Source organism: Callorhinus ursinus, unplaced genomic scaffold (genome assembly GCF_003265705.2).
Source record: "Callorhinus ursinus isolate GAN/ISIS: 27379988/994484 unplaced genomic scaffold, GSC_fseal_2.0 scaffold4, whole genome shotgun sequence".
In the NCBI taxonomy this organism is placed as follows: Eukaryota; Metazoa; Chordata; class Mammalia; order Carnivora; family Otariidae; genus Callorhinus; species Callorhinus ursinus.
This window is the reverse complement of record NW_027397066.1, coordinates 155710620-155854798: the sequence shown is the minus strand read 5'-3', so window position 1 is coordinate 155854798 and position 144179 is coordinate 155710620. Positions and strand designations below refer to the sequence as shown.

Genomic DNA, 144179 nt, shown 5'->3' with positions numbered 1-144179 from the left:
TAAAGAATTGATACCTATTCTCCTGAAACTGTTCCAAAAAATACAAATGGAAGGAAAACTTCCAAACTCATTTTATGAGGCCACCATTACCTTGATCCCAAAACCAGACAAAGACCCCTTCAAAAAGGAGAATTACAGACCAATACCCTTGATGAACATGGATGCAAAAATTCTCACCAAAATACTAGCCAATAGGATCCAACAGTACATTAAAAGGATTATTCACCACGACCAAGTGGGATTTATCCCTGGGCTGCAAGGCTGGTTCAACATCTGCAAATCAATCAACGTGATACAATCCATTAACAAAAGAAAGAACAAGAATCATATGATCCTCTCAATAGATGCAGAAAAAGCATTTGACAAAGTACAGCATCCTTTCTTGATCAAAACTCTTCAGAGTATAGGCATAGAAGGTACATACCTCAATATCATAAAAGCCATCTATGAAAAACCTACAGCGAATATCATTCTCAATGGGAAAAAGCTGAGAGCTTTTCCCCTAAGGTCAGGAACGCGGCAGGGATGTCCACTCTCACCACTGCTATTCAACATAGTATTAGAAGTCCTAGCCACAGGAATCAGACAACAAAAAGAAATCAAAGGCATCCAAATCGGCAAAGAGGAAGTCAAACTCTCACTCTTTGCAGATGATATGATACTGTATGTGGAAAACCCAAAAGACTCCACCCCAAAACTGCTAGAACTCATACAGGAATTCAGTAAAGTAGCAGGATATAAAATCAATGGACAGAAATCAGTGGCATTCCTATACAGCAACAACAAGACAGAAGAGAGACAAATCAAGGAGTCGATCCCATTTACAATTGCACCCAAAACCATAAGATACCTAGGAATAAATTTAACCAAAGAAGCAAAGGATCTGTACTCAGAAAACTATAAAATACTCATGAAAGAAATTGAAGAAGACACAAAGAAATGGAAAAACGTTCCATGCTCATGGATTGGAAGAACAAACATTGTGAAGATGTCAGTGCTACCTAGAGCAATCTACACATTCAATGCAATCCCCATCAAAATACCATCCACTTTTTTCAAAGAAATGGAACAAATAATCCTAAAATTTGTATGGAACCAGAAGACACCCCGAATAGCCACAGGAATATTGAAAAAGAAAAGCAAAGCTGGCGGCATCACAATTCCGGACTTCCAGCTCTATTACAAAGCTGTCATCATCAAGACAGTATGGTACTGGCACGAAAACGGACGCATAGATCAATGGAACAGAATAGAGAGCCCAGAAATGGACCCTCAACTCTATGGTCAACTCATCTTTGACAAAGCAGTTAAGAATGTCCAATGGAATAAAGACAGTCTCTTCAACAAATGGTGTTGGGAAAATTTCATTCTCCTGCAGAAGAATGAAACTGGACCATTTCCTTACACCACACACAAAAATAGACTCCAAATGGTTGAAAGACCTAAACGTGAGACAGGAGTCCATCCAAATCCTAAAGGAGAACACAGGTAGCAACCTCTTTGACCTCAGCCGCAGCAACTTCTTCCTAGAAACATCGCCAAAGGCAAGGGAAGCAAGGGCAAAAATGAACCATTGGGATTTCATCAAGATAAAAAACTTTTGCACAGCAAAAGAAACAGTCCACAAAACCAAAAGACAACCGACAGAATGGGAGAAAATATTTGCAAATGACATATCAGATAAAGGGCTAGTATCCAAAATCTATAAAGAACTTATCAAACTCAACACCCAAAGAACAAATGATCCAATCAAGAAATGGGCAGAAGACATGAACAGACATTTTTCCAAAGAAGACATCCAAATGGCCAACAGACACGTGAAAAAGTGCTCAACATCGCTGGGCATCAGGGAAATCCAAATCAAAACCTCAATGAGATACCACCTCACACCCGTCAGAATGGCTAGAATTAACGAGTCAGGAAACAACAGATGTTGGCGGGAATGTGGAGAAAGGGGAACCCTCCTACACTGTTGGTGGGAATGCAAGCTGGTGCAAATACTCTGGAAAACAGTATGGAGGTTCCTCAAACAGTTGAAAATAGAGCTACCATACGATCCAGCAATTGAACTACTGGGTATTTACCCCAAAGATACAAATGTAGGGATCCGAAGGGGTACGTGCACCCCGATGTTTATAGCGGCAATGTCCACAATAGCCAAACTGTGGAAAGAGCCAAGATGTCCATCAACAGATGAATGGATAATAAAGATGTGGTATATATACACAATGGAATATTATGCAGCCATCAAAAGGAATGAGATCTTGCCATTTGCAACGACGTGGATGGAAGTGGAGGGTGTTATGCTGAGTGAAATAAGTCAATCAGAGAAAGACATGTATCATATGACCTCGCTGATATGAGGAGATTTTAACCTCAGGAAACCAACTGAGGGTTGCTGGAGTGGTGGGGGGTGGGAGGGATGGGGTGGCTGGGTGACAGACATTGGGGAGGGTATGTGCTATGGTGAGCGCTGTGAAGTGTGCAAGACTGTTGAATCACAGATCTGTACTTCTGAAACAAATAATGCAATATATGTTAAGAAAAAAAAAAGAAGAAGACAGCAGGAGGGGAAGAATGAAAGGGAGTAAGTCAGAGGGGGAGACGAACCATGAGAGACGATGGACTCTGAAAAAGAAATTGAAGTTTCTAGAGGGGAGGAGGTTGGGGGGATGGGCTAGCCTGGTGATGGGTATTAAAGAGGGCACGTTCTGCGTGGAGCACTGGGTGTTATGCACAAACAATGAATCATGGAACACTACATCAAAAACTAATGATGTATAGTGATTAACATAACAATAAAAAATTAAAAAAAATAAAAGATAGACATACTCTTGAGACTTTTTCCTCCAAGGCTGCCTCTCTTTCTATTTCACCACAGTTGCTGTGTGACCTTAGATAAGTCACTAGACTTACCTAGATCTCAGTAATGTAGTCTATTAAATGAGAGGTTTGGCCTACATCAGCATTTGCCAATGTGGGTTACAGGGAATACTTGCTAGCTCTACAAGACATTAGTCAGTGACAAACATGTTTAGAAAATGCCAATTTAAACAAAGGGTAACAGTGTCTTAGTTAAAAAATAATAATTATCTTATCAAATATATACTAATGTATTTATTTTAGAAATACTTTAATATAATTTATGTTTTTATTATTAAAATTATTGATTTCTTAGTTATAATAACTTTATAAAAACCTCTCAGAGATTTTAGGTGCTACTGAACATTACAAATAACTAAGAGAGATTATAACACATATGCAGGGTTTCTGATCACATTTTTTACCACTTACTTTTGTGGTGGGAGGGCACAAAGCATTTTAAAGGATTGGGGTGTCCTCCCTTTAGGAGATGCTGAGATAAACTATTTTTAAGGTCTTGGGATATCTCAAATTTTAAGAGTTCATGTTAGTAAGTGGTGTTTGATATTTGACGTTAGTGGAGAAGTAATGTCAGAGGATGGACGTGATGGATGGAGCTTCCTAGAAGGTGGGTAGGTGTATCCAGGATGGGAGACCAGAAGAAGGCATTCCAGGTGGAAAAACCAACATAACCAGTGTTGGAGATGTCTGTCCACAGAAGAAAGTGCTCGTTGATGAGTGGGAGAGCAGTAGGAGACTAGACCCCTGAGTTGGGACATAGTATGAGAGACCTTGAATGCTAAGTATATATTGGACATTATGGTAAGTCCCCAACTATCTTTCCCCAATTGGGTAACAGCAAAACTTCTTGGGAACTAACCCTTAGGTCAAGGGGTGTGCCTTGGCAGAAGGAAAATCTCTACCCTTTTGCTGGTGATGGGTTCAAGAATAAGTATGTTGACTCAGTTTAGGCTGGAGACTATTATTATTATTATTCCCCATAATGCTGCCCTTGTCTTTGGATCCCATTGATTCCATGGCCTCATGGGTGTCAGGTTTGGTCATGAGGCTCATTTTGATCTAGGAAAGTGAGCCCAGCTGTGGTTCTGGTAACATCCCATATAAGGGCTGCTTGTTCAGTCTGGATCCTGGAATGAAGATGATAGGAAGCAGAACTGCAGCCAGCCCTTATTGAACGTGTATAATGAACAAGAAATAAACACATGTTGTAAGCCACAGCAAATTTAACTTACTAACGAGATGAAAGGAAAAAGCCTCAAGGAGTAAATCTATTGGGAGTTATCGAGGGTACATGTAGCCCAATGCCGCCACAAGGCAACATAAATGAGAGAGACCAGGCATGGCATGAAACCAATGTTGGAGCGATGCAAAGAAACTAGATCCTTAAAATCCTGAGCCATTGGATCCTAGTTCTGAGCTCCAGATACCCTTGTTTAGATCAGTACAAGTTGGGTTTTACTTGCAGTTGAAAGCATCCTAACTGATTCATAAAACTCAACAGTGACACATGATCCTGGGGTCCCAAGCCACTGAGGAATTTTGAGAAGGCAGTGATGAGATAAAGGCAATGCGTTAAAAAGATTCATTTGGCATTTGTGAAAAAATGTTCAAAATAGATTGGAAGAGAAAAGATGGGGCAAGAATACCAGTTTTAGGAAAATTACAATAATCCACAGGTAGTATAATGGGAACCGGGATGAGGGAATATAATGAACACATGAGAAGTGAGAGGCATTTTGAAGAATTGACAGGACTCAGTGCCTGAAGGAGAAGCAGGTGTCAAATGCCACCAAGTTTGCAGGACTATGAGAATCATGAAGTCTTTGATGGAATACGGAAGAGGAGATGATGGAGATGATAATGGCTTGCTTTGGGACATAATGAATTTGAAGTGAAAACAGGAAAATAATGTAGTTAAATACACTTGTGCAGAGTCCACTAATTATGTGCCAGATACTAAGATATTGAGAAGAATAAGACCTAGCCCATCTCCTGTGGGATTCCCACTACCTAGAAGGGAAGTAGTGGCAAAAAAAGGAATTGCAGATGAGAACTGCAAGGTTTAGAGGTAGCACAGAGGTGGAAGGCCCAAGGAGACATTTACCTATCATCCCACAAAATCAGGTGGGAGCTTGTGAGAAGTCAGAATTGTCAGAACAGATGTAGGTATTATTTGCAGAGAGGCAGTAGACAAAGCCACACAGAGGATGAGTCATCAAGAGCATCAAGACACAGGGAAATTCAGCATAGAACAAAAAGGAAGATTTGGGTTGGTGACCTGGGTCTACACGTATTGGCTAAATGAACTTGGGCTAGGTATTTGGTCACATGAAGCTTTCGTTTCCTTCTCTATAAAGGGGAATAAGACTGGCTACTTCCTTGCTTTGTTGTGACAATTAAATGATATAACTCATGTGAAGTGCTTTGCACTATATCTAGAACCTGATAAATGCTCATGAAATGTTACCTTTATTATCTTCATTATCATCATTACTATTAGCAGTATTTATTGCTATATGACAAACTGCCTCAGCACATTCATTCACTCGTGAATCTGCAATTTGGTCAGGGGTTTGTTGTCCATTCAGTGTCACTGGGAATGGCTGAAATGGGGCTGGGGGACCTACTTCCAAGATGGCACACTTCCGTGAAAGGCAAGTTGGTGCTTGATTTAGATGGGTGCTCAGCTGGGGGCCTCAATTCCTCTTTATGTAGGTGCCTCTGGGAAGCTCTTTTGTTTCCGTCACAGCATGATGGCCAAATACTCCTGAGACAGGAAGTGGAAGCTGCCAAATTCTTAAGGCCAAGACCCAGAAATGAGCCCAGTATTGCTTTTGCTGTATTCTTTGGTTAAGCAGGAGTGAGCCCACTCAGATCCACGGGGAGAGGACATAGACCCCACCTCTCAATAAGGAGGATTTGTGGCTGTCTTTCATCTACTGCGTAATAGAATCAAAAGGGCAACTTAGGAAAGCCTGCTATCAGGAAGCAGAATTGAAGATATATTCCTTTGAAAAAAGTGTTTGATTGAGGCATTAAAAAGCAAAGCTTTTAGAACATATTTAAAAGGAATTGTGCTATAACAGTCTATTAATAAAGCTCAGAATTAATCAAAAGTTGAAACAGATGACTATCTTTTAAGCTTAACAAAAGAGCTAAGAGGTCTGAAGGAAAACTTCAAATTATAGAACCAGAGAATGTGAGATCTGAAAGGACCTTAGAGACCCTCTAAGCAGGCCTTGGTTGCATGTGGGTTACAAAACACATTCTTGGGAGAAAGATGTATTACAGAGCCCGCAGCTGGAGTATGGGTGAAGTTTGCAGCTGGGCATTTGCGTAGACTCGGACACAGAATCACATGCGTTAGTCTACCAGTGCTTCTCATGTTATCCTCATGCTTGTTTTGGATTGAGGGGGAATAAGTGAGAAGTATTTCCTCAAAAGAAGACATCAACCACAGTTTAATTCACCCAAACATATTAGCCTGGAATAGCACTCTGTTTCTATTCCTCACCAAATACTCCTTTGTGTGAGACACTTCATTTCAAAAATGGCTTGCTGGTCTGATGAAGAGTAGTGCTTTTAGAGCTGGTTTGTCAAATCCTCAGGATTTTGCAGCCATGTGATATGTAGTTCTGTCCTCTTGCTCAGATCTGGCTTTCTAGCCCAGTGAAAAAATGAAGTTGGAGTTTTGGTGGGCTCTCTAGAGATAGGGACCAAGGTTCTGATCCAAAACTTAGCCCCTTACTAGCTCTGGATCTTTGGCACAGTTGCTTTACCTGTGAACCCCTGTGCCCTCTTCAGCAAGGCAAACAGTCTTCTATAAACTATTCTTCTTAGTTTTGGGGGCAAGGTTTGTGTGATGGAGGTTGCTGGGAGAAGGGAAGAATCACAACAGACCCTGCTTTACTGAGAGACCCCCTAGTCACAAGGGAAGCACCTTAATTGAAACATGAGCTGCCAAGGGTTCTTGAATTTCCATAAAGCTTTTCCGAGGACAGTATATGAGCAATATGTTTCCTTGATTTTACCTGTGCCGTGACAAAGTCTAATATATCAACATTCATGTAATGAAAGGCACCCACAAGTCTCCTCAGGCGGTTCAGGGCTTTTGTTTGTTATTTTTCAAATAATATTGTACTGCTGACTCATGTTTGCCTTGCGCCCTGCTGTGACCCCCTCCATATTCAGGGCCCTAATCACGGTCCTCATTATTATTAATAATCAGTGCCTATGAAATTATACTACACTCTGGCTTGTTATCAAGTCCTGGAAAGTATGCAAATAGATTAATCAACAAGCTCCCTTGCTTCAAACCTTGAATGGAACTTGAAGTATGCTGGAAGTATTTGCCCCGGTTCTCGCTTGTCTCCTCCAATCAAGCCTGAGGTGTGTTTTCCTCCTAACTTTTAATTGCATGACCTCTGAGAACCTAATTTCCAGAAAACCCATTTATTATTTTAATGCTCATTTGGCATTATTATTTTCCCAAAGCAATCTTTTTGTCTCTGAATCTCTTAGGAGAGTTGAGAAGCAAGCCAAGAAAAGCTTCATTTTCTCCTCCTGGCCCTCAAAGGAAGCAGAAATGAAACATTTAAAATCTGAGTTTCTAGCTGCGGATGGGAGGAGGGAGCAAGAAAGGAAGGGGTAGTGGTTGTGGGGGGGAGGGAGAGAGATTGGAAGGCGCTTGCGTTGGTCCCAGATGGAAAGCAATCCAGCAAATTGCCTTTAAACAGCAGTGTCCCTGCAAATAGGGCACTCTAGCTGTTTCGTGTCACTTGAAAGCATCTTGTTGATATTTTTATAGATTTTATGATACATTCTAAAGCATGCGTCAAACAGCCACTTGGAGGGCTGGCAGTAATGAACATTGTAATACTCACAGTCTGAGTAGTCTTTACTTCAAAGGGAGGTGTTGGTCTGATCTTTCATCTTCTCAGCTGTTGCTTACCAGCTTCCTTCAGATACTGTTTGAACTAAAAACCTCACATTTCCTGGTTTGAGTGAGCAATTCCCCTGACACTTCTAATCCTCTCACTTGGAAGCTACTAAACTGTGATTGAATGATGCCATTAACAAGAAGGAGGTAAATACATTTAAACATGCAGACTTAGACTTTACTCAAATAATAACGGGCTTATGTCCTCTTTGTTTTCAAGAAGTCTTGTTCTTTTACTAAAACAGGGAGCTTAGGAAGGAAGAAAGAAAAATTAAATTAGGAATGAATGAATGAATGAATGAATGAATGCATATCGTAAGTGGTAGTTGAATTTTGTGCTATTAAAGAGGCTTCTCACACTACTCTAAGCAGAAAGACAAGAAGAGGAAAGAAAAGTACATATTCCACTCTTTGGAGATGGTGAGCTGGATTTTTCACAAGGTAAGTAACTTATGTTTTTGGTCAACCTTATTTTTGGCTACGTTCTGCTAAGAACCATTTACTTAAGCCAGGTCAGTTTGCTCACTGATCCCTGAACAATACTAATTTTCTCCCACCACTGAAAGTTGTTTGTACTGTGTGGCTATTTAAATATAAATTAATTCAAAGTAATACAACTGAAAATTTAGTTCCTCAGTTGTACTAGCTGCATTTTGAGTACTCAGCGGAGGCTAGTGGCTGCTGCATTGGACAATGCAGATATGGAACATTTCCATCTCAGAGAGTTCTATGGATAGAGCTGCTCCAGAGACCCCTCAAGTGTTCCTTATTCTTCCCTAATTATGATTAGATGGATTAACCATCATCTTTGGTTCAGACATTTTCTCATCATCAATGTAGGCATGGCCCAATATTTATTTATTTGTTTCAATTCTGTAATAAATATCCATAAGCCATAACTTGAAATTAAAGCCAGGACCTTAAAAATAACCTACATATAATCATGTGTCCCCCCCCAACTATTCTGCTGTCTCCTCTCACCTGACATTACCATTTATGATTCCTATGTTGATTCATGTGTATTTTATGGATTTCCTTTTTAAATGGTCATAACATTTTGTGTGTGTATATATGTGTGTGTTACTTTTGTTGGTTTTTAACTATAAAATATGTTAAATGTAATGTTGAAAGACTTTTAAAATTTATTATGATATTGTTACATGTTTCAGTAGTTTGTTTTTCTTTTTTTTTTTTAAAGGTTTTATTTATTTATTTATTTGGCAGAGAGATACAGAGAGAGAACAAGTAGGCAGAGAGGCAGGCAGAGGGAGAGGGAGAAGCAGGCTCCCCACCGAGCAGGGAGCCCGACGCAGGGCTCCATCCCAGGACCCTGGGATTATGACCTGAGCCGAAGGCAGCCGCTTAACCGACTGAGCCACCCAGGTGCCCCAGTAGTTCGTTTTTCTGATATGTAATATGCTATTCACTGTGTGAATATACCACAGCTCTTTCTTTATGCTTCTGTTGATGGGTTTTTGGATTACTTCAGGCTCTTGCTATTGTGAACCGTCCTCCTATGAATATTCTTATACATATTTCCTGTTGAAAGTGTGCAGGAGTTTCTCTTGGGTATATAGCAAAGAGGAAAGTCATTGGTCATAACATATATGAATGTTTGACTTCAAGAGACAGTGGCAAACTTTTTGCCATTTTATTCCCGCAGCAATGTAAAAGAGATCCTATGGATTCACATCCTTTACAGCAGTTGGTATTGTCATTTTTAACCAATTAAATGGGTGTAAAATGGTATCTTATCATGGCCTTGATTCACATTTCCTAGTCTGCTAAAGGTGTTGGACATATCTTCAAGTGTGTAATGGTCACATGGCCTTCCTATTCTCAAATGCCTGTTCGTGTCTTTTGCCCATTTTTATGTTGAATTGTTTGTGCTTTATAGGAGATCTCTATATGGTGTTGATACAAATCCTTTATTAGTTGTGTGCATAGTCATATCTTCTCCCAGTTTTCAACTTGTCATTTCACAGTAGCTATGACATTTTTAGGTGGACAAAAAGTTCTTAATTTTAATATAGTTAAATATATCAGTCTTTTCCTTTATAGTCCCTTTTGATATCTTGTCTAAAAATATTTTTTTCACCTCGAGATTCAAAGGGTATTTTCTTTATTTTTTTTGTGAAGAGTTTTAAAGTTTTGTTTTTGCATTTATGTCCTTGGTTCATCTGGATTGATATTTGGCTATGAAGTGAGGTAGAATTTATTTGTGTCTTTTTCCATGTAGGTAACTCTTTGTATCTAGCTCCATTTATTGAACAATACTTAGTTTTCTTCACTGATCAGATATTCCACTTTTGCCCTTATCCATAGTTGCATATATTCATGGGTCTAGTTATGGTCTTTCTAATGTATTCTATTAATCAATTTGTCTATCTGTGTATCAATATGTACTGTTTTAATTACTATAGTTTTATAATAATTCCTGATATCTACTTAGGGCATGTGCCTTCTCTATATACTTCTTATTTAGAAGTGTCCTGGCTATTTGTGGCTTTCTACTTTTTATTATACATTGTATAATATTATCAAATTCTAAAAGCAAACAAACACTGTTGGCATTTTAATTGGAATTGCATTGAATCTATGCTTCAATTTGGGAACAATCATTTTTATAGTAAATCTTGCTAAGAACATGTTCTATCTCTCTATTTATTTAAGCTTCATATAGCATCTCTCATCTTCCATATATTTTGTTAGTCTTATTCCTTGATTCTTGATATTCTCTGAGACTATTATAAATGCTACCTTCTTTTTATGTTTTCTAGTTGTCTGCCACTGTTGTCTAAAAATGCAACTAATTTTTGTATATATATGCAAATATATACATAAACACACACGCAAACATATATATTTACCAGCCAGTTTTAAGCTCTTCTGTTACTTTAAATAAATTTTTCAGTAAATTATTTCAGATTTTCCTTGTAAATGATCACATAATTTGTAAATAGTGACAATTTTGCTTTCTCCTTTCCAATCCTTGTAACTCTATTTGCTCTTTTGAGTCTTATTACATTGGCTAAGATTACCTATTTAATATTGTTAGAAGTGAGATCAAATTGCTCTTGCTTTTAAAGAAAATAATCCTAGCGTTTCCAAATTGAGGATAATGTTTGCTTTAGGACATTATGAAAAAAAAATAGCTCTCCTTATCAGCTTAAAGAAGTTCCCTTCTATTTCTAATTTACTAAGAGTTTTTATTATGTATTAATATTGAATTCCAACAAATACTTTTTCAGCATATATTGTACAATGATATGATTTTTCTTTTTTAATTTGCTAATGTAGTGTATTACATTTAAGGATTTTCTGTTATTAAAACCCTCCTGCTTTAGTGGGATAAATTGTACTTGGTTATGATAATCCTTTATATACACTGCTGAATTAATTTGCAAATATCTTGCTTAGGATTTTTGCACCTGTATTCATGAGTGAAATAAGCCAGTAATATTCCTTTCACAGAATATATTAATCTAGTTTTGGAATAAGGATTATGCTGTCCTCATACAATAATATGGGAAATGTTTTCCTTCTACTGCTAGAATGAGTTTGTGTGCAACTGGAATAATCAATTCCTTGAAAGTTTTGTAGAACTTACCTATAAGGAACCTTCCTACACTGTTGGTGGTAATGCAAGCTGGTGCAGCCACTCTGGAAAACAGTATGGAGGTTCCTCAAAAAGTTGAAAATAGAGCTACCCTGCAACCCAGCAATTGCACTACTGGGTATTTAGTAGTTACAAATACAAATACAAAAAGATACAAATGTAGTGATCTGAAGGGGCACATGCACCCCAATGTTTATAGCAGCAATGTCCACAATAGCCAAACTAAGGAAAGAGCCTAGATGTCCAACAACAGATGAATGGATAAAGGTGTAGTATATATATATATATATATATATATATATATATATATATATATATATATATGGAATATTATGCAGCCATCAAAGAAATGAAATCTTGCCATTTGCAATGACATGTATGGAACTAGAGGGTATTATGTTAAGTGAAACAAGTCACTCAGAGAAAGACAAGTATCATATGATCTCACTGATATGAGGAATTTGAGAAACAAGACAGAGGATCATAGGGGAAGGGAGGGAAAAATTAAACAAGACAAAACCAGAGAGGGAGACAAACCATAAGAGACTCTTAATCTCAGGAAACAAACTGAGGGTTGCTGGAGTAGAGGGGAGTGGGAAGGATGGGGTGGCTGGGTGATGGACACTGGGGAGAGTAGGTACTATGGTGAGTGCTGTGAATTGTGTAAGACTGATGAATCACAGACCTGTACCCCTGAAACAAATAGTACATTATATGTTAAATAAAAAAAAAAAAAGAACTTACCTATAAAATCACTTGGGCATACTGCTTTTGGGATGGAGAATTTTTTTTTTTTTTTGAAAGAGAGAGAGAGTGCAAGCAGGGAGGGGAAGAGGGTGAGGGAGAGAATCTTAAGCAGCACAGAACTGGATGCGGAGCTATATCTCACACCCTGAGAACATGACCTGAGCTGAAACTAAGAGTTGGAAGCTTAACTGACTGAACCACCGAGGCACCCCTATGATGGCGAATTTTTAACCATCATTTACATTTCTTTAAGGGATACAGAATTTTCAAGCTTTTTAATTTTTCTTGAGTCAATTCTGATGTTAGATTTTCCCATGTATTTGTTGATTTTATGTGAATTTCAAACTGTCAGCACATAGTTATAGTTTTCTTACTACATGTGGTTGGGTAAGATTGTCCAATTGATGCAATTATTTATTTGTATTCTGTTCTTTATTCTCTTGAAAAGTTTTGCTAAAGGTTTGTCCAGTGTTTTTAATTTCAAAGGATAAGATTTTTGCTTTCTTGACTATTCTTATTTTTTGTTGTTGTCTATTTCATTCATTTCTACCCTTATTTTAATTATGACTTTCTACTTCTTTGAGTTTATTCTATTGTTCATTCATGTAACTTATGAAGATGGACACTTAGGTCATTAATTTTGAAGCTTTCTTCATTTCCAGTGAAATTATCTAAGGCTCTACAGTCATCTTGAAGCAATACTTTTGATGAAGTCCTTTCTTGTTGTAGCCTAATCATATCTAACTTTCTTCAAGCCCCATGTCAGATTTTACTTTCTTTGTGCTGCTTCACTCTTCTGCCCATGCTAGTCCACAGCCATAGGTTTGTTTTTACAACTCTATATTATAATTAGGTAGAATAGACATAGACACAGGTTAATCCCCAGCTCTGCCACCTTATAGCTGTTTCACTTTAAACATAACAGTATATATGATTTTTCATCTTAAAAATGGAAAAGACAAAAATCTAACTCTTCAGGTTTTTGTGAAGTTGAAATATAAGTTAACCTATGTGAAACTATCTGGTATCAGTTTCTGGCATATAATAAATCAGTTAACTTTTCCTTCTCCCTCCCTCCCTCCCTCCCTCCCTTCCTTCCTTCTGAGGTTTATAAAATTCCAGAGTTAGTTTTTCCTCTGATATACATTGAAAATCATTTCTACATAAATGCTGCAAAATGTAGAGGAAATGGACTTGGCCAGTTTTCTTCTCTCTTGGTCTTTATTTTTCTCTTGTGAATATTCCCCAATCCATTTTCCCCTTCATGGAGAAAATCAGAGAGTAGTAGGAGCTGAGTAGTTGTATCCCTACCCCCTCCCTGCTCCATAATTAGTGTTATGAATTCCTTAGTCTTGACCATGGAGACTTTGTTTGGCTACATAGTAACCTGCCAGATCAACTCATCAAATTGCTGAATCTGGATTCCTGACAGTTTAACTCATTTATCTAAGAAAGACTTTTCTGTTGAAGAATCACATTTACCAATTTAACTTTAAAATTTTAAGTTCAAAGTTGTTGATTGCCTCTGTTAGAACTACCTTTTTCCACACTGTATTATTTAAGTCAATTAGGAGAGGTTGTCCTGACCTTTATGTATTAACTTCTTAATATTCTAACATCTCTCTAAAGGAGCTGCCATTGATGGGGGCAGTTTTTAACCTCCCATAGTGGTGCAATGATTATCTCATGAATTGCAGGGTGTCAGCAAATATGGGCTATATATTTCACAGTTCTAAACGGAGAGATTCCTTTGATCCTGCCTGTTCTTTAACCGGATACCCCTCCATGAGGTTCCAACACCTGACCCTCTCTCCTGGTAACAAACAGTATGAGATTAGACAACTAGAATTAAATATGAATTCACTTACCAGTGGAGAATAACCAAATTAATAATTTAGCAAGGAACAGGCAAGATATACCCATCAGCATCCACAGGTACTTCTACATCCCCTTGTTCCACTGTGAGGAGTATGTTGCAACATAAGGTGTCAATCAAGAGCCCTTAGCGAAGTGTGAATTGAAATGACGCATGTTCCTCTAAAGTAGTGGGTATTTATACTATGTCAGAAATATCTCCCATAAACTCTGGTGGTATTTCTTCACCAGTGGAAACATATACAGCTCTTGATGCAAAGTATTAACACACAAGAATCTTCCAATTATCTCTTAAAATCCTAATATTCTACTTCTGAAGTCTTAAGAAGTTCTAATAACAACTTGCTTCTTTTCAACAGATACATCAGCCAGATGAACCTGAAACTAGATGTGACCTTTCTGGGCAAGCCCAGATTTGCCCAGAGAGTTCAAAGATGAGTTATTATACTCAACCCCTCAATATATACTTCACTACAAGTCACAAAGTCACTTCTGTAAAGACGGAGATGGGTGGGGTTTATAAACAAGGCAACAGTGAAAATATCCATATATAATACCTACAGAAATGGAAGCATAAGACCCTGCCCAAATAATAAGCCATACAACTGACTTCAACAATGACCTAGAGAGGTGCCTGGGTGGCTCAGCTGATTATGTCTCTGACTCTTGATCTCAGCTCAGGCCTTGATCTCAGGGTCTCGATCTCAGGGTTTTGAGTTCAAACCCTGCGTTGGGCTCCACTAGTGTGGAGCCTACTTAAAAAAAACTTTTTTTAAAAGTGACCTAATAAATGTTCCTAGTGGAGCAGGATAGCATTCCTCTACGAGTTGCAGCCTGAACATACCCACCCTCAGTTCCAGGACCTTTAGAAACATCTTTGCCTTTCTTTCTGTTCACTGATTCTAAATAATTCCAACTGGGGTCTTAAATTTTCAGGGTCCGGTCTGTCACACCTTATACCTAGGATTCCTGTGCAGGAGTGATAACTGAGATGAGTGAAATCACCTCATTGCTTGGATTGCTACCTAGTCACCATTTTAACCTAACACCTCAGTTGTGGGGATGCTGTACTTCCTTCAGTCATTAAGGATGGTCTGAGATCTTGTAAGGAAAGACTGAGCTCTGGGTAATCTCAACATTCCCTTTTATTCTTTCATTTTTCCAATAACTATGTAACCAATTTCCTAGAATAAATTATGTCCTTGTGAATATCTTGCTTGGCTTCCATCTTCCTGATTGCACCCTGACAGATTACATAGCTTCTTCAAAACCTCTTCAAATTTCTCGCTGTATGACAGTATGGGCATAACCTAATCCATGTAATCAGTGGAGTTAATGAATCCAGCATAGATTATTTCCTTCACTTACCCTAAATTATTAATTTAATAACTAAATATTTACACGTATCTTCAATGATATTCTTAAAGCAAACTCCAGTGGGGGAGTGCTTGATTCAAAGTTTAAGGCTTTTATTAAGTATTTTGAAATTGTCCTCTAAAAAGACAGTATAAATATATAATTTCACTAATAGAGTGTGAAAATTCCATTTTTCCATATATGCTCACTAATCTTAGGTATTTTTATTAAAAAACAAACAATAGAAACTATTTCAGTGTGAATATCCAGAAGATTGTGTTTTAATGAATTGTCTTTGAAAATGTGTGACTTCCACATGCATGATGTTTTCCCATAAAATTATGTACCTGCTCCTTAAAGTTTGTTTGTGTAGATTCTTTACATTTCTTAAGTTTATTCCTAAATATTTTATATTTCTCTTCCTTTTCTGGATGGAATTTAGTTTTTTTAAATAAAAAATCATTTCTTTGTCTACTAATTAAATAAATTATATATATTCACCTTAGAAAATACAAAATAGTGATAATTTACAGAAAGAAAAATAAAACCTCCATAATCTCAACACTCAGAGATAATCCCTGAGAATTCTTGTGTGTGTTTCTTTCCAGACTATTTCAGCTATGTGCCTATTTACACACACTTTTATTCCCCAAACAATGGATTCATGCTGTATGTAAAATTTTGTAATTCTGTTGGTTTTATTTGCAAAATATAATCGATGTTTTTTCATGGGAAAAAATATCCAACTATATCATCATGCTTAAAAGACTAAATGCTATATTTTATTTTATCAACTGGTAATTGTTCAGGCTTTTCTATTTTTGCTATTATACAAATATTGTGATTAATATTCTTGTAACAAATCTTTATAAACATTCTTAATAATTTCCTTAGGAAAAATTCCTGGAAACTGAATTGCAGGTTATAGGATATGTTAGGCATTTAAGGTTTAATATACAGTTTTGCTAAATTGTCATTTCTATACAGATTGCTAAATTGCCCTAAAGAAAGTTGAACCAAATTTACATTTGCATGAGATTACCCAGTTGCCTGAACCTCAGTTATTGGGTATTGTTTTTAAAGAAAAAAGAAAAAGTAGCCAGCCCATAGGACAAAAGAATATAGTTTTAATTAAAATGTATTAGTTACAAAGAAGTTGAAGATTTGTAATAATTTTATTTATCATTTGTATTTCCTTTTTGTGAAGTACTCTTTCATGTCTTTGACAATTTTAAAATTAGGTTCTTATCTTTTCTTCTTATTCATAGAAATATTTTGTGCTAAAGGACATTAATCCTGCATCGATCATGTATATTAGAAAGATTTGTCTTGTATTTTATGTTATTGTATTTTACTTTATTTTATCATTCAGAAATTTCATACTTTTCCCCAGCTTTATTTAGATATCATTGACAAACAGCAATGTGTAGGTTTAAGGTGTAGAACATGATGATGATTTGATATACTTATATATTGTGAAATAATTACCACAATAAGGTTAGTTGTTTTTGTTTGTGTGTGTGGTGAGAACATTTAAGATCTGCTGTTCACTTATTGAATAATCCAAGCTTACCTTACTGATTTGAAATACCACCTCTGAATTTTGATTAATCATGGCAAATTGAACACACATATTTATCTCTGCTTCTTCCTGAAAGCCCACTTAAAATGACCAATAAAAAAGCATACAAAGACTTAAACCCACAGTACAAAGAAACTGGGAGATATTACAGGAGTTGAGGGATGTTCCCCAGAGGAGCTCAAAATTTACACATACACAGAGAGATTCCAATCAACATTCCTGAAAAAGTCAGCTTCACTCAAGTATAATTTACATACGGTAAAAATACCTTTTTAAAATATACAGACTAGGGGCACTTGGCTGGCTCTGTTGATGGAACAGGTGGCTCTTGATCTCAGGGTTGTGAGTTCGAGCCCTACATTCGGTGTGGAGATTACTTAAAAATAAAATCTTTACAAAAAATAAATAAACTAGTCTGTCTGTGCATTTTGAAAGTACACGTGTGTCACTACCATCACGGTCAAGATACAATAACAGTTCAATCAAGCCCCCAAATTACTTTGTGACTCTGTATAGTCAACTTCTCAGTCTTTGGCAACCACAGATCTGTTTTCTATCACTACAGTTTTGCCTTTCCTAAATGTCATATAAGTGTAATTATATAATAAGTAGACTTTTGATCAGGCTTCTTTCATATTCATCCATATTGTTGAGTATATCATCATCAGTTCTTACCTTTTTATTGTGGAGAATTCCAATGTTTGGATGCACTATAGCTATTTTTATCCATTTACTAGTTGAAGGACATTTGGGTTGTTTTCCATTTCCTCTCAATCTGGTGCTTGTCATTGCCTTAAGAGTGCCTTTCAAAGTGTAACAGTGTTAATTTCTATGAAGTCCATTTTATCAGTATTTAATTCTTAGATCATGTTTTTGGTGTCATAAGAAATCTTTTCCTAACTCAAAATCACAAAGACTTTTTCCCCTATATTTTATTCTAGAAGTTTTATTGTTTTATGTTTTACATTTAAGTCTGTGAGTTTTTGAAGTTAATGTTTATGTATGATATAAAGTATGAGTTGAGGTTCATTTTTCTGCATATGGTTTTCCAATTGTTCCATTATCTTTTGCTGAAAAGATGATCCTTTCTTCACTGGCTTGTCTTTGTACCTTTTTGAAAATTGATTGCATATGTGGTTGTGGGGGTACTATTTCAGAATTCTCTTCTGTTTTATTCTGTTTATCTACATGTTTGGTTTTTTTTTTCACTAATAACAGTGTTGATTTTTGTAGCTTTATAGTAAGTATTGAAAGCAAATAGTTTGAGTCTTCCAACTTTATTCATTTTTGCAAAATTATTTCGGCTATCTTCTTTTTTCTCATATAAATTTTAGCTTGTCAACTTCTATAAAAAAATCCTGCTGGAATTTTAACTATGATTGCATTGTCTACAGATTAATTTGAGAGAACTAACATGTTAACAATATTGAGCCTTTCAACCATGAATGATGGTATATCATCAGACGTAATAGTCTTCATTGATTTCTTTCATCAGTTCAAAAGTAAACCTATTGTTAATGTTGATCAAGTCTTCTGTCTCCTTACTGACCTTCTATCTGCTTGTTCTTTTGGTTTCTGATAGAGCAAAGTGGAAGTCTCCTACAACACTATGGATTTTTGTCTATTTTTTCCCTTTCAGTTCTCCAAGTTTTTGTTTCAGTTATTATGAGGCTCTGTTTTGATGCATACAAAATTATAATCTTACTCTTGTTATGGAGTCTACTTTGTCTAAAATTAATATACTTAGCATGTTTTAAAAGAGATTTTTGGGATATAATTTTTTCTTCCTTTTAATGTCTGTATATTTAAAGTGTGTTTCTTGTAGAAACCATATAGCTGGATCTTGTTTTTTAAAAAGATGCAATTTGGGGCATCTGGTGGCTCAGTCATTCGTTAAGCATCTGCCTTCAGCTCAGGTCATGATCCCAGGGTCCTGGGATCGAAACCCACATAGGGCTCCCTGCTCTGTGGAGAGCCTGCTTCTCCCTCTCCCACTCCCCCTGCTTGTCTTCTCTCTCTTGCTGTCTCTCTCTTTGTCAAACAAATAAAATCTTAAAAAAATAAAAAGATGCAATTTGACAATCTCTATGTTTTAACTGATGTGATTAGGCTGTTAAATTTAATGTAGATATTTATATGTTTGGATTAAAATCTAGCATCTTGTTAATATTTTTCCTGTAGATAGTAAATTTTTTTGAGCAATTAAAAAATAAGAAAATGTCTTTTATATTTTACTTTTATTATAACTATTTTTGGAGATAGATTTTTCTTTGTTCAGAAACAAGATGGTTTTTTTTTTTAAAGTTTCTTTTTTGTTGTTCATATACAAGTTCTTACTGAAGAGTTTCCTTTAATATTTTCTTGTAGGATAGGTCTTCTCATGATTTATTTTCTCAATTTTTGTTTGTTTCAATAAGTCTTTAGTTCTCTTTTATTTATGAAGATATTTCCATTCGGTATAGAATTCTGGGCTGACAGGTTTGAATTTTTTATAGCACTTTAAATGTTATTCCATTGTTTTCTGGCTTGCATATTTTCTGACAAGAAGTTTGTGGTAATTTTTACCTTTGTGTAAGTATGTAATGTCTTTTTTCACTGCTGCTTTCATAATTTTCTCTTTAAAGTTGGTTTTCAGCAGTTTGGATATCTTTAGGGAATGAGGAGGAAGAATGTACCTTGCTTAAAATTTTCTGAGTTTCTTGATCTGTAATTAATGTCACTTATTATTCTTGAATGATTCTTGTCCATTATCTTTTCAAATATTTTTTTTCTGCCAATTCTTCTGGAATTAAAAATCTAATTTTTTTAATATTGTCCCAATAGTTATTTGATAGCCTCTTCTTCTCCCCCCACCCTTCTTCCTTTTTTCAATCTTATTTTTGTTTCATATTTCAGTTTGGTTAATTTTGGCATGATCCTGTTTTTTTCCCTTGTTTTTAGGGTTTTAAATGCCACACTTTCAAATAAGAACACAGACCAAGTTTCAACAAACATGAAAAAAGTCTTTAACATAAAAAAGAGACCAATAAACAAAAAGAAAAAGGAACTCAGAGGGAGCTAAGACAATGTAGGAAGCAGAAGAAAACTTCAAAATAAAAGCAATATCCTTAACAAAAGATTATATGTTGCATCCACAAATGGAAATATAAGAATATATATATATGTGTGTGTGAATATATGCTTTTTATGTATACATACATATATTTATATAACATTTAGAGAACAAAACATAATTCTTGATCATAAACATATATTAAAAATAATAGTGGAAAAATAACATTGGTAAAAAGGTAGGAAGGTAATCAGAAATCTCTCAAAAAGACATCAAAAAGATAGAAAATTAAAAACAGAAGAGGATGTTGAATAATCAACATACAATGTCCAATATCTGATTAATAGAAGTTTCAGAAAGAGAGAAAAAAGAACACATAAGGGCTGAGCTTGGGAAGATAGCAGAGTAGGAAGACACTGAGGTCACCCTGTCTCACCTTGTCAACAAGATACCATTCACATCTAAGTCAACAAACCAGAAAGAGTTCCAAAGACTGGCAGAACAAATTCCACAACTAAATATATGGAAGAAGCTGCAGCTGAAAAGTTAGGAAGGTCAGAAAGGTGGAGGGAGGCTGCCAACTGGAGGGAGAGAGCTGCATGTGTGGACAGGGCAGAGAAATGGGGCCCTTGCACCAGGGAGTTCACATGGAGAAGACTAATCCCTATAGCATTTGGTTTTAAAAGCCAGAGGGGCTAAATTTTGTGAGTTTATAAAACCAGTGGTACTTGGAGCCTGGAGCTTTAATAGTCTACTAACTCAGTACTGGGCAAGCCAGGAAGGTGAGTGACAGGTCCACCATCACCTTTAAGGAGACTGCAGTCTGCTAAGAAAGGCAACATGAAAATGGCAGTTTACAGAATGCCAGGGACAAATGGGAGACAAAACTATTCATACTGATTTTGGAACCTGTTGGAGGACTTCTCTGAAAATGAGGGAGCTGACAGGTGTCAATTTCCTCCCCCATCCCCCGGCATAAACACAGAGCCACCAGCAGGAGGTGGACTGCACTGACACTTGCTACCTAACCCACTAGCAGTGAGCCATGCCCATGAGTTCTACTGAGGATTAGCCCACTCCAAGCCTACTAGTCTTGGCCCTGAGCTCAAGGAAAATTTTGTTAAAGCTATGCATGCACCCCAACCAGCTGCCATGGGCATAGCTGGTATCATGTGCTCTGCCCAGCTGTGCCCAGCCTCATGCCCCTGGCAGCTATGGCATGCAGCCCCCAACCACTGCAGGGCTTTGGGGGATCTGGCATAAGACTGGTGGCCCAGTGCAAATTTTGCTAATATTGCTACCCATTCCCCAGTTCCCAGAAGAAAAAGAGAGAGAAAACGGGGCCGAATATTTATTTGAAGGAACAATAGCTGAAAACTTCCTTAATCTGGGGAAGGAAACATATCCAGTTCCAGGAGGTATAGAGAACCTGAAAGAAAATAAATAAAAGAAGATCCACACCAAGACATGTTGTAAATAAATGTGTAAAACATAGTGATAAAGAAAAAAATTTAAAAGCAAGATAAAAGAAGTGAATAACTTACAAGGGAGATTTTTCAGCAGAAACTTTCCAGGCCAGAAGAGAGTGGCATGATAAATTCAAAGTGCTGAATGAAAAAAATCTGCAGCCAAGAATACTCTATCCAGCAAGTCTATCATTCAGAATAGGAGAGATAAAGAGTTTCCCAAACACTATAGAAGTTCATGACCACTAAAACCAGCTCTGCAAGAAATATTAAAAAGGACTTTTTGAGTAGAAAGGACTAAAAGTGACAGTATAGAGGAAGGAAACACAAAAACAGTGAAAATGCATATTTCTTTAAAAAATCAGTCAAAGAACTCACACACAAAAAAGATATAAAATATGACAACATATACCTAAATGGGAGGAGGTGAAAAAGAATGCATTCAACCTTAAGTGACCATCAACTTAATATAGATTGCTATATACAGAATAGGTTATATACAAACCTAACTGGTAACCATACATTAAATATGAATAATAAAGATGCGAAGAATAAAGAGAAAATAATTCAGATATATCACTAAAGAAAATCAGCAAACCCTAAAAGAAAGAGAGAAAGGATCACCGAAAATCTTCAGAAACAACCATAAAACAAGTAATAAAATGGTAATAAATACATATATATCAGTAATTACTTTGAATGTAAATGGACTAAATGCTCCAACAAAAAACATAGGGTGACAGAATGGATAAAAACAAGCCCCATCTATATGCTGCCTATGAGAGACCCATTTTAAACCTAAAGACACTTGCAAATTGAAATGAGAGGATGAAGAAACATCTATCATGCAAATGGATGTCAAAAGAAAGCCAGAGTAGCAATTCTTATATGGAACAAAATAGACTTTAAAACAAAAACTGTAACAAGATACAAAGATGGACAGTATATAGTAATAAAAGGGACAACCAACAAGAAGATATAACAAATATAAATTTTTATGCACCCAGCATTGGGAAGCACCCAAATACATAAAACAGTTAATAGCAATTAATAACAAACATAAAGGAACTAATCAAAAATAATACAATAATAGTAGGGGACTTTAACACCCCATTTACCTCAATGGACAGATCATCTAAGCAGAATATCAACAAGAAAACAATAGCTTTGAATGACACACTGTAACAGATGGACTTAACAGATATAATCAGAATATTCCATCTTAAAATAGCAGAATACACATTCTTTTCAAATGCACACAGAACATTCTCCAGAATAGATCACATATTAGCCCACAAAACAAACCTCAACAAATTCATGGAGGTTAAATAACATGCTACTAAACAACGAATGGGTGGACCAGGAAATAAATGAAGAAATGAAAAAGTACACAGAAACAAATGAAAATGAAAACACAATGGTCCAAAACCCCTGAGATGCAGCAAAAGCAGTTCTAAGAAGGAAGTTTATAGCAATACAGGCCTACCTCAAGAAGCAAGAAAAATCACAAATAAACAACCTAACCTTACATCTAAAGGAGTGAGGAAAAGAACAAACAAAACCTAAAACCAGCAGAAGGAAGGAAAACATAAAAGTTAAGACAGAAATAAATGATATAGAAACTAAAAAAACAAAACAACAAAAACAACAACAAAAAACCCCACAATAAAACAGATTAATGAAACCGGGAGCTTGTTCCTGGAAAAAATCAATAAAATTGATAAACTTCTAGCCAGACTTACCAAGTAAAAAAAAGAAAGGACTCAAATAAATAAAATCAGAAGTAAGAGGAAAAATAACCCACACCACAGAAATACAAATAATCACAAGAGAATATTATAAAAACTATATGCCAACAAATTTGACAACCTAGAAGAAATGGATAAATTCCCAGAAACATATAAACTACCAAAACTGAAATAGGGAGAAATAGAAAATTTGAACAGACCAATAAGTAGCAAAGAAATTGAGTTAGTAATCAAAAAACTCCCAACAAACAAAAGTCCAAAACCAGATGGCTTCACAGGTGATTTCCACCAAACATTTATTTATTTTAATTTTTTTATATTTTTAAAAATTTATTTATTTGAGAGAGAGAGGGCAGGGGGAGGGACAGAAGGAGAAGGAGAGAGAAACTCAAGCGGACTTTGCGCTTAGCAGGGAGCTGATGTGGGGCTCCATCTTAGGACTGTGAGATCACAACATGAGCCAAGACCAAGAGTCAGACGCTTAACCGACCTTATTACTCTTTGGTGCTTCTTGTCCAAACATTTAAAGAAGAGTTAGTACTATTCTTCTCAAGCTATTCTAAAAAATAGAAAAGGAAGGAAAATTTCCAAATTCAGTCTATAAGGCCAGAATTACCCTGGTATCAAAACCAGATAAAGATGACACTATAAAAGAGAACTACAGGCCAATATCCCTGAGGAACATAGTTGCAAAAATTCTCAACAAAATACTAACAAGCCAAATTCAACAATACATTAAAAAAAATCATTCACCACCATCAAGTGGGATTTATTCCTGGGTTGCAAGTGTGATTCAAAATTTTCAAATCAATCAATGTGATACATCACATCAATAAGAGAAAGGATAAGAACCATATAGTCATTTCAATAGATGCAGAAAAAGCATTTGACAAAGTACAACATCCATTCATGATAAAAATCCTCAGTGAAGTAGATTTAGAGGGGACATATCTCATCATAATAAAGGCCATATATGAAAAACCCACAGCTAACATCAACCTTAGTGGGGAAAAACTAAGAGATTTTCCTCTATGGTCAGGAACAAAACAGGGATGTCCACTCTCATGATTGTTATTTAACATAGTACTGGAAGTCCTAACCAGAGCAATCAGACAACAGAAACAAATAAAAGACATCCAAATTGGTGAGGAAGAAATAAAGCTTTCATTATTTGCAGATGACATGATAATATATATAGAAACCTGAAATATTCCACCAAAACACTACTAGAACTGATAAATGAATTCAGTAAATTTGCAGGGAAATGCAGGAGCAGAAAGAGAAATTAAGAAAAATAATCCCATTTGCAATTGCATCAAAAATAATAAAATACCTATAACTAATAAACTTAACCATGCAAGTGAAAGACCTGTACTCTGAAAACTATAAAATACTGATGTAAGAAATTGAAGATGACACAAGGAAATTGGAAAGACTACCCATGTTCTTAGATTGGAAGAACAAATATTGTTAAAATGTCTATACTACAAAAAACAATCTACATTAAATGCAATCCTTGTGAAAATATAAACAGCATTTTTCATGGAAGTAGAACAAAGAATCCTAAAATTTGTATGGAACCACAAAAGACCCCAAGTAGCCAAAGCAATCTTGAAAAAGAGAAGCAAGCCTGGGGACATCACAATTCCAGACTTCAAGTTATATTACAAAGCTGTAGTAAACAAAACAGTATGGTACTGGCACAAAAATAGACACATAGATCAATAGAAAAGAATAGAAAATGCAGAAATAAACCCACAATTATATGGCCAATTAATTTTCAACAAACAAGAAAGAATATCCTTTGGGAAAAAGACAGTCTCTTCAACAAATGGTGTTGGGAAAACTGGATAGTAACATGCCAAATGAATGAAACTGGATCACTTTCTTAAACCATACACAAAAATAAATTCAAAATGGATGAAAGACCTAACTGTAAGACAGGAAGCCATCAAAATCTTGGAAGAGAACACAGGCAGTAACTTCTTTGACATTGGCTGTAGAAACTTTTTTCTAGATATGTCTCCTGAGGCAAGGGAAACAAAATAAACTATTGGATCTACACCAACTGAAAAGCATCTGCACAGTGAAGGAGACAATCAACAAAACTAAAAGGCAACCTACAGAATGGGAGAATATGTTTGCAAATAGCCATATCTGACAAAGGGTTAGTATTCAAAAAATATCTATCAAACTTATACAACTCAACACTCAAAAACCAAATAATCTAATTAAAAAATGGGCAAAAGACATGAAAAGATATTTCTCCAATGAAGATATACAGATAGCCAATAGACACATGAAAAGATGTTCATCATCACTTACCATCAGGGAAATGCAAATCAAAACTACAATGAGGTGTCACCTCACACCTGTCAGAATGGCTAAAATCAACAACACAAGAAACAACAGATATTGGCAAAGATGTGGAGAAGGAACACTCGTGCACTGTTAGTGGGAATGCAAACTGGTACAGCCACTCTGGAAGAGTATGGAGGTTCATCAAAGTGAAAAATAGAACTACACCACAATCCAGCAATCACACTACTAGGTATTTATCTGAAGAATACAAAAACACTAATTCAAAGGGATATATACACTGCCCTTTGTTTATAAGAGTCACTTATAATAGCCAAGATGTGGAAGCAGCCCAAGTGTCTCTTGATTGATGAATGAATAAAGAGGATGTGGTACATATATACAATGGAATATTAATAGATGAGTGGACAAAGAAGATGTGGTACATATATACAATGGAACATTATTCAGCCATAAAAAGAACGAAAATCTTGGCCATTTGCAACAACATGGATGGAGCTAGAGAGTATAATGCTAGGTGAAGTAAGTCAGTCAGAGAAAGACACATACCAGATTATTTTACTTGTGTAGAATTTAAGAAACAAAACAAATGGGCTAAGAGAAAGAGAGAGCGAGAGGAGAGAAAGAGGCAAATCAAGAAACAGACTTAACTATAGAGAACAAACTGATGGCTATCAGAGGGGAGGTGGGTGGGGAGATGGGTGAAATAGGTGATGGAGATTAAGGAGTGCACTTGTGATGAGCACTGGCTGATGTATGGAAGTGTTGAATCACTATATTGTACACCTGAAACTAATATAACACTGTATGTTAACTAATTGGAATTAAAATAAAAGCTTAAAAAATATGAGAAGGAAACCATCATGGTAAAAATGTAAGAAAATTTCTCAAAACTGAAGACATGAATTCCTAGAACCACACCAACACACACTAACTGTGAAATTTCAAAATAAAAAAGAACCTAAAACTTTCATTGAGGGGAAAAAAATAAAACCAGATCATCTATGAAAATTCAGGAATCAGAATTGATTTGGGTATCTCCATAGCAACACTGGAAGCTAGAAGCAATGCCCTCAAATTTCTGAGGTAAAATTATTCACACCTGGAATTTCATATTCATCTGAACTATTGCTGAATTGTGAGAGTGGAAAAAGAACATTTTCAGAGGAGGCAATTTTCAAACTTGTACATTACTTATACCTTTCTTGGAAATTAATTGTGGATGTGGTGTACCAATATGAAGGGGTGGAAAGAAGGAAGGAAGGAAGGAAGGAAGGAAGGAAGGAAGGAAGGAAGGAAGGAAGGAAGGAAGGAAGGAAGGAGGAAGGAAGGAAGGAAGGAAGGAAGGAAGGAAGGAAGGAAGGAAGGAAGGAAGGAGGAAGGAAGGAAAGAAACACAAGATCCAGGAAAGAAGGAACTCAACACAAGAGGGAGGTGAAGAAAATTCTTGGGAGTATGATGAAGAGATTTATCCAGATGGCATCGGTGAAGTATTTCTAAAGAGTGATATGTCTGGATAGAAGTAAGAAGATGGAGGGCATCAAGATATTAAACAAAACAAAACAAAACCCAAACAAACAAGATGAAACTAGTAAGATTGATTGATGTGTTTGATTATATCAAGAGGATATTCATAATCATAGTGGACATTTGGGAGACTTAATTTGTGATAAGTACATGGAGACAATATGAATAAGAAAACAGGACAAGAATTAACTTCAAAAAGAGGTGACCCTTTGTTACAAGGAGAAAAATTGATGATGGTTTACTGCATGACTTCATGAATAATATTATTATTATAATGTAACAGTAAATATTGATTTAACCAATACTGTTTAATTGCTATAAGGTGAGGACAGGAAACTACTGTGCATAAGAGAGATAAGTCCTCATCTTTCAGACCTGGAACTTGTAGATAAGGTCTAAAACAAAAAATATCAAGAAATAGCAATGTAAGCTTTACTTTGAGAAACATAAAGTTTCTAACAGCCACACCTACAATAATTAAAAGTGGCTGCATGTGGGAGAGTGAGACGCTGTGTTTTCTTTGAAGCTTGGAGGTATTAGTTGACATTTTAGATTATGTAAAAATAAATTTAAAGATGAAAACTTTTCATTTATTAAGTTCTTCTAAACATCTTTCATAGGCTCTGAGGAAAGGAAGCCTAGGTTTTCATACACTTCCACACTTATGAGTGGTGAGTGGGGTTGTTATTTAATGTAACTGCTCTGCTTTCTTCTTCTGAGATGCAGATAAAAACAGTATGTACCTCACAGCATCGTTATGTATATGAGATAAAATTAGTTAATGCATGGAAAGCACTTAGTGCATGGAACAAAGGAAGCAGCTAATACATGCTGGCTACCGTTATCCCAGCAGTAGTGCCAAGATGTTCTACTCAGCACAGCTTTATATTGTATAAATCCATGTGGCAGGAATTAGGTCTCATTTCTCTCTCTCTCTTTTTTTTTTTTACTAAATTTTATGAGGTGTTTTTTTTCCTTCTAAATAAATTTATGAATCATTTTACCTTCTCCACAAGAAGTATATTTTATCTCTGAAATTAGTCTTTTGTCTATGCACAGAAACTATGCCTTTCTTTCTCAAAGTCTGCACACTTCTTGTTCAGTTCATTCCTACGTATCATGAGTGTATCTGTACATGTTCATCTCTCCTCTCTTACTCTTATTCTTGCTCTAGGTCTTGTTCTATTTTATGCACTATTGTGCATGAGATCTTCCTTCCTTACATTTTTGTTATATCTCTTTGTATTTGGAAACAATCTTGATTTTTGGAATCTTATTTTTTAGCTTGTCACTTTCTAAATTTTTTTTGTTTTAGTATTTCAGTTGATATTCTAGTGCTTTCCTATTATACAATTATAGTATCTGCAAATTATATTTTCTCTCCCTTTCCAACATATAAGCTTAACTTATTTTTTCTTTTTCTTGCTTTGTTTTTTGTTTTTATTTTATAATATATATATTTATATTATATGAAAGTTGATCTTTTGTTTTGATTATTATTAATTTGATCTTGTTTTGTGCTTTCCCATTGTCTCCTTTACTTTCTGTCTTTTCACTTATGGTATGTTTTCTTTGTTTTTAGTTTTCCAATGTTTTAGTTAGATATATATCCCATTTCTATTCAAGTAGTAATAATAATAGCATTTTAGCCCTATTACTATTATTATAATAGTCATTTATTAAAAACTTGCATGCACCTGGCAATGTGTTTGGCACTTTACAGTTTTCTTATAATGCCAACATTACTACTAACAACATCAACAAAATGATAACAATTGTTATCAATATGTGCTAGACATGTTTTAAACACTTTACATGCATTAATTTCTTTTATTTTGACAGCACTCTGAAATAGTTGCTATTATTATTCTGGCAAAATCCTATGAGGCATATACAATTACCTCCATTTTACAAATGAGAAAATGAGATTTTCGGGTGTGACACCAGCACCCAGTAATCTGTGGTCTGTCATACTTACTTTTAAGGTCTTCAAAAACATTTTTCTGGTTTTATGTTATTTCTGAATCCTATCACTGCTCCTCCTCCTCCTCCATATTTTGCATCTGTGGTCACTTTTCTTATCTTCTTTCCCCTCTATTACAGGCAGTTCCACTCTGCATTTCTTTCTCTTTTCTGTCTTCAAAGACCAGTAGTAAAACATCTATTAGAAAGGAAGACAAAAAGAAAAAAGAAAAGGAAAAGTTAGGAAAGATATCCTTTACAAGACAAGGATTTCAGGTTATTTCCAATAACAATCTTCTTTCTAATTCCAAGATCAGACCTCCTTACTCCTGCAAGGGCCCTGGAGGCCGGCAGCAGGGACAGCACATATTCAGTATCTGGGGTGTGATGGTTCCTATGAGGGTGGCTCCTCCTGGGTTCAGGTGCCTGAGAGCAGCCACAGATGGTCCAGGCCATTACTCACTACCCTAAGGCAGCACATCCAGTCCCCCATTGTTCAGGATGTAACAAAGTACTTAGATCAAGCCAGTGACAAAGGCATTCTCTCTGAGCACTAATTAGCCTCTGAGTAATTTCTAATCTAACTCCAATTTCAACCATATGTATATACAGATGCAGTTTTCTTTACACTTCTTGTCTTTTTTTTCCCCATCATTCTTGGATCCTCTTGCCATGCCCCTCCCCTGTTTCTGAATCTTTTTAATTATATTCATCAATTTCCTTCCCTGAGATATTTTAACATTTAACTTGGGACTTGAAGGTTGACAAGTTTTGGGATCCTACATATTCTCCCATACAAGTGTCTGGGGCTCTTAGGAACTGATCACTGAGGTTAGTATAAGTCAAACTCAGAATTCTTTTCTTTCCAGAATGACAACATACAAGTATAGATGCAACTAAGGCAGGGGTTGTGGCCGCCTGCTGATGCTGTGATATTATTATTATTAATTTCTTATATTTTTCTTTATTTTATTTTTTAAATGTTTTCCCTAAGTTACCTATAAAAAGACCATTTTGTTACTTTGCATATATATATATATTTTTTAAATCAGTCAAAGCACACCGTAGGTTCTCAGAGAGGCCTTTCCCTGCATTTGCTCCTATTCTTTCCATATCAGAAGATTTTTGGGTCACAGATTTCTTCAGATGACTACATTTATCTTTCTATTTGGTATTAGCTATGACTGATTTGCAGCAGCTTTACTTTGGGAACTTGTGAGTCTTCTTTTTCTCCATTCATGGGTTGACTCCCTTTTTCCTTTCCTTTTATTTTTTTTCCATTGTCAAGAATCTGTTTCTCAAACTTCATGGCACATAGTAACCATATCCTTCATTCTCTTCCCAACTGACATGACTTCCAAGAAGACAGTGGCATTCTTCTGTAGGTTCTTGCTTCCACATCCACTGTTAATTTATCTTGATTAAGGCCAGTGTGGTCATTAACTCTGCTGGGAAACTGCATGACACCATGGAAAGCGATGGCTTTGGAGATGGGTAAGCCAAGGTTAAAATCTTGGCTCTGTGTCTTACTAGCTATGTGGCTCTGAGAAATTACTTAGCCTACCTAAGCCTCAACCTCCTGATATTTACAAATGGAGAGAATCACACCTACTTTGTAACATTACTGTGAGCGTTTAGAGTTCACTATATAAATCACCTGGCATATGATAGAATGAAAATAACTCTTATTTGGCATCAGTCAGATGTAAGATTCACATCCTAATTTCTCCACTTCCTAGGAATTTTTAAAAGGAATTCACTTAGTCACTTTTAGGACCTCTATTTCCTTATTTGTAAAATGAGAACAAAGTTCCCAATCTTTTAGGTTCTAGGAAGACCATAGCATCTGACAGAATATAAGACAGTTGCATATACTCTCAACAAATGTTCTTTCTTTTCTACATTCTGGACAAAGTCACACTCTGTTGGACATGTCTGAACCTTACATGAAGTATTTTGTGTGTGTTTTTTACAGAATGAAACTCCTGTAAGTATTACATTAGTTTGAAGATCTTACTTTGGTTCAATAGACGGCTTGTTTTGACATCTTGGGAAGGCAGCATCCATTTTCTCTTTCTGATCAACAAAAATATGTTTTCATGAAAATATTACTCTTGATTTTCTCTCTTAACAAGTGTGTACATCTTTTACGCCTGGGGCACCATTTGAATAAAAAGAAGGAAAGATATGAGAAAGAAAAACCCACAATTTACTGAAGTGGTATTTTCAGATAGTATCAAAAAGAAAAGAGATGTAGAATATCCCCTCTGAGCGTCTTGATGAACTAATTTTTTGCAGTTAACTGGAAGAAACATTTTTATCCTCATCCATTTTTTCAAGGATTTGGAAAAATGCTAAATAAGAGGGAACAAATAAAGTAGGAAAAATAGTACTGTCACCAGAATACAGAGACTCTTTGCTTCTCACAGGACTCTGAAAAAGACATGCCCTTAAAATGTAGATTGTTTCACATCCTTTGTAATCCTAAAGGAATAGCTCCATCTCTGATGAACTGGAGGGTGTAAGCTTTGAAATCTGACATGCCCCGATTTTAATCCAAGCTCTGTCACTTATCATTGGCAATGCATTTAACCTGGCAAAGTTTCATTTCCTTAGGTGGTAAAGAAGAATGGGCAGCCTAGTTCTTGCCTCGTATTGTTTTTAATAGAAACAAACAACATAATTGATGCATGCTAAAGCAATTAGCACAATGCCTTGTATAGAATAGGTAATAAATGCTAGTGGCCCTTATCTTTTTCCTGTAGGTCTATCCAATAGTGTGAACTTGATAATCATAGATGATCAATACAAATAAGTAATGGGACCTGTTGGAAGAATGTATCAGTGGAATTTATCTCATTATCATTAGTATAAATCAATTTTAAGAAGTATCTGCTCTCGAGAGAAGCAGAAATAATTGAATTGTTTTTGTACTTGGTATAACTTGATTTTATTTTTGATAAGCAACATAAGGATCCCATCTGTATTATGATGATTAATTACATTATTTTTTGATAAATATAAATGCTACCATTTGTTGACTTAGTATGAACCAGGTGCCTGCCTCTTAAGAAAGGTAATATATATCTTACAGGTAAGGAACAGAATTCAGAATGGAGAGATTTCCTCAAGTCTACACAGTAATGAGTAGAAGAGTCAGGATTTGATCTTGGGCTCTCCCTTTCCATGTTTGATATTGTGTACCATTTGGTGACAGAACAGACCATTGCTACAAATATGCACATTATTGGGTTCATAATGTAACTAAATCTATGATGAAAATTTTTTAAAAATTCTTACTTTCATATATTCTCTGGAAAAGCATAAACAATCTGGAGGTATGATAATTTCATTTTTGACCATTTTTGGTGTCTAACTCTTTTATTGAGTTTATTGATAAGTGACTAGAATGTCCTACCATTGGATATATATCATCTTACTAGCAAATGAGAATAGCCTATGGCTGGTGGGGCAATACTACATTTTTACTGACAAGTCAGGGAAGTAAGAGCTAACATTTTTTTTCTTTTAGAGTTTTGACACTTTTGGGAGGAAGTGAACAAACATCCAAAATGTAGTTACAATGTGACAGGAATTTTAGGTAGGGGCTTTAAATATATTCACTCATATGATGATCACAACAAACAAAATGAGCCAGACAAACATTATTATCTCTATTTTATAGTTAAAAATGAAGGCTTTGAAAAATATAGCTAGGTTTTGAGGACTAGAAAATGTACTTACATGGAGAAGCTCGTTCCATGATGATGCTTATAAATGAAATATTAGAGTTCTTTCCCTTAATTTTCTACTTACCAAGACAAGGAAAGCATTCATCACTTTTCCCAATGGTGCCTTGGTTTATCCCAGGATCAGGCTATCTTTCAACTAATTGATGTACCATTTGAGAAGCATACATGACTGGGCCATTTTCAGCAGACCCCTCAGTCTGCAAGCTCAGAGGGGTGAGGTATAGGGAGGACACATGGATGAAGATAATGTAAAATGATGTGATGTGGAAATTTAGATTTGGAAATGATTTTTATTTTATTTTTTTTAAAGATTTTATTTATTTATTTGAGAGAGAGAGGGAGAGAAACAGCATGAGAGGGGAAAGGGTCAGAGGGAGAAGCAGGCTCCCCGCTGAGCCGGGAGCCTGATGTGGGACTCGATCCCAGGACTCCGGGATCATGACCTGAGCCAAAGGCAGTCGCTTAACCAACTGAGCCACCCAGGCACCCTTGGAAATGATTTTTAATCAAGTTCAGTCAGGGGAGCCTCTCTCCAGGTGTAACCAAGATGTAATCAATAACTGACATTTCTAGCCCTTTGTCTCCTGTGTGATTTTATTGAACACAAGTTTAATTGACCTGAAAAAGAAACTTACTTGTTTGGAAAGTTGTGTGCACTGCCAGCAAAATAAACTTTCCTCAGTTCTTGCCATGTATGGGGTTTTGTTGGATTGTTTTACATGGTAAACCAACCAAACAAAAAAGAGTAGAAAGTTGTCAGGTCACTAGGCTGCAAATGCTTGAAAAATAACAATCTATGAAGTCACTTTGACAATGAGAGAAACTGTAAAATGTGGTGAGGATTTCCTTTCATTGGGCTTTCTCATTCCAAAAATTGAACTGGATTGGTTACCATGGAAGAACTGCATTGCAGCCATGCCCAGGAGGGACAAAGTGACACAAAGGTGTCAGACTTATATACAGTTTAACTCCTTTGACATTTTATAATCCATGAGTCCTACATTGTTAGAATGGTGCAAAGATTTCTGGATCTAAGCAACTCAAGAGAATTTAAGTTATGTTTTCCCATTGATCAAATTTTCTCTTGCACGCCGAACATCTTGGTGGCCTGAAGTCTTTTGTGAGCTTCACATTTATTATATATACAATGAGATGGTTGAGCTAGATTGTCTACAAAGTCCTTCCCGACTGTAATGCCAAATACTTGCACTTCTACCAATATCCTGGGAATAAGGCAGCCTTTACAGAATATTCCAGGCTCAGAGAGCTGCTTTAGAAGGCAGTGATTTTATAGAAACACCTTGAAATAGGAGACCTGCACTTGAGTCTCACTGGCCACATCCTTGCCATGTGGACTTTGGTAAGGCATTTCACATCCTTACACCTGAATTACTTCAGCTACAATATGAGGACAAAAATAACCTACCACACAGAAATTTATTAGATTGTGTATATAGAAGTACTTTTTACACCATAAATCCTGTACACATTGAAATATTTTGACTGTCATCTAGTACAGCCCATTCATTTATTTTTCCCCAACAAAGAGGTTTAAAATTCATATTTAAAAAATCAATGTAGAGGCACCTGGGTGGCTCAGTTGGTTGGGCATCCAACTCTTGATTTTGCCTTGGGTCATGGTCTCAAGGTTATGGATCAAGCCCCACACTGGGCTTTGAGCTCAGCATGGAGTCCACTTGGGATTCTCTCTCTCCCTCTGTCCTTCCCCCCTCAAAATAAATTAATAAAATCTTTGAAATAAAATAAATGTAGTTTCTGTTTTTATCAAGGTTATGCATGCTTATAGTTTAAAGGGTCAATTACCTCTACAGAGCTCATTATGTTACAGGTAGTTCCATGCCTCCTCTCCCCACAATCACTGGTGTCTCTTCCCCAGAGGCAACCATTTTCAACTCTAAGTTGTTTTTTTTTTTTAATATTAAACTTCTGTGCATCCAAATAATCTGCATATAGTGCCATCTCTTGATTCTTCAGTTCTAGGCACTATATTGACCTACCAGTTACGGAACATGAGAATTTAGCCAATTTACATTCCCATCACTCTACTACCAGCAAACACATGCACAGTATTCATATTTCCATTCTCCCAACATAAATATATCATAATATTACTTTGGCTAGCTCTATCGTCAGTGCTTAAATTAACTTGAGTACATAAATGCTAGTCACAGTTGAGCCACATAGAGTACTATCCTTTTCTTCCTTTCTTGCATAAGTATTTATTTCTCCCAGATTTAATAATTAGCTTGTTTTCTTTATCTGCTACATCTTCTATGGTCTTGTTAATTCAGCCTCCAGCTCTCTCTCAATATGTCTCAATGCATTAAGTATTTTTACTAATTTTTTCCTTTTTGGAGACATCACTGAAGGAGGCTTTTGATCTTTCAGTCTGGGCTTGTTGGTTGCTAAGCCTACTGCCTGTACCATCCTGAGATTACTCTTTGTCATCACTGGGGATTTCTTTTACTTTTCTGATATCGAATTCCATTACGTGGACCCCATGTTTACATCTTTATTGGTTTATTCCCTTGTTTTTTAAAATGGAGTATCTTCTCCAGTAACTTCCTACGAATATGTGTATTTTGAGAATTTACATCCAAAAACATATTTAGTTTACCCTTAGAATAACTTAATAGTATCACTAGGTTTAGAAGTTAAGTTGAAAATAATTTTTCCTTATAATTTTGATGGCATCACTCCAGTATAACTGTTAAAATGTCTGGGGCTGTTCTGATCCTTTGTATATTCAAAACATTTTTCTTTTGAAAAACTTGTAAGATCTTCTCTTTCCCTGGTGTTCTGAAATCTCATGGTGATGTACGGGGGTCTATTTTCATTTATTGTGCTGGTGCTGGGCCTTAGACTAGATGGTCTTTATGTTCTTCTCCAGTCCTGAGATTCAGTGAGCCTCTTCTTAGCTATTTTTTACTAAGCACTTCAGTGTTCCTCTTCTGTGACACTACAGACACACTTCTATAATAGCTTTTATCACAGTTTCATAGTGAGTTGTCTATATCCATAGCATATGGCATAATGTGCCTCATGATGGAATCTCATCTGACTTTTGCTGTATAAATGAAAACAAAAATTACTTGTGATCTTCTGGCAACATGGACATAGAAACATGTGTAATATGGATATGAAAAATTAATAATAGCTAGAGTGGTATTGGTTTTCTGAAAATATTACCTCTGCTTGAGATTTTACCATTTGCTATAAATTTTGTAACTTTTTGCAATAAGTGACTTAGTTATCAACCTGGACAATTCTAGACTGCTATCTGCAACCACTTGAAACTTGAAAGGAGAGAAATAAAAATAGTTTAAGATTCTTGAGGTTTCCAAAGACCTTTAAACACCCATTGTTGGTTATAGTCAGCATGTTTATAATCAAGGAAAAGGAAGTGTTCTGGAGACAGGCCCCCCTTTAACTTTTGTGAGTCTCAAGACAAGAATATACATGGTGGCCCACATGCATGTGTTTAAATATTTAGAATTCATAATTCAAGCTTTAAAAATGTTAAATAAAATAAGTTCTAGCCTCATACCTTAACAAATATACTTTCATCAAGACCTGGAAGGCCAAATTGCATTTAAATTCTGGGATTCCTTGACAGCCTAGGAGGACCCAGTTCTCAGCCCTCAGCTTGTCTCTCTTATCTTTTTACTTTCAATTGGATCTGTCAGCTCTTTGAGACACTCAACTAGCATGCATGTAGACACATTGACACTATAGTCACACAAACAAGTTCCATTCACATACTTTACAAACAGTCTCCCTTGGTCAACATTTGGGAACACAGTAAGCACAATGGTGACCCAGTCAACACTTGGGAGATCAGTCTTGGACTAGAGGCCCATGCAAACTATGAAAGTGGTCTAGGAGCCAGCTGGGAAAGGAAACCAAAGGTCCTATGGAGAGAAGTCTAGAGGGCAAGCATGGCTTCCAGGTGGGCATGTCCTCTTTGCCCTATGGAGCCTCCATAGGAGGAGGGTCAGAATGGGACCCTCTAGGTACAGGGTCAAGGGCAGTCTCCTTCCGACTGGGGCTGAAGGTAGACTCCCAGAGAATAAAAGGAACCTGGCTATGATCATTTGGTCAATTGATGGCAAATCTGAGAAGGAAACACAGGTTATTCTGGTCTATTCCTTTGACTTCTAACTACCTCTTCCAACCCAATAATCAATTCCATTAGCCAAACAGGAAGGCATTGAATAAATTCAGTCCTTTTACTTTTACTTTACGTAAAAAAAAAACAAAAAAAAAACAATGGAACATGAAACTTCTTGATAGCTTATACTAGTCCAGCCTAGATCATAAATCAGAATTTAAATGTCTTGTGGTTTGAGGGAAGGCCTAAGCTGGTGTTATCCTCCCCTTTTATGAAGCCTTAGAGGCACATAAACCCAGATTTAGACTTGGTGGTTTGGATATTAAAAACTTTTCCTTTCTCTGGGTTTTATGTAACCACTTCAAATACCAGTAGAAAAGAAATAAAGGCCATGGTAGGAAAGCTCAGAGTACAAAGAATGCCCACCATGGGCTCCAGGGAAGACCCTCAATGAGAATTTGGTAACTCAAAATATCTTTGCTCCAGATGGACTGCCTGATGAATCTGGAAGAAGCTAAATTTTGAATTTCAAAAATTTTGTAAACAGTTTGGGGCACCCGGTGGCTCAGTCTGTTTAGTGTTTGCCTTTGGCTCAGATCCTGGGGTCCTGGGATCGAACCCCATGTCGGGCTCCCTGCTTAATGGGGAGTCTGCTTCCCCCTCTCCCTCTGCCCCTCCCTTTGCACTCTCTCTCAAATAAATAAATAAATAAATCTTTAAATAAATAAATAAAAATAATAAAATAAATAAATAATCCTTAAAAATTTTGTAAACAGTTGATGTCTTTTTTTAAAAAGACTTATTTGTTTTATTTGAGAGAGAGAGAGAGCATGAGCAGGAGGGGCAGAGGGAGAAGGAGAGAGAATCTCAAGGAGACTCCCCAGTGAGCGCGGAGTTCCATGCTTGGGGCTTGGTGCTGGGCTCTATCTCATAACTCTGAGATTATGACCTGACCTGAAACCAAGAGTCGGATGCTTACCTGACTGTGCCACCCAGGTGCCCCTAAATAGTTGATGCCTTGAAAAGAATTTAGGGTCCTTCCCCCTGCCTCAATCCCACCAAACTGCTCCAGTATTTTAAAAGCACTTCTAATTTCTTTCATTTCTTCTACTCTTTCTGCTAAGCTATAGAAACACAAGGGGAAGACAAACCAAAATAGGCAAGCCTTGGGGGTAATTTTCAAATAGGAATTGCCTTTTCAGTGCATAGTATTTAGTTGTTGCTCAGTAAATATTAGTCTTCCTCTCCCTACCTCCACTCTAGTTCCTTTAAAAAAAAAAACAAAAGATTTTAGGGCGCCTGGGTAGCTCAGGTGGTTAAGCAACTGCCTTCAGCTCAAGTCATGATCCTGGAGTCCCAGGATCTAGTCCCACATCGGGCTCCCTGCTCGGGGGAGTCTTCTTTTCCCTCTGACCCTCTCTCCTCTCATGCTCTCTCTCTCTGTCTCTCAAATAATTTATTATGAATCAAAAGAGCGAGAGATCATGAGGGGGGAGAGGGTAAAGGGAGAAGCAGACTCCCCGATGAGCAGGGTGCCTGACGTGGGACTCAATCCCAGGACCCTGAGATCATGACCTGAGCCAAAGGCAGACACTTAACTGACTGAGCCACCCAGGTACCCCCTCCACTCTAGTTCCACCCTCAAATACTATACATCAAGATAGCTGAAAAATCAATTGCTAATAGTTTAGCACAGGGTGAGATGTTGGGTCCTATGTGTAGGGTGAGCAAAGGGACAGTTGGATAAGATCCTTAGTATAAATCTTGTTTCTCTGTTTTCTTCTTGTGGTGCAGATCTTGGGTTGGATCTTAGAATCTGGTTCTCATAGTTGGCTGTAGTCTTAACTTGCATCTTATGCTGATTAACTCTTCCTGATCTTAGCTCACACTTCCGTTACCTAGTCAGCTCTGCTTTCCCACCTACATTTATCCTATTAATTGTCTTGTTCTTATACCTGCTTTTTGATAGCCATAGCAGTGGGGCAACCCAAAGGAACACTGCTCAGATTTGTAACCAATATAGGACACTACCCACCTTTAAATTAGAATAAAGAAATGCTTTCACCTCTCAGTTCATTACCTCCAGGGTCATCTCATGCCTAACAATTCATATTGCCTCCTTCAGAGTTCCCCTCTTTTTGTGAAACTGACTGTGCCATTATAGAACTTACTATAAAGCACTTAGGCTTTTTTAAAAAGCAAATACAACAGGAAGGGCGGAGCAAGATGGCGGAGGAGTAGGAGACCTGGATTTCATCTGGTCCCAGGAATTCAGCTGGATAGGGATCAAACCATTCTGAACACCTACGAACTCAACAGGGGATCAAAGAAAAGAATAGCAACAACTCTCTGAACAGAAAAGCGACCACTTTCTGGAAGGTAGGACGTGCGGAGAAGTGAATCCGAGGCGATATTCGGGAGGATAGACGGCGGGGGAGGGCAGTAATAGAGCCACTGAGCACAAAATCGGAACTTTTAGAAGTCGGCTCCGCTGAGGGACGTCACTCCAGTGGCTAAGCGGGGGGTGGAACCCTCACGGGACAGTGTGGTCTCAGGACCCTCGGGGTCAGAGAAAGACTGGGGGTGCCTGAGTGCGGCAGAGCTCCCAGGTATCAGAGCGGTGAAGCCGGCTGCAGAGACGGAGCCGAGGAGTGGGCTTGCAGCTCGGGGTCGCCATAAACCGTGATCTGCGGCACAGTCGGGCCACTGTTCCTCCAGCAGGGACCCAACAAGAGGCATATCTGGGGAGACTCCCCTTCCTCCCCCCCGGGAGGAGTGATGCAGGAGTGCACTGCAGGGATCTGCTGGGTTTGGAGACTCCACACGGCGTTGTGCGCCAGAGATAGAAATGCTCGGTCACAGGCCAGGTGAGCACGGAGTGTGGCCAGAGGCCGGGGAGATGGGAAGTGACTGACTGCTTTTCTCTGGGGGCACACTGAGGAGTGGGGCCCCGTGTTCTCAACTCCTCCGGGGCAGAGAATGGGACGCCACTATTTTCACTCTGGTCCTCCAAAATTGTACAGAAAGCTTGCAGGGAACAAAAGCTCCGGAGAGCAAACCAGAGCAGATTACTTAGCCCAGACCCGGCAAGGGCAGGGCAATTCCGCCTCCGGTCAAAGACATTTGAGAACCACGACAACAGGCCCCTCCCCCAGAAGACCAGCAAGAACAGCCAGCCAAGACCAAGTTTACTGATCAAGGAGAATGGCAGAACTCCAGCGCTAGGGGAATACTGCACTGAGAATTCATGGCTTTTTTCCCCATGATTCTGTGGTCTTTCAAAGTTGATTTTTTCTTTTTTAACTTTCTTTTTTTTTTTTGAAAATTTTTTCCCTTTTTCAACCAACACCTTATCAATCCCTTTTTAAAAAAATATTTATTTTTCATTTTTAGAGTCATATTTTATCCCTTCATAGTAGTTACCCTTATTTTTGATGTATATATATATAAGTTGTTCTCTCTTTAAAATTTTGAGATAAAGTTTCTTCTAACAGATCAAAATATACCCTAAATCTCTAGTGTATGGCTTTGTTCTAGTCTCCTGCCTGATCCCATTCTCTGCCCCCCCTTTTTTTAAATCCTCTTCTTTCTTTTTTCAATCAACTTCTTATCAATTCCTTTTATAAAATCTTTTATAATTTTCATCTGTACAGTGATATTCCATCCCTTCATCGTATTAACCCTTATTTTTGTACATATACAAGTTTTTCTTTCTTTAAAATTTTGGGAGGCACTTTCTTCTAACAGACCAAAATACACCCAAAATCTAGTGTGTGGCACTGATCTATGCACCAGCCTGATCATATCTGATCATATTCTGTTTTGTTTTGTTTTTGTTTCTTTTTATCTTTTTCAATTTGTTTTTTCTTTCTTTCCCTTTCTTTTCTCCTGGTTTCAGGTCTTTTCTGATTTGTTTGGTGTACGTTTTCTGGGGATGTTTTTACCCTGTTAGCATTTTGTTCTCTCAGTCATCTATTCTCCTCTGGACAAAATGACAAGATGGAAAAAAATCACCTCAACAAAAAGAACAAGAGGCAGTACCGACTGCCAGGGACCTAATCAATACGGACATTAGTACCATGTCGGAACTAGAGTTCAGAATGATGATTTTAAAGATACTAGCTGGGCTTGAAAAAAGCATGGAAGTTATTAGAGAAACACTTTCTGGAGAAATAAAAGAACTAAAATCTAACCAAGTTGAAATCAAAAGGCTATTAATGAGGTGCAATCAAACATGGAGGCTCTAACTGCTAGGATAAATGAGGCAGAAGAGAGAATTAGTGTTATAGAAGACCAAATGATGGAAAATGAAGAAGCTGAGAAAAAGAAGATAAACAACTACTGGATCACGAGGGCAGAATTCGAGAGATAAGTGATACCATAAGACAAAACAACATTAGAATAATTGGGATCCCAGAAGAAGAAGAAAGAGAGAGAGGGGCAGAAGGTATATTGGAGCAAATGATAGCAGAGAACTTCCCTAATGTGGGGAAGGAAACAGGCATCAAAATCCAGGAGGCACAGAGAACCCCTCTCAAAATCAATAAAAATAGGTCAAAACCCTGACACCTAATAATAAAACTTACGAGTCTCAGAGACAAAGAGAATATCCTGAAAGCAGGTCGGGAGAAGAGATATGTAACCTACAATGGTAGAAACATTAGATTGGCAACAGACCTATCCACAGAGACCTGGCAGGCAAGAAAGGACTGACATGATATATTCAGAGCACTAAATGAGAAAAATATGCAGCCAAGAATACTATATCCAGCTAGGCTTCATTGAAAATAGAAGGAGAGGTAAAAAAGCTTCCAGGACAAACAAAAACTAAAGGAATTTGCAAACACAAAACCAACCTTACAAGAAATATTGAAAGGGGTCTTCTAAGCAAAGAGAGAGCCTAAAAGCAACATAGACCAGAAAGGAACACAGACAATATGCAGTAACAGTCATCTTACAGCCAATACAATGGCACTAAATTCATATCTTTGATAGTCACCCTGAATGTAAATGGGCTAAATGCCCCAATCAAAAGACACAGGCTATAAGATTCGATTAAAAAACAAGACCCATCGATATGCTGTCTGCAAGAGACTCATTTTGGACCCAAAGACACCCCCACATTGAAAGTGAGGGGGTGGAAAACAATTTACCATGCTAATGGACACCAAAAGAAAGCTGGGATGGCAATCCTTATATCAGGCAAATTAGATTTTAAACCAAAGACTATAATAACAGATGAGGAAGGACACTATTTCCTACTTAAAGGGTCTATACAACAAGAAGATCTAACAATTGTAAATACCTATGCCCCTAACATGGGAGCAGCCAATTATGTAAGCCAATTAATAACAAAAGCAAAGAAACACATTGACAACAATACAATAATAGTGGGGCACTTTAACACCCCCCTGACTGAAATGGACAGATCATCTAAGCAAAAGATCAACAAGGAAATAAAGACTTTAAATGACACATTGGACCAGATGGACTTCACAGACATATTCAGAACATTCCATCCCAAAGCAACAGAATACACATTCTTCTCTAGTGCCCATGGAACATTCTCCAGAATAGAACACATCCTAGGTCACAAATCAGGTCTCAACCGGTACCAAAAGACTGGGATCATTCCTGCATATTTTCAGACCACAATGCTTTGAAACTAGAACTCAATCACAAGAGGAAAGTCAGAAAGAACTCAAATACATGGAGGCTAAAGAGCATCCTACTAAAGAATGAATTGGTCAACCAGGAAATTAAAAAAGAATTTAAAAACATTCATGGAAACAAATGAAAATGAAAACGCAACTGTTCAAAATCTTTGGGATGCAGCAAAGGCAGTCCTGAGAGGAAAGTATATAGCAATACAAGCCTTTCTCAAGAAACAAGAAAGGTCTCAAATATACAACCTAACCCTACACCTAAAGGAGCTGGAGAAGGAACAGCAAATAAAGCCTAAACCCAGCAGGAGAAGAGAAATAAAAAGATCAAAGCAGAAAACAATGAAATAGAAACCAAGAGAACAAAGAACAGATCAACGTAACTAGGAGCTGGTTCTTTGAAAGAATTAACAAGATTGATAAACCCCTGGCCAGACTTATCAAAAAGAAAAGAGAAAGGACCCAAATCAACAAAATCATGAATGAAAGTGGAGAGATCACAACCAACACCAAAGAAATACAAACAATTATAAGAACATATTATGAGCAACTATATGCTGGCAATTAGATAATCTGGAAGAAATGGATGCATTCCTAGAGATGTATCAACTACCAAAACTGAACCAGGAAGAAATAGAAAACCTGAACAGACCTATAACCACTAAGGAAATTGAAGCAGTCATCAAAAATCTCCCAAAAAACCAGAGCCCAGGGCCAAATGGCTTCCCAGGGGAATTCTATCAAACATTTAAAGAAGAACTAATACCTATTCTTCTGAAACTGTTCCAAAAAATAGAAATGGAAGGAAAACTTCCAAAGTCATTTTATGAGGCCACCATTACCTTGATCCCCAAATCAGACAAAGACCCCATCCAAAAGGAGAATTACGGACCAATACCCTTGATGAACATGGATGCAAAAATTCTCACCAAAATACTAGCCAATAGGATCCAACAGTACATTAAAAGGATTATTCACCACGACCAAGTGGGATTTATCTTTTGGCTGCAAGGTTGGTTCAACATCTGCAAATCAATCAACGTGATACAATACATTAACAAAAGAAAGAACAAGAATCATATGATCCTCTTAATAGATGCAGAAAAAGCATTTGACAAAGTACAGCATCCTTTCTTGATCAAAACTCTTCAGAGTATAGGCATAGAGGGTACATACCTCAATATCATAAAAGCCATCTCTGAAAAACCCACAGTGAATATCATTGTCAGTGGGGAAAAACTGAGAGCTTTCCCCCTAAGGTCAGGAACATGGCAGGGATGTCCACTATCACCATTGCTATTCAACATAGTATTAGAAGTCCTAGCCACAGGAATCAGACAACAAAAAGAAATCAAAGGCATCCAAATCGGCAAAGAGGAAGTCAAACTCTCACTCTTTGCAGATGATATGATACTGTATGTGGAAAACCCAAAAGACTCCACCCCAAAACTGCTAAAACTCATACAGGAATTCAGTAAAGTGGCAGGATATAAAATCAATGGACAGAAATCAGTGGCATTCCTATACACACATAACAAGACAGAAGAAAGAGAAATGAAGGAGTCGATCCCATTTACAATTTCACCCAAAACCGTAAGATACCTAGAAATAAATCTAACCAAAGAGGCAAAGAATCTGTACTCAGAAAACTATAAAATACTCATGAAAGAAATTGAGGAAGACAAAAGAAATGGAAAAACGTTCCATGCTCATGGATTGGAAGAATAAATATTGTGAAGGTGTCAATGTTACCTAGAGTAATCTACACATTCAATGCAATCCCCATCAAAATACCATCCAGTTTTTTCAAAGAAATGGAAGAAATAATCCTAAAATTTGTATGGAACCAGAAAAGATCCCGAAGCACCAGAGGAATGTTGAAAAAGAAAAGCAAAGCTGGTGGCATCACAATTCCAGACTTCCAGCTCTATTACAAAGCTGTCATCATCAAGACAGTATGGTACTGGCACAAAAACAGACACATCAATCAATGGAACAGAATAGAGAGCCCAGAAATGGACCCTCAACTCTATGGTCAACTCATCTTCGACAAAGCAGGAAAGAATGTCCAATGGAAAAAAGACAGTCTCTTCAATAAATGGTGTTGGGAAAATTGGACAGCCACATGCAGGAGAATGAAACTGGACCATTTCCTTACACCACACACAAAAATAGACTCCAAATGGTTGAAAGACCTAAACGTGAGACAGGAGTCCATCCAAATCCTAAAGGAGAGCACAGGTAACAACCTCTTTGACCTCAGCTGCAGCAACTTCTTCCTAGAAACATCGCCAAGGGAAGGGAAGCAAGGGCAAAAATGAACTATTGGGACTTCATCAAGATAAAAAGCTTTTGCACAGCAAAAGAAACAGTCAACAAAACCAAAAGACAACCAACAGAATAGGAAAAGAGATTTGCAAATAACATATCAGATAAAGGGCTAGTATCCAAAATCTATAAAAACTTCTTAAACTCAACACTCAAAGAACAAATGATCCAATCAAGAAATGGGCAGAAGATATGAACAGACATTTTTCCAAAGAAGACATCGAAATGGCCAGCAGACACATGAAAAAGTGCTCAACATCGCTTGGCATCAGGGAAATCCAAATCAAACCCTCAAAGAGATATCACCTCACACCAGTTAGAATGGCTAAAATTAACAAGTCTGGAAACGACAGATGTTGGTGGGGATGCGGAGAAAGGGGAACCCTCCTACACTGTTGGTGGGAATGCAAGCTGGTGGAGCCACTCTGGAAAACAGTATGGAGGTTCCTCAAAAAGTTGAAAATAGAACTACCATACTATCCAGCAATTGCACTACTGGGTATTTATCCCAAAGATACAAATGTAGGGATCCAAAGGGGTATGTGCACCCCAATGTTTATAGCAGCAATGTCCACAATAGCCAAACTGTGGGAAGAGCCAAGATGTCCATTGACAGATGAACGGATAAGGAAGTTGTGGTATATATATATATATATATATATATATATATATATATATATATATACACACACACAATGGAATATTATGCAGCCATCAAAAGGAATAAAATCTTGCCATTTACAATGACGTGGATGGACCTGGAGGGTATTATGCTGAGCGATATAAGTCAATCAGAGAAAGACATGTATCATATGACCTCACTGATATGAGGAATTCTTAATCTCAGGAAACAAACTGAGGGTTGCTAGAGCAGTGGGGGTTGGGAGGGATGGGGTGCCTGGGTGATAGACATGGGGGAGGTATGTGCTATGGTGAGTGCTGTGAATTGTGTAAGACTGTTGAATCACAGACCTGTACCTCTGAAACAAATAATACATTATATGTTAAAAAAAAAAAAGATAGCAGGAGGGGAAGAATGAAGGGGGCAAAATCAGAGGGGGAGATGAACCATGAGAGACTATGGACTCTGAAAAACAAACTAAGGGTTCTAGAGAGGAGGGAGGTGAGGGGATGGGTTAGCCTGGTGATGAGTATTAAAGAGGGCACGTTCTGCGTGGAGCACTGGGTGTTATACGCAAACAATGAATCATGGAACACTACATCAAAAACTAATGATGTAATGTATGGTGATTAACATAACATAATAAAAAAAATCTAGAAAAAAAAAGAAATTAAGGTGAGCTATTGTGAGGGTAGTTAGTGTTTACATCTTATAGCAGTGACGAACCAACTTGTCCCAGTGGCTGGATACAAGAATCAGGGAGTAAAGCTAAAAATGGCCTTCAGTGGGTTATAAACTTCCTTCAAATTGTAAGTTTTTCTGTAAAAATCATGTGAATTTTGCATTCCACTCCACATTATTTCTCTACTTTCTTAAAATGGAAAAATATTTAAAACTATTTTCTGTTAAGTAAAATTTATGTATTATTTTTGTTAAAAAAATAAGCAAATACAACAGAGCATATACACTGTTATTGGCTTGGCTCTTTGGTGCACTTTCCTTAAGAAACCAGGTGCTTGCTTCAGTAGTGCTCCTTTGCTCAGTACTTTTTAGGAATTACTTCTTTTTGGGAGATACCTCAAAAACTAGTTTTTATGGCTACTTCTAAGCAACTAAATTTTTTTGAAAGAAGAAAAATAAACACTGGTAAGATGCTTCAGAAAAGGAATTTAAAAATATATATCCACAACAACCATGATATTACCTAGCGTGGCATTTTATCCTTTTCACAAAATTTGGCTCTCTAGGCCTTTTTCAATTTGAAAAAAAAAAAAAAAGTCTATTCATCAGGATGTAAACTGTGCAGCCACAAATAAAAACAGAAAAAAGAATATTCAGAGTTCTGCTTCTGGTTAGTATGCAGAAACATGTGAAAGACCTTCATTCCTGCCAAAACAGTAAGAAATCACCAATTAAAACAAAAATCATACTTTTACTTAGTATCATTAAAGAGCTGTGAACACAAAGAAAAAGAAAAATATTGTAGACTGATTAAAGAAATATGACCCAACTATAAATTGTTTACATAGGAGGCATTTTAAATATAAAGACACAAGTTGATGGGGCACCTGGGTGGCTCAGTTGGTTAAGCATCTGCCTTTGGCTCAGGTTATGATCCCAGGGTCCTGGGACCAAGCCCCATGTCAGGCTCCCTACTCAGTGGGTAGTCTGTTTCTCTCTCTCCCTCTGGTCCTCCACCTGCTTGTGCATTCTCTCTCTCTCAAATAAATAAATAAAATCTTACAATTGATTAATTAATTAATTAGTTAAAAAAGACAGGTTGAAAGTTAAGGTTGAGAAAAGATATACCATGTAAATACTAAGATTAAGAAAGTTGGTTTGGCTATATGAATATCATGAAGTAGATTTAAAGAAAGGAGTATTACCAGTGATAAAGGGAATAATTTTATAAAAAGAAAAGGCATAATCCTGGTACAACTATGTGGGTATACTAAAAACCATTTAATTGTATACTTTAATTGTGAGAATTACATGGTAGATAAATGATTTCTCGATAAAGTCATTAAAGAGAGAAGAAGAAAGGTGACCTGGAAGGTTATTGAAATGATTTTCATTGAGTAAAACACTATATCACGCTCCTGCTGGTTTCAGCCATTTTTTTCTGCTTTAGTCACAGAATGTGTTGAATTAAATTAGTCGAAAGCTCATATCTAGTCAAAAGTTCATCTTTATTACGTCAAGATATTTTGTTTTATAGGAAAAACTGTATCATTTTTGCCTTCTTAGTATTTTCTGGGATCCTGCATTAAGATTTTTTAAAAAGGTTTTGCCTTTTTAAAAATTTGTGTTATGGCTTCATTAACACCTAGGAGATTATGAAAATAAATCATTTTAATCACGAAAAAAAAAAGTTAATCTTTAGAGACATTGGTCTTCAAGAGTTGACCATGCTGATGTTACGTGTTTATTCTGTCATTCATTTTTTTCATTCATCTCTTTATCTGTTATACTATGAATGGTATTTAAAATAGCTTTGTTCATATAATAGCATGTTCATCTTTATGTTTTAAAAGTAACAAAACATGTTCACCTTTATACTGGCATGTTATTATCTCAATTAATTTTTAAAATTCTTACCATAGAAGAAAAAAACATAACAATTCTAGTATGTATACACTTAATAACAAAGTTTCAAAACATATAAAACAAAAATTGACAGAACCAAAGGAAAAAATAGACAATTTTAACAATTATTAAATATAAACTTATAAGATAGTTAAATATTTTAATAGCCCTCTTTCAGTAATTGCCAGAACAAGTTGGGGAAAAAAACTCAGTGTGGGTATGGGAAATTTGAACATTATCAGTCATCTTGACCTAATTGATATTTATAGATATCTTCATCCAATAACCACATAATACACACTCTTTTCAAGTGCACATGGAACTCTCAATAGTAGAACATATGCAGGGCTATAAAATGTCTAACATTTTAATGGATTAAAATAATTCAGAGTATGTTTCCAGAACATAACAGCATTAAACTAGAAATCCACAACAATAAACTCTCAGAAAACTCATAAAAACCTGAAAATGAAACACACTTCTTAAAAACCATTAAAAAAGGAAATAAAAAGTAGAAAATATTTTGAACTGAATAACAATAAATACATATATCAAAATGTGTGGAATGCAACTAAACAGTTCTTAGAAGGGGGATACATGGCCTGAATGATATATTAGAAATGAAGAATGAGATAAAATCAATTACTTAAGCTTACACCATAAGTAATTAGATAAAAAAGAACAAATTACATTCAAAATAAGTAGAAAAAATAATTAAGATGAGAGAAAATATCAATATAATGGCCCAAAGCAAAAGAGTAAATAAAGCCAAAAGTTGACCTTTTGAAAGACTGATAAAATTGATAAACTTTTAGCTAGGCTGATGGAGAAAAAAAAGAAAAAAGAAAATATCAAGAATAAGATAGAATAGCTTTATAGATCCTGTAGATGTCAGAAAAATAATAAAAGGATGCTATATACAACTATATGTCAAAAATTGTGATGACTTAAAGTATTTGTGATGACATAGATAAAACTGAAAAATGTTTTAAAACTATAATTTTTCACAAAGTAAGCTACAGGTACAGATGGTTTTACTGGTAAATTCTATTAATAGTTGAGAAAAAATAATATCAATCTTACTCAGCCTCTTTCCAAAAGTAGAGGAGAGGATAATTCCCAAATCATTTATTGAATCCAGGATTATTCTAATATTAAACTCAAACAAGATATGAGAAAGAAAATTATAGACCAATATGCCTCATGAACGTAAATGGACAATTCCTTAAAAAATGTTAGCAAATCAAAGCCATCAATATATAAAAATGATAAAGCAATATGACACAGTGATAATTATCTCACAAGATATTACATTTGTTCAGCTTTTTAAAAAATTCATTTAAGGAAGGCACGTATTGCAATGAGCACCGAGTGTTATACGCAAACAGTGAATCATGGAACACTACATCAAAAACTAATGATGTACTGTATGGTGACTAACATAACATAATAAAAAAATAAAAAATTCATTTACCACACTAGCAGAAGATAGGAGGAAAATATGTAATAATCTCAACTGATACAGAAAAGCACCCATTCTTAATAAATACTCTCAGAAAACTAGAGAGGGAAAGAAATTTCCTCAACCTGATAAAGGGCATCTATGAAGTCTATGAAAAGCTGATAGCTATCATCATACTTGATGTTGTATTGAAGGTTTTCCCCCTCATCTTGGAAAAGTAGCCAAGGTGAATGTTCTCATTATTTCTACTCAACATTGTTCTGGAGTTCCTAGCCAATGCATTAAGGTGTGAAATACAAATAAATTGCACACACATAAGAACAGAAGAAATAAACTATATTTATTTGTTTATGAAGAGAAAACCCTGCGTTTGCATAGAAAATGCTAGGAAAGACACATGAAAATGAGTATAATTAATAAGTGAGGTTAGCACATTCTCAGGATTTAAAAGACAACCATTGTCTTTTTCATTTTCTAGCAACAAACAATTAGAAATGAAATATTTTAGAGAGTAGGAACGTGGCAGGAGAGTAGGAGGACCCTATGCTTGTCTCCTCCCCAAAACTAGATATACAACTAGATAACTATCAAATCATCCTAAATACCCCAGAAATTGACCTAAACACTAGTAAAACAAATTCCTCAATTAAAGGTAGAGAAAAGGCCACACTGAAAAAGGTAGGAAATGTGTAGCCATGGTTTGGGTGAGAAACAGATCATGGCTATTGTGGTGGGGAAGGAGTCATGGTCACAGAAAGGGACAAGAGACAGACTAGCACATAGGAGAGAGTATGAGGAAAATGAATCCCCATAGCAACTGGCTTGAAAAGTAAGAGGGGCTGAATTTTGTGTTTTTTGCAACCAGCAAGGCTTAAAGCCTGGAGTTTTAAAGGTCAGTGTGCTTGGCTCTGGGAGAGGTCAGAGGGCATTGGGGCTGCTCTTGGAGAGAAGGGGCAAATAGCCTGGGAACATAAAGCATGGAAACAGTGCCCTGCGGAACTCCTGGGGGCACTGTTTGCTCATCTCAGAGCACATCCCAGAGAGAGTGTTCACAGAGAGACCCCTCTGGGAACAAAGGAACTACCTGGAGACATTTCCCTCCTCCACCCTTCACTATAAGCACAGGGCCACCCGTGCAAACCAGCAAAGCACCAACAATCTCTACCCAAATTACTTACATCAAGTCTTGCCCCCATGATCCAATGGAACCACCCCTCCCAGTCACACTTGCCTCAATCCCAGTACAGTGGGTCCCCTCCCCCAGAAGACCAGCACAAACCTCTTTTCACACCATATCTCCTGACATGGGAGTTTTGTGGAGCCTTGGTTCTGGTGGTGGTGGTGACAGGTCTCATTTCACAAGCAGACCTGAGCGTACCTAGTTAAAACACACCATATTCAAGATGGGGACCACACATTGCCCACAATAAGCAAAGGGAGCCTCTGCAGACAACTAGCCTGAAGGATAAAGTGGCCAGAACAAAACAGCAGAGCACATGCAGCATGCAGTGGAGACACTCTTGGAAGAGCCAGGCACTAGGAAACTGAAGCAACTACATAGCAGGGCAGTACAGTACCTCTTCTTCATAAGGCCATTACCCTCAAGAACAGGAGACAGCTGACTTTCCCAACACAGAGAAACAGGCACAGAAACTTAGATAAAATGAGAAGACAGAGAAATTTATCCCAAGTGAAAGAATAAGAGAAGGCCACAGCTGGAAATCTAAGTGAAACTTATATAAGTAACATGTCTGATGGAGAATTTAAAGCAATGATCATAAGGATACTCACTGATTTATGAGTGAAAGATATCAGTAAGACCCTTAACACAGAGATAAGGAATAACATAGCAGAGATAAAGCCTTAATAAATGAAATAAGAAACATGATTGAATGAAACAGCAGGATGGAAGAAGCAGAGGAATGAATTAATAACCTGGCAGACAGAATAATGGAATGTAATTAAGCTGAAAAAAAGAGAGAAAGAAGAATTATTCAAAATGAGAATAAACCTAGGGAATTCTGTGACTCCATCAAACATAGCATTCACATTATAGGAATCCCAGAAGAAGAAGAGAGAAAAAAGGGGCAGAAAATTTATTTGAAGAAATAATAGCTGACAACTTCCTTAATCTGGAGAAGGAAACAGATATCCAGATCCAAGAGGCACAGAGAATTCCACCAAAATCAACAAAAGCAGGCCAACACCAAAATATATTATAATTAAACCTGCAAAATATAGTGATTAAGAAAAAATTTTAAAAGCAGCAAGATGAAAAAACAGCTACATATAAGAGAAAACCCCATAAGGCTACCTGAAACTTTCCAAGCTAGAAGAGAATGGCATGACAGATTCAAAGTGCTGAATGGGAAAAATCTGTAGCCAAGAATACTCTATCTAGCAAGGCTATCATTCAGAATATAAAGAGAGATAAAGAGTTTCCCAAACAAAAACTAACGAAGTTCATGACCACTAAATCAGCCCTGCAAGAAATATTAAAGGGGACCCTTGGATGGAAATGAAATACCAAAAGTGAAAGGATGAGGTAAGAAACATAAAAGCATTAAAAATGAATATTTCTGTAAAAAATCAGTCAAGGAACTCACAAAATAAAAGGATGTAAAATATAACAACATATACATAAGACATGGAGAGGAGAAGAGCAAAGAATGGGTTCAAACTTAAGTGACCATCAACTTAATATACACTGCTATATTCATAGGTTATATACAAACCTAATGGTAACCATATATCAAAACCACTAATTATGCAAAGAGCAAAGAGAAAATAATTCAAATATATCACTAAAGAAAATCAGCAAACCATGAGAGAGAGAGAGAAAAGAAAGGATAAGGGATAAAAGAAAATCTTCAGAAACGACTACAAAACAAATAATAAAATGGTAATAAATACATGTATATCAATAATTACTTTGAATTTAAATGGACTAAATGCTCCAACAGAAGACATAGGGTGACAGAATGGATAAGAAAAACAAGACGTGTATGCTGTATATGCTGCCTAAAAGAGACTCATTTCAGATCTAAAGACACATGCGGGTTGAAAGTGAGGGGATGGAGAAACATCTATCATGCAAATGGATGTCAGAAGAAAGCCAGAGTAGCAATACTTATATAGGATAAAGGACTTTAAAACAAACACTGTAACTGGAGACAAAGAAGGACACTGTAGGGGACAACCCTACAAGAAGATATAACAACTTTAAATGTTTATGTACCAAATATATATAAAACAGTTAATAACAAACATAAAAGAGCTAGTCAATAATAATAGAGTAAGAGTAGGAGAATTTAACACACCACCATCCATGGACAGGTTATCTAAACAGAATATCAACAAGGAAACAATGACTTTGAATTACTTGCTTTAACAGATGGACCTAACAGATATATTCAGAATATTCCAACCTAAAATAGCAGAATACACATTCTTTTCAAGTGCACATGGAACATTCTCTAGAATAGATCACATATTGGGCCACAAAACAAATTTCAACAAATTCAAGAGGATCAAAGTCATACAATGTATACTTTCTGACCACAACACCATGAAACTAGACATCAACTACAAGAAAAATCTGGAAAGATTACAAATTCATGGAGGTTAAATAACATGTTACTAAACAATGAATGGGTCAACTAAGAAATAAAAGAAGAAATGAAAAAGTGCACAGAAACAAATGAAAATGAAAACTCATGGCCCCAAACCTCTGGGATGCAGCAAAATCAGTTCTAAGAGGGAAGTTTATACCAATACAGGCCTACCTCAAGAAGCAAGAAAAATCTCAAGTAAACAACCTATACTTACACTTAAAGGAGTGAGGAAAAGAAGAACAAACAAAACTTAAAACCAGTGGAAGGAAGGAAATAATAAAGATTAGAGCAGATACAAATGACATAGAAACTAAAAAAACAATAGAACAGATCAATGAAACCAGGAGCTCATTCTTGGAAAAAAAATCAGTAAAATTATGATAAACTTCTAGCCAGAATTACTAAGTAGAAAAGAGAAAGGACTCAAATAAATAAAATCAGGAATGAGAGGAGAAATAATAACCCACATCACAGAAATATAAAGTTATAAGAGAATATTATAAAAACTACCTGCCAACAAATTGGACAACCTAGAAGAAATGGATAAATTCCTAGAAACATACAAACTACCAAAACTGAAACAGGAATAGAAAATTTGAACAGACCGATAACCAGTAAAGAAATTGAGTCAGTAATCAAAACACTCCCAACACACAAAATTCCAGGACCAGATGGCTTCATAGGGAAATTATACCAAACATTTAAAGAAGAGGTAATACCTATTCTTGTCAAACTCTTCCAAAAAATAGAAAAGGAAGGAAAACTTCCAAATTCAGTCTATGAGGCCAGCATTACCCTGATACCAAAACCAGATAAAGACACCACTGTGTAAGAGAACTACAGGCCAATACCTTGAAGTACACAGATTCAAAAATTTCCAAAAAAAGAGTAGCAAACAAAGTTCAACAGTACACTAAAAAATCATTCACTACCATCAAGTGGGATTTATTCCTGGGTAGCAAGTGTGGTTCAATATTTTCAAATCAGTGAGATACATCAATAAGAGAAAGGATAAGAACCATATGTTCATTTCAATAGATGCAGAAAAAACATTTGACAAAGTACAACATCCATTCATGATAAAAACTCTCAACAAAGTAGGCATAGAGGGAACTTGCCTCAACATAATGAAGGCCATTTATGGCCACAGCTAACATCATCCTTAGTAGAGAAAAACTGAGAGCTTTTCTTCTATGGTCAGGAACAAGACAAGGATATCTACGTTCACCACTTTTACTCAACACAGTACTGGAAGTTCCAGGCACAACAATCACACTACAAAAAGAAATAAAAGGCATCTAAGTCAATAAGGAAGAAGTAAAACTTTCACTATTTTCGGATGACATGATGCTATATATGGAAAAACTGAAATAATCCACCAAAAAACTGCTAGAACTGATAACTTTAGTAAAGTCATAGGATACAAAATCAATGTACAAAAATCCATTGTATTTCTGTACACTAAAAATAAGTTGAAACAGTTGAAAGAGAAATTAAGAAAACAATCCCATTTGCAATTGTACCCAAAATATTAAGATATTTAGGAATAAACCTAACCAAATACGTAGAGGATCTGTACTCTGAAAACTATAAAACACTGATGTAAGAAATTGAAGATGACACAAAGAAATGGAAAAACATTCCATGCTTATGGATTGGAAGAACAAATATTCTTAAAATGTCTATGCTATCCAAAGCAATCTACAATTTAATGCAATCTTTATCAAAATACCAACATAATTTTTCATAGAACTAGAACAAAGAATCCTAAAATCCAAAAGACCCCAAATAGCCAAAGCAACATTGAAAAAGAAAAGCAAACCTGGAGCTATCACAGTTCTGGACTTCAAGTTATATTACAAAGCTCTAGTAATCAAAACATTATGGTACTGACACAAAAATAGACACATAGATCAATTGAACAGAATAGAAAACAGAATAGAACATAAATAAACCCACGACTCTATGGTCAATTAATCTTCAACAGAGCAGGAAAGAATATCTAGTGGGAAAAAGAGTCTCTTCAACAAATGGTGTTGGGAAAATTGGGTAGCAGTATGCAAAAGAATGAAACTGGACTCCTTTCTTACATCATACACAAAAATAACCTCAAAATGGATTAAATGTGAGACCTTAAACTGTCAAAATCCTAGAAGAGAACACAGGCGGTAACTTCTTTGACATCAGCTGTAGCATTTTTTTCTATATAGGTATCCTGAGGCAAGGGTAACAAAAGCAAAAATAAACTATTGGATCTACACCAAGATAAAAAGCTACTGCACAGCAAAGGAAATCATGAATTAAACTAAAAGGCAACCTACAGAATGGGAGAAGATATTTGCAGATGACATCTCTGATAAAGGATTAGTCTCTAAAATATATAAAGAACTTATACAACTCAACACCCAAAAAACAAATAATCCAATTAAAAATGGGCAGAAGACATGAAGAGACATTTCTCCAATGAAGATATACAGATGGCCAACAGACACATGAAAAGATGTTCATCATCACTTACCATCAGGGAAATGAAAATAAAAACTGCAATGAGGTATCGCCTCACACCTGTCAGAATGGCTGAAATCAATAACACAAGAAACAACAGATGTTGGCAAAGATGTGGAGAAAAAGGAGCACTCAAGGGCGCCTGGGTGGCTTAGTCATCAAGTGTCTGCCTTTGGCTCAGTTCATGATCCCGGAGTCCTGGGATCGAGTCCTGCATCAGGCTCCCTGCTCAGCAGGAAGCCTGCTTCTCCCTCTCCCCCTGCTTGTGTTCCTGCTCTCGCTGTCTCTCTCTCTCTGTCACATAAATAAATAAAATATTTAAAAAAAAAAAAAGAAAAAGGAACACTCATGTACTGTTGGTGGGAATGCAAACTGACACAGGCACTCTGGAAAACAGTATGGCAGTTCATCAAAAAGTCAAAAATAAACTACACTACAATCCAACAATCACCCTACTAGGTATTTTTACTCAAAGAATATAAAACACTAAATCAAAAGGATACATGCACCCCTTTGTTTATAGCAGCATTACTTACAATAACCAAGATATGGACGCAGCCCAAATGTCCTTTGATTGATGAATGGATAAAGAAGAAATGGTATAAAAATGTGGAAATTTATTTAGGCATAACAAAAGAATGAAATCTTGCCACTTGCAATGACATGGATGGAACTAGAAGTGTAATGCTAAGTATAATAAATCAGAGAAAGACAAATGCCATATGATTTCACTCATATGTGGAATTTAAGAAACAAAACAAATGAGCAGAGGGAGGAGAAAGAGAGAGAGAGAAATCAAGAAATAGACTCTTAACTACAGAAAACACTGGGGTGTCTGGGTGGCTCAGTCGGTTAAGCATCCAACTCTTGATTTCAGCTCAGGTCATGATCTCAGGGTTGTGAGATTGAGCCCCATGTCAGCTCTACACTGAGTGTGGAGTCTGCTTAAGATTTTCTCTCTCCCTTTCCCTCTGCCCCTCTCTGCCCCTCTCAAAAACAAAACAAAAATGTGATGGTTACTGAAGGGGAGGTAGGTGGGGGGATGGGTGAAATAAGTGATGGCGATTAAGGAATACACTTGTGATGAGCTCTGGGTGAGGTATGGACTTGTTGAATCACTGTATTATACACCTGACACTAATATAACACTGTCTGTTAACTAGCTGGAATTAAAGTAAAAACTTAAAAAGTAAAAAAAAAAAAGAGAGGAAATGGAATATTATTTAAAAAATCACTTCTATAGAATGGAAGAAAATATAAAATATTAGGAATGAATTTAATGGAGAGTGCAAGACCTTCTTGTTGATAACTAAAAAAAATTGCAGAGAAAAACAAAAAGGAACCTAAATAAATGAAGAGACATACTATGAATTGGAATATTAGATTTTATGAATTGAAATATTCAATTTTATTCAGATTTCAACTCTCTCCTAATTGATCTATAGATTTAGCAAAATTCTGGTAAAGTAGCCACAGTATTTTTACATAGAAGTGGGCAATTTGAATCTAAAATTTATATGAAAATGTAAAGGATCTAAAAGAATGAAAAAAATCTTTGAAAAAGAATGTTTGAAGATTTACACTACCTGATTTTAAGACCTCCTATACAGCTACAGTAATTATCGTCAGGACGATAGATCAATAGAACTGAATAGAGTTCAGAAATAGATCCACAGATGTACAGACAATTGATTTCTGACAAAGTTGTCAGGTTAATTCAACAAGGAAAGGATAGTCTTTTGAACAAATTGTGTTGGATCAGTTGGATACCCACATGAAAAAAAATTGAACTTTGATCTCTACTGCCCACAATACACAAAAATTAATTCAAGGTAGTTCATAGACCTACATATAAAAGTGAAACCTAAAATAGTTCCAGAAAAAAAAATCTTTTCAACTTTGAGATAGGCAACGTTCTTTTTTTAATTATTATGTTCTGTTAGCCAACATAGAGTACATCATTAGTTTTTGATGTAGTGCTCAATGATTCATTAGTTGCATATAACACCCAGTGCTCATCACCATATGTGCCCTCCTTAATACCCATCACCCTGTTACCCCATCCCCTCACCCCCCTCCCTTCTGTATCCCTCCGTTTGTTTCCCGGAGTCCAGAGTCTTTCATGGTTTATGCGGAAAGCATTAACCATGAAACAAAAATTGATAAGTTGGACTTTGTCAAAATTTAAGACTGTTTTTCAAAAATGTGGTGGACTGTTTAATGGTCACAACTTCCTCTTCTCCTAATATGCCCATCCCTTTGCCATGTGACTTTGCCATTTCTCACATCCAGAGACAGAGCCTTTTTCTCAGTCCCTTGAATAAAGCCTAGTCTTGAGATTTGCTTAGACCAGAAGAATGTGGGAGAAGTGAGGTTTTGCAAGTTCCAGAGCCTAGGTCTCAAGCCTTGTATCTTCTGCCTTTGCTCTCTGCAACACTGCATCGAGGCTGCCATGTAGGGAAGTCAGTCTAGCCTAGTGGAGGATAAGAAGCCATGGGGAGGAGAACCAGAGCTCCCCAGAAGCCAATGCCAGCTTCCACACATGTGCACGAGGACACCTTGAGCCTCGCAGCCCGGTTGACCCTCCAGCTGAATCAAGCCTCATAAATGATCCCAGACTAAACCAGAAGAGGATGTGCTCAAACCATGGAATTGAGAAATAATCAATCATCATTGTTTTAAACCACAAAGCTTTGCGGTGTTTGGTTATACAGCAAAAGCTAAATGAAAGAGAAATTGTACCTGGCGGTGGGACGCTGTGTTACAAAACCCCGAAACATTGCCATTGGCTTGGGGACTAGGTGGCAGATGGAAGCAGAGAGATGCACAAAGAAACAGATAGTGAAGACTAAAAGATCACAGGAAAGTTTCATTGGAGGCTGGAAAAAGACCCAAGTTATGTAATGGTGGAAACATTGGCAAAATTGTCATCTATAGCAATTTAGAAGCTGGAAATGTATTTAATGAACTTGAGGTATGGATAAGGAGATTTTCAGGTACAATGTTGAAAGTATCAATTCATGTTTTAGCTACACATGATAAGATACATGGAGGGAGAAATGAACTAAAAAAGTAACTGGTTTTCAAGGAGAAATTAAGACATGTATTAGGCTCAGTAATGGAAAAAAATCTACTTGGAAATAAAACTAATTTGGAACATAAAACTACAGCTGACCCTTGAACAACCCAGGCATTGGGGCATTGACCCCTGCACATCAAAAATCCATATATAACTTTTGACTCTTCAAAAACTTAACCACTAATAGCCTACTGTGACTGTAAGCCTTACCGATAACATAAACAGTCCATTAAAACATATTTTGTATGTTGTACCATATTATACACTATGTTCTTACCATAAAGTAAGAGAAAAGAAAAGGTTATTAAGAAAATCATTAGGAAGAGAAAATATGTTTACAGTACTATACTGTATTTATAAAAAAAAAATCCACATTGAAATGAACCCGTGCAGTTCAAACCTGTGTTGTTCAAGGGTCAACTGTATTTCTTATTCCTAGTCTCTCCCCGGGGAAGTCTTAAAGTAGGAAATCACCTCTGGCTAAAGATTGAATTAAGGGTGTGGCTATAAGACAGTGTTTTTAGGAATTTGGAACAATTTAAGTGATGCCTACAAGACCCTGTCAATCTCCACAAAGGGCTGCTGAGAATCACGAAGGCCTTGTCCCCAGAGCAGCCCCACACATGGCCTCTGTCAAAGTTACAGATGTAGCTTTGGGGGCATTTAATGAATTCTAATCAAAATCATGGGCAGGCCATAATTTTTAACAAGTTGTATTAGAAGAAACACCACCCACTTCACAGACACATGGTTCTTCCACTTCCTTGCATTCATCATTTTGTCCCCTCTGAAGTGGTTTCTGCACCTTCTACTCTATAGAAACTGCTCTCTTAGTGGATGTCAATCGGTGCCCCCCTAACTGCATATCGAATGGACTTTTTATTCTTTCTTTGTTCCCTTGAACTTTCTGGAGTATTTCCCACTGGTGCTCCCTTCCATTTCCTTGAAACTCTTCTCTCAATCTGATACTACACAGCCCTGCTGCTCCTTCGGCTTCTCCATTTGATTCTTCTCAGAACTCTTTATGATTTTTCTTCCTCTTTCTCACTAAACAAATCTAGTTCTTGGCCATCCTCTCTTTTTTCTCTATATTTATTTCCAGGGTAATCTCATATTAACCCCATGACTTAAATTTCATGTCTGTATGAATATTTACATCTGCATCTTCATACCCTCCCTTCATTTCAGAACTCTAGACCTCCCATTTCAACTATTTTTTTTAAAGACTTTATTTATTTATTTGACAGAGAGACAGCCAGAGAGGGAACACCAGCAAGGGGAGTGGGAGAGGGAGAAGCAGGCTTCCCGCCAAGCAGGGAGCCTGATGTGGCCCGATCCCAGGACCCTGGGATCACGACCTAAGCAGAAGGCAGACGCTTAACGACTGAGCCACCCAGCCCCACCCCCCATTTCAACTACTTTAAATCAGTGTCAGGCCTTTGAAGCTCAGCTTGCTTAGGATGAGATCTGAACTTTGCCATTGTATCTCCAGAGCCTCTCACAGTGCCAGGTTCGGTGTCTAACATAGAGTGGGTGTGGATTTGGTGATTTATTGGATGTTATGGGTGGTTAGGTGTTCAGTATGGCAATGACCCCTACTTTCTTATTTGGGTTACTGCAGAAATGACCAAATCTGTATCACACACTCTAAGCTGGAATTTAAAATGCTCCACAATCTGGCCATTACTTCGCTTTCCAAAACGATCTCCAATCCTTCCCTTTAACCAAACATCTGCTTTTCATCTCCTGGGCATGCGTCGGACAGTCCCACCTACTGAGCCACTCCTTCCATCTGGAATGCACTCCTTCTCCAGCCTACCAATCGAAATCCTACCCATGCTTTAAGAGTCAACTCAAATAGCATTTTATACAATTAGAATAGTTTCTCCAATTACCCCAAGCAAAAAGACTTGTACCTCCAAGGACATATCAATCTTGTTATATGTACTGATCTTATAACATTCCTTCTTACTCGTGTTGTAGCCATTCGCATATATGTTTTATTATACCTACGAGACTTAAAGCTTTAAGAGGTAGAGATTGTGTTTCATTTATATTCTCAATCCCTCCAAGTACCTAGCTCATCATGTGGCATGTAATAAATGCTTAATAAATAATTATAAAATGGAAGAATAGAATAGAGATGAATGAATAATTGAAGGCAAGAAGGAATGAATGGATGAAGTTGAGAATAACTGCTCCCCAGTTGCTTTACATACACACCCTTCAGCAAGTTCTTAGTAACTGTATTGAATGTGCCAACACTGAATGAAGCATGTGTTCAAAAGAAAATATGAGACCAAGAAATCAGCTTGTCAGAAGAACTATCAAAGTTTGGGCTAATTGATCCATGGCTCAAAGTTTGGTTGAGCCAAACTTTTGGCTGTTGGTCCCAGGTAGAACTCCTGTGCTAATTAGTAGAATATACAGTAGAAGCCAAGTGAAATGTTTATACTTCTCCAGGGTCACTATATATAAATTATTAATGTTTCCTGATGCTACATTTTCCCTGAATATATGTAAATGTGAATACATTGATGGAAACAGAAAATGCATTTATATTTCCATTGCTCCAATGTAATTTGTAAAACTAACATTTCTAATATATTTCTGATTACCAAATAAATACTTTCATTGTAGAAAGCTTACAAAGTGCAGAGAAGCACAAAAATGAAATTAAAATCATCTATAAACTCTTCCTTGTGGTATAAATCAGTTAATGTATTGGAAACTGTTATTTTAGGGGTTTTTTCTAATTGCATCTTCTGATTTGCTTTCTTTCTCTTAGTATACTTAGAATATTTTTCTATGATTAAACACTTGGAATGGAATGGAATGTTCAATGGTTGTTACATGTTCCATAATATCCACATATAATGTAGTCAATTTTTTATTATGGGACATTTATCTTGCTTTGAACATTTCATAATTATACATAAGTGACTGTGATAAACATCCTGTCCTCAAAGCTTTAGCACCTCTCTTATTATAATTATAGTAAATTCTAGTTTTGGAATTACTGGTTCAAAGAGTGTGCACAATCTTATGGGTTTTCACACATGCTGCCAGATTTTGTTTGCTTCGTTTTGCTTTCAAGAAATTTATACTCTCATCAACACTGTGTGAAATTTTCCATTTCCCTATACCCCCTTCAGCAGTTTTATAGGTAAACAATTATAGCTCGTTCCTGTTTAATTTACATTTATCTCTGTACTTGTTTGTTAAATTCCTTCCCATCTTATATAAGCTCTATTTCTTCCTTTGCCGCTTGATGGTTTACAGCCTTTGTCTTTTGTTTTTGTATTGATGTTTGTAAGACTTATTTATATATTAAAGATATTAATCTTTTGTCATATAACAATAATTTCCCAGTTTTTGTGTGCTTGTGAACTTCATTTATGTTGATTTTTTAAAAATATAGAATACTTTCACTTTATGGTGTCTGATATATCATTCTTTTCCCTCAAAAATTCTGTCCTTACATGTATACAGACTGATGTGCTTTTGCTTGTTCTTTTTATATTTTAACCTTTCAATCAACACATAGTTTATCCCAATGGTGTGGGATGGGATTGTGACTTTGTTTTTCTCCCCAAATAATTAAGTAAGCCTCCTAGGACTATTATTAAATAATTCTTTTATTTGAACAATTTGAATACCACTCTTACCATATATTAAATTCTTACACATATCATTCTCTGCTCTAGACTTTCTATTTTGTTTCATTTATCTGTTTATCTCTTCTAAAAGGACATTATGTTAGAATTATAAGGTGTATAAATATTTACTAAAGTAATTCCACTTTTCTTCTTTTTAGAAGATTTGTTGGCCCTTCTCATCTATTTATTTTTCCAGATAAACTTTTAAAATGATTTACTCAAGTTCCAAAAGAGTCATTTTAGGATTTGTCTGGAAACTCATTAAGATTCATAAGTTAAATAATGGTGAACTGAAAACTTGCAAAATCTTATGTACCCATCCAGAAACCCGATTCTCTTCCAACTATTCTTTAGTCAGTTAAGTTTTCTCATGCATCAAGCAATTTTTTTATTTCATTTACGTCTAAGAATTTCATTTTGTTGTTGTTGCTATCGTGAATGGAACCTTGATTCATTATATTTCTAACAGAATATTGCTGACTTACTGTGAAATAAGTCAGTCAGAGAATGACAAATATCATTTGATTTAATTTATATGAGGACTTTAAGAAACAAAACAGATAAACATAGAGGAAGGGAAGGAAAGATAAAATAAGATGAAATCAGAGAGGGAGGCAAACCATAAGAGACTCTTAACTCTAGGAAACAAACTGAGGGTTGCTGGAGGGGGAGGTAGGTGGGGGGATGGGGTAACTGGGTGATGGGCATTAAGGAGGGCATTTTGTGTAATGAACACTGGGTGTTATATGCAACTAATGAATCACTAAACTCTACCCTGAAACTAATAATTCATTATATGTTTATTAATTGATTTTAAATTTAAAAAATTAAAATAAAAAATAAAAAATAAATGAGTACCCTCAGTTAAAGTTATTTTTTTCAACAAGAACATTTTTTACCTAGACCATAATTCAGAATACAGGGTTCTAAAGACTATATATAAAGTATTCCATCCAAGAAAAATAGAATACACATTTTCTTCAAGTACACACAGAAGAATCCCTTGTTAAATTACATAAAAAGAGACATTACAAATATTACAAATTGAAGAAGATTGAAATCATACCACCACAAGGGTATAAAAGTAAACATCAACAATAAAACAAAGCTGGAAAATCTACAATGTAAATATTAAATATTTAATATACATATATTAACACACTACTGCACAAGCAATGGGCCAAATAAGAAATCAAATGGCAAATCACAATATATCTCAAAACAAAAAATAAAGAAAACACAATATTCCAAAATCTATGGGATGCAGCAAAAGCAGATCTTAGAGTGAAATTTATGATTTTAAATGCTTGTATTAAGAAAAAAGTTTCAAATCAACTTAACATTACACTACAAGGAATTAGAAAAAGAAGAAACTTAAATGAAATTTAGTAGAGGAAGGAAATAACAAAGAAAAATTAGAAATAAATAAAATAGAGACCAGCAAAGCATTCAAAGTAATGATCAGTTTTTCCAAAAGAAATAAACAAAATTAGCAATGCTTTAAGTACAGTAACTAAGGAGAGAAGACTCAAAAACCAAAATGAGAAATGGAAGAGAAAATAATACAACAGATAACCACAGAAATAAATAGTGTGATAACAGATTACTATAAACAATTATATACTAACAAATCAGATAACTTAGAAAAAAAAAGATAATTCCTAAAAAAGCACAAGTTATCAAGATTGAATCATGAGTCTTAAATCCAAGAAGTAGGAAAGAAATCTTTTCAGACCAATAACAAGAATGAGAATTGAATTAAGAATCAAAAATCTCCCAGCATGGAAAAACCCAAGACCACAAGATTTCATTGGTGAATTCTACAAACATTAAAAAATGTAATTAATGACAATCTTTATCAAAATCTTACACATAATGGAATAGAGGGAACATATTCAAAATCTATTTCACGAGGCCAGTACTACACTGATACTAAAGCAGGATAAAAACAATACAAGAACAAAAAAGTCTAGTTTGTCCGATATAAGTATTGCTACTCTGACTTTCTTTTGATATCATGTTGTGTGATAAATGTTTTTCTACCACCTCACTTTCAATCTGCAGGTCTAAATGTGCAGGTCTAAATGCTTTTACACAGCATATAAATGGGTCTTGTTTTTTGTTTTGTTTTGTTTTGTTTACCGATTCTTACACCCTATGTTTTTTGATTGAAGTGTTTAGCCCATTTACATTCAAAGTAATTATTGATAGACATGTATTTATTGCCATTTCATTACTTGTTTTGTCATTGTTTCTGGAGATTTTCTCTGATCCTTTCTTCTCTTTGTCATTTTTGGTGTCTCCTTTGCACTCAAAGGGTCCCCTTTAATATTTCTTGCAGAGATGATTTAGTGGTCATGAACCCCTTTAGTTTTTGTTTGGGGAACTTTTTATCTCTCCTTCTATTCTGAATGATAGCCTTGCTGAATAGAGTATTCTTGGTTGCAGATTTTTCCCGTTCAGCACTTTGAATATATCATGCCACTCCCTTTTGGCTTGCCAAGTTTCTCTTGAGAAATCTCTAGCTAAACTTATGGGGTTTCCCTTGTTAAATTAAGGACAAGTTAAGGACTTCTTTTTGTCTTGCTGCTTTTAAGATTTTTTTTTCTTAATCACTATATTTTGCAAATTTACTTACAATATGACATGGTGTTGGCCTGCTTTTTTGATTTTGTGCCTCCTGAATCTGGATGTCTACTTCCTTCCCAGATTAGGGAAGTTTTCTGCTATTATTTTTTGAAATAAATTTTCTGCCCCATTTTCCCTCTCCTCTTCTTCTGAACTCCTATCATACTGATGTTATTACATTTGATGAAGTCACTGAGTTCTCTAAATCTATTCTTGTGTCCCATAATTCTTTTTTTCTTTTGTTCAACTTCATTATTTTCCATTATTTGTCTTCTAGGTCACTAATTCATTCTTCTGCTATTTTCAGCCTGCCGTTCATTGCATCAAGACAGTTTCCAATCTTGTTTATTGCATTGTTCATCTCCTGTTCTTTTTTAGCTGTTCCATTTCTGTGGTAAGGGTCTCACTGATGCCTTCTGTTCTTTTCTCAAGCCCAATGAGTTTCCTTATGATTGTTGCTTTAAATTCTCCATCAGGCATATTACATATCTGTTTTACTTAGATCTCTGGCTATGGCCTTGTCTTGTTCTTTCATTTGAGATAAATTCCTCTGGCTGGGCATTTTGTCTAAATCGCTGCCTTCCTCAGTGTCTTAGAAAAGCCAGTTATGTCTCCTGCACTATGGCTCTATGGAAGTAGAGGTCATGTAGTCCCCAGGGTCTGGTGCTTTGGGGAGTGTCTCCAGTGTGTGCTGCATATGCTCTGCTGTTGGGTTTTGGCTGCTCTGTCCTTCAGGCCAGTTGTCAGCAGGGACTCTCCTTGCCTGCTGAGGGCAATGTTTGGTCTCTGTCCTGAATGTAGTGAGTTTTAACTAGGTGTGCTCTGGTTGATTTACAAAATGAGACCCAACACCAACTCCACCAGAACTGAGGCCCTGTAGAACTCTCTAGTCAGGAGACATTGTGTGGGCAGGGATTTGTGCTGGTCTTCTGTGGGAGAGGCCCCTCTATGCTGGGACTGAGGCAAGCTTGTCTGAGAAGGGCAGTCTTGCCAAAGCACAGAGGGGTAACTTGGTGTAACTTCAATTGTTTCCCTCATTGGCTCTGTGTTTATGTTGAGGGGTGGTGGAGGGAAGTGGTGCCAGCCTGCTCTTTTGTTCCTGGAGGGCATCCCTGAGAATGCTGCCTGTCAAGGAAGCATTCCTAGAATAATAAATAATCTCTCCCATGGAAGAAAAAAATCTCTTCCCCCACCCCCCAAATTGATTTATCTATTCAAGAACTTTCATTCTTCCATATAAATTTCATATTATATATTATATATTATATATTATATATTATATAATATATATTACATATATTATATATTATTATTATTTAGAGAGAGAGAGAGCACACGTGCATGCAAGCAGGAGGAGAGGGGCAAAGGGAGAAGGAGAGAAAGAATCTCAAACAGGCTCCACACCCAGTGCAAAGCCTGATGCAGGGCTTGTTCTCACAACCCTGAGATCATGACCTAAGCCTAAATTAAGAGTTGGATGTTTAACCAACTAAGCCACCCAGGTGCCCCTCTTCCACATAAATTTTTAAATAAATCTATTGAGTTTCTAAAAAAAAAAAAGTCCTGCTGGAATTTTAATTGGTCTTGCATTGAATATTTAGACTGGTTTGGTCATATTAAAATCTTTATATCATGAGATGCTATCTCATCCATGGGCATGGTAAGTCTATTTTATTCAAATCTTCCATTTTATCCTGTGAGTTGTAAAATTTTCTCTCTGAAAGTTGTGTGGATCCCAGATACTTAATAAAATTTGTTGTTATTGTGAATGATACATTATTTTCTAATTTATTTTTGAATTGGTTATTGCCGTCATGGATGAGCAGTGCAAAAGTCCAGCTGAGCTCTTTTATTAGTTCTAACAGCTTCTATTAGGTTTTGGGTATAGATGATCATATTTTCATTTATTTTTAAAAAATTATTTAAATTCAATTTAGTTAATGTATACTGTATTATTAGTTTCAGGGGTAGAATTTAGTGAGTCATTAGTTGCATATAATACCCAGTGCTCATTACACCAAATGCCCTCCTTAATGCCCATCACCCAATTACCCCATTTCCCCCCCATCCACCTCCCCTCCAGCAACCCTCAGTTTGTTTCCTAGAGTTAAGAGTGTCTTATGGTTTGCCTCCCTCTCTGATTTTGTCTTATTTTATTTTTCCTTCCCTTCCCTGTGTTCATCTGTTTTGTTTCTTAAAGTCCACATATGAGTGAAATCATATGATATTTGTCTTTCTCTGACTGACTTATTTTGCTTAGCATAATACCTTCTAGTTCCATCCATGTCATTGCAAATGGCAAGCTTTCATATATATATATATATACCACATATTCTTTATCCATTCATTTGTTAATGGACATCTGGGTTCTTTCCATATTTGGTTATTGTGGACATTGCTGTTATAAACATTGGGGTGCATGTGCCCCTTCAAATCACTATGTTTGTATCCTTTAGATAAATACGTAGTAGTGTAATTGCTGGGTCATAGGGTAGCTCTGTTTTTAACTCTTTGAGGAACCTCTGTACAGTTTGCCAGATTGGCTGTAGCAGTTTGCATTCCCACCAACAGTGTGAGAGGGTTCCCCTTTCTCGACATCCTCACCAACATCTATTGTTTCCTGAGTTGTTAATTTTAGCCATTCTGACCAGTGTGAGGTGGTAGCTTGTGGTTTTGATTTGGTATTTCCCTGATGCCGAGTGGTGTGGAGCATTTTTTCATGTGTCTGTTGGCCATTTGTATGTCTTCTTTGGAGAAATGTCTGTTCATGTCTTCTGTCCATTTCTGGACTGGATTATTTGTTTTTTGGGTGTTGAGTTTGATAAGTTCTCTAAATGATCATATCACTGGCAAATAATGATAGTTTCGAGTTTTCCCTTCTAAATATTTGACCTTTTACATTCAATGATATGTTAAAAGTAGTAGTGATGGAGAAAATGCTTATTTTACTTCAGTCTTAAAGGGATTATGTTCCTGATTCTCCATTGAGTTTGATATTTGCTTTAGGGTTGTAGTGTAAAATCTTTATCAAGTTAAGGAAGTTCCCTTTTATTCTCAATTCTTTAAGAGGTTTTTAAAAATATCATGATCAAATATTTTAATTTAATCTTATAAAGTACATTCTCTGTATCTACTTTTAACATGGTGAATTACACTGGTAGATTTTTCTGATATGAAACCATTCTTACTTCTTCAGATAAACTCTTTTGATCAAGATGCACACTCTTGGGTTTAGTTAGCTAATATTTTCTTTAGAATTTGTGTATCTATGCTCATATATAAAAATTGTTTATAATTCTTTTCTCTCTTTCCTTATAACATGCTCTCTTCATTTTGTTGATGTTTTCTAGAATTTTAGTTCTGGATTGTAATGGGTATGTAGTAAATCCATTTTGGTAAATTCATATTATATTTATATTATACTTTCTTCCTTAACTTATTTTTTTCCTGCTGAAGTACTTTCCATAAGAGTGTTTGCTACAAATACCAAAAAGGTATTTGTAGCAAGTCTTTTTATTACACACTCATATTTAAATGATAACTTCTATGGACATAAAATTCTAGGCTTTAAAAATAATTACTTTCAACATTTTGAAAATATTTCCCCATTGCCATATGCCACTGATGCTACAGTTAAGAAGTCCGATGTCAAACTGTTTCTTGTTCCTCTGTAGGTGATCTGCTTGTTTGTTCTGGAAGCTTTTGGAAATATTTCTTTGATTTTGTTGCTTTAAAATTTTATAATTTAAGGTGTAGATGCTTAGTGTGGGATGTTTTTATATTTACTCTGCATTTCTTTTTAACTTGAAGGTTATGTTTTTTTAAAGTATGGAAAATTCACAATTATTTATGTCCTCTCAACTGTGTTTTTTCTCTTCTTGCATTTCTAAATATATTTTATATTTTTTGTTTTCTTAATACATTCTTTGTGTCTTTTGGGAGAGTTCTTTAATATAATCTTAAAATGATTACAAGTTGTCATTCAAGCTATCAGTTGAACTCTATCCATTTTATTTTTCGTACCTAATATGTCCAGAAACATTTTCTTTATGACTTCTACCTCCTTCAGTGTTGAACCTGTCCTTCTTTTACATTCCTCTTTCATGTTTTGAATGTACCCCCCCTTATCTCATCGATAATAATACATTTATTTTAAATTCTTGCTCTATCTGTTCCACCACTTTTTCTTTGTCTGGTTTAACTTGTTCAAGTTGTGTTACTTTTTACAAAAGTTGTGAAATTGTCCTGTTATTGTATCTAAAACCCTTGCAGTCTCCTGGAAGTTTTGTTTCAACCATAAGGCTCAGGTTTCAGCTTGTGCCCCCTCCTCATGAGAAAATGCTCGAGCTCTGTTTCTATCTTTGCCTGGCTCAGCCCCTTCAGCAACTGTAATCACCTACCTATTGAGATGTGGATGGGTATCACTGGGGTAAGAACACTCAGGGACAAGCACTAGTTATATTAATTTTTGTTTTCCAGCTTTCTTGAAGTATAATTGACAAATAAAAATTGCATATATTTAAGGGGTACAATGTAGTGTTTTGATATACATAAGTGTGAAATGATTACCACAATCAAATGAGTTAACACATCCATCACCTCACATAGTTATGATTTTGCGGGGAGCATGGTGGTGATAACACTTATGATCAACTCTCTTAGCAATTTCAGGGGATAGTCCTCAAACCTAGAAAAGAAGGAAATCCTTCCATTCATGACAACATGAATGAATCTGAAGGACATTATGCTAAGTGAAATGAGACAGACACAGAAAGACAAATACTGCATGATCTCACTTATATGTGGAATCTACAAAAGACAAACTCATAAAAGCAGAGAATAGAATGGTGGTTGGCAAGAGCTAGGGAACTGGGGAAATGGGGTGGTGTTGGTCACAGGGTCAAAGTTTCACTTATGCAGGATAAATAAGTTCTGGAGATCTAATGTACAAGCCCTAGTTTTTAGCTGTACTCCATCCCAGACAGGTTGACCCACTACCTTGATTTTAATCTCTCCCTTCATTGCCAGGGCTGGTGCTTTGGGCTGTTGCTGTATTTGTTGTTATGTATGATATCATATATGATGTTCTGGGGGAAGAAAAGTCACACTAAGAAAACTTTCCCTAGTCCAATCTGTGGTACCCAGTTCTCTTTTCATGTTAATTGCCTATATTCCTATACACCAGGAACCCAATCACATAGCTGTATCTTCTAGCAGGGCGGTTTTTTTTTTTTATGTTAACTATGATTCATTGATCTCCTAGATTCTGTTGTAAATGTATTCATAAGAGGAATCCAACAATACTTACCAGTGCTGTTATTCTGTCTGTTGTGAATTTTGTATGTTTCATATCCAGCATTCTTGCTGAATCTTTATTGGTTTTATTAGTTTGTCTGCAGATAAGATATTCTGTGTAGAAATGTTGTTTTCTAGAAATAATGTCAGTGATGCATCTTCCATTGCAATTATTAAACCTCTGTTTTTTTTTTTGTCTTGTATTTGTTAGGATCTCTAGGATAATATTAACAGTAGAATTGATATTGAGAATCATTGTCTTGCTCTTGACTTTAACAAGAATAATACTTGCTTTAGGTTTTGAATAGTTGTCCTTTATCAGGGTAAGGAAGTTTCCTCCTATTCTTAGTTTAAAAACTAGGAGTTTTGTTTTTGTTTTTATCTCAAATCATGGGTGCTTTTGAGCTTTGTCAGATACCTTTTTATTTACTGTGATGATCATATGGCTTTCCTTCATTTTCCCCCCTTTTTTTCCTTTCTTATTTCATTCTTTTCTCTCCCTTTTTTGTTTTTATTTTTAATCTGTTAATTAATTTGGCAGGGTTAATATTATTTAATGTGGATTTTCTGATATTGAAATTTCTTTGCATTCTTGAAATAATAGAATTTGGATTTAATTTGCTAATAGTTCAAAGTTTGTGTATTTATGTTTATAAATAAGATTATGTTATATTTTATTTTCTTACTTTATTTTTGTCCAGTTTGGGTCAATTTTATATTTATCCTTTAAAATGAGTTGGATAACTTTTCCCCACCTACTAAAACTATTTATGTAAGATAGGAAACAGCTATTCCTTGAAAGTCTAGAAAAACTAGGCCATAAAACCATTTAGACAGTAATTTCTTTATGTGTAGGCAGAAACATTTTACCAATTAAGTAACTTTAATTGACAGGTTTTTACTTTTTTCTTGAGATAATTTTGAGAATTAAGATTTTTCTAGATAACTATCCATTTCTCTAAGTTTCAAAATTTATTAACATAAAATTGTTCAGTGTTCTCATGATTTTTTAAAAGCTGTATGATATGTATAGTTGTGGCCCTTTTATACATTACTAATTTTTATTTATGACCTTTTTTTATTATTATATATTCCCTTCCTTTCAACTCCTTCTGGTTTGGAAATTATAATTTTTATTTTTAGTCTTTTAGTAGTTACTCTTTCAAATATATATATATATATATATATATATATATATATATATATATACACACTCTTTCTGATGAAAACTCTACAGGAGTCCTTGGCCAGGCCATTTTAATTAATTACTTTAAGTCAATTATTTTATTAAATTTATAAGCATACTTTATCAGTATCTGGGCTCACCACTGTTTCTTACAACACTCCTTTTTGCTAGGGTCACTGGTCACTTTTTAATGGTGTCTTCAATGTGGGTTGGAAGATGAACAGCAATTTTAGTTTCTGTATGAAACTAGAAAAGTCTTATTTCATCCTCACTTTTAAATGATGAATGGGTATTGAATAAAACAAACTATTAGTTCTCCTCAGCCCTTGTTTTTCAGCATCTATTGCTCCTGGTGAGAGGTTTGCAGTCAGTCTAACATTCCTTTCTAGGTAATGTGTCATTTTTCTCTGGGCACTTTTTAGTCTTTTTTTTTGGCTTCCCCTTGGACCTCTGGTATACAGATTTGGAGTGATCATAATCCATGCTTCATGAACACTAAGTGCTATCTATCTCTATCTCTATCTATCTATCATCTATCTATTTATCTACCTATCATCTGTATCTATCTATTATCTATCATCTATCTATCTATCTATCATCATCTATCTATCATTTATCTATCATCTATCATTATCTGCCTATGCCTCTACAGTACATTATTATTTGATCTAGTTAATTTTGGACTTTATAAAAAGGGTATCTTACAATATATAGTTCTCTGTGACTTTTTTTTTTAAATTTAATTTATTCATTTGAGAGAGAAAGAGAGCACAAACAGGGGGAGCTGCAGAGGGAGAGGGAGAAGAAGGATCCCTGGTAAGCCTGATGCAGGTCTCAATCCCAGGACCCTGAGCCTAATGCAGTCACCTCACCAACTGAGCCACACAGGTGCCCCTGTGAGACTTGTTTTTTTTTCCACACAATATATTAAGATTCATCCAGGTCAGTGTATGTAGTTGTAATTTCTTTCATTTTCTCTGCTATGAAGTATTCCATTGCATGAATTTACACTATTTAACTTTTCCCTGTCAATAGACAATTAGGGTGTTTCCCATTCTTTTTTTATATATGGATAGTGCTGCTATGACTTTTTTGTACATCTCTTGAGACACATGTACTAAAGTTTCCCTTGGATATATATCTAGTAGTGGAATTGCTGAGTTGCAAGGTATAGGGGTGTTCAATTTTAGATTATAATGTCAAATTGATTTTTAATATAATTATATCAATTTACACCCCCAACAATTACACATGGGATGAAATTGACACATATTCTTGCCAAAACTCAATATATCAGATTTCTTTAACTTTTACAAATCCAATCAGTAAGAAAATGGCATCTCATTTTGTCTTAATTTGAATTTCCCTGATGACTAATGGAGTTGGACATCTCTTCAATTTGTTATTAGCTGTATGATTTCCTCTTCTGCAGAATTCAGAAATTCTTTTTTTTGCTGTTCCCAATTGAGTTGTTTGTTTCTCTCTTATCAACTTATAGAAATTTTAAAATATAGTCTCAATTTGAATATTTTGTTGGCAACATGAGTATTTTCTATCAGTTTGTATTTGATTTTTCACTTTTTAAAGTGTCTATTTTTAGCAGTTTTTACAGTCTTAATGTAGTGGAATCTATCAATCTTTTCTTTTTAAAGGTGGTGCTTTTAGTGTATTATTTAAGAAATCCTACCTTAGCACAAAGCCAGAAAGACACCTATACTTTTTTCTAAAAGTTTTTTTTTATACGACCCAGTTTTTCCACTTTGATTTCTTATTTTTTCCAGTTTTATTAAAAAATAATTGTCATACATCACTGTATAAGTTTAAGGTGTACAGTATGATGGTTTGATTTACATTATTGTGAAATGATTACCACAAAAAGAAAAGAAAAGAAAAAAAAATTCTCTCCTTGTAATGGGAACTCTTAGGATCTATTCTCTTAACACCTTTCCTATATATTATATGACAGTGCTAACTACAGCCATCATGTTGTACATAATATCCCCAGTGCTTGTTTATCTTATTACTGAAAGTTTGTACATTTTGACCACCTTCCTCCAATTTCCCCTCACCCAGCCTTCTGCCCCTGGTAAACATAAATCTGGTCTCTTTTTTTGATGAGTTTGGTGTTTTTCTTTGTTTGTTTTTAGATTCCACATATAAGTGAGATCGTATAGTATTTGTATTTCTCTTTCTGACATATTTCACTTAGTATAATGACTTTAAGATTCACCCATGTTATTGCATTTGGTAGGATTTTCTCATTTTTTATGGTTGAATAATATTCCGTTATGTGTATATATATATATATATATATATATAATATTCCACAATATTCCATTATATATAATATTCCATATATGTGTGTATGTATATATATATATATATATATATATATATTCCAGAACCAACCTTATGTTGGTGCCCTAGCCCTCCTGCTCTGCAGTTAAATTTGGGATGTCATAGCTTCGGGCTGGTTTGATTCTTTTCCTGGTCTTGCTCTGTCTGCTTTCTCTTTCTTCTCCTGGCCCAAGAATCACTTGGCAAAAACATTTGGAAAGACTGAAAATCAACCCCAAAGTACTTTTTATTCTATATTTTTTTAAATGTTAAAGTCAAGAGTGAAATATTATCTCTTGTCCTGTTCCACTTTAGATAAGGAATTTATCATATAAGTTCCTTCTTTTTTACTTTTTGGTTTTGCTGATATGATTTGGGATTTTAAATCAGGATTATTGCTCTCAGTTTATTATTTTAAATAGCCAGCTTCCCTCTTAAACTGGAAATGCTCCCATGTAAAGAATAGGAACACCTATGGTTTTCTAGACTTCCATAAAATGGAGCACTGGCAAGCGTGAAGAAGATGAAGATATTTTGGGGACTGACAATTTTCTTCTACCCAAATTGTAATAAATGAAAAATAAAAGTAGCATAACTAAAATAGATGCTCTTTTCGGGTCTTTCTAATAGTTTTTTTTTTTTTTTCAGAGCAAGTTCTGGCTTATCCTGTCACTGTAAGTAGCTTACCCAATAAGGGTAAATTAACTCCTAAGAATGTGAAAGTATTTAAGTAAAAAGTATTTGCAGGCACTAGAGATATAGCAAAACCCCAAACCTAGAACTGGATAGTACTATGCTATCATGGAATTTATAGTCTAATTAAACAAACTGAATCATCCACAGGTCTTTTTCAAGTTCTCCTTCAACATATCTCATTCTGTCTTCCATCTCCACAGCTTCTTTCAAGGACACTCATAGCTTCTATGTTGCCAAATCCAAAAGACTTTTCACTGTAGTTGACTTCCTGACAACATTCAAAAACATTGACTATCTATCTTTTTAAATCAATTTTCTCTCTAAATTTGATGAGACAAAAGTCCTAGTTTTCCTTCTGTTTTCCTGGATACTCTTCTATAATTTTGCTGGTAAATATTGGAGTTCTCGAGGCTTGTTCCTGAGTTTCCATTTCTATCTACATTCTTTCCTTTTGAAGTCTTATCTAATTCCATAGCTTTAAATAATGCATAATGAGGATTTTCAAAATTAATCATCAGCTTTAAATTTTCTTCTAAGCCTTGAACTCATAGGTATAATGCTTATTTGATAGCACTACACTGATGTGTAATAGACAACTCAAACAGACCATCAACTGTTGCCCACTAAACTGTCCCTTCTAAATTATTCCTTTATCTTAATAAATAATTTTACCAGCCAGTTGCTAGGCTAACAGTCTAGGGATCTTTCATCATTTTTCCTTATCCCCAATACCCAATCCATCTCATTACCCACAAAATATATCTTGGATCGATGAACTTTTCTCCATTCCCATTACCACCACTGAAGTCTAAGCCAGCATCATCTCCTGCTTGGACCACAATATTAGATTCTCACTGATCTACATTCTTTCATACCTGCCTCACTCCAGTCTCTTCTTCACATGGCAAAGTGATCTTTTTAGAATATAAATCATATCATGTAATTCCCCTGCTTAAGACCCCTCATGACTTCCCAGTGCCTTTAGAAAAAGTCCAAATCCTCCTATCATGAATTATTTCACCAACTTTATCTTGTTCTTTTCTCCCCCAGTTCTTTTCAGTTTTTCAAAATGGCAGTTTTTGTTCTGCCTTAGATCCCTGTATTTGCTGTTCCTTCTGCCTGGGAGGTTCTTTCCCTGGCTCTTGGCAAGGTCTTGACTCAACTACATCATTATCAAAGAAGTTTTTCTCTGACCACACTGCCCCAGAATGTTTAATTCAATTAATGTTTTCTTTTTTGTCCTTTATAATGTTATATGAAATTATCTTTTTTTAAATTTATTTTCTATCTCTACCCATTAAAATGTTAGTTCAGTAAGGGAAGAGACTTCGTCTTATTCATTGATGTAGTCTCACAACCTAGAACTAGGGTGATAATAAAACTTATTGTCCAAACTGGGGCACTTGTGTTTGTGCTAAAATATTAAGATGGATGGAATACAAAGATAACAGTTGTAAATAGACACTACCCTAGGCAAACTGTGATGTATAGTCAATCTGCTGAGAGCATTATCTGACACCTAGCGGGTCCTCAATAATGAACTTTTAAAAACAATTACAGAATCACATAGTGATAAGTGAAAGAAGCTGACATGAAAATGCTTAATGCCATATGATTCCATTTCTATGAGATTTTAGAAAAGACAAAATTATAGAGATGGTAAACAAACACATCAGTGCTTGTCAGGAACTTGGGGAAGGTGGAGGGTTGAATAGTTGAAGGACAGAGGATTCTTTAGGACAGTGAAACTATCCTATGTAGTATTGTAATGGTGAATACATGACACTCTGCATTCGTTAAAACCCATAGAACTTTACAGTACAAACAGTGAACCTTAATAAATGCAAAATTTAAAAACCATTGAGGAGGTCAAGGGATCCCAGGATAGAATACGAGCTGAGAAAAGACTTTAATTGTACCATAAAAGTGTAAAATGTCCTCACTGAAGGAAGTGTGTGTGGGGGGGTGGGGAGGGTGGTGATGCTGACCTAAGTAACTTAAGAAATGAGTGGACACTGTGAGACTAAAGCATAAAGAACTGCACATAAGCACTGTGCTCTGTTTGTAAAGTCGTTTCCCACAAGATATGGGCTAACAGTGCTGAAACCACTATACGTGTGTATACTAGAACTGAACAATTAATTAAATGAATGCAGTTGGTATAAGCCAGGTTCTTACTGTTGGAATGGAAGGTAAAGAGAAGAAAGAAAGGAGAGGATACTAGAATGATCCATGTGTTACTGAATTAAAGTTGGAGGCATCAGTATAAAATCATGTTTAGTTTGATATAGATATGGATGAATATATATACAAATATTTATAGATATATGTATGTATGAGGGTTAGTATACATATATTTCCTTGTTCTGTCATCAATGAGCCTATTCAGCATGCAGATCATGGTTTCTAATATCCTCCAACAAAAGAAATCATAGCTTTTTGAGGGAGATGGCTGATTCTTGGCCTGAGGCAGGGAATATACAAGATGAGCCTCTAGTAGTGGCAGAAAATAATCAAGTGTTCACACACACACAAACAGAAGAATGGGGGTATGTCAAAGGAACACAGCAGCCAACCTGAAAGAGCTCTCTTGGGCCAAAACTGGCACAATTTGAGCAACAACATAAGCTACAGCCTAAAACGTAAGTATTCAGGAGTCCCATACTGTTATAAATAAATGATTGAATAAATTAGTAAGTAGAAGAGAAGAGACAGCTCTCCTGTGCCAAAAATATTCCAAATAATTTATATAGAAACTCATTTCTCAAGGAAGTGGAACATAACTCCCCATTTCTTAAGTGTGGGCTGCACATGGTTACTTCCTTCCAAAGAGTGAAGTATTGAAAGGAGGAAAATGATTTTACATTAAAAAAAGCTGACAAAGACCACCACAGCCAGATGATCAGGGTCAACATCAATGGTGATAAGTCATGTTGATAGCATGTACCCTTGAGAAGAAGTGATGAGGCTTCCTCCCCCAGACCCATAACCACAGTCTAGCCATGATTAAAATATGAGGCACACCCAGATTGAAGAATGGTTTATAAAATACCTGAACAATACTCCTCAAAACTGTCACAGTCATGAACAACAAGGAAAGTCTGAGAAATTGTAACAGTCCAAAGGAACCTAAGAAAACACGATGACCATATATAATGTGGTACCCCAGATAGGATCCTGGCAAAGAAAAAGACATTAAGTAAAAAAATTAAGGAAATCTGAATAAAATTTGGAAATGTATAGAATACTCTAGGAACACAAAAAAGGATAGTTGACTTAGTCTGAGGATGTGGGGAGGAGAAAGCTTCTTAAGCAAAGCTATCCATAAACTAAAGCCTGAAAGATGAGTAAAAGCCAATACAAGGGTGGGTTCTGAGTTGGGAACAAGCTGAAGAATGTTCTGGGCTTGTGGGATGACCCACAGGTAGAAAAAAAGCATGTAACATTGAAGAACAGTAAACAAGTCCAATATCTAATGTCCATCATCCCATTCTTTCTCCAAAATAGTTCTTTTTTTAAAAAAGATTTTATTTATTTATTTGAAAGACAGAGAGAGAGCACAAGCAGAGGGGAGAAGGAGAAGCAGGCTCCCCGCTGAGCAGGGAGCCTGACATGGGGCTCGATCCCAGGACCCTGGGATCATGACCTGAGCTGAAGGCAGATGCTTAATGACTGAGCCACCCACGTGCCCTCTGGGATAGTTCTTAAAGAGGCTATGGTTAGTCCCAATTTACAGATGAGGAAATGGGGGCCATGTTCCCAGAGGCACATGGCTGATTAAAAGAGAATTGGGAGCCCAGACAATCAGACTCTAAAACCTATATCCTTTTCTCTCACACTATTTGCCATTTTCCTAAGAAAGAATTGTATAAAAGAAGGCTGTGGTCAGGCAGTTTCTCACTTTTTTTTAAATTTTATTTTATTATGTTATGTTAGTCACCATACATTACATCATTACTTTTTGATGTAGTGTTCCATGATTCATTATTTGCGTATAACACCCAGTGCTCCATTGAATACATGCCCTCCTTAATACCCACCACCGATCTAACCCATCCCCCCACCGCCCTCCCCTCTAAAACCCTCAGTTGGTTTCTCAGAGTCCATAGTCTCTCATGGTTTGTCACCTCTTTGATTTCCCCCCTTCATTTTTCCCTTCCTTCTCCTAATGTCTTCTATGCTATTCCCTGTTTCTCACTTCTGAATGAGCAAAACTGAGTCTGCAAGGAGTTAATAAACAGATCCGCAGGGATTCTGAAAATGGTTGGCCAGAGCACCATTGGTTCTCACTAAGTTGCTCTCACAAGAAGTACTCTCTTACTTGCCAGGAACCAGAGCCCTCTGAATCCAGAGGTCAAATTCCAACCTGTGAACCCAAGGGGAATTATGTATCATGAAAATATGGCCTGGGAGCTGGAACCAAAAAAAAAAAAAAAAGCCTGTTACAGAAATGAGAATTATAGCAGTGGAAGGAGGGATCGGGTTGGAGACAGGCTGTACTCCAGTGGGGGAGAAGGGGACAAGGTAAAGAATTCAGGCTCCACTTGCAAGGTGCCACCAAGAAGAGTCAAGAGTCAGACCAGCATTGTTAATTTAAAAGATTCTTCGGCCACTTCCCCCTCTGGCCCTTTTTCTCCTCCTCCATAACTACCACTTTAAGAAGCTGTGAAAAAGCCAGGAGGAACCGTCCAAACCTAGCACCCACCTGAAAAGTCTCATTGATGTCCTCACTGGTCAAGCCCAGGACAAAGGAACATTTGGTGGAGGAGGGTAGGAAAAAGGATACCTTAGAGAGAGAACAAACTCAAGCGCTGGACTGAATAAAGCATTACAGCACTGGTAGCAAAGGGAGTGATACAGAAATTTTTGAATGCCAAAAAGAGAGCCAAAAATAATTTAGAACACCCATAACAATGTAAAAAAAGCACTCAGAGGAGGTTCACTATCAGGGAAACTTGTTCTAATGAATCGTTAGATCAACTGCTTTTAACCTAAAGTTCTGGGGTATGTTTACCAATGAAAAGGGATGGCAAATATAATACTATCCTATTATTATTGGCCAAAAGAATGTGGGGCTGGGAAGGAGAGCAGGGAAAAGCAAGTACCCTTGTTTGTCCCTCCATCACAGTTCCCAGGTGAAGTCCTTAGGTGAGTAACCCCAAGGTGCAGCAGTATGGCATCTTTGGGTGCCCTTGAGCCCTCCTGGTTGGGCCCCAGATCTGTTCTGTCGTGGGTTCCACCCCATCCAGAAAAAGATGGCCTTTTCAGAGGCTGACCTGTTGTTTGTGTGGTCGTTTGAGAGAGAGCCAGGATTTTCTCTAGGGTGCATTATACTGTAGGCATCCAGGTTTGGGGCACGCCTAGTATCTCCTAATTACTTAGCTAGAGAAACTCAATTTTACCACACAGATGGAGTCAGGCACGTTGTTCTCTTTCCAAGCAAGTTTGAATCAAAGGGAGGTGTGGTAAGAGATTCAGAACTTTGAAGCTGGAAGCAATTGACATTTGGGTCCTGGAGGAGGAAGGGGAAGTATTTGTGGTTGGTGTTTACATTGGCTCAGATAACAGGGCTCAGACAGTTGCGGTAGGACTTTCTCATCATCACGCCCTCTGCATCAGCTGCACAGAGCTGGCTACGTGGGGTCCTAGGGACATTCTTCACCAGCTGACCTTTGTCCTGGCTGTTTCTAACACAAGCACTGTGAGCTGTCTTGTAGCTTGGGATATTAAATGTCGGAGAGTGGGGGTAGGGTGGGAGTTCACCAGGTCAGCGTGCTGCTCTGAGTATAGCATACTGCTGATTGTTTGCCAAGAAGTTCTGTACAAGAAGGTGGCGTGACTCTAAATTACTAACACAGAATGGGGCTACTTGGAGACAAATATATGAGGTATGTATGTGAAGTACTATGAATTATTTTATTAAGAAAACATACCAGAAGGTAACACTTTTGAATGAATACTGCTGACTTCAATGTACTTACTCACTGAGGCCAGCTGTACGCTGACGCCATTTTGATCCTAACACCGAATACCCTTAATGTTGGAACTCATCTTTGGAAATGGTCTTAAGGGACTTGTTACATTCCTTTTTATATTATCAATGGTGAGTCTTCATTCTTGGAGGATGTATTTGATTTGAAGAAAGAGCCAAAAGTCATAATGACCTCATTATGGTAGGTGATTTGGCAGAAAATTATTGTTTTTGGTGAAAATAATTATAAAACCTTTCTTTCCCCTCTCTAGCATCATCTCTCTGACTGACATCATAGAGTCTAAGATTTTCAGTTTTGGAAAGATTAGGAGAAATAATGTAAGGCATTCCAAAAGAACTTCATGCTGAATGATATTTGGACAATCTAAACTCAGTTCTGTATTTGGAGTATCAATATCATCTATTCAGGGACTATTAAAAGAATGGTATTTCAAGCCAATAAAATTAGTAATACTAATATTTGTGCAATGCTTTTAACTTTTCAGAGGGCCTCTGGAACCCATTTTTAGCGGTTGCCAAGTTACAATGAGGTAATATTTGATTGCAGCAATTTTTAACCCATTCAGGTATAGTTAAAGAGAGGGGCTTAAACTAATATTTAAAATACTTGGTGCCCTGATTGGATGAGAATGGGTGAAGAAAGTCTTGATTATTTTTTAATATACTATCATATTTTATGGTAAAGTACTTAGGAACCTGGGCTCAGGAGCCAGTTTGTCCGGGTTCAAATTTTATATCCATTGCTTACTTAGCTCAAATTAGCCTCTTGGAAACTCAATTTTCTTATCTGGAAAATAAGAATAATAATAGTACCTATTTCAGAAATTTTTTTATTATCAAATGAATTTAAGGTATGCATATTGCACATAGTAAGCCCTCAATGAATGTTAATTGTACCTACTATTAGTATTACTATTTCCCAAACCACACTATAAAATAGGCAGAACAGGTTTTCTGAATCTCAGTTTTATTTAGTTGGCATAATAATCTTGATTGTGAAACATGAAAATGCCCAAAGAATTAAGTGTAAGAGTGTGAAACTTTCTAAAACTCCCTGTATACATGATAGATTGTAACAATAAGATCTGTTTTTCCTTTCAGTTATTCTAGTGAACAACATACTCTTAGTTTTAGAACATCATGATTAAAATGGAATTTGTAAACTCTGTTTTTATCTGTTGCTTCTTCCCTCGTCAGGGCTTTTCTGAAAAGGTTTAATGCATGCCAATGCTTTAAAATTATCATAAAAGTAATGCAGAAGATGAATATTACATGTACTTTCTCCTGTATGTTCATTCAAAATTGATGCAAATGGTTGCAAATTCCTTTCCCAGAGAACATTCTAGAAAATTTTGTAGGATTTTTGATTATGCAGATAAGTGGAAAAGTCTTCTTCAACTAATCCTGTTAATTTGGGGTTTACCTGGTAGAATTTAAGTATTTGAATATAAATGACATCCTCTTTTTCAACCAAAATGCTATCATACTTACATTAATGCCTTGTGAACAAGGACAAGTCATTTAATTATTCTGGATAATCTTTGGTCAAGTTATTCAATTATGAAATCTAAATTTCCTCATCAATAAAATGGGGTTAATAAAATACTTAGCATTAAACTAAGAAAAAGGATATGTGAGTGTTATCTATAAAAACATCTGCCATCATTTGTGTACGTGTCTCTATTAGGGAGTTGACTGTTCTGAGAAATAAGAGATGATACAATGAAAATACTTAGCACCATGCCTGGCACCTTTAAGCTCTCCATAAAGATGAGCTACTAATAGTAGTAGCAGTAGTATTAACAATAATATGACGATCACTACTGGCCTTCAAGATCTCACTGAAATACGAGCCCACTCTCCCTCCCTAGTCCTAACATGTGATTTATTCACTTATCACAAGAGCTTAAAAGGATGCACACAGACTTCAAGAGGGTACCTTCTACTGCTCCAAGCATTGAGCATATTTATGAATATAACTAAGAAAGGGTGCTTGAGCTGGAAGAAAGGGTACAGAGGTGTTATGGTGCCTGAGTGACCCTGGTTTCCGGGGCATGGCAGGGAGTCAATAGAGACAATTTGAGTACTTAAGATTAAAGAGCCATGAGTGGTGTGGTTCGGATAGGCAGCACTAGAGTGGTAAAGACCTATGCAGGGAGAAAGAAACGAGGGGTGTGACCCTCATGTCAAGGGAGCCCCACATCCAAGGCACTGGGTGTTGGAAAAAAAGAGGGGCCTTTACTGACCCATCTAGACAGCCCTAAGTCAAGCACTCCAGGTTCTCCTAAAGCTGAGCACAGTCTTCTCTACAGTGCCTCCCCTGCCTCCCCCAAAATCTTTAAGTAACCCTTCTCTGAGTCCTATGGTGTTATCTTAATATAACTGGTTGACTAAGGAAATTCTCCCCCTGAGGAGAAACTTCATATGATTTTATTTTTTCCACTGGCTGCCCTCAAATACTCTGTATTGAACATTCACGCCCCTTCTCACTGGGAAATGGGCCTTTCAATGGCACTTTGTCTAAATCCCATAATAATCTAATCGTATTTACTTATTAAAACTCAATTTGGTCCCATTTAAAAATTTAGCCTCCTATGTCATCTAAAGCCCTTCCAGTTCCCCAGCTGAGGTGAGGCTTGCGGGACTAAGTGGCTGCTCTTTGTTCACCCTCTGTACTCACCAAGGTGCATTTCCTCTGAAGTGAGGGTGGGGCAGGAGGATAAAGGGAGCAGAACGTTCTGAAAGGGGCCTCAGTAGTGGCGTCTAGCCTGGCTCTGGCCGTGTATCACTCTGCTTTGATCTACTTCTGTCTCTCTGCTGAAATTGTGGTCTTTATGTAGGTGGAGGGCAACATTTTTTTTTTTCCCTGGGGGATGTTCATCCCAGCCTCCTCCATTGCCAAGGAGTTGCCTGGTTGGGCACCCATGTTGGCTGTCAGCCCTGCCAGCTTTGCACATCCTAGCTTTCCTCTGGGTTGGACATGACATTGTTTGGCCTAGTAGAGTCTGGGCTGCCCATCTGCTTCTGCCTCAGCTAAGCTCTGTGGTTCTTCACCTGGAGACACAGGTATCACTGGGCCCTCTTCTTCACCCTCCAAGACCCTATGAGAACTGGGAGGAGGAGGACTTTGCTTCATGTTCATTCTGTACACCTGTCATTACATCTCCTTCAAGCCCTGATGATGGCTCCGATGCTTCGAGGGAGCCTCTTACCTTCGGAATCTCAGGATGAGAAGCAGGCAGCGCTCTGCACATGGTCATATGCTTTAAACTTTAGAGAATACAGATACAACCTTTTCCATGCTCTGCTCCTCAGACAGCTTCAGAGGGGACCCACGGGTCTCTCAGCTCAGCAAGTACCCAGCTGGGATGCAAGAGTCAAGATTGCTTTGCTTGTAAGCACTACCAGTGCCCACACCCGATGCCCTTTCGGACCCCTTGGTTACCTGCAGGAGGGCAAGCTCCCCTTTCTGCCCCAAAGAGGAAAGAAGAGCTTCTCTCCACAAAGCCCCCTGTCCTTACAAAGCTGATCAATGCTCCTTACTTCTCCCCAACAGGAGTAGGGTGAGAGGTGGTCCAGTCGAGTTGTTCTGACACCTCTTGGTAAGCTCCATTGGGTTGTGTCTGGTGCCAGTCCCTGACATGTCCTCATGGATCTCTTTAGGGTCTGTGAGTCCTGGTTCCTTTCATGTTTTGCTGTGGGGCCTAGCCTATGATTCTAGGACATTAGGAAAGATCCCCTCTTAACAACTTCTTACTCTATCATATTGGAATTTTCTATTTATTCATCTATACCTACTGTTGTGAACTTTATAAGGACATAACTTATGTCTTACTCAGCATACTTTTGTGTATGTCTCAAAATTCTGTTATTGTGGAAAAATAAACATAACATAAAATTTACCTGAATTTATCTTAACCATTTTAAAGTACATGGCTTTGGGGCGCCTGGGTGGCTCAGTCATTAAGCATCTGCCTTCGGTTCAGGTCATAATCCCAGGGTCCTGGGATCAAGCCTCATGTCAGGCTCCCTGCTCAGCAGGAAGCCTGCTTCTCCCTCTCCTACTCCCTCTGCTTGTGTTCCATCTCTTGCTCTCTCTCTCTTTCTCTGTCAAATAAATAAATAAATAAAATCTTTTTTAAAAAAAGTGCATGGTTTAGTGGCATTAAATATATTAACATTGTTGGGCAGGCATCACTACCATCCATAGCCAGAACTTTTCACCTTCCAATCTGAAACAATGTACCATTAAACAACTCCTATTTCCCCTCCCCCAGCCCCTGGTGACCACCATTCTGCTCTCTGTTTCTATGAATTTGACCATTCTAGATACCTCACATAAGTGTAATCATGCAGTATTTGCTTTTTGTGATTGGCTTAATTCATTTAGCATAATATCCTTAAGGTTCATTCATGTTGATGCATGTGTCAGAATTCCTTCTTTTTTTAAGGCTGAATAATATTCTGCTGCTTGTATATACCACATTTTGTTTATCTACTCACCCATCAGTGAATGAGTTGCTTCCACTTTTTAGCCATTATGAATAATGCTGCTATGAACATAGTGTACAAATATTTCTTCAAAACCCTGCTTTCAACTCTTTTGGGTATATACCCAGAAATGGAAGTGCTGAGTCATATGATAATTCTGTTTAACTTTTTGAGGAGTTGTTATAATATCTTCCATAGCAATTGCACTATACATTCCCACCAGTGTGTGCAAGGATTGCAATTTCTCCATATCCTTTCCAACATTTGTTATTTGCTTTTCAAAATAGTAGCCATCCTAATGGGTGAAAGGGGGTATCTTCATTGTGCCTTTACTTTGCATTTCACTAATGATTAGTGATGTACTTGGTGGCTGTATATCTTTGGAGAAATGTTTATTCAAGTCCTTTGTCTATTTTTAAATAAAATTAATTGATTTTTTTGTTGAATTATAGGAATTTTTTGTATATTCCAGATATTAACCCTTTATCAAATATGTAATTTACAAGTATTTTCTCCCATTCTGTAGGTTGCCTTTACACTGTATTGATTGTATCCTTTGATACACAAAAGTTTTTAAGTTTTATATAATCCCACTTGTTTATGTTTGTTTTTACTGTCTGTGCTTTTGATGTTAAATCCAAGAAATCATTGCCAAATCCAGTGTTATGAAGATTTTCCCTTATGTTTGCTTCTAGAAGTTTCATAGTTTTGGGTCTTACATTTAGGTCTTTAATCCATTTTGAGTTTATTTTTGTATATGGTGTAACATAAGGGTCTAACTTCATTTGTTCACATGTGGACATCCTGTTTTTTCCAACATCATTTGTTGAAGAGACTGGCCTTCTCCTAGTGAGTGTTCCTGGCATCCATAAGATCATTTTACCATATATGCAAGGTTTTATTTCTGGATTCTTTATTCTATTCCATTGTTCTAAGTGTCTTTATGCTAGTACCACACTGTTTTGATTACTATATATTTGTAATAAGCTTTGAAATCAGGAAGTATAAGACTTCCAACTTTGTTCTTCCTTTTTCAAGATTGTTTTGACTATTCAGGCTTCCTTGAAATTCCATATGAATATTAGGAAGGATTTTCTATTTCTGCAAAAAATATCACTGGGATTTTGATGGGAATTGTGTTAATCTATAGATCGCTTTTGGTAGTACTGACATCTTAACAATATTAAGTCTTTCAAATCATGAACATATGATGTCTGTCCATTTATTTGTGTTTTCTTTAATTTTTTTATCAATGTTTTATAGTTTTCAGTATATAACTCTTTCTCCTCCTTGGTTAAGTGTATTCCTAAGTATTTTATTCCTTCTGATTGAAAGTGGAATTGTTTCATTAATTTCCTTTTTAGATTGTTCATTTTAAGTGTTTATAAACACAACTAATATTTGTATGTTGATTTTGTATGCTGCAATTTGATGAATTTGTTTATTAGTTCCAACAGTGTGTGTGTGTGTGTGTGTGTGTGTGTGTGTGTGTGTGTGTGTAATCTTTGGAAGTTTCTACATATAAGGTTATGTCATCTGCCAACAGAGATAATTTTACTTCTTCCTCTTCAATTTGGATGCTTTTTATTTCTTTTTCTTGTCTAATTGCTCTGGCTAGTACTGTAAGAATAAAAGTGGCCAAAATGGCCATCCATGTCTTGTTCCTTATCTTAGAGGAAAAGCTTTCAGACTTTCACCATTAAAGTATGATGTTAGCTGCGGGCTTCTCATATATGATCTTTATTATGTTGATGTAGTTTTCCTATACCCTCAGTTTGTTGAGTATTTTTATCATAAAGGGTAACGAATATTGTCAAATGCTTTTTTTCCCAATCAACTGAGATGATTGTCATTTTTTCCCTCATTTTGCTAATTTGGTTGGTATATTATATTGATTGATTTTCATTTTTTGAACCATCCTTGCATTCCAGGGAAAAAATTTCCCTAGGGCATCACTATGATCCTCTTAATGTGCTGTTGAATTCCCTTTTCTAGTATTTTGTTTAGGATTTATGTGTCACTATTTGTCAGGGTTCTTGGTCTATAGTTTTCTCATAGTGTTTAGTTTCGGTATCAGGGTAATGTTGGCCTCATGGAATGAATTTTGATGTTGTTACTTCCTCTACAACTTTTTGGAAGAGTTTGAAGAGGATTACTTTAATTCTTCTTTTAATGCTTAGTAGAACTCACTAATGAAGCCACATGTTCCTGGGCTTTTCTTTGTTAGGAGGTTTTTGATTACTGATTCAATTTTCTTACTGATTTTTGGTCTGTTTAGATTTTCTCTTTCTTCACGATTCAATCTTGATAGGTTGTATGTTTCTAGGAATTTGTCCATTTCATCAGATGATCCCATTTGTTGTCATACAACAGTTTTATGGTACTCTCTGATAAACCTTTTTATTTCTATAAAATTGGCTGTCATGTCCATCACTCATCATCTTTTTGTATTTAGCCTATCCAGTGCTTGCCCAAGTTGAGATACTTGGAAACCATTTATTTAACTAAATGTAAAAGAGAAAAGCACTAGATCCTTCCAACCATGTGGACAACTTATTGTGGATAACTTCACTGAGAAGGGATGGACCTGGAAAAGCAGGGCCTTCAGGTCAGACTTTGGGCCATCAAGATAGGGCTCCCAAGTCTGACCCTGAATGCTGGGTGATGATACCCTGTGAGACGTGATGGAGTCTTTAGGCATGGAATGGGTCAGGGAGACATAGTGGTCTTGCCCATTATGTGGCTCAGAGCTTGTAGAGTGAGCTTAACCTGGTCATGGGAGCCAGCAGGTCTAGCAGGCTTCTTGAACCCAGCTCAGGCAGCTCTATTCACACTGCTAAAGAGACCACAAGAGGTGTTGCGTAGTAATCCACATGGGAGGTTGTCTGGTAGGGACAAAGCCTGTCTGTCTCTGTGCTCTAGGAGAAGCAGAGTCCAGGCTAGGAGTCACTTAGTGGGTTTCTTAAGGACAGAGCAGGGCGCTCTCACTTCTTGCCCTTTCATAGTTATGACCAGGAAGAGCTATAGAGAACCATAGGTAGTGCATAAATGTGGAGAAAGCATGGCCAACTTTTGTCTCACAGTTGGTCTTACTCCACCAGCTTTGAGCCTGCTTTCACAGAAGCAACTCCATAACCTGAAGGGGCATGCCTTATCCCCTGCTACAGACAGCCAAAGTTGGTAAGCTGTTGTTTTTATGTAAAGAGCTATTCAACTTGCCCAGCATGATTTCAGACTCTCATTTGCAGCCCTGCCATTCCCACCTACTTGACCCTACCAAGAACCTCTCCTTACCATCTGCGTTAGCTCACTTTTGCACATTTCGCACACATAGTGCAGTGCTTGGTGCTTAGCAGGTGTTCAATAGATAGGTGCTGGATTCCTTCTATTATGGTAGTCTTTCCACAGTGTCCTAGTTGAGAGAAGATAGAGAAGGCATGTGTTCTCTGCCATGAACATAGAGACCAAAGGGAAATGTGTGTGTCAATGAGTCTTTCCTCTGTTTCATTCTTCTCATTTTTATCCAACTACCCAGAGACCAGCATTCTCATTTGAGGTCTTTTGAGAAGCAAGCAAACACTGCAGATGATAGGCAGTGCTAGCTAGCAATTTTTTTCCCCTTCAAAGCAGGTTAGTAGGTTCAAATAAAATACATTGAAGAGGAATTACATGAAACCAAAACGGAAACTGTGAAGTGCAAGCTGATATTTTTAGAAGTTTGTGTAATGACAGGTCAGATTCCAGAGGATTAGCCAAAGTGGCAAATCTAACACCACTTATTCAAAAGAGGGTAAAAGATACAGCAGGCAATTATAGTTTAGCAGCAGTTGTGTGTGTGGGAGGGGGATCAACTCTTCTTGAACTTACTGAGGGGACAGCTTGAAAAGTGTAATTTGAATATAGATAGCCAATCAGAAGGTTTCTATGAGGAGGGGCTTGGGAAGCTGGAGGAAAGGGAAAAGGAAAGGAAGGGGGCTGCCAGGAGTTCATTATTTTCATATTTTAAAGCCCTGAATAGTTTAAAAGGATGATTGCCAGAGGGAACCAGGAAAATTAGTGGTTGTTTGATTCAGGATCAATTTTCAAATCTGCCCAGTTTATAATTGTGCGCCTCTCGCTGTCATCACTCATGTGATTCAGGCTCCAGATGTTCAGGGTTGAAATGTCCCCAGGGCTCACCACCTCCTTGGTATGCCTCTGAGCATTTCTGTCTTCCCCTACCAAACAATTTTCCCCTGGACTTGTTTATGGATATCTGAAATGCCTGCATTGAGCTTAAAAATAAGAGGTGAAAAAGAAACACTTAAAACACAGGGCTTAGGCTTAATGTGTATCATCTTTGCAAGAAGTGGAATAGATTAAATGCCAGGGCATTTAATACACAGGATCCTGCTCTTTTCCAAGAGCAAATTTTTGTGAGGACAGAGTTCTGAGATTCCTGGGAATGAGGAAGATATAGGCATGAAGAGGGAGTTGCGGGGGGGCACAGAAGACAAATTTGGATAACTTGACCATTTTGGTTAGGACTCACCTTAGTTGCCTGGTGTTTGGTGTTTATCATTTCTGACTTTAAGGATAATGGGGGAACTTCAGAACTGGAAAAGATCTTTAAGATCATTTGGCACAGGGCGCCTGGGTGGCTCAGTCATTGGGCGTCTGCCTTCGGCTCGGGTCATGGTCCCGGGGTCCTGGGATGGAGCCCTGCATAGGGCTCCCTGCTCAGCGGGAAGTCTGCTTCTCCCTCTCCCTCTCCCCCTGCTTGTGTTCCCTCGCTCACTATGTCTCTCTGTCAAATAAATAAATAAAATCTTTTTTTTTTTTTAAAAGATCATTTGGCACAGCCTCACTCAAACTGGGTTCAGCAGGCTCCTGGGATCCACAAACATATTCTTAGTCTACAAGTTTTTTATGAGATTTAAAATTTTGTCCTCTCACTTTAATGGTGATATAAATATATTTTCAGAATATTCAGGGCATCTGAATACAGATCTGGAGCTATGTGATCTTAAGAGAGTGTTTATGGGGTTTTTTGGGGGGGGTGAACCACCCAAAGGGAAACTTGGCCTTGTCCGTGCGGGAGCAAGTTGGCAGGTCCTAATACTACAGTGACAGCTACCAACTTGTGTTCTCTGTATACTCACACTGAATTCTTTACCAGTAATAAACACAAGACTTATTTGCCAAAGATAATTACAATTAAAAGACACTTTCGTAGACTATGATTTTTCCCTAAAGTTGTTTTTAATAAATTAAGACTTTGATTTGACATCATGGAAATGATATACTATAACAGATGGCTAATGAAAAAGAACAGAGTCAGGTTTAATAGATGAATTATGCATTTCATAAAGTTAGGATGAAATACTATCATGGCACACTGTATGAACAAAAGTTTCCAGTAATTTTAAAAGAGTAAAGTGATATGAGAATTTTGTCATCACATAACACACAGAAATGTAAACATATCAAACCCCAAAGTAACTAGGTTGTAGCCTTCAGCACCTTATTCATGTTGGGGATAACAATTTAGTTTCTGCCAAACAATGTTACTTATTATCTTAAATTAATGACTTTTATTTTCTTTGGAATCGTGTTTCTATTTACTTCGTGAATATGACTTTGTAGTTACTTAATACTTATAAAAAGTTATACCTAATCTTATATTCGTGTAAAACATAATAAAAATATGTTAAGTCAACACTGTTTGCAAATTTTTTCCCCATGATAAGGAGTCTGTGTATAACTTATCCTCGAATAACACTAATCTGGTCCTTCGCTCTCATTTAAAGAAACGATCCTTCAGTGTTATGGGTTATGTCTTAGTGTTGGAGCCCCCATAGTCTTTCCAAAGAAAATTCAACCCTCTTGTCCACCTATTTATAGGTTATTCTATATTCTGCCTAGTGTAATTACTCTTTCTCTAAGCCTACATTTGCTTCTTTCATTCCCCAGATTCCCTCAGTGTTCCTACATCAACCATAGCAAACTTCTGTTCACGTTTCAAGACCAGCTCATAGAAGGCTGTCTCTTCTGTGAAGCTGTTTTTTCTAATACCATCAAGCAATTCTCCAATTCTCAGTGGACACTACTGGGTGTCCCACAAATTTCACCCAATTCTCACACTACCTACCTCAAGATAGTGTCAGATCCCACAGGTTAAGGGCTCAGTCCCAAAAAACTGCCCCCACTTTAGATGCCAATTACAAATCCAGGTTATCACATGACCGACTGGCTATAAATCAGAGGTTTCCATGATCCCCTTCTCAGGCTCAATTAATTTGCTACAGTGGTTCAGAGAACTCAGGAAACCAGTTTATTTACTAGGTTACTGGTTTATTACAAAGGATACTAAAGGATATGAATCAGTCAGACAAAGAGATACATAGGGTGAGGTCTGGAAGAGTCCCCAACACAGGAGTTTCTATCCCCGTGGAGTTTGGGGAATGCCACCTTCCCAGTGCATTGATATGTTCTGATTCACCAACCTGGAAGCTCTCTAAACCTGCCCTTTTGTTTTTTCTGTTTTTTGTTTTTTAATGAAGATTGCATTACACAAGCATGATTGATTAAACCTTCAGCCATTGGAGATTGAACTCAACCTCCACTTGTCTCCCCTCTTTGGAGGTTAAGGATGGGGCTGAAATTTCCAACTCTTTAATCATAATTCCACTGGCAACCAACCCCTTCCTTAGTGGCTTTCCCAAAGTCACCTCATTAACATAAACTCAAGAATGGTTCAAAGAGGTTTGTTATAAATAACAAGACACTCCTTTCACCTTTATGGCTCTGGAACTATTTCAAGAACCAAGGACAAAAGGAATCATTACAACAGAAGATGCTCCCATTGTTCTTATCGCTTATGAAATTCCAAGGGTTTTAGGAGCTCTGGCTCAGAAACTGGACAAACACCAAATATATATTTCTTACTATAAATCACAATATCACAGAAGCCTTACTTCTTTTTCCTAGTGTGGTGAGTGCCTCTCTCTGTCTCCTACAGCTTGCAGTGTCTATGTCTCATGCAGCACTCTCCATGGGACATTGAACATATCTACTTACTCCCCAAACTTCCGATTTGAACTTCTCAAAGGTATGGACCTAGCCTTACTCATCCACTATTCTAGTCTGTGGCTCATTGTATATTCTTAATAAAAGTCTATTAGGTAAGTTAGATCTCTCTATATTAAAACAATACATCCTAATGAAACTGACCATCACATCATGAGGCACAGCCTCTGATGTTACCCTTGCAGGATTTTCAGGAGACATTAAGCCGCCAGATTTATTTTTACCAAATTAGAGCATGAGAGGAATAAAACAGAAACAGAGGAAAAATTTGCAAGCAAGACTTTATTAAAATCCCTGGAATTTATATGCAGAAGTGGGCAGGAGGCTGTCTCTAGGGTCAGCTCTTGACCTTCCCATTTACGTTTGAAGAAGAAGGGTTGGAAGTTAACACTTATTTGAATCTGGCCTTGTGATTGGCTGCAAATGGAAAGACTTCTCTTCTCTGCAGGAAATGATGCCATCACATTGAGAAGCTGTTTTTTGGACTGGCAAATGGAAAAATATTCTTAATGAAAACACAGAATAATCACTCAGTATGGGGAAGAAGCACTGGGAGGAAAAAGGAGAAAGAATACATATTAAATAGATGTGCCTACCAGCATACTGATGAGGAAAGGGATTTAGAGGTTATTGTAGGGAAAAAAAACCCTCTTCATGTTATTATCCTAATGCTTTTCTGTAGCTTAAAAAGTGAATATACAGAATGTGTCACAAGTGGAAAGAAAATGCTATTCAGTGGTCTCTAAAATAGAGGTATAATGGTCACTTTCTAGAGCTATGATGGAGTCCAGTGTTCTGGTCTGTCAAACAGTCCAACCCCTAAATTCACTTTTACATGTCAGACTATTTGTCCAAAGCTTTGTTTAGAAAATATGGCCACCAAATTATCAGACATATATTACAATCACCATAGTGGCTCATATTTACTAAGTCCTGACATATGTTCTAAACACTTTATATGTATTAGCTCATTTTCCCCATTTTACTCAGGAAATGGAGTCACCAAGCAGGTAAGAAATTTGGCCAAAGTCACATCACTAGTGGGTCACTCAGCCTAACTTCAGAGCCCCAGCCGCCTAGCATTATGACATTCTGCCTTCATAGTGGAGAAACATTGGCTTTGGAATCAGACCAGTCTCTGTGCGAATCCTGACCATTGGCCCTTGGCACAAGACAAGTTATTTAATGTTTATCAGCCTCCATTTTATCCTACGCAAAATGGGAATAATAATATTTAACTCACAGGGTTTTGTGTGGATTAACTAAGCTAATATACATGAAGTTCTTGGTATAGTACAAAGTAGATAATTTCCCCACACCTACATTATCCCTGTTTTAGGAATCTTTAAAATACAGAGCCTTAAGCCATGAGACATGATGTATAAGTCTGGCTTTATGAGCTTGTGTTACCGAGAAGGTATATCCCATCATGTTGAGGTCCCACTGACGTCATGGACAGGTACATGAGGATACTCAGAATCAGAGACTGATGAAATTGTTCCTCTGTCCTTGTATGTTCTCTTCCAGGGGAATATGGCTTAGGAAAATGAGGGAAATGAGACTTAAAATTAAATTGCTTCGACTAATCCTGTATGCTCTCTGCGAAGAGAGTAAAATACCTCCATACATACACAAATGTAGCTATCATGGGATTGGTGATTAGCTCATATCGTTTGTCCAGCTCGTGTCTCAAATGGAGCTGAAGTTCTGATCTTCTTGGGGGAGGATATAGATGGAAGCAGGGGATGAGGCAGCCCTGGAAACAATAAACAACCTCACGTTGGGGGTGGAGTGTGGGTAATCACATCCTCAGTGTTCTCCCAGCCCAAACCACTCATGTTCAATGAAACAGATCCTAATTAACTGGAAATTCTTGGAATTTCCTTTCTACTGTCCTGAAAATGCCAGGCTACAGACCCAGAGTTGTCTCCATCAATATTTAAGCCAGTGTGAAGAACTACCATCAGGTGGCACCAAACCACAGCAGGGCACAGAAAGGATTCAGATTTTATAGCCTGACCCCTGAAATACCCCCAGCATTTCAAGCTGGTCACGTGTGCAAAGTCTACCTGGTCATTTCATTAACCTTGAACAAATGAGAGATGACACTTTGCACAACTGAAGTTTTTGGACATCACATACCATGCTATTGTGAGTTTTATAACATATGCTGAATATCTACTATTTGGGGACATATGTTAAGTGCTTGGGATTCAGAAACAAAAATACAGCCTCAACTTCTAGGATTTCATGGTTCAGTGTGGAGATAGTCAAATAAACAAGCAATTACACCGTGGTGTGACAAGTACTACCCAAGTGGAAAGCAAGGAATGCTTTGGGACTGCAGGGGAGACACAGGAGGGACATCTGAACCATTTTTCTGAGGGGGAACAGGAGGATGGGAAGAGCATTCCAGGCAGAGGGAGCAGCTTGTACACCAACCTAAAGGACTCATGGTTTTTTCCTGGAAGTGAAGAAGAAGAAAGTGAGAATGAGAGCTGAGTCATGAAGGACCCCAAATGCTATGATAAGGAGCTTGAACTTTGTGCTGTATATTAATAATTCTTAGTCTTTTCTGGGATGCAGACAATAATGGAAGTTATGGTCTTTTTCTTTGGGAAAAAAGGTACAGTGACATACACACATACACATACTTTTACATTCAACTTCAGGGACAGTTGGAGGCCCTCTGCCACCCATTATTTATGGACTCTTGGTTAAAACACCCCACTTAGAAGTAGTAGAGGTCAGTAGAAATCGGATTTTAGGTTGAACAAGAATGTGTCCATCAAATGACTGGCTACATAACCACGAAAACAGGAACACAGATGATGGATTTGAAGAAGAATAGCCTGAAAATGAGGAAGACAGGACTGCAGTTGGGAGCCTGTTGTCAAGGTTTAGACAAAACAATGGTTTCGTTCAATCTCCTCCATCTCCAAAACTTTTGTCGGGTGATGGATAAGATGCAAAACACCATCATCAGACTCAGCATTTTCTGCCCCACCCCATTTTTCTGAGAAAGTGTTCAGCTGTGAGGGAAGGCAAAGGGAGAGTAACAAGAGAAGCTGTGATCTACAGGTGATATCACCAGCCCCTAAGTTATAGATTGCCTAGATTGGCACCTTGGAAGTTCATCTCTGAGAACATGCTCCTGGAGCATGTTGTCTGCTTCTAACAACCACAGTGATATCTCAGTAGGAGATGAGGGAGTCTCTAGGTGACAGGATGTTATTGGTTCTTCTGTGTACTGGGGAGAGGGGCAGGCACACAGAGAGGGAAAAGTGCATTCCTTTAGCAGTGAAATAGGGATGTAGGGATCTGAACTTAATCCTGACTCTTCCTGTGAGAGCCTGGGAAAGAGTCTCTGTACTCCTCTTCCTTCATCTAAGGAAGTAACAATAAAAGTGCTAACATATGCTAGGAGGAGTAATAAGGAGGAGAGATTACAAAGCACTTTGTAAATTCTGTAGGAAGGTGATACAACATTGGTGGATGGCACATTCACTGGAAGAAATAGCAGTATTATAGCCAGCCGTGTTTTCTGACAGACTTTTGATTTTGCCCATCAGTAAAGGCCCTCCCAGAAGTAAGGGAGCCCTGCATCCCTTTCTCATTGCCTTCTCCAACTGTGTTGCCATGTGACAGCAATATGGCGGAAATCCCAGAAGGGAAGTGCCATGAAGCTGTGGGAAGTTTGGAGGGTTGAGCCAGCCTCACTACCTCTCTGAAATAGCTGCTTGAGGAAGCCAGGACTGGCTCACCATACATGGTTTGGTTTTTTGTTTGTTTGTTTGTTTGTTTGTTTGTTTGAGTTTGGGTTTAATTGAATTTCACTGAAGCCAAGAGAGCCCTATAGCACTTGGTATCCCCCGTAACGTGGGCACTAGCTGCTCAGAATGGTTTGGCTTCCTTGAAGTCATGTTGTGGCAGACTGATAACACCCATCCATCCACTTCCATGCCTGCTGCTTTTTCCGTAGGACCATCCTCACACCTGAAGAATGTGGGAATGATAAGCCCTGCTGGAATCAAAACCAATCTGCTGTTCCCTTCAGACTCCCAAATGCTTGCTCTACAGTGTGATGCCTTGTTGGGCTTGAGGTTGTTTTTCTTTTTTTTTTTCCAAGAGTCGGGTTTTGGCACCATTTCTGTCGGTTGCGCTGGAACATAAGAGGAGAGTAGCTACAGGTAACAGATTATTTTTAATTCTGCCTTGTTATTTGGAACTGATTTCCCATATGTTGTTGTTGTTCAATTCCTCGCATGAATTTTCTCAAATATTTGTAACATATGTCATATCTATATGCAGATTTTAAATTATGGATGCCTTCATCCAATCATTTTCGAAGGAGGAAAAACCCAAGTCTAATACTCTCAAGCAGGACCACAGTCTCCTGGGCATCAGTTATCATTCAGGTAGACACATCTGGTGAAATGCATCACATCAAATTAGTATCAAGGGTATTGAGACTCTGAGACTACAGGCAGACAACCCCCTTCTAATGTACTGCTTTTTAGATTGTTGGGGAAACTTGAATCCCAATTCTCTTGTGAAATGAGTGATACTAACATGCCTGTTCAAATGCTCAAAGTGAAGATCAAAGCAGCAGTGTCCAAATTGCCTTTGCAAACAAAGCAGCCCCTTGCATCCCCCCTGGGGATCCCGTGCTAATTTTATCTACTCTCCCTGGCTCTTCTGCTATTAAATAGCAATAAATAAATGTTTTTTTCTGGGTTTGCCAGTGGCTTATTTGTCTGACAAACAAGCTCATTTCCTTTTAAGTGTGAGGTTTTAGTCCAACTAATAGAATTAATCTATTTTTAATGAAAATGCGAATGGCTTTTACTTAGAAATCTACCTACCCATCTCCCTCTCGGCAAGAGGCCCCTCCCCCAGCGCCTTCTCTGAACACATACAACCAACCATGAATATTTCAATACATCTCAGGCTTTCAGATCAATATAGGCAACTCTCAGACCCTATTGATTTTCAGAGGTTTGACTCACCAGGGTGATAAATATTTCTCGACTTAGGAAACCCGAGTTAAAGAGGCTTTGCTGGCCCTTCAACTTTTCCAGACATCTTTGTCTCCTTTTCTCTCCTCTTCCCATATCCCTTCTGCTGGTTCCCCCTCCCCTCCCCTCCCTTGCCCTGCACCACCCCCTTCAGTGCCACCCCCCGCCACAACCCCCAACAACCCTGAGATGGAGGTTTATGACGAAGCAATAAGTCCCGGAGAAGCAAGCACTAATTCCCCACTGGGTCCACTTCAGGTTGGAGGGAGAAGAGGCCAAGGGAGGATGTAGCCATAGCACAATTCGGCCCCCATCCATCTCGCCTACGGGGGCTCCGCCAGCTTTCCTCCTGTCTCTCTGATTCATTTATCAGTACAGCCGACTCCTCCTCCCGCACACCTCTGAAGATGTAATCCCAGAAGGCGACCCTAGCAACATACGAGGAATTCCCCACTGAGGCACAGGAGCTGAGCTGCTCCATATGGGTAGGAAATAAGCTAATTATACAGTCAGCCATGTCCAATGCCAGGATGTATGTTGTTATAAGTTTATCCAGCCTAGTTATGAAGCAGTGAGCCCGAGATGCTTGGAAAATTTTCCTGAACCTTCGGTAGTTGATCTACTGTGATGTGCATTGGATCAGGAGGAGTGTGGGGACTTGGGGGTGGATTTCTCTGGCTAGCTCTAGGGGGTTGGTCAAATCAAACGACTTCCCTTTGTGGGCCTCTATTTCCTCATTTATAAAATATATTAATTCATTCACACATTTATTTAACAAATCTTTATTGATTTTTTCCTGTGTGCTAGGGACAGAGGCTAGAATGGCACACAAGATAGATATCGGTCCCTGTTCTCTTGAAGCCTATCATCTAGTCAGGAGTAGTCAGGAACATACTAATGTCTCATCCTCTTCTGAACTCCCATGCTGCATGCCTCTAGATATTGTAAAGACATTGTATTCTATAAGTATGTCATTATCATGTGTACAATCTGATCCCTTGCTAAACTGTGTGCTGTTTGTTGGTCTGGATTGTGCCTAGATCTTTGGAGATGCTTGTTTACTGGCTGTTAGTTGAACAACTTGACTCTTTATGCTTTGTGTCCTGCTCAACGTCAGATAGAATTTGAGGTAGCAATCCTGTGTGTCATGCTCAGTAGTCATGATCCTGCCCCAGTAGTTTTTCATTCCACATCTTTGTGTAAGAGAAAGCATATGAAAGGACTTATAGAAAGCAAGTTATAAACTGTCAATAAATTGTAGCTGTCCTTTCAATGGAAAGTTAGAGATGACCAAAATGATCCCAAGACCAAAACGGATAGACAGACAGACAAATTAAAGTCTCTTTCTTGAAGTACAATCATGTTTTGAGCAAAAGTATGAGCAAAAAACTCATTTTTTATAGTAGTCTGATATATTTTTGGATTTGAACCTTTTAAAAAGTTTTAAATTTATTTTTATTTTTAATTTAAAAAATTTTCAAGCTTTATTGAGATATAATTAACACATAACATTGTGTAAGTTTAAGGTGCACAATGTACTGATTTGATGTACATATATATTGGAGGATGACTACCACAATAAGTATCTGTTAACAGATGAATGGACAAAGGAAATGTGATATATATTCACAGTGGAATATTATTCAGCCATTAACAGGAAGGAAATCCTGCCATTTGTGACAACATTGATGAACCTTGGGGGCATTATGATAAGTGAAATAAGTAAGACAAAGAAAGACAAATACTGTATGATCTCATTCATATTGGAATCTAAAAAAGTAGAATTTATAGAAAACAGTGAGTAGATTGGTGGTTTCCAGTGGCGGGAGTTAGGGGAGAGAGGGAGTGAGGAAATGAGTGAGGTTGATCAAAGAGGACAAACTTCCATCTGAAACTTTTAATTGAACTCACATTTGCTGCTATGTGACCTTGAACAACACTTAGATTGGAAAAGATGCACAAGGCTCCTTCCAGCTTTGGTATTGCTTGATTCTACATGGCATTGTTTATCATTTATGTGAGCACAGAAACAAGTCCCCGCCCTTTTCTTTCCTACTCCCTCATAAGTCACACAGAGTGAGCACCCCTTTCTCCAGGAAGAACTCTCTGGGAGCTTCCTTCACCCAGTGCTCAGTAAAGGGCTTCTCCCACACATGTGGATAAGTTTAACGGAGGATTGTCTCCTCCGTTAAACTTGGAGCTCTCTGAGGACAGAAGTTATGTTTCTTCAAAACTTTCTTCTTATGTTTCTTCTTCATGACATTTCTAACATCCTCCTAGCACACTGCTGGCACAAAATAGGTACGAGTAAATGTTACTTTGAATAAAATTCAGAAGTTCTCTGCTTGACATGTTGAATAAATAAATATTAATTGAAGGTCTAAAGTGTGGAGCAGGGAGGTGCTGATGTCATTCCTGCTTGCTTCTTAAACGCTCAAGAAGCATGTAAGAAAGGAATCAGTAGTCATTTACCTTCTGTGTCCATTTTACTAGAAGAAAATGATCACCATTTTGATATCATTGAAAGACGTTTGGTTTTTGTTCCTAGTTCCTGGCACAGACCTCCTAAAAATTTTGAAATTTCCTGAGTGATAATTGGGATAGGAGCCTCTTTTGTTCTAATGAGGCAACTCTTTGCGGGCCCCAGAGAGCTCCTGGATGGCAGCTGGTCATAGCTTCAGTGGGGGCTGGTCACCAGAAAGACCATCTGCGATTAGAAGCTTGAAACTTTCAGCCCCACATCCAACCTCCAGGGAGGACAGAGGGGTTGGAGATTGGGTTAATAACCAATGTCCAAGAATTTTATCAATCCTGCCTACATAGTGAAAGCTCCATAAAAACCCTTAAACTACGGGATTCAGAGAGCTTAATGGTTAGGTGAAGACACTGAGGTGCCAAGAGGATAGTGTGCCTTTTCCCTAGTACATTCCCCGGTACGACTCTTCCATTTGGCTCTCCCTAGTCGTAGTCTTTATAACAAACTGCTAATAGTAAGTGAAGTGTTTTCCTGAGTTCTACGAGGCATTCTAACAAATTGTCAAACCTGAGGGGGGATCATGGGAACCCCACATTTGTTTCCAAATCAGACAGAAGTGTGAATGATCTGGGTACCCCACTTGAGACTGGTGTCTGAACTCAGTACAGTCTTGTGGGACTGGACCCTTAAGCCTTTGGAGTATGGTGCTAATTCGAGGTAGTCAGTGTTAAGAATTGACACCTCAGCAATACAGAGAGAGCCCACCAATAAAACCAATCCCGATAACCAACATCCTTGAAGAACCAAAACCCTAATAATCAATTACTTTGGTATGTGTTAGTGTATTCTTACCTATGTAAAAGATAAGAAGAAGATGAATGATATACCTTATGATTTGGGGCAGTACATCAACTCCATTTTTAGTGTTTTGGGTTGTAGTTAGATACTTTTTTTCCAAGAAGAAAGTTACAATCCATTTAATAAAAACAACGTGAGCTGCCATGTATGGAAAAAAAAAAAAGAATTGAACTGAATTGTAGGATACCCAGTTGGTATCAGAATTGGTCGATGTCAGGAGTAAAAGCCACACATTTGATGTCAGAAGTATGAGTAAAACCAGCTCAACCATGAAGACAGCCTTTATTGTTCGCTTTGGCAATAAAACCATCTCCTTCTATGGGAGAAGGCCCAATCTCCCACCATGAGGATGAAAACTTACAACTGGGTATTTCTGGAGTGGGGTTTGCAGGGAGTGGTGTACAGAGGAGGTGATATGGTGAAGAGTTCTTAGGGGCAAGAGCTGGTTTGGGGGGAAGATGGAGCTCTAGAGCCTCTCATTTGCTCTGGAAGTTCTGAAAGATCTCAAAGAGCTTCCTTGGGAACAATTCAGTTACCCTCCCCCAGAGAGAGAAATGCAAACCACACTGTAGAGCACAAGGCTGCTCTCCAACCTGGCAAACCAACCCCCTGATGGTGGCGCAGAGCTAACAGTGAATGTGGCGGTGGGAACATGGTACGGTGTAGATGACAGCTGCTTTGCCCTCAGTGTGCCAGATGTTTTGCTGGTTGCTTCTACCAGCTGTCTCATTTTATTCCTCTCCAAATCCTTTTGTAGATAAAGTACTATGATCCTTAGGATACAGATCAAGACATTAATTCTGAAATTCTGGCCAAAAACAAAAAATCTGATTTGTCACATCAGAAGTCACAGAGGTTGCAAATGTTCCAAACTGTGTGTGTGGCTAGGAGACATGATAAGCAGAGCATTTACATTGCCTCAGTATTATTCAAAGTGGGTTTTTTTTGGGGGGGGGGGAGGGTAGTATTTTATATATTAAAAATGTGAATACAGGTTTTACTTAAACATGTAAAGATGAAAAGCACATCTGCAAAGGGGCCCCTGGCTGGCTCAATTGGTGGAGCATGCGACTCCACCATGTTGTAAGTTCCAGCCCCACGTTGGGCATGGAGCCTACTTTAAAAAAAAAAAAAAAGCACATCTGCAGAGAAAGTGTGTGTGGTAGCAGGTTTTCAAACCACATCCCAGCACTTGCAGCGGTGTCAGAGTTCTTTGACAGAAAAGTTTGAAACACAGGGTGCTCGGGTCCTGAGGTCTCACAGCTTGCTGTAAAGGTGCTACAGTTATCCAAAGAAGTCGTAAAGAATGTCAAAGTGCTTTCAGGCATTAACTCTGGAGTGTAATTTCTTTTCCTGTTTCTGAGGAGAGAGGTCGCTTTATTAATCAAATGTGCAAGCAACATTTGTTCTCCAGCTAAGAGTTTGATGCTTCCTATCCTGTGGCACGCCCTCCATTGCCCCCACCTACCCTTTATCCCAAGCAAGACATGCTCTGGAAGTACAGTCAATCTGGAAAAAAAAAAAAAATCAAGTTGCTGTCTGTTAGTGTCGAAAGGCATCACAGGTAATCATTTGGATGGATTTCTCAATCTTGAGGGTATATGAGGGGTGGTCTGGTCAAAAATCTAGGTTATGTAAAGTTTGTGAAATTTACTTTCAGGGGCCTCAGGGGGCACCTTAAAGGGAGAGACAGCTGTCCTCCAGAGCATCTGAAACTGAGTTTACGTGGGATATCCTGATGACTTCTGATCTACATGTTATAATATCCATGGAAAGAGACAAGAGTTTCAAATATGAGCCCCAAATTAGAAGTCTCAAAGGCAGGGGCTCTGAATTGATCCACTATGGAGCTAATTCTTGTATGGGCAACTCTTACCATGTGAGGCCCAGGCTTCATTTATACGACCCAAGTGATCCTGGGGGCTGGGCTGGGGACAGCTAGTAACACACGTTTCCCCAACTGAGCAGCTTTCCTTTAACATCTGCCTCCTTTGCGTTGAGTCTTTCTCTAATAAGCAAGTATTAGCTGACTATCCTTCCGTACCCCAAACAGTGCTAAACATCTCCTCAAAAAGGTAATCAACTGCAGATTAGAATTTTCAGGCTAAAAGGCACTGGGAACATCACCTTGTCAAAACTTCTTACCTTAACAGTGAGGAAACAGGCCCATAGTTGTAAAGTGACTTGCCTAAGGTCATAAAATTAGCTAGTAGTAACACTGAAATAGGACAAGTGTCTCCTGACTCTCATCTTGAGTGCTCTGTTGTTCCAAATAGGACACCATCTTTTCCAGGCAAACATGGAATTTTAAAAAGTATTTGCCTCATTTGGTCACTTTTCTCCGAAACCGGGGAGCTCATGACTAACGATACAAACTGCGAAATTGAAAATAATTTCTCATTGGGGCATTCTTTTTTTTTTTTCTTAAACAATCTGGCTTTTCTATGCCCTGAACTACGTTTTTTGTTGTTGTTGTTTTTAAGATTTTTATTTATTTATTTGACAGAGAGAGACACAGCGAGAGAGGGAACACAAGCAGGGGGAGTGGGAGAGGGAGAAGCAGGCTTCCTGCCGAGCAGGGAGCCCGATGCGGGGCTCGATCCCAGGACCCTGGGATCCTGACCTGAGCTGAAGGCAGACGCTTAATGACTGAGCCACCCAGGTGTGGGGCATTCTTGTTGAGCATATATTCCCTGTCCTTCCTCTCCCCACGAAAGGAGTAGACTTTTCCACACCAGTAGAGGGCTTAGCCATGTGACCTGTTTGGCCAGTGAAATGTGAATATCCGAGCAGAGGTATGCTGTTATGGTGTGCGTTCTGTGTTCTCTCCCTTTCCCACAGGAACGACATGCTCCAGCCTCCTACTGCTCCTTCATCCTGGGTCCTAAAATAGAAAGACATGAGACAGCCCTGAACCGAACTTGATGCAATGCTGCTGAAATGCTGACCTACAGACCCACAGGCAAGAATAGAGGTTTGTTGTTGGAATCCACAGAAATTTGGGAGGATTATTTATCATACAGCGTATCATAGCACAAGCTAATACACTCAAACAAACCTTTTCTTAGATGTCTGTCCCTTTCCCTCACCTTTCCCGTTGCAATGTACAAGCTCAGATTGTTGCTTCATTTTTCAGATGAGAAAATTGCATCCAGATTAGATGTTTTTTATAAGGGCACATTGGAAAAGCACAGAGGCATAGCTGAAGTTAAAATTCATATATCCTTCCTGATTTTCAGAGTTCAGTTTCATATAGTATTTAGATGTGAGATTATTAGTACTTTCCAGGTTGAAAAAAACCAAGGCTATTTGGTTTTGTCTCTATCTATCAATCATCTATCTATCTATCTATCTATCTATCATCTTTCTTCCCTGCCCCCTTTCTCTATTTATCTATCCAACTATGGATTTCTTTGAACTGGAAAAAGATAGTCTTAAAATTCCATTGTGCTTACTGTTGTGGGGTTGACATTTTCGTGTTTAAAAAAATCAGCTGAGTTGATAATGTTTAGTTGATCTGTCTGCATCTGATTATGCTTGTTTCCAGATCCAAGCAGTTGTTAATGAAACAGTTGCTGTTTTGTTGACAGAACATTAATTACTTGATCTTAGGACTCAGTAATTGCACAAGCCCCCTCTGTATACATTACTAATTACATTAGCAATTATATGGCATTTTAAAGACAAAGAAATGACTGAAGCATTTGCAGTGTCACAGGTAACCTGCTGTTAGATTTCAATCACATTCCTCACGTGCCCATGATATGTGCGGAAGCAGTTCTGATGCATCTGTGACACTGACTTGAAGAAATGGCCTAAGACTTCCTGTCTGTGAACCCACTGCCTAGTGGGAAGCCCATCAGGTGGGCAGAGAGAGCATCAGGAAAGTCTCTTTAGCTCTCATTCCTTCCTTTATTGAAAGAAAAATTGGAGAAAGAAAGGTTGGGCAAGAAAAATTCATTTGCTTATTTAACAAATATTTATTGAATTTCCCTATGTTAGGTGCTAAGTGACAGACCTAATCCATGACTCTGTAAAGTTTATAATCTCTTGGAGAAGACAGATGATAAGCAACAAACCCTAAAATAAATTGGTAATGGTCAGAGTAATGCTTGGTAGTTGCTGTAACAAACAACCCCCAAAATCTCAGTGACTTCATATAATAAAATTTTATTTCTTGCTCAGATCTTGGTCAGCTCTTTCCAAGTAGTGGCTCAAGGATCCAGCTCTCCCGTGTTGTGGCCCCATCATTCCGGACTTCTTAGTTCCCAACTGTGTGGACAGAAAAGAGTGTGGAGGATCTTGGGAGACTTTAAAGACCAGGCTTAGAGGACCATATACCATTTTCCTTATATTTTACTGGCTGAAACTGGTCACACGGCTACTTCCTCCCTGGAAAAATGGGAAGAAAATGTAAAGGGAAAGGAAGAAGAGTGAGAAACACTCACCCAGTGTTTGCTGCACTACGTAATTACAGATGGTGACTCTTGCTATGGAGGACAAGCATGCAGTACAATGAAAGCATGCAATGAGAACCTTCACCCACTTGTCATCCAGCATCCATTCCTCCTTCTTATAAGAATGCACTCATTGCCTAAGAAGGGAATTACTCTCCACTGTGTGCAGTTTTCACAGAGCTACTATCATTCAAGTTCTCTCTTCATTCAAGCAGGAGAACTTGAATGGCTCCACCCCATTCCTATGAGGTTTGTGCACACGGTATGAGCTGTGCCCCCATCAGATCCTCTCCCTGGACCTTAAACTCAACTGAAAGACACAAAAGACAAGGAAAGGTAAGATCTCATTCTCTGCTGTGAAAGCACGATAAATAGACCAACGATCAGTTCTTGTCACTTGGATCCATGGTTCACTGGTCCCTGCCCTTCCTGAGCCTATTTATCAGTTTTCCTTTCAATCTCTGCATGCTCTCAATTGTTCCAATTAGTTCCCTTTCTTCCTGGATTAACCAGTTGGTTTCTGTGCTTGCACCAAAGAACTAATTGATGCAGGGGTATGATTTAGATTGTGAGGTTCAGTGTCTCCCTAAGGAGTAGCATTTTTGCTGATACATGAAGCATAAGTTGGGGTTAAATAGGCAAAGAGTGGGGAAAGTGTTTTTTTTTTTCTTTGAATTCAATTAATTAACATGTAGTGTATTATTAGTTTCACAGGTAGAGTTCAGTGATTCATCAGTTGCACAGAACACCCAGTGCTCATTATATCACGTGCCCTCCTTAATGCCAGTCACCCAGTTACCCCATCCTCCCACCCCCACCCCCCTCCAGCAACCCTCAGTTTGTTTCCTATGATTAAGAGGCTCTTATGGTTTGTCTCCCTCTCTGATTTCATCTTGTTTTATTTTTCCCTCCCTTCCCCTACGTTCCTCTGTTTTGTTTCTTAAATTCCACATATGAATGAAATCATATAATTGCCTTTCTCTGATTGACTTCTTTTGCTTAACATAATACCCTCTAGTTCCATCCACATCAGTGCAAATAGCAAGATTTCGTTTTTTTGATGGCTGAGTAATATTCCATTGTGTGTGTATATACACACATACACACTACATCTGCTTTCATCCATTCATCTGTTAATGGACATCTGGGCTCAGGAAAATGGTTTTTAAGGCAGAGGAAGTCATATGTGCAGAGGCCCTGAAGCAGAAAAAATTACAGTGTTTGAGAATCATAAAGTATGCCTGTTTGGCTGGAGGTTGTGCAATGAAGAAGAAGATGAAATAAGATAGTCTGGAGAGGTGGGAAAATAATAGATTTCCAATGCTTTGTAAGCAATGTGAAGGATTTTATCCTAAGTGCAATAGGAAGCCACTGAGGGTTTTTAAAAAGGAAAGAGGTATGACTCAATCAACACTGAAAAAAACAAACAACAACACACTCAAGCTAATCTGTGAGACACAGAAAGGAGTCAGAGTAGAAGCAGGAAGATCACTCAAGAGTTCAGGAGTCAACAGACGGGAGATGTCTCTCGGTGGCTAGCCAAGCAAATGGAGAAAACACTCTGGGTATGTATTGGGATAAAACTGACACAGCTTGGTGAAGAATAATATTCTGGAGGCAGGGAAGGGGAGGCAAGAATGACATCAGTTTTATAGTTACTGAGGTTTAGAAAAAAATAACAGAAGACTAGGTGAGAGTGACAGAGTTAAGAATGCCTTTTTGGCATGTTAAGCTTGAACTGTCTTGGAGACTCCAAGCAGTTGTGTCAAACGTCAATATATAGGTCTGGCATTCAGAAGAGAAGTCTGAGTTAGAAATATAACATAACATAATAAAATAAAATAAAAAGAAATATACTTGTAGATATGGACATAGACACTGTATTTGAAGCCATGGAGAGGAGGAGACAAGATACCTGATAACACCTGCGTCTATTAGCCTGGAGAATAGACAACAAAATTGCATCACCCACCCACACACCTAACCAGGTTTGCACTATGTTGTGTCCCTCTACGCCCTGGGCTTTTAAGAAAGCCAGCCCTTCCTGCCCTACTCGGCCAGGACACAGCTGGAATGGCTCCCTCTTCTCCCGAAACTTCCCTTGCTCCCCAGTCATTTCCCCTCACCTTTTAGCCCTCTTGCCTAGTTTCTGGGTAAAGCAGCCCTGCTCCCCCTCTCCCCAAATCTGAAGCCGACCGTGTTGCTCTAGTGCAGCCCCTGGATCTCTCCCTCAATGGCTCATGCTAGTTCTAATCTGTGGGTTATTTCTGCTTCCCTACCTGATCCAGCCTGGCCTCTGAGATGCGCCCCTGGTGAGCTCCAACCCTAGCATCGGGCCCTTACGTCAGCTCGGGGCGCCTGGTCATTGGCCTGACTACTGCTTTCTAGAGCTGAGGGAATGAGTAAAGCCGAGAGAGAACTGCAGATGCTGACTTCTGGGAAACCAGCCTGCTGACCTGAAACTGGAGAAGTTCCCCAGACGGTGTGAGGGGGATTGTCCTCCTGACCCCTCACCTCCCCACAGCCCTGGGTCACTTTCCTCTGTTTACTGAGAAGACGCCTGTGAGAAAACCAGGGCCTGCCTGGGCTGGTGAGCAGTGTATGAGAGAATTTGAACTTTATCGATCTTGACATTTCTGCCTTGGTATGTGTGACTGTTCTTACACATATGGATTGGATCAAATGAGATAATTTATGCGAAAGCACTTTGAAATTTTTCGAGGGCTATCCAAGGTATTGCTTGTTGCTATTATTACCATCCCACAGGAAAGGATTTCCTCTTTAACATACCCATGTATTTGATTAAAATTAGGTGGTAAATTGGCAAACCCATAAAGTGCTTTCTTGTGTAGTCTGTCACTTATACCTATGGTGACCATATGGCCTGTATTTTCCAGGATGGCCCAGATTCCGTGTCATTATTTGCTTTATGACAAAAATGATTTGCTAAATTCTCAGCTAAATGTTACTCAACTATTAAGCCTCTGTAAGATTTTTCTCAAAACTAAATTCGTAAGTCAAAATAAAGACCTTTGTCAGACCATGCATTTTAGTTTTTTGAGAGGGCCACACTCCACATGTATTAATGTCATCCATGTAGAGTGGGCCGTACTTTGAGAAGTCAAAGCACCTCTTTTACCTTGGGTGTCCCTGTTTGGGGAAAACGAGAGGACAATCAATTCTCCTCCTTTTCACAAACGAGTGGATTCAGGCCAAAATGGCATCGTGAGACAGCCACCCTGCAATTCGTTGATTTCCATGGAAGGAAAGAGATGAACGAGGACTGGCCACGGTATCTTTGTCCCTCATCAGTGCTCCCTCCTCAGTTTTCTTTCTGGTCATTCAACGCTTGCCAATGGACACCCTGCAGCAGCAGTGCTGGTGGTTTGGTTTCTCACTGTCCACACATGCTCCGTGTCTGTGGCTGTGGGAGTTAGTCATGAACGGAGACTGAGAGAGGAGGAGGGACCGTGGGCTGCCTGCGTGTGGCCCACAGGCTTATTCTTTAGGGAAGAGAAGGAGGTTCATGGGTTCCTTCTCTGAGACATCACTTCCTGATCTATTCACAGGCACCTGAGAGATGTTTCACAAGAGGCTGCGTCCTCTTCACTACTTCCTCTTCTTCCTCCCCTTTCAAAACACATTCTCCCTTCAACAGCCTTCTCCTAAAATCCTAGCACAGGGGCTTGGCTGGTATTGCTCCATAAGGGATTCAGTGGAGAGGTCACTTTTGGTCTTCAAGTCAAGAGAATGTCTATGAGTGAGAAGAGTCCAGAACATTGTAAGACCACTTGCATTTGAGCTTTAGTTAAATCTGGCCCTGACTCCTCCACCAATGAGCTCTGTGAACCAGGGCAGCCACTGAGCCCAGTAGACCTTCCTTTTCTCAACTGTGCTGTGAAGGAATGGCCTTTCCAGTTCCATGGAACAGTTCAAAGAACTGAGCGCTTTTTGTCCCAGATACTCTTTCACTGGTTCTCATAGTTTAAGCTTCTGTACTCAGCGCGGCCACCAGGTTGCGCAGTCACAATTTTTCTGCTTGTATAAATCAGGTTTGATGAATGTTGGAACAAACACCTGCTAGGTGCTTAGCATGTTTACACACCTTTTTCTCATTGAAACTCATCTTTTAAATAACAGCACAAGGATGAGATACAAGAACGTGTACAAAAGCATCCTAGAGAGAATGAGGACTCTGAGTTTCACAAAGCTTACACTCCTTGCTGAAGGTCACTCAGATGAGAAGCAGCCAAAGCAGGATTTCAACCCTGGTGCTATGGTTCCAGGGCCAGTGTTCTTCCCAGCACATCACTGCAACTGCATTCAGAAGGCGGGTGTTCTTTAAAAGAACCAAAAAAACAAAAAACAAAAACAAAAGAAAAGAAAAGAAAAGAAAATTTTATAATCCAGTAAGCCCCAAGTCTTCTAAAATTAAAGTTTAGAGAAGAGTGTAAGTCATTTTGAAAAGTGAATCACCACAGCATCGCCTGGCCAGAAAAACGTTTAAAAGGAAACAATTCACAAAGATATGTATGTTACCATTCTGAATCTTGATAGTATTAAGATCATTTCACATCTAACAAGCGCGCGGTTCATTCTTCAGTATTGAGGCTGGCCTTCGGACTCTTCTGGTATAGAAGAGTATAGACTTACAGAAACTCCATCTTCTACAAGGGCCTAAAGAAGGACATTTGAAACAACTCATCCTGAGCCAAGAGTCACACTTATACTACATGGATAGGAATACAAGGAGGGTTGTGGGGACATGTAAGGCAGGATTTGGAAGGATGGAAGGAGAGGGAAGGACTATTTTTGATCCTCTAGTATATGCCAGAAAACAAGAAGTGTGTTTTCACATATGCTGCCTCGTATCATCACCACTGCAGTGCCATGAGGCAGGCAGTGTGATCCTAGTTTTGCTAACAAGGAAGCTGAGGTTAAGGAGGAGAGTGGCTTGCTCGTGGCCACTCAGTCAGTGGAAAAAATGGAAGACTCTTGCATGAATCCCAGCATTTTTGCTTGAACAAAGGGATGCATGGTATTGCCATTTGCTGATATAAAAACTTGGATTGCAGGATCAGTTTGGGGGGGGACCCAAAAGTTTATTTTGGGTGTGTTGGGTTGAGCTTTCTGTGAGATATCCAAATAGGCAGATGTCTGAACCTCAAAAGAGGAAACATAAATGTGAGAGATGTCAGCATATAAACAGGTACTAAAAGCCAGGCGCGCGCTGAGTGTGTAAACCGGAGCAAGCTCTACAGATCGAGGCGACCACGTAGTTTGTCATCCAAATCAGACACTTAAGAACAAGAGGTATTATTATTAATAACTACACTGGGACATGGTCCTTGGCAAACTAGAGCAATTTTGTCTTCTCTCTCTAGAAGGTAATCTGGCAATATTTGAAAATTACAAACGCACATGTTCATTCACCCACTTCTGGGAATTTATCCTGCAAATTAACTATAAATATTCTCACATATGTACAAAAATGACACATTTATTAAGTATTAATTACATAATTATTAATAATGGTAAAAAATAGAAAACAACATAAATGTCAATAAATAGGGAAATGGCCAAATAAAATATATACATTAAAAAATAGAAGGTATGAAAGAGGGAAAAGCACCACTCCCTGGGCCTGGGGACACAGCCAGAGAATGGTGTGAGCCTGCAGCCACAGCTGGGCCCTGGGCTTTTCTCCTAGTCCTCATCCTTCCTGCTCCTGGGGGGCGGAGGGGCACCGCCCTCCAGAGAGAACCTTCTAGGGCTTGGGCTCTGCCCCGTGTTAAAAAAAAAAAAAAAAAGGAGTACAATGCAGCCATTAACAGCCAAGCTTCTATTTATGTGCAATGGAAATCTTCAAGAAGTGTAATTATATTTTCTTATAAGTGTATAGTCTGTGTTACTGTGTGTGGAAAAGAGGGGCAGAGGATAATAGGTACATGCATACAGAGAGACTACCTCTGGGAAAATACACAAGAAATTGGTAAAATTGATTACCTACAAAGAAGGAAACTGGGTGGCTATAGGACAGTTGTCAGGGGGAAACTTTTCAGCATACCTTTTGACTATCTTGAATTTTGAACCATGCTAAAATATTACTTCTTAAAGAAAAAAATTAACTTAAAATTAAAGATCAGTCAATAAAATAAAGTCAGCCTGAACTTTAACCTGTAGAAGAAATGTATAGTGAAGCTGGTCATGTTTTATACACTTTTTTTCTTACAAGGTGAAAACCACAAATACTTAGATCATGCAGGAAAAACAGTACTTCTCATGCATGGTAACCATATCCTCTGTCAGGGGTGCCTGGGTGACTCAGTCGGTTAAGCGTCTGCCTTCTGCTTAGGTCATGATCCCAGGGTCCTGGGATCGAGCCCCACATCAGGGAGCCCGCTTCTCCCTCTGCCTGCCACTCCCCCGCTTGTGCTCTCTCTCTTTCTCTCTCTCTGTCAAATAAATAAGCAAAATATTTTTTAAAAAAAGATATCCTCTGTCAGACCAACAGACTGACAATAAATCAAAGATGGCAAAATACGTCAACCAGCATTCCAGGTGAATACCGGGCAAAGGGCAAAAATAGCATCCAGATGGACAGTGAAGATTAAGAAAGAGGCTCCATGCACACTTGTAACTAGTGCACCAGGATGGCAAGGCTTCCTGTCTGCTCATGGGTGAACGAATAGAAAATCACAACACAAATCTATACAAATGTTCTGCAAATGTAAAGATAAAGAGTGTAGAGCCCAAGATGCAGAAAAAGAGCATATAATTTAAAATAATTTAGAAGAAAAAGAAACTAAAATGTTAAACAGAAATTTTAAAAAGTGACATGAAATAATAAGAAAAAAGATATGTATATATATACACACACACATATGCATATACATATATTTATATATATACACAGTTGCAGACTGAAATTAAAAGTTGTAAAAAGTTTCAGCCACCATGGAGAACTGGTACCAGGCTAGTCCTTCTTTCTTAAACAATGAGGAAACTAGACAAAATACATGAAATGACTCCTTCAGACATTGGAAAGGAGCAGAGAAGGACTGTGGCAGTGAAGGAAAAGAAACGGTGGGAGAAATCATGTTCCTACAACTACTGTGGGCTTTCTGCCCGAAGGCACTTTCTGGACCTCACCACAGTGAGGAGGAGCTCAAGCAGAGCAGGGCTATCTCGCTGGATTGAGGAGACAGAGATCAAAGTTTACATGGTCTAAGGTGGCTGGAAGTTGTGGGGCAGACTATTGAAGAAAAAGAAGCAATGCAGAGAGATCCAGAAATCTGCAGGGGAGTTTCCTAGAGTCTGATGCTAAATATTGAGCTATCCATATATAAGGTGCAATTCCATAAGGCCATACAAAATCTACTGGTAAAGTTGAACAATTGACAAAGCTCACAGGACCTGAGAGATGTTCAACTTTCAACCAGCCAAAGAGGAGAGACATTGTTGAATACCTAGGCTTTTAGTAGATACCCCAGAAGGGTTATGTTTTAATGGGAGGGCTAATTTAACCTGAGAGAAAGGCTACCCTAGATTTTCCCTTACAAAGTTTAACCAAATCCACAAAGGATCAAACTGATCCTTTTCAAAATAAAAAGCAACTCTCTTTAAAGACAGACACTCAGCAATGTTCCAGTCACAATATCCAGGGTCCAATAAGAAAATTACTAGACATATAAAGGAGCAGGAATATATGATCCATAACCAAGAAAAGAATCAGTTGGTAGAAACAGACCAGAAATTATAGAGATAATGGGATTAGCAGAAAAGGACTTTAATACAGGTATTATAAATATGTTCAAGGGTTTAGGGGAAATTATGAACATAATAGGGAAAGAAAGGTATAAAAAAGAATCAGTTGGAAATTTTAGAACTTAAAAATGCATTATCTGAACTTTAAAAATTAAATGTGCTCAGTAGATTATCACATGCAGAACAAGAAGAGATCAGCAAATTTGAAGACATGGCAATAGAAACTGTTCAAACAAGCATAGAGAGCAAAACATTGAAAAAAAATGAATAGAGTTAAGTGACTCGTGGGACAATATCAAATGATCATATAATTGCAGTCTCTGAAAACTGCGAAACATTGCTCAGAAAGTTTTAAAAAACACCTAAACACATTGAGGAATACATTATATTTATTTGTCAGAAGACTCAGTATTGAGGCATTCATTTTCCCTAAATTAATCCATAGATTCAACACAATCAAAATCTCAAAAGGCTTTTTGGTAGGAATTGACAAGCTGATTCTAAAGTTTATATGGGAAGGCAAAGATCTAAAATAGCCAAAAAAAGTTTTTGAAAAAGAATAAAGTTGAAAGACTGATTTCAAGACCTACTATAAAAGCTCAGCTTAAGACCAGTGTGGTATTGGCATAAAGGTATATATATAGATAGATAGATCAATGAAACAGAATAAAAGAAATAGACCCACATCAAATATAAGCTCAACTGATTTTGACAAAAATGCCAAAATAAAACTCAATGTGCAAAGAATGATCTTTTCAGTAAATGGTTCTGGAACAATGAATATCCTTACGAGATTGGGGGGAAAAAAAGAACTTTTCATCCCTATTTCAGACCAAACACACAAATAACCTAAAATAGAACATAACTGGGGCACGTGGGTGGCTCAGTCGTTAAGTGTCTGCCTTCGGCTCAGGTCATGATCCCAGGGTCCTGGGATCGAGCCCCGCGTCGGGCTCCCTGCTCAGCAGAAGTCTGCTTCTCCTTCTCCTACTCCCCCTGCTTGTGTACCCTCTCTCACTGTGTCTCTCTCTATCAAATAAAAAAAAATAAATCTTAAAAAAATAGATCTTAACTTAAATATATATCTAAAATTCAAAGTTCTAGGAGAAAACAAAAAAGAAAATCTTTGCAATAATCAACGATTCAACATTGGAGTAGGCAAAGATCTCTTAGACCAGATGCATAAAGCACTATCTGTAAAATTGAAAAAGACTGATAAATTAAGTTTGACAAAAATTAAAAATTTCACCTCTCCAAAAGACATTTCAATTTTATATCCATATGTAAAAAACCCAATCCAAACTAAACCAAACAAAAACCAAACCCAAACTCCTTCATCTTAGACCTAAGCCTCAGACTTTTACAAAACTTAACTCCAAATGGATCATTATACGACTTTTAGGAGAAAACTTAGGAGAAAATCTTCAGGACCTAGGATTAGGTGAAGAGTTCTTAGACTTGAAACCAACAGTATAATCCATAGAAAGGAAAACTGATAAATTGAATCCCATTAAAATGAAAATTTTTGCTCTGCAGAAAACCCTCTTAAGAGGAGGAAAAGACAAGCTACAGACTGGGAGAAAACATTTGCAAACCTCTTATCTAACCAAGAGCTATTATTTAGGGTATATGAAGAGTTCTCAAAAGTCCAAAGTAAAAAAAAACCAAAAAATTCTTTTAGAAAATGATCAAATCACAAAGAACATTTCACTGAAGGTGGCATTTAGAAGGCAAAAAGGCATATGACAAGATTTTCAACCTCATTAGCCAATTAGGGAAATGCAAATGAGAACTACAGTGAAAATCACTACATACTTATCAGAATGGCTAAAATAAAAAACAGTGACAAGACCAAATGCTGGCAAGGAGGCAGAGAAACTGGATCGCTCAGACTTGGCTAATGAGATTATAAAATGGTACAGTCACTTTGGAAAATGGTTTGGCAGTTTCTTATGGTACGAGGCGTGCAATTATCATATGACCCAGCAATTGCACTCCTGGGCATTTATCCCAGAGAAATGAAAATTTATGTTCACACAAAAACCTGTATATGAATGTTCATAGCTGCTTTTTTCATAATAGCCCCAAAGTGGAAACAACCCAGATGTCTTTCAATGATTGAATAAACAAACTGGTATGTGGAATACTACTCGGAATTAAAAAGCAACAAATTACTGATACATGCTACAACTTGAATGAATCTCAAGGGAATTCTGGTGTGTGTGTGTGGGGGGAATCCAAAAAGATTGTATCCTATATGATTTCATTTCCATGACATTCTTGAACAACACTGAGATGGAGAACAGATTAGCGATTGCCAAGGTATGGGGACAGTGTATGGGTAGAGGAAAGAAGATCTGTGGGTATGGTTATAAAAGGGCAACACAAGGGGGCTGTGTGTTCTGCATCTTGACTATGGATCCATGAATCTACACAAGTGATAAAATTGTCTAGAACTAAGTATACACCCACAGAAAGAAGTATACATAAAACTGGTAAAATCTGAATCTGATGCGTGCACTGCACCTATGTCAATTTCCTGATTGTAATGTAGTACTATAGTTTTGTAAGGTGTTACCACTGGGGGAAACTGAGTAAAGGGTACAGGAGATCTCTCTCTCCTATTTTTCACAATGGTATGTGAGTCTACAATGATCTCAAAATAAAAGTTTAATTTAAAATAAAAGTCACTTCATTAATAAAATAAAAAGGCAAGCCATAGACTGGGAGAAAGTATTTCTAATGGATATATCTGACAATGGAATTGTATCTGGAGTAAATAAAGAACTAAAAAAAAATAATAAGGCAAACCACCCAGTGAAACAATGGGCAAATGACTTGAACACACATTTCGCAAAAGATGATAAACAAATGACCAATAAAATGCATTTTGAAAAGATGCTTCACATCATTAGTCATCAGGAAAATGCAAATTTAAACCACAATGAGATAGGCTATACACTCATTACAATGGATAGAACTAGAAAATCTGAAAATACCAACTGTTGGTGAGGATGTGGAGGAACTGGAAATCACATACATCACTGGTATGAATGAAAATGATACAGCAACTTTGGAAAACAATTTCATCTTTTTTTAAAATAAAATTAAATATATATGCTTATTATATGATCCAGCAATTCCACTCCTAGATGTTTACCCAAAAGAAGTGAAAATGTCAGAAAGTCATATATGTGAATGGTCATTGTGCTTTATTTATAATAGCTAAAAAAAATAGAAGAAGTACAAATGTTTATCAAGAAGTGGATGAGTAAATAGATTATAGTATAATCACACAATGGGATACTATTCCTCAATAAAAAAGAATGAACAACTGCCACATGCAACAAAAGGGATGAATCTCAAAAGCATTATGCTTGGGATGCTGGGTGGCTCAGTCGGTTAAGCATCTGCCTTCGGCTCGGGTCCTGGGATCCAGTCCTGCATCAGGCTCCCTACTCAACAGGGAGTCTGCTTCTCCCTCTACCCCTCCGCCCTGCTCACGCTCTCTCTCTCTCAAATAAATAAATAAAATAAAATAAATCTTTAAAAAAAAAGCATTATGCTTGATGAAGAAAAACAGATACAAAAGACTGCATACTATATAATTCCATTTATATGAAATTCTAGAAGAGGCAAACAAATTTATGGAGGAAGAAAGCAGAGCAGACTAGAAACCATAAAACTCCTAGAAGAAAATAAAAAAGTAAATATTTTTTGACATGAGTCTTGGCAATGATTTTTGGATATAACACCTAAAGTACAGGCAACAAGATAAAAAATATACAAGTGGGACTACATCAACTAAAAAGCTTCTACACAACAAAAGACATGATCAATACAATGAAAAGACATCCTGTAGAATGGGAAAAATATTTGTGAATCATGTATCTGATAAGGGGTTAATATCTCAAATTTATGGAGAACTCGCTCAACAGACATATCATGAATAGATATTTTCCTGAAAATATATGAATGGCCAGCAGGTACATGAAAAGATGCGCATCACTCATCATTAGTTGAAATACAAATCAAAACCACAATGAGATATCATCTCAAGCCTGGTAGAATGGCCATCATTAAACAGACAAGAGATGACAAACCCTAAAACTTCTAAGAGAACACAGGCAATAATCTCTTTGTCATCAGCCACAGCAACACTTTTCTAGATATGTCTCCTCAGGCAAGGGAAACAAAAGCAAAAATAAACTACAGGGACTTTTGCACAGTGAAGGAAACCATCAACAAAATGAAAAGACAACCTACTGAATGGGAGAAGATAGATACTGTGTGACCTCACTTATATCTGAAAAAAAAAAACTCACATAAAAAGAAATCAGATTTGCAGTTATCAGTAGTGGGGAGTGGGGTGGGAAGGTGGGGTAATTAGATGAGAGTGGTCAAACGGCACGAACTTTCAGTTATGACTGGGGATGTGATATACAACAAGTTGACTACAGTGAACACTGCCATGTGATATATAGGACAATTGTTAAGAGAATAAATCCTAAGAGTTCTCATCACAAGGAAAAAAAATTTTTTCTTTTTTTGTATCTATATGAGATAATGACTGTTAACCAAACTTATTTTGATGATTATTTTACAATATATGTAAATCAAGCCCCCATCCAGTACACCTTAAACTTATACAGTGCTGTGTGTCAATTATATTTCAACAGCACTGGGGAAAAAATATGCCTCTTTAACCTATACAAAAAAAGGAAGCTGAGTACAATTTTGGGGCACAACCTTTTCAGTCCTTGATATAAATGATTAGCAAGGAATGCATAAGACTGGAGAATCTCAATAATGTAATAATATTGATTAATAAATATCTTTCTACCCTAAATCTTCACCTTTTTCTCCAATATCCTGAACTATTTTTTTAAATGGTCATGTGTTAGGTCACAGAGAAAATATATCAGAAAACACCTTAAATCAGAAATTGTACAGTCCACATTCTGAAATAATGCAAGAAAAATAGAAATTAATAGCAAAATTATAAAATAAAAGTCCCCATTGCTTATGAATTAGAATGCACACTACATAATACTTGGGTCAAGATGCAAAACCAAAATTAAGAATATTCTATCAGTTCCATGGTGAAGCGACAAAAACGAATAACATTATATGAGACAGAGGGATGTATTGAGAGGATCCTGATATAATACAAGGAACCGAAAGGCAAGAAGATGCCAAGACATCTCAGGAAAGCCAAGGAGGGCTGTTCCAGGACTCTCACACGGGGAGCTCATGGGGCCTCACTAAGGCTGTAGCTAAACCTGGGAGAAGCAGGTTCAGTAAACAAAAACAATAGGTATTATGACTCCATAGATGAGAAAAATACAACTTAAAACCAGTGGATTGGAACCAAGTCTGTCCTTAAGAGAGAAATTAAATAACACTAAATCATTTCATTTCTAGTAAATGGAGAGCTAAATAAATTTCATTTAAGTTAAAACAGGAAATATCTCCACTACACCATCCCCCAAAAGGAAAAAACTGAGAAAAAAAAACAAAAAAAGTTAACTGAAATTTCAATAGAGGATTAGTAATAAATCTAAGAATTTTTTTTTTTTTTTGAGAGAGGGAGAGAGCACGTGAGCAGGATGGGGTAAGGGGATGGGAAGAAGGCACAGAGGACAGAAGGAGAGAGACTCCCAAGCAGGTTCCACACCCAGCACGGAGCCGACATAGGGCTTGATTTCACAACTCTGAGATCACAATCCAAGCCAAAATCAAGAGTCAGATGCTCAACTGACTGAGCCACCTGGGCACCCCTAAGAATTGATTCTTTGCAAAAAATAATCAAGTACCAAATCACTAAAAGTCTAACAAAAAAATATACTAAATTAGACAACAAAAGAAATCCAGTAGGAACTGTGTAATTCTGTGCTAATCAATTTGAAATTCTCAATGCAATGGTCATTTATGTAGAAAAATTTAAAGTAATAAAATTGACAAAAGATGAAATAAAAATCCTTAATTAACCAATACTTGTGAGTAAAACAGAAGCTGTCAGAATATTGTCTCTAACAGAAGTTCCAAACCCAAAAGTTTTTATGAACAAGTTTTAAATGTTTGTCAAGAAAAATAATTCCCATTACATAAGCTAGAAAATAATGAAAGTTTTCTAATTTATTTTTTGATTCTATATATCCCTCAAGAACACAAACTTGGTACTTGTAAAGCTGAAAAATATAAGCCAATCTTACTTTTGACTTGACTACAAATCAAACACAACAGCTTATTTAAACAAAGAACACAGCAGAATCAGGAATTCAAAAATGGTTGGATGATAGAACATCTATTGATATAATTCATTATCTTCATAAATGAAAAAATGAGAGTCGCATGATTATCTCACTAGAGGCCAAAATCCATTTGATAATTTTCAATGTCATTCTTGATTTTTACCAAAAAATGTTAGAATGAAACTTCTTAGCAAGAAGGAATAGGAGACTTCCTTAACCAGAGAAAGAATATTTATGTCAAATTGGCCAATATCACATTTAATTGGGCAACCTGGATATTAAAGTCAGATCTAGGCATGGGAGCTCGCTATCATCACAACTTTTTAATATTTTCCTGGAACTCTTAGTCAACAGTACATCAACAGAAAGAAATATGAAGTATAAATATTGGAAAGGAGAAAAATACTGTGATTTGCCTCAGAGGTTACGAGAATAATATCCTTGATGGGCTCGGACTTTTGGAAACCAAATTCTCCTTATTTTCTGCTTTTTGCCTGGTTCATTTCTCCCCTGGGGCAATGAGAAACAAACCTTCTATCTGCTTCAAGTAGAGAGGGAAGGAAAAGGGATATGTACTGAGAAGAAAGACAAGAGGAACTAGGAACAGCTCAAAAATATTACTGCACACACTCATGCACACAAACACACATGCACACACACAACACAAATCTGGAGAAAAGGGTAACAGGACGTATTCCTTGATGGTAAAATAACAATTGATTTTCTTCTTTATGCTGTTCGACAATATACAGATTTTCTACAGTGACCATTTATTACTCATGTAGTAGAAAAAATATATATTATTTCAAAAGAAGAGGCAAACAAGAGGATTGTAAGAAACCATACCAGAGCTGTGTGGCTGGTGGGGAGTTGGGGAGCAGAATCCAAGGGCACTGGGTCAGCAGGATGTATTTAAAGAACTGTGGCTCTACCACCAGAAGACTTGGATTCATTTCCGGTTGCATCACTGATTAGCCTGTTAACTCCAGGGAAATTGCTTAACTCTCTGAGCCTCTATTTCCTTTGGGGGAAACTCCGATGCCCTGCTCTTCATGTTCCCACCTGGAGGGGCTTCCCCGGAGATTTAGGACCTTCCCTTTGTTTGACACTGGAGCTTATGGTTCAAGTTACCATACATCGCAATTTGCCCAGCCCCATTAATGCTCTTGTCTCGTGGTATTTATTCATTTCTTCCCTTTTCACTCTCAAAACTCTCTTGGCTTCAACACTAAATTACGTGGCCACTCTACCCATGGCAGCTTTGTCCCTGAGAAAATGGCTATATTCATAGTTTTCAATAAATGTGGACTTTAGCAAACTCTGGCTGCCGGAGCAAGCAGGCTGCTGGGGTCTCCGTGAAGCCCACGTGCCTATGTGGCTGCTACATGTCACCTGCAACTGCCCAGGCATGGGGAGGTATTGTCACCTGTCAGGCATCAGTAGGCACAACTGTGCTTGCAGCTTTGACTGTGGATCACAGCCAAGTGTGCAGGCCAAGAGTTTGAATTGTGTAGTCAGCACTAATCTATAGATGTGTGTTGTGCCAGGCACAGGTAAAGCAGGGCTAGATCAGATGTCTTGGATGTCATCCATATGTGTGGCTTCAGATCCCATTTAGAGCTGAGGGAGAGAACCATAGAGGGATTAAAACCCCAGTTGGATTCACCTGGCTTATTCACACTTTCCAGAATTCACCCCAGTCTGGCCCTGGTTTGTTAAATACCGACCAAGATTTTAGATTTCAGGACCTACATTGTGGATTAATCCACAGATTTTCTCCTTCCCCCAGATACTGCTGGCCTCTGGCAACACTGAATACTGCGTTCTGAAAAAAATAGCTGTGATAAGTTAACTTCTTTGGTGGCTGGAGATTTCTTGTGGTTCTAAATTTTGTGGAGTATGGGCCTGATCCGATAATAATCTTATGTATTCCATTAACTCTTTGAACTCTTTAAAAATGGGACTCCTGAGAGACCATGAAGGAGCCACACCCATTCCAGGGAAGACAGCCCAGTCTGCAGCTGCTAAAGGCCAAGACCCTCTGGTTGAGACTGAGCAGGACTGGAAATGGAGAAATGAAATTTTGGACGTGAATTTCTTTGCATATCAAGTCTCAGGAAAAACTAAAAATTCGAATTCAACTTTAATTTCTTTGGACTTTTAACCCCACAAGTTAAGGAAATTTAACTTTGGACTTTACTTCTGTTGGACTGAAACTTCTTTGGACTTTCTTTAGAAGAGTATTATTTAACTTTTGGCCTTCAATATCTCCCTTGGAATTTCCTAATGGGCAGGAGTTCATATTCAGATTTGGTCCCCTCTATGTTGCTGGCATGATATAATTGAGTATATTGTTTTTTAAACATATTGCAGAACTTCTGAAAAGCATTAAATCAGAGAACATGGCTGAACAGTTTTGTGGAGAGGAAAACAGAATCAGGAGTGCATTTGCACTTAGTTAAATTAGTGTAGTCTTTGGATTCATTCGGAGTCTTCTGAGGGCAAATTCCAAACTGTCCACCTGCGATCCCAGAAAGATTTTCCAAAGGCAATGTGGCTAGCACTGGAGGGCTGGTCTCATAAAGTGGGAGCGGCACCACTATGAGAAAAGGCACCCCCAGGACAAATAGCCACACCTGTGATGACCATGCTCTCGGGGGTTAAACTCAGTAGTTTGAACAAAAGAGCTGGGATGTACCAGGAGAAATCACTTCTGGTCCTCTCCTCGTGTCTCCATGAGCAATATTTCTGGCTCTCCTGCCCCCCTCACCCACTCATCCTCCTAAGGCGGAGGGAGTTACCTACTCATGAAATGACAGCCTTCGGTAGATGCTTCTCAGTTGCGTGGAGCTCATCTATCAAAAGCCTTTAAGCATGAGCCTTGTGCTCCTCCCAGATTCTGGCAGGTGAACCTGCTGTGAAGACCCAAACCTGGACTTGAATGGGCTGCCCCGGGTCTATGCTGATGGGTGTTGTGTGTGCCTGTGGGGAGTGGGGCGGGAATGTTACTGCACTCTTTGTGTATGTCAGCCGCTCTCCCCGGTAACTTTTATCAGTAATAAAGCTGATGGTTTCCTCTTCACTTGCCTGGCTCCTGTAGGTTCTGAACTTGGACAAGAACAGAGGTATTTGTTTAGTCTATAGAGCCCCCAAGAAACCTCACCTTTAAAGGGTGAATAATAAGCCACTGCTACCACACAAAGCTGTATTGAAAAGTTGAGCAGATAATGGATTGAACATACTTTGTCAATTGCTGGTGGTGACGTAGTTTGGCCAATGACCATTGTTAACCTTTATTAGTTCTAAGATAAGCATCACCCGCTTTGAAAACCAGTAAAAGGGCACTGCTGGCTGTCGCGTATTAGTAGCGTGAATGGCCACCACTTACTGACTCCCTACTCCGTGCTGGGCACTCGGGACAGTTTCCCACTCCGAGCATGTCTGGCTTTCTTGATATTACCGCTTTCCTCAGCCTGTGGGGGGAAAGGAAGTCCATGAGAGAATGCTGCAGTGTGGGCCAACGGGGGGCCCTGGGTGCCATTTCTCATAAATACAGAATAAATACATTTGCTATTGACACTGCCTCATGCAAAAAGAGCTGGGAAGGGGCCGCCCCCACTCCACACTCTTCTTCAAGGTTGGAAGGGGGCATAGCTTACCCTCTTCTTCTCTCCTAACTGGGTATCTTTGTGTGTCAACTTCCCATTAGCTATTCTGTGGACAGGGCGGCCGGCCCCAGCTGCCCCGTGGACCTTATCCCCCAAGCAGAGATAATGAGACAGTGCTACTTATATAACCGGGTCTGATTAGAGTCTCAGATCTTTGCACCTCAACAGCTGTGTGTTGTCACCAGTGGAAATTTCTAACTCGTCTGCCAATTCCCAGGTTGCCCAAATAAGTGGCTGAAAGAGTGGCTGTTGTTTCATCGTTTATTAGAACGGAATTTAGGTTCTGATAAACCCTAATGCTGAAAATTAGCTCCGAGGAAACTGACTGCCGATCCTGGTCTCTGGCTGATAGGAACAAGTAGATTTATTCAGGTGGGTTTTTTTTTTTTTTTATCCTGTAGCCAGTTCAGCACACAAATTACTTCAGAGCTATTTTTAAAAACGTAATAAGACCAATACTTAGGAGAGCCAGATGCAGTGTGAGGAGGATCAGAAAGCATCTATTATGGGCTCGACATTCACTCTCCCACAAAGCCTCGAATGATATTGAAAAATCTCTTCCTGGTCCTCCTGGTGGCTTAGCCACGTCGCTGGAATCCTCTGGGTGTTGGTCAGACTTGCCATAGGTGGGGAAGTCATTTCAGCCTGCAAAGTCATGTTGGAATTAGCCTTTTGATACGGGCAGAGTGAGGGACACTCAGAGTGAGGCTTTTCAGACTCTGTTACATGGAGAGGTAACCTCTGGGATGATGACGGTTCTGCAATCCGGTCACTCAAAACTCTGGCCCTTGAACATTCTTTTCAAGGTCTGCAACAAAAGAGGCTTTGCCTCCTTGGTAGTGTGTTTGGGGGTCTCACACCCACTGCAGGGGAAAAAGACAAATTATTTTTCAAACACTTTCTAGAACTTTCCCTATTGCTCTGACACTATGAAGCATAAACCGTCCTCCATCACCACTCGCCTCTGATTCTTTTATGCACAATTCCTGGAGGTTGCGATGAATTCCACCCCCTGGGCCTTTCCTTTTGCAGACCAGAATGGTCAGGAGAGCAACTGGGGTATGTTGTGCTCCCATCTGGGAGCCTCAGCGGAAGAGGAGGAGGCCGGTCACTAAGCAAAGTTACAGGACACTGTTCCTGGCCTCGCTGGAACTTACCATCTAGTGAAAAAATAATTTTTCCCTGTCAGGCAGAGTTTTCTTTCCTCTCCCCCGAGCTCTTGTTCATTTTGGCCACATCCTTCCCAAGCCTTTCCAAGTTCTCCCGATTCCTTCTTCTTGTCGGAGGTCCAGCTTGAACTTCATACAGGAAAACAATAATCTTATTTTAAAAGATTTCTAAATCCAAAAAACTATAACATCTTGCTTATATTATTTTAAAATTCAAATGGGAAATCAGGGGGATTTGAGGCAGGGCTGGGTTCTGGCTTTGCCACTGCCCCGCTGCTCAATGTCAGGCGAGGCCCTTAACCTTTCTCTGCCTCAGTTAGGCCACCTCTGAACCGTGGGTAGCCACAGTCATTACAGGCTTGCCTGGAGTATTAGAGACGAGCTAGTGAAAGCTCCCTGTACCGATTTTCTTCCTTATGGTGAAAATTAAAAATGCTAAAAATTACTACTGCCTTCTCATGTATTAAAATAAAACAGGCTCAGGGTGCCTGGGTGGCTCAGGTCATGATCCCAGGGTCCTGGGATCGAGTTCCACATCGGGCTCCCTGCTCCGCAGGGAGCCTGCTTCTCCCTCTCCCTCTGCCTGCCGTTCTGCCTACTTGTGATCTCTCTGTGTCACATAAATAAATAAAATCTTAAAAAAAAAAAAAGACAGCCTCATGGTTCTCAAAAGCAATGTGCCCAGTACCTCCTCTGGGATAGCTTTCCTAGGGCTGGATCTGTGCTGCCAACCCCCACGGCCGTGGTTCACACATCTCCTGCTCACAGGGTGTGGTGGCACTGTGTGTCCATAAACCAGCCCCTCTCTCGGGTAATGAAGCCCCCAGGCAACGCGGGGCATCTCCTCCCCTGGGGGTCCCCAGCTCTTTCACACTCACCTCCCAGCTTATTAAGTACTTCCACATATACGAACATATTATCTCATTTAATCCTTCCAACAATCACGTGAGCTGTTTCCCTGGGTCCCCTGTTACAGAGGATAAAATGCGCTCAGAAAAATCAAGTAATTTTTCCGTGATCAAAATGCTCATGAACAAGGTAACTTGAACATGAACCTTGGCCACCTGGTTGTAAAGGTGGTGTTTCTGCAGCCTCTCTGTCCCATGGGCCCGGGGTTCTCCGCTCCTGCTTCTGGGGCTGTCCCTTTTACACGGTCAACACCTCCTGCAGGTAGACTGAAGGCTCAAGCAGTCCCCGGGTTTGAGAATTCCAGGAACATGGCTCAACACCCACCGCCCCCCCCGAACCTTTTTTCACCCCGCCCCCACCAGGGCTGCAATGGACCGGCTGAGCGCCAGGCTGGCTGCCCAAACTTGCTTGCCGCCCTGTCCGCTTCCTCTGGACCAGAATCCTGCCTGAAAGGGTACTGTAGGATCGACAAAGAGCATCCTGAGTAGTTTTAAACTCCAGACAAGAAAGGGTTGCTGGGACAAATGGAAGCCACACAGTGGCGTAGATCCAGAGTCATGGGCTATAAACAGCTTACGGTGGCTTCTGATATGAAGTCTGATTCAGTTTTACTGCCTCATCTCCAAAATGCTTAGCAAGTGCAGAGAAGGGGATCTCTGTGCGGAGCGTGGCCAGATTTCTTTTCCTGAGTTAGAGCGTGCCACAGTTCCTCCCCCTTATCGATCCTGGGACATACCCGGGTGCTTTTCCTCAGCCTCTGCCAAGGTACTTGCTCAAGGCTCTGTCTGAGCAGAAGTGTGGCCAATCCCCATGTGCTCCACAAAACGCTTGTTGCTTCCTCCTCTCAGTGAGAGGGAAACGGCTCCTTCTGTTTCCTTAACCCCCTAGTCTTACATCCCCACTGATTCTGGAAGCTCTCTGTTCTCGGCTTGGCTGTGCCTGTGTCCCAGTGAGGGAACAGGTGCTGTCTTCCATTCCTTTTGGACTGAACGTGGGTTCTGAGCTAAAAATGGATTCCCTGGTGAACAAAAGCCTTCATCTTTATGGACAGTTTATCTGATTATAGCAGCCTGTACTTGGACACTTTTTCTACTCATTTCCAGTCACGGATGGGCTCGCAGTGTGTGCAGGGAGCAGACCTTTGCCGACATCTTCACCTGAATGAGAAGGGGACTGGCATGCCTCCAGCATCCTTGAGCACAGGAGAGAAGTGCTCCTTTTCATCCCCTGTGTTCTGTGTACAGCCTAAGGACAGCAGGAGAAAGGGAGAACAAAATAGGCATCATAGCCGTGGCTGTTGTCAGGCTTAGATACTTTTTCCCTTGAATTTATCTTTCTGTGTTTCTTTTCATCTCTTTATCTTTCTTTCTCTCCTTTAAACCATTTTATGAAGGTATGATTGACATACAATAAAGTGTACATATATAAAGTGTGCTCTTTGATAAATTTTGATCTACACAAACCCCCATGTAAGTGTCACCACATTCAAGCTAGTGAATATCTCTATCACCCTCACAAGCTTCCCCATGCCCCTTTATAATCTTCCCCTCCACCCCCAGCCACCACTGATCTGCTTCCTCTCACTATAGATTGGTTTACCGTTTCTAGAATTTTATAAAAAATGGAATCCTATGGTGCATAATTTAAAAATAAGCAGTTTATTGAGATGTAATTCACATACAATACAATTTGTTTTAAGTGTAACATTCATCAGGGTTCTCCCAAGAAACATAACTAATATATACATATATATATATATGGAGAGAGAGAGTGATTTTAAGGAACTGACTCACAATTGGCGGGGCTGGCAAGTCTGAATTTCTAGGGCAGGCCAGCAGGCTAGAAAGAAGCAGAAGTTGATGTTACAATCTTGAGGCAGAATTTCTTTTCCTAGAAATTTCAGTTTTTGCTCTTATTAGGACTTTCCACTGATTTCACAAGGCTCATCCACACTATCAAAAGGAAATCCCTTTTACTTAAAGTCAACTGACGGTAGATATTAACTATATCCATAGAATACCTTCACCACCACACCTAGAGAAGTGCTTAATGAAATAAATAGGTACTGTAGCCCAGCCAAAGTGACACAAAACTAACCATCAGGTGTACAACTCAGGAATTTTTGTCTCTTCATTTACTAGAGTTGTGTCACTATCACCTACAACCTAATTTTAGAAGTTTGATCACCCCAAGGTCTTAAACACATTTTCTCTTGAGTTTATCTATGTCTCCTTTTTTGCCATCAAGGTTATGAGAGGGAATGGACCAAAATTACCTCTAGTCTAATTCTTTAGATCTTCTAATCTAACCATTTTTAGCAAGGCTTTTCTGTAATAGCTTACTGAATGATCTATTACTTAACAATACACCAGAATTGAAAATGTCAGTCTCTAACATGGGCCGATTTCTTTTGTTTCTTAGTTTTTTGTTTGGGGGATTTTTTAGAGAGAAAGAGAAAGACAGTGCGAACAGGGGGTGGGGACAGAGGGAGAGAGAGAGAATCTTAAGCAGGCTCCATGCTCGGTACAGCGCCCGTCCCAGGGTTTGATCTCACCATCCTGAGATCATGACCTGAGCCAAAATCAAGAGTTGAATGCTTAACAGACTGAGCCACCCAGGAGCCCCAAGCGCCGATTTCTTGATTCACATTTAAGAGCGCTGAAGTCTCCTGGTAGGTATTGAGTTCTGCTCTGTGCTAAGTGCGTTCACAGGAGTCATCCCATTTGATTCTTACCACAACCTCACAAAGCAAGGAGGAGTCGGCCCATTTTGCAGAACACGGTGGAGTCCCAGAGAGGCCAAAAACTGACACATTCAATCAATAGACAAACTGAGATTTGAAAAGAGCCCTGCTAATCGTAAGTTTTTCTGCTGCAGCCCAGCTGCCCATTTTAGAAGTCACATGTTGTATGTGCTTTCAAGAGCTTGATAACGCATCATGTGCACATGATTAAACCTTGCCGGGATGAAGACAAGCCTTGTGAAGGTCCAGAATGCAGGAAGCGAGGCTGGGATGTGAGAATCCCCAGGCTTGAGAAAGGACACCACCAAAGGGCACTGGCATAATTATGTGGATTTCTTTGTTAAAACTGTTGAAGTCCTCGGCTTTTAGAAAACTAGGTTAGAGCATGTTGGGAAAGCACCCTTCCCGGATTTATTCCCTCTTGTTTCTCTCTTGCCAATGCAGTGCTCTGTTAGGCAGAAAGAGCCCAGTGCCTATATGAAAGACCTGGCGCATTTTCCCTAAGGCTCTGTGTCTCCTTTGCTCCTTCCCCATTTCCTGCATCTGCTGCCTTTGCCACAGGCTCCTTCTCCTCTGCCACTCTGATGAATGTCAAGGTGAGGCTCCATATTCTACTGTCATTTCCAAGGAATGGATGCCATCAATCATGTCTCCTGTGCTCCCACAAAGGAACAGCCCCCTCTTCACTCCCTGCATCAAAATGTGTCCTACAGGACAGAAACTCGGTATCACTTCTCCTACTTGTGCCTAAGGCCTCTGAGAATTTACTTAACTGAACTTTTCTTCGGCACGGTACTTTGTTCCATGACAGCATAACCTGCTATGCTAGAAAGTTCTTCTTCTGTTCTTGTTTTAAGATCAAATACATATCGTATTGCGTATCTGAAAGTTGCTAAGAGAGTAGATCTAAAAAGTTCTCATCACAAGAAAAAAATTTTGTCATTATGTATGGTGACAGATGTTAACTAAGCTTACTATGGTGATCATTTTGTAATATATACAAATATGGAATCATTATGTTGTACACCTGAAACTAATAAAATGTTGTATGTTAACTATACCTCAATGAAAATAAAAACCAAATACGTACTTTGTTCTCTCTTCATTTTCTCTCTTCATTCCTACTTAACCAAAAGCACAGTCAAAAAATTAAGGGAAGAGAGTAGTAGCTGGGATGAAAACTATATGCTATGCAAATTAGCATATGCTTCCAAACTTATAAGCCTTTGGCCAGTACAATATGATTCAACATGGAAGAAGGGTTTAACCTGATGCAGGAGCACAACACTTTCTCTACCATCAATATGCCAACCCTGCTAAGCCTAAAGGAAGGGCTGATTTTTAGAAGGCTTATTATACTGGAAGAGATTTCTTTTTGGTTTCCTTGCAAAGTCAGGGTAAGTTTCCCGGGAGAGCTGGCTTGATTTCTGTTCTCACCTCTTGCCCACTCAGTGAAGTCAGGGAAGTGATGGATTCTTGGGTCTCAGCCCACACTTATGTAAGGATGGTGAAGACAAGAACCAGTTGCTTTAATAAGTTCTCAAAAATAAGAAAGTGAAGGCACCAGCACATCACTTAGTAGGTAATTTTTGTGGCTTATACCATGGAACTCCTGGATTTTCCAGGACAAACCCAGTTTCAGATACAGCTCTACTTGTCAAATTCCAAGTTCTGATTCTGGCTTACAAAATATGTTCACCTTGGTTATAGGTGAGCCTGTGCTAGTTGAGATTATTTTGGTAACTAATTTTTCTTGGATGGTGTCAAAGATGACTCTGAGCTCTACCAAACTGTACAAATGAGTCATATTATTGAGATGATACAGTGCAGTTACCAGGTGGTTCTGCTAATAATTAGAAACACATTTCTATATTTCATAGAACCAAGGCAAGGAAAACATGACCAGGAAAATGTTACATGTGGGGACAATTATTCAATAGGCCCTTGGCTGAGATTTGTGGATATGAACATAATTCAGAGGCAAAAATGAAATACTGGAATAATACATGGAGATTTCTTTTATTGATGCTGCATTACAGAACACAGGAATTAACATTCAGCCAAGTCTTGATTATTCAAGGAATGATGACGCAATCTGTAGGTTACCAAACCTTTTCCTCCCTTTTCTCATTGCCATAGTCCAAGGCCTCTCAAATTTGAGTAATGTGTTTAGGGAAAAAAAATCCTTAAAAGGCCAGAGTATCTCTTAAATTATTTATACTAAAATTGTAAAATTTGCATAGAACTAAACTTTAAGACTGAGTACTTATGCTTTCATAAATAAAAATAATTCATAAAATAAAAATCAAAATCACAAAATCAATCAATTGAGCATTCACAACATTAATTTACACTGGCAGATGATGTTGTTTTGCTGAGACAACATGGGACAGACATTGCAATCTCTCCATGTGACCAGAGCAGAAGAGAAGGAAATATTAGAGACCAGAGTGAGAGACCCACAAGCCCCAAATCCTCCCACAGGACAGCATGCTCCTCCCCCAGGGATTTAGACACCCTGGCTTGAGGCATACTGCTTTTATCTGTTTAGAATTGATGATCTTTTTCTGTATTCCAAGATCTGCAAGGGGAGGAGACAATGTGAAACCAAAATGGGTCAGCTATCCTTCTTGCTGGTAAAAGTTGTCACTAAAGGGAACATAGGGTGTTTTGCAGATTTCAATCAGATCAACTTTTGACCTCCTTTTATTGGTTTCTCATTGCCCTGGCCATTAGAGTATTATCTATAATACCACATCTCCAGAATTGCCTGCCTACTGCACAGAATGGGCTGTAGCACAACATGCAGACACATGGACTTTCCAGAGACTCCCACATTGATTTTCGAAAGACTGGAGCACATTTATTAGGACTCCCTTATGTTGTAAGCAGATCCACTTGAAGGAGCCGCCAACTCATGTATTGTGATGTAAATGGTGTTGTTCCACACCCAGCACTTTCATCTTCCATGAGTTTCACAAACACTAATTAATAAGCCTCCTTTAAGTGCTGGCAGGGAGTTGTAAGAAAAGAGTGATAGGTGGTTTTCCAGATAAACACATGTTCGTTTTTTTTATCTAAGGCTAAGGAGAAAGAAACAAAAATGTATAGAGCTGAACGCTTACGTGTCTGCCACTTTCACATTCTTTATTTTATTTAAACTTCTCAACAGTCTTGGCAGGAAGAGAATCTTGGCATAAAGTCTTCTTGTCACCAGTTTTACAGCTGGGGAAATTACAGCTCCTAAAGATACTTTTCCGATAGTTATACAGTTATGAGTGGAGGCTGGAGGTGGGATTTGAACTCAGGTCTACTAATTTCCAGGGCTCACACTCTGTTACTCCATCGTACACAGGCTAGAAGTTTAGTATTTTTGCTGTATTGGTCATTATCATTGTTATTCTTAACAGCAAGTGTTATTAATATTCAATGACCATAATATTTCAAAATTATTTAGTCACAATCTTTGAGGCACTTAGAGCTCTACACAGCTATTCTGCTCTTGCTCAGTTTAGAAATGGCAAATATTTGGATTTGATATTAGAAGTCATTTTGGTCTCATTTCTGTCTTATGGGCAATTTTTCATGGGTTCAAACTCTTGGAACTTGCAAAAATCTGGAATTGAAAACAGTGCTTGCTCTGTCCTCAAAAGTTATGTTCATGACACACCAGATGTTCTGGTATATAACAACAACAACAAAAAAAACCCAACTCTGCTTTGCTTTGAATGAAAAAAAACATAGACTGGTGTTAAGGACACAACTTTCACTCCTATTATCACTTACAAAGAACTGGGACTCTGGCTTCTCTTGGGCATGCCCCTCCCAGGTACACAGAGTGCTAGAGAACTCCTTCCTGGCATGGGGCCAGTTCGTCCACCTTGAAATTTACCATTGGTTCAAAGGGCATCATGGCCAAATAACAGTCCCAGTGCCATTCACTCTTTCATCCACAAAACAGACCAGACTGAGCCTTGTGCTCTGACTCCTTCCCTTCTGAGCACCAGTCTGAGAGGCAGTTGGGACCCTATGAAGGAGATGTGAACTGACCCCAAGGCAGGAACGTGTGCTGTGGTTCTGCTTTTTCAAAGATGATAAACCGGAGTCTACTGGGTTTCAGTGTTCACTCAGTCCTCACACTGGCCAGAGGAAGAGCTGGGCTGCAGACCCGAGTCTAGGAGACTCAAAAGCCCTTGCTGGAGCTGCTGTTGTTGAATTCAAGGAGCCTCTCTGGAATGTGGGCATTTTACATATTCATTCAATTGTTATTTTTTTGTTAAGTGCCTCCACTGTGCCAAGTACTATTCTAGGTGTTGGGAAGAGAGCGGTGAAGACCAAAAACAAAAATTCAACACTCATGGAGCTTTTGTCCTTTAATGTACATAGGTGTTTTTATTTAATCATAATAACAATGATACATATATACATATATGTGTATATATATTTGTATGTATAATCCTCAGCTATGTACATTTTTAGTTATGTAATCTTGAATAAATCACTGCATTGAGTCTTCATCTTCTCAAATGCAAAACAAAGACCACGATATATATGTATATATGATATATATATGATATACATGTGAATACATGTGTATACATATATATGTGTTAGTTGTTCTTGGTTGGATGGTAGAATGTGAATCCAGATCTCAGAATTCTAGCCATTTCCATTTTATCACACTGTCTTCTATGCATATGTTATATGCATATGTTACGGAAAATGGAGTTTTACCATTCAAGGTGGGATCAGCTTTCAGATGTAACCAAAAGCACTGATGGTACAATAGTTTATGTGCCACTTCAACATATTTCCAACAGTCAGGTCCTGGGTCCCTTTTTGTAGATTATTCATTGTAACAAATTCCAGTAGTAGTTTGGGGAATTACTTGTATCTTATTATTTGTATTTGACATAATCCAATGCAGAAAGTGAAGAATGTCGCCATTGGTCTGGGCCTCAGGAGCTGGTTTACAAGGGTAACTTATGAGGTCAAAGGTAGAATGAAGGGGTTCAAAGCACTAGGCAGCAATCCCTTCTTCTTGAATTACTATGGTTTAGAGAATATGAAGACATCAGATTAACATGCTCTCATAAGATCTTTTCCATCAATTCCCACTCAGAAACACTCAATAGAAAAATAGAGAAATGAGAAAGAGAGGCATGAGTTTCATCTTGGATGAATCTAGGGAAATTGGTTACTCCAAATCACAATTTATGGGGAAGGCGTGGCAATGGCAGCGGGAGTCAAACAGGAAAGTGTAGAGACCGAGGAAAGATGTTTCAGCTGCTACCATCAGACAGAGCAGAGGGAATGAGGTGTGACTATCCAAGGACAAAACCAGTGGTCTGTTGTTGAAACAACTGAAATTAACATGTAGTCTGATAGTAGAGATAGCTCTGAACCCCATTTGGCAGAGACATAAAGCACACTGGGCAAGGCTGATGTGGGAAGTCCCACAAGCCATATATGAAAGAAATAGTCAGTTGGTGAGGAAGAGAAGCATGCACTATGAGCAATAGCATACATGCTGTTTCATTTTGCCCAAGAAGAAGCAAAAACTAAAACAAGTGTCTCTCTCTTTCTCTGCTCTTGTACACACACACACACACACACACACACACACACACACACACACCTCTGAAATCAGAATTCCTGCTAGCCTGGTACATGGTCCTAGATCCTTCCCTCTCAAACTCCTGGCAAATAGCTGATCCAGAAAAATCTCACTTCAAAGATGAGTATTATCAAGAAGGTATCAAAACATGATTTATATGCATATGCCATGAGAGGGAAAAAAGAAAAAAGAGAACAAATGATAGGTGATGAACACTCACCAGAAAAAAAAGTTTTCATGAACATGATGATAATTCTGATCAAGCTCATTGTCATAATAATAATAAAAAATAATTTCTCCCTAAAACAATAGCTCAAAGCAGAAATGTGTTGGCTCAAAGAAAATAAGCAGCACAGCAGAAAGCAATGGGATATAAGCTGGTACAGCTTATGAAAAGGTGAAGGAAAAAATAGAAGCATCTGAAAAATTAAGGCCACATTTGAGGGAGTACAGAGGACAAGCATGGGAATAGTAATCTACAGGTACGCTAAGGGTCAAGGGTGGCTAAAGAGACAATGATAGCTATGAATGATGGACACTGAAGATCCAGCATACGAATAAGTGTAGTCTCTAGCAAGAAGGACCAGAATGAAGGAAGAGAAAATGTATTTTATGTTACAATTAAGGAAAAGTTTCCAAAAATGAAAGAAGCCTTGAAGCTACACATTGAGAGGGAATGCTGCATCCCAAGGGAAAAAAAATACACAGAACTATCAACAAATGACTGAACTTCATCTACAAAGAAAGATACTTTTAGGCAGGCAGATAAAAATATCAAGGGTGACCAACTGCCAGTTTGCAAGTTCTCCAGGCATCATTATCTACTAGGCCCCCTTGCATGCTCAGAAGTGTCATGACGTCCACAACAAATGACAGGATTTCCCTGCTTATATAAAGGGAATAAAAGATAGGTATGAGAAGCAGAGGGATGACTTCAGACATCAGCATGGCAACATTCAGTCTTGGGAGCTTGTTTTATAAAATTCCTCTCGTATGAAGTTCTCAGAGAAAGAAAGTGTAACTCCAGAAATTTTATACCCAACTGAACAGCCATTCAAGTAGAAATAGAGCCGTCATTTAAAAAAAAAAAAAATATATGCATGTACCAAAGAGTGTAATTCTCCAGAGTCCTTAAATAAACTGGGAAAACAATCTTTGGCTAACCAAGAAAGAAAAAAAGGAACCAGAGCAGTTTGTGCCCCAATTTATAATCATTATATCTCTCCATTCCCCACAATACATTCCTCTTTATTCCCAACTTCAGTAAATATTAACACAGAATCCAATTGTCTAACTAAGAGACTGGGACTTATACTAGCCCCGTCTTCTCCCTCATTCCCACATCTAATCAGTCAGTAAAGGCCTGTCAAACTGCAAGTCTTTCTCTCAAATCTTTCCACTACTTTCCATCTCTATTGGCAATCCTTAGGTCAGGTATGAGTCACTCTTATCGGGATTATTACAATGCTGTCCTAATTGCAGGAGTCACTTAAAAACACTTCTTGGCTGGCATGCACAGGTGCTGACCAGTCAAAATGGGTGTCTGTCATGGGCACTGGTACAGCACACTGGTACGTATCAGCCCTCTTTTGTCCCTCGTCTGCTTGGTCTCCTTGCCTCCAATATCCACTTCCTTCAATCCATAATCCACACCGTAGCTACTGTGATTTTTCCACATCATAAAGTATATCGTGTCACTCCTTGACTCAGGTTCCTGGAAGTTTTCCATTACCTGCTGCATAGTCATGGGGATGCAGTCTAAACTCTCTGGCATGGTGAGCAAGATCCTTTAGGACCTTGCTTCTACCTCATCTGTAAAGTCTCATATTCACCCTCTCACATTCACTGCCCTACAGCCACTGTGAACTTGCAGTTTGGTGAAGGCGCTATAAGCTCTTTGCGATTCAAGTGTGTGGTCGACAAGTCAAGTATCATATCTGGAACGGGAATGAAATGCACATTTCCCTATCAGGCCCTGGTTCTGGTTCTGGAATTACATCTGAACATCATGAAAATCCACATGGGATAAGTTTCAGGGCCAAGGGGCAAAACAACTGAGCCAACAGGCTACCAGCCGGAGGCTTCTGCTTCCTCACTTCCTCCCATTTTGAGATTTCTATGTTTATTAAGCAACCAGTCACTTTACATTATAGACGCACTTCATCACTTTTTTTGATTAGTTGACTGACGAGATAGTCCCTAAGGAGTGGACTCTCCAAGTGGTGCTATTTCCACTCATTTGTGACAGATCAGCTACCTCTCCCACACGACAAGGCAGAGCCACCTCTGGGGCTCAGAATCCAATGTGCTCATTCACCAATTTAACAGGTATCTGTTAGGCACCTCCAGCACTGAACTTGGTGCTCTGCAGGAAGTACTGAGAGTGATGAGGCCCTTGTGCTTATGAGTCTTCAGTCTAAAACACACAACAATTGAATACAAATTGTGATGAGGACACAAGCAGAGTTAAGTTAAAGAGAGTTAAGTGGGAAACTTGCATGGTCAGAAGTCAGCCAAGGCCTCCACGAGTAGAAGATACTTGAACTCAGGCCTGAAGGATGAGAAGACACCAGGCTGCAAAGAGCAAGCCCCTTCCCATGAGAAGGGCGAGCACTGTCTAGGCAGAGGGCTCTTCTTCATAGAGAAAAGCAAAACAGCAGTGGGGGCTTTCTCAGAGTAGTGCTCAGAAAGAGCATCTCATCCACTCATGCAAGGGACACAATTTATGTGTTTTCAAGATAACTATACCCTTGTAGAGAGAAATGAGATAATCCAATCATGTGTGTGCTTGTGAACAGTCTGCTGGACAATGACATTTAGCATCACATTCACCTAAATGCACTTCGTGAATTTCTTTCTACAGGTCTTTGTTCATGATGGCCTTCCCAGCTGCAGTGCTCACTACCAACGTCTGCCACAAAATTCCTACCATTCTTAGAAGGCCTGTCCAGCCCTGCCTCCCCCATGGAACCTTCTCTGACCACTGCAACCCTCTGTGATAGTTGAATTCTCCGAGCTCCTGCAGCCCTTTCTATCTTCCTGTATGAGTCATTGCCTACGGATCAGTCCCTTGCAGGGATTTGCATCTTGCTCTCTTCCTGTGATCTAAGATTGGCCTCAAGCCCTTGAGTCCAGCCTCCAATTCTTCACCATCTGATGGATCAATTCAAACATTTGTTCAACACGCAGTTTCAAACCTAAGTAGACTACCCACCTACCTCAAGAATTCCATACAGCAAAAGACCAACCTAGGAAGTAGGATCCTTTTGAGTTTTTATGAAGGAATTTGACCAGATGGATATATGGGTAAATACATACAGAAAAATGACCTAAAATCAAACATATTCTTTCCTCCAAGTGAGCACCTCAGAACACTTTCCGTGTAAGCAAAAGCTGTAGTAAGATTTCCTCAACCAGAGCTCAGGGACTAGCAGTTATGAGAAAATCCCCAAACTTAAGAACAAATTCCAAACTAATTTTTTTCACTTCAGGAAAAAAAAAAGGCAAAGTTCCAATCATTTTTACAGTACAAAAATTTTATTTTTCGTTAGGATAATTTAAAGTTTAAAACTGAAGTAGACATATTCATTTTACAAACAAGATATTCTTTAATAAGTAAGACCATTAAAAACAGTAAACAAAAAAGCTGTCTTTACAAAAAGCTCTGTGCATAGCAACTTTATACTGTATATAACTGACAAAGCAAATTGATAAAATGAAACTATACAGTTTGAAAATGAGACCTTACTGTACAAAAGGTAGAGAAGATAATGGTTTTTAAACCATGCATATTGAGATGTGCAAAGAAAAACTGGAAAAAAAATATGATGCTATAACAAAAAATGAGATAAATAATGAAGTAAATTATCCCTTTAAATGGAAAATCTTACACAGCTCCTCTTACAAATATAGGATAGAATTTGTAGTTACCTATAGAAATACTCGTATTCCAAGTGGCACAAAAATAACCTGGGACTGGAATGATTCAACAGCAAGACTGAAGAGGACAGAGTAGCTTTGTTTTTAATTTATTAGTACACTAAAAATAATCCTTACACACATTTGTACAATTAAATAGATCTGTTGCTGCCAAGGTTCTAGCTGAATGGTCAAGGATGTCTGGTATTTAGTTACACACATTTTTCGGTGTAAAGCTACCAACAAATTCTACAATCAGTTTGAAGACAGTACTGCACTCATCTTCATGCAAGAGCAAAATTCACAGATTCTAAAAGCAATGCTACTTAAAAAAAACATTTCCTTATGTTGGATTGGCTTGAATCCAGGTCTAAACATGCTTAGTTTTGTTCCGCCTTCACCTTGGGATGGTGATGTTCATATTCCACACATGCTTCCCCTTTGATCGGATTTTTCACGGGGGAACTTTCTCTCGTGTGTTTCCTGTGTTTTGGTGCTGTAAGACCTGACCACAAAGGACTGACAGCAGTAATTATAAGCATGCCAGATTTCCCAAACCTCGGATTCTCATGTACATAGAAATAATATTTGGGTCATATTGAGTAAAAGGCAAATGAGACTGTTGGGAGCTGGATAGCCATGGGCAGGTATCAATGGGACAAACAGAAGGAAGGCAGGATTTGTGAAGTTATCTAAAATTGGCTCAGATGCACTAAAGATGTTTTTCCATGAGACCTGCAACAACTTCTACTGTTAGAACCCCAAACCGAAATCTGTATGTGGACTGTACTATGGTACCAATGAGTCAACAAGGAGAGCCCTTATTGGACATCCAACTATGAAAAAATGGCATCCTTATTGGAAATCCAAATAAGTCTGGATACATCTTCAGGATCACACAGACTTTCAAGACTCAGCCACTCTTAGCAGCTCCTGCAACGTTTCTCTGCCTAGGAGCTGGTTCCAGAAGTATAGAGAGCCCACTGCAACCCTGGGTCACTGTGCTGCTTGGAACGCAGATGCCCCTAATCACTAACCCTGCTAAGAATCTAGGTTTCCATCTTTCTGAACATTAGGAGAGGGTTTTAGGGCTTTTAACATTCCTCTTCCACACACCATCCCATTCTTGCCTGGAAACTGTGTTAAGGAAGATACATATTTTTTTTCAAGAGAGTTGAATGCCAGGAGAGGGGAAATCTGCAGAGAGAAGAAAGGACACGGACATTCTAAGATTCATGCTTAAGAGTCCAAGAAACAGGATCATCTTCCTTAAATCCTGTCTCTGAAGTTCTGTGGGGCTCACACCTCTGTGCTCAACCAGGTCACAAAAGAGGAGGGCACGTGTGGCTCTGTCAAGAGAGAATTCCAAAGGGGCCACTCGGTTGGGAAAGTCACACGGCTTTGGCTCTTCTTTTAGGTGAGACACATGTCTCCACCCAGGATGCAAAGCCTGGGACACACTACAACATGGGAATTCTCTGCACTGCTCGGAGGAGAAGGTTGAAGGCTAATATAAATTTTTTTTAAAAGTCACAAAGAGTGAATACCAAAAGGGACATGTAGACTATTTAGAAAGTGGACGGAGCTGGGAATGAATTGATGAGTTTGAGTATTTGAGTACGTGCATACTGTTTCTGCATCGGGCTGTTCTATAGGAATCTATATAAGGTACATGTTCTTGCCCATGGGTCAATAAAATGATGGAAAAAAGAGGGGGATGCAGGATGGGGGATAAAAGTCTAGTAAGTAACTGCAGTAATAATCACACACCTTTTAAACTTGTTACTACTGGTTTGCATCATTTTCATTTTACATCAGGAAGAGAAATTCCTCTCTCTTCCGAAAAGGTCTTAATTTCTACCTCTACTTACAATAAGTTACACGTTTATTTATTTAAATAATTGTAAAACATTTTAAAATTTTTCCCTTTTTTGTGGGGTTTTTTTTTGTTGTTTTTTAAAGAGATTAAACTATAAGCAAACACACATACAACAACATTTCATCATTCAATTCAGGTTTCGTTTAAGAAAGTCTTCCATGCTGGTACCCTGTTTTGTTCAATTTTTTTTTTCTGCATAAACTAAATTGGTATCTGAAAGGCTTCATAGAAAATAGAAACTTTCAACTTTTTTTTCCTACAAAGAAAAACAAATAGTATCCAAAATATTAAGCATGAATTGTTTGCCAATTTTTTTCTTAAATATTTTACAAACATAGGAAGGTGGTTCTCATAATGTTCATAACAAAGAATTGCATTTCTGCTCTTAGCACTGACTACGTCAATGACATCTTTTGTCCTTGTCCCCAAGAGGGTCAGTTTGTGTAGCCACCATGAGAGCTAGATGAGAAACGTGAGACCAGGTAAAATGCAGCTCCTTGCACACTCAAATCTGTCCGTCGTGTTCATTCTGGGGCACAACTCTTCCCAAAGAGCTCCTAGTGCTTTCTTCATTATTGGTCCATCAGAGTAAGTAGTTTTGTGCTATAAGAAAGCAGTTCTTCCTCTTCTTTACATTGGGGGCACGACAAGTCCGGTCATGGCTGCAAGGAAAGAGTGGCATAGGAATGAGACTCAGAGCTGTTTACACTTATGCCTCCAACCCAGAGAGAGGGGCAGCAGTGGGGACTGACAGAGTCTGGTATAACCCCGGGAAATGGTGCATCAGCTGATGTGGGAACCCATTTTCTCCAGGTTTGATCTAGCACACAGCCTGTCAGCAGCACCGAAGCCTTACAGAATCACTGCAATATAAACAAGGCTTGTTGAAGTTTTGTGGGGAGGCCAAGAGCTATGTTCTGTCTTGTTTTATATTAATGGGTTGTATACTTGACATGATAGACATAAACACGTGAGCTAAGTTTTAATGTAGTTGCGATATATTTATTTTTCATCATTAGACTATCATAATTTCTAGATTATATGGTTTCAAATCACTTAGTTGAAACAGGAAAGAAAACCCCAGGTGCCGAGCCATTGAGTAACTTTCCATGCATCATTTATAACAAACAAGGCTTTCTATGCACCCTAGGTTTCTATCCATTCCAGCTGAAATGTGATGAGCTTTTTTTTTTTTCTTCCCCTAACTAGCTCATCTTCCTTTGGCTTTCACTGCTGATATGTGATGCTTGTTCACTAATGAATGATGATCCACTGGAATAGAAGACTTCATTTAGTTCCTAATTTGGGAGTCACCCAATCTCCACTCTTCACCCCTTCCATCCACTGGTAGTGCCCATTGTCTCCTCCATCTAGTGAAGAGGACACAGACAATACCTGTGGGGGGCGTCGGGTCCAAGGCTTCCCCAGAGCAGCATCAGCACAAAGGGGAAAAAAAAATCACACAGCAAAATGCACCCCTCTGACCTTGGCTTTCAGGTGAGGAACCCACAGAATTTCCACATTCTTGGAAATCGGCCGAGTAGTTTCCTTTCCTCAAAACTTCAAACCGTATCTAGTATTTGATGCCTTGAGTTTTATTGTCTCTGGCTCATCTAGAGCTTATCGATTATCATAGAAGCATTTCGCTGAGTGGTGCTTACTAAGCTGATAAGCAAATGGCCAAAATTCTTCCTGCTTGCCCCCACCCCCACCTCTTACTCCTCCCCCTGCTCCCCTCCCTCCGCCCCTTCTCTCCATGCCAGCTAAGTCTTCTCAGGCAAAATTGTCAGCCGTCTAGTTCCCTGCCCATACAGCCTTTATTGAATGTTTGTGAGATCTGGATTAAGGTCTTACACAGCTAGCAAAGCCTTAATTATTTTTGCCTGTATTTCTATATATTGAATCGATGTAACTTTTCAATAAAGGCAGTTCAATTCTGGACACTCCCTGATGATTTGGAGACATAGCAACCCTGGTAATTATCCCAGAGTGTAGGAGGTTTTTTGTTTGTTTGTTTGTTTTGTTTTTTTAATTTCTTTTCCTGGAGGGAGCTGGAAAATGAATCAGGCACATAGTGCATAATATTATCTCGACAATCTATACTCATCACTGCAAAATGCCTGGTAAATGAGGTAGAAGGTGGGACAGTGAACACTGCACATACAGCTCTCTGGTGGTAGGATTCTGGTTCACATTTTCAACTTTAACTTGTCTATTACACTTAAAACTCATCAGCCCCTTCTTTTTCCTGGGTCCTCACAGAGTTACCTAAGGAGCCTATTAAAAGGGCAGAGCCACTCAAAGAAGAAGATCCAGTGTGTGCCGGAAGACCAGCAGATTTCACATATTTCCCTTCTTCCTACTCTCACATCAGGCACTAGGTGGGCTGGATCTCTGCTACGTGGTGACCCTGACTTTTTGCTTGTAGAAACCATAGCCAACAGACAGAAAGCAGAAGTTAACTGGAGAAAAAGTAAGCGTGTTCACTGGCGGGGAAGGGAAGCAGGCTGAACTGCACTTTGTCCAATTTCTTTCTACCTTTGGCATTTCATGGGAAGGCAATAACCCCCCTTTGGTCCAGGTGAAAAGCAGGTATGGGTAAAGGGTGAGGAGAGGAAATGCACTGCTCTTGTCCCTGGAGAGATAGTGGGCTGTCACAGCACAGGCTCTGGAGTCAAAATGTCCGAGGTCATCTTACTGTGTGGCCTTGTGAAAACGACTTCACTAAAAATGATGATAATGGTATGACCTTCCCCTTTCGGTCACATGTGAGGCTTGAGCAAGATAATTCATGTAAAGCGCTTGGTTCGGCGTCTTGCACGTGGCGCTCAAAACCAGCAAGTCTCAGAGAGGGTTGGTGGCATGTGGCCTCTGTAGATGATTGAGACCATCTCACCTTGTAAGTCGAGAGAAGAACCTCTCCATCAGCCTGTGATCACCCCAGCACTTCAGACCACACTTTTACTCTTCCACTGTCTGTCTCTAAAGAGGTGAAGCTTTGTGCTGATCACCCCTGCAATCCCAGGATTCCTTCACTCAGTGACTATGGCTGGAGAGAGCATTGGATGTCAGCTTGTTTTTCTCCCTCTATGCATCAGTGGGACACCTTGTAGCATTGGACCTTCTAGCATCAGCTTCTAGCCACCTGATGCAAAATGAGGAAACGTGGCAGTCTGTACTAATTTAGGCGCTGCCCCCCATCCTCCCCCTCCTTTCCCTGTCTTCCTTCTTCTTCTTAAGGTTCAAATCACCAGAGAAATTTAGAGGGAATTGTAGGATCCGAAAGAGGCTCAGGACTTCTCAGTGATTCTATAGAAATGAGACTAGATCCCAGAGCCTACGTGTAACTGATGACATCGTCACTCCCACAGACACTACCTCAGCCTCTTTATTCTGACCTGTGCTGACCAGGAGTTCACATGGCCAAGGACCCTAGAGAGGGTCTTATGGCTATTTTGGCTACTGCTGCCCCCGCAGAGAAACCTCACTGTGACCACAAAGACCCTTCCAGCAATTTGGGCCAACTCAACCCTTAGCGGGTAATACCACAGCAAGACTTGGGCATGCAGCAACAGGCAGGGTAGGGATTCCAGGCCAGGGGAGCCAGTGAAAAATTCTTCCTGGCATCCCTGGGGGCAAAAGCCAGGAGGCCCACATGTGAGTCTCTCTGGACAGTATAGACCCAGAAGACCTGAAACAACCAGCTCAACTTCCCGAACTGAGTGAGAGAGGAGGTGAGGGAGGGGTGGTAAGTGGAAGTCAAGTTATACTTTTTCTCCTCAAAGTGAAGCTGAAAATGTTGGCCAGGGTTGCCTGGAACAAGGAATCCCTCCCGACTTCCGCCTACACTTGCAGTCCCTCTTAGCCTTCTGTGGTGCCCCCCGCTCTGCATTTCCACAATGAGACCTGTGGGGCCCCCACTTTGTTAAGGGACGTGACTAAAACCACAGAACTTAGAAAGAGGAGACATCGTCACTGAAGCGGGCATGCAGAAGGGAAAGATACAACAAATACTTAACATTTGCATACATTTCCCAGTCTGGAGATGAAGCCACTTATAGAAAAAGTTATGAGCATATCTCCCAGGGATGCGATGGAAACCAACGGTCCTTGAGGAGATCTGGGGCAGTTGGCAACGCTGAGCTACAGGCTGAGCCTGTTGCTCTAAGGATCAGACATCTAGATGAAAATGAAATTCTTCCCCCTCAAATAGACAGATGTTTCCAACTACTCACACATTGGGTAGCATGTTACCCAGCTGCTTTGTCTAGATGGAAGTAAAAGAATTTTCATGGACTCTTCTGAGTGCTGGCTTTTCAGTTCCCATTTCACAGTTTCTCTGTCAAGTCACTTGACTTTGAGGAGACACCCCTGTCTCTTATGGTAGAATGGGACAGGAACCTACCATACCTCCCAGAGCTCTGCTCAGCCACAACTGGCAGATGAACCCTCGCAGGTGACCCAGAGGATCAGGAATCTATGCACAACCGTAAAGCTACTAGGCAGATGCCAGCCCAGGGATGGCACAGCTCATCCGAGGCTCTGCTGACCTCAGAGGCTTTGATCCATGAGGGGTTAATCCAACCTCTGCCCTGCTTGGTTTTATCTAACACTTGCTTGTCATGAATGATTTCATGCCAAGACTCAAAGAAGAGCCGAACAATAATGTGGGTCATCGGGATCTGTAGTGTTCAGCAGGTTCCAATTTGCTCTTTTGCCATCAGCTGCCTCCCATTCACAGTGAAATGATTAGATTCTTATGTACTTATCACATTTGTGTTATGTTATGTCATACTATATTTTCAGACATTGCTCAAAAATGGGTTTGATGGGTGATATTAATTTTTGTACTTAGACAGTGTATGTCTTTTTCTTCTTTCTTCCCTGCTCCACCCCTGATCCGACACCTGCTATCAATTTGACTGGCATGTAACCAGAATTCTCACAATGTGCTGGTTGCTCCTGATGGATTCTGTCCATGTATGCCATGGGAATAGGTCTGTACTGCAGATGGGCAAGCCCATCAGATAGGCAGCAATCACCATGTGGTATCTGATGTGACTAGGCACCTTCTGGTAAATCGTGACATGGCCCTGTGGAAAGCAAAGGTCTGGGAAGTCCAGACACTCCTGGAGGGTATATATGGCTCTACCATAGTTAATTCTGTGATCCTGAAGAGCTGTCCAACTTCTCTGTTTTCCCCCATCTTGTTCTCAGGTGGTGTACTAGCTCAGTTCTACAAGCCATCTGTGTCCCATGATGGAAACACCAAAGCA

At 38.3% G+C, this 144179-nt stretch overlaps 1 protein-coding gene across 2 annotated transcripts in view; it reads right to left on the bottom strand.

Annotated features, from left to right (window-relative positions):
- Positions 1-136642: 136642 nt before the first annotated feature.
- EBF2 (EBF transcription factor 2) overlaps positions 136643-144179 on the bottom strand; it is a 187333-nt gene continuing 179796 nt past the window's right edge. For both annotated transcript variants that reach the window (XM_025873970.2, XM_025873972.2), the window contains exon 16: positions 136643-139565. In XM_025873970.2, the coding sequence (XP_025729755.1) occupies positions 139534-139565 (32 nt within the window). In that variant the 3' untranslated portion in view covers positions 136643-139533. The remainder of the gene's footprint in view (positions 139566-144179) is intronic.